We start from the raw sequence: 129,470 nt of genomic DNA on the forward strand, positions 1-129,470 counted from the left end.
GGGGCACGAAAAAAAAAATGAGTGTTCTTGGGGTGGGCCATGAAAATTCCAGGGAAGGTAAGGGGTGGGCCACCAAAATTTGTTACACCATGACAGGCAGAGAATATTTTTCAGCATTTTCGTTCCTTGTTGAAGCTGGAGTTCCTTGTTAATGAAATACCAAGTCTTATATGAAAAATTATAACCTTCAAACAACATGAACTATTCAAAACTTCCAATTTTTAAAAGATATTTCGATTTCGCGCGAGTCGCCCAGTCAGTCGCCCAGACGTACAATGAGGTCAACGAACTCCTATGTATGTTATAGGCCGATGAAAGACGCGCCGTATCTCCTGGCCTGGGAAAACGTATATATGTGTATATCGCGCAAAGTGAGGAGTTTAGTAAACCTCACAATGCAGTTGTTATGTGTAGTGTTGGGAAACCTGTTTTTTTAGGCATTTTCTCAGTCTGTGACCTTAAATAACCTATATGAACCAAGAAAGTGTTTTAGACGGTATTATAGTCATAATGTAGTTGTATTTCCTATCAGTTTGTAATGAAATTTGATCCAGAAAACACATTTTAGGTTATTTTTGAGACAGCAGACCATTTTCAGCCAATATTTCTGGTATGAGCCACACTAAAGCTGTTATTCTGTCATAGTAAACAAAAGACCTTTGTACTTGGTATCTGCTTTTATGCTGTGTACCTCTTCCAGACCATTCATGTTTATTTGCTTTAGTGACAATTGTTGCTCTTTTTGTTCAAAGTGTGTTCTATTTTGATCTCCTGCCTTGGAGTATGCATCATTTGGAAAGGTATTGAGGGTCAGTAGCTGTACACAATTTGGCCATTTTTTAGTATTTGTGTTCTGTGTGTTTCACTTGAAGTTCTTATTTTACTCAGAGTATGATGAAATGCACAATATCACAGAGTAACATAGACAGAGTGGCAACACTTGCATGCCTTTTGTTCCATGGTCGTCTCGGTAGACTATTGGCTTTTCATATTAAAATGAGCTTCAAAGGTGTTAAACTTTTTGGAGGGTTTGTTTGTGGCTGATAATTACACGAGATTATGCGAAACATACGACGAGATGGCATCGTACTGCCAGTCGCGTAGCAACCATAGTTACTTTGTGAGCTCTCAGGCCAGAAACACTGCTTCACGCCAATCAAAACATAACACGCCAGCAGTTTCATAAACATGTCCTTTCTTGACGCACGTGTAAAAGACGGTATGACTGACCGTAAAACCATTGAGTAAAACCAGACAGTATCGATAAAAGACTTTCAAATTTCGTTCAACACACCCATTATATATTCATAAAAATATGAGAGGAATTTTCAAACGGTAAAACCCACTTTCCTGAGCTCAAAACACTCCCGTTTTTGCCAGCACATCAATTCCGATCAGCACCACACAACAACCACAACATAAACTTTGTCGAACATACTTTCGCTTAACAATTGGTGAAAATCCGAAAATTACCGAAGGGTGCATGGTCGGCACTCTTCGGAAAAGAGAGCCAACAGCTTCGTGAGGCGAGGCAAACATGGATTGCTTACGTAACCGCTTCACGCCTTAAACAATAGTTGTTGCCACTCTGTCTATGTTACTCTGTGACAATATTGAGCTTGTTAGACTAACTCTGAGATGTGCAGTGAACACTGTCATTATTAAAAATAATTTTTCATGTCTAAATCAATGCTTCAACTATAACAACTATAACAGCACTGAATGAACTTGTATAAGGTGTTTGGTAATTTCATCATTCTTTGAGATCAAAATAGCACAACACAATACTGAAAAGTAGCTGTAGGTGTTACAAGTAGTAAAGCTTGAACATATGTTATTTTGTTTGTTTATTATTTATATATTTATTTGTTTATTATTTATTTCAAGAATGCAAGAATGTTGTTTTCACTAAAGCATATATTAAAAGTTATAAGGATTATATATATGTGTACAACTTTGTACCTATGTAATCTTTCATTTTTGGGGAGGGGGGCCACAAAAATTTTGTTGCGGTGATGGGGGGGGGGGCACTAAAATTTTTGCTGGTGTTAGAGGGGGGGGGGAGGCTGTAAAAAAATATATGCACCACATATTTTCTCTTCCAGCCCCCCCTGCCGTTAATTGTGCTCGTTCCCTAAATGTGTGTACTTATGTACGTTTGATTTTTGATATTAATGTACTTGATTAGACTAGGCTGGTTACAAGTTTGACAATTGATGTTTGTGCAAGAATTTGATTTTGGAATGTCACCGAAATGTTGATTCACTATCTTGTCTATGAGGAAACTATGAATAATTTTTTTCCAATACAAAACTAGGTAAATCTGTGTATTTATGTACTCTTGATTATTGATATTAGTGTACTTGATTAGACTAGGGCGATTACAAATTCACGTTTGTGCAAAAAAAAAAAAAAAATGATTTTGGAAATTCACCAAAAATGTTGATACTCTGTACATTATGTGAGGAAACTTTAAATATTCTTTTTACAATACAAAACTAGCTGTGCTTTAAAAAAGTTTGACAATGTACGTGATGAGAATATCATATTAGAAAGAGCAGATCTGAAAAAATAATACGATATTGGAATTTCACGCAGTGATTATTTGTAAAGTTCAAAAAGGAATTCTTTGAAAGTTCAAAGGTCAAATGGAAAATTATTGATAGGGACTGTGACATCTGGGGGGAGGATCGCTGTTTTTGTGCATAAAAATTGGGGTGGGTAACTCTTTTTCTTGAAAACACTTTTGAAGGCCTAATTTTTCGGCCCAGGGCCACAGGGTGCGAAGGGTTAATGAATCAAACCTGATGACATTTTTTTTGGGGGGGGGTCACATTTTACAATTGATGAATTTGGGGGGGGGGGTCGAATTTTAGAAATTTGATTTGGAGGGGGGTCACTTTTTACATTTTATTTGTCACTGAAGTTCCACCGACCCCCCCCCCCCCGTAAAAACCAAATGCTCCCTAACTGGCAGAACGCTCCCTAAAAACGTTGGCTCATTTTGGGCCAGATATCTAGCATCTTCACGATTCAGCAATGTTGTTATCAACTCTATGTGTGTATTTATAAACAAACAAACAAACGAACAACAACAAAGCACTGAAAGAGAGTGAGATTGCTGAGCTGAGAGTACGCCGGCCGGGGGTGTCGAGCAGATGCAGCGCACAGCAAACCGGAAATGACACTCAGGTACCCATAATGCAACGCTTGAGGAATATATTTTGGTACGACTAACATAGCGCTTGCGGAGCTCGTTGTTGACTAGATTGTGTCGAGTGGGGACTGAGTGTTTCGCTTGGATTCTATACTTAAGGTAAAAACTTTGTAATCTGAATTTGCTTGGTTATATTTGTGTATATTATGAATGGACAGAGCCCGAGATTACAGGGTAAAGCCATGGACTCCGACGTAAACACAAAATCCTGTCTTTGTTTAGATCAAACATGGCTGCCTTTTACGTCATGAAACTCGCTCGATATTTTCACTCTTCGCGTGATTTTTGTGTAATTTCAACATACAATTCAGATTGTGTAGAATCTTTGCCACGTTACGTAAACTGCGATACCGTAGGCCGTAAACTTTTTTATGTCGAGTTTATGGCATGATGCTGTACATCGTCTGTGTCTGTAAACGTAGACCAGTGTATTGTTACTGTTAGTAATATTACGACATATCCTCCATTTCAAAGAGGCAGAGCCGCTCTCCTCGGACATTCTTAGCGCGTTCCACTGATAACTTAGTTTTATTACATATAAAGAGTGGTAAAAAAACATTCTCTTGTTCTGTTCAGTGCAGATATAAAAAAAACAATGACTAATTTCTGGTCTTCAAGCAGTTCTATTAGTTCAAATGCATATAACGGCTGACGGGACTAACGATTTACCGGATGTAAACAGTAACTTTTAACCTTTGACGTGAGTTCATGCTTATAAACTGTACTTCGATATTACATTGTTCGAAAACTTGTTTTCAGTTCAATCGTTGTATGTTTAAATTTTTTTTGTCACAGTTTTAATAGACATGAACATTTAGCGTGATATTTTTCACTTTTTAAAAACTGGTACTCATACAGTTGGCAACCTAATGTTTCCAAAATCGGGACGACTGAAGATTAGTGGACACATCTTTAGTTTTGAACTAAAATAGATTTTCATAGAGGGCTCTGATGGGGATTGATGGTATGAGTGGACGGACTCTCTTGGTTACTGACAATTCAAACTTAACATCTTTGTCAATTGTGTCGGCTTCATATCTTCAGTCTTGCTAGCCCTGTGTACAGGTCTGTTAGTTCCCGGCGTTATACGGCCTCCACCACAGCCAGTGCAACGATCTATGGAGATAACTGGGGTCTCTGCAGTCTGGATCCGGATCACAACAACAACAACAACAAAAAACGGTCTTTTTGGCCGAAATTCTGCTCTATCAGGACAAAATCCTTTCCCTCCTAACCGACCCCAGAAAAGATGTGATTAACTTCTCCTAATATCCAAAACCGCTTGTTTTCTGAAACATAACGTACTGGACAAGTTGTTTACCCATGGAGATCGCCATTTTGAATCTTGCCGCAGAGAGCCCAGTTATTTCCATAGACCGTTGCAGGGCTTTGGTGGAGGCTGTATAACGACGGGAACACACAGACCTGTACACAGGGCCACAGTCTTGCCCCAAACTCTAAGCATAATTGTGTTCACATAATGTCAAAGAAGTTATGTAAGTAACAATGTGCTTGTATGTCATCATCAAAACAGTGGAACCTATTTTGAAAGATATTAAAGATAATGATTTAATGTATCAATTTCCAAATTTCTTTCCAGTGTTAAATTCATTACGTAACCAGTTCAAGGAAATTGGAACACATCATGTCTGAAGAGTTCTTGGGTTGTATGGTTTCCCTCAATTGTGGAGATTCACTGGGTACATACCAAGGTCATGTCTCTATGGTAGATAAATCCATGCAGACAATCTCACTTGTCCAAGCATACCGAAATGGTATCAAGTGTACTGTACCTGAACTTACAATAAGGTCAGTGAAAAAGTTACTTTATAATGTGTCCATCCTGGCACAGTATTTGTTTGATCGAAACCAGGTCAAACTAGAAGCTGCCATGTATGTTACAGAACTAATGTCAATATGCTAAATAACTTTTCTTAAAGACTAAGACGGTAAGGCATCATCACATGAATCTGTTTCCTTCAGTTGAAATCACTAAAAGTTTCTAGGGCCAACAAGATAATAAAGAATTACTGTAGCTTGTACTTACTATAAAAACATGGGGGAGGGACATGAAATTTTTTGTACTCTTTGTCGCAACGAGGTTAGGGGAACAGTTTACTATGACCACACTGAACATAGTCAAACATACAAGTATGCTCAATTTCAAGTAAACTTGCACATAAGTTTGTGACAAATTCCATTTGATTTGAGGAGCCATCTGTTAAATACATATCAGAAGTCTGAATATGGACATTCAAAGTTGAAATATCAATGTTTCTGTCCCAGTTGAGATTACCCTGAACTGCTCATAATTTTGAAGATGTCATGAGCTCAACAAAGACATCTAAATTTGGTCCCAAAAGGTTTACCACATGACTAACATCGGCCTATCAATCTTAGGCAAATCAAGGTATTTTATCTCATTGTATGCAACTAAGGCCAGGATCAACTACTATTATGAGTACTTGTTATTTTGGCCAAAATTGGATGACTAGAAAGAGTATTACTTCTCTATAAAAATTAGTCCAAAAGGATAACTTTTATAGATATCATGACATCCTTTGACAGTTGCTTGAAATTTACAGTGTTTTATTACAGAGAAGCAACAAATTTTCTTTTATTCACACCTTGATAGTGCGGTAGACATAAAAGACTTGAAAATCTTGAAGACAGCAGAGGATGTTGAAAAAGAGAGGCAGGAGAGGGAAAAGAACAAAAAGAACTACATTGTAAGATCAACTCCAAAGAAGGCAAAGAGTGCAGACTTGCCAGACTTGAAATACAGCAACTTAGAAAATGGTGGGAAAGTTCAGCCTGATAATAACAATACATCACTCCAGAATGGTAGTGATGTCTTCCCCAAGAAACTGGCAAACAACGCATTTCAGATGTCAAGCTCTGGACAAAGAGGAGAAAAATCTCAGGGTTACGGAAATCAAAAGTCCACACCAAGTAAAGGCAAGAGGTCAGAGGTCATAAGGAGAGCGGATACCGCTCCTAGCAATCTCTCTTCCTCCCTGCCAGAGGGTACTCTAGGAAGTACTGGGAATGGTGTGTTGCAGCACAAAAAAGCAAATGGTGATCTACCTCAGTCGACACCGAAAAAACCTGACAGTCCATCTCCCCCAAACAGTAATGGAATCACATTCAATCTAAGAAAGCAGGATTCTGGAGAAGTCAAGGGACACCAGAAAAAGCCTGCCAATGCAACGACAGATGATTATCTTGGAACTGGCAAAAGTACTGCATTTGGCAGGAGAAGGAATAATTCAGGTCAGTCAAATTCTAATGTTATTGCTTTACTTCTTCATGTTTTTCTCAATTTACTTATTTTATCTCTTGCTTAATAGTCAAACATTCCCTGGTCTACCGAAACAATTGAATTGTTAGATGGAAGTAGTAGCGTTTCAAACATGATCCTCAATAGTTTGCCGATTGACAGATATTGGATGGACTGCATATGAAACCACATTAATTTGGTAGTTGGTTTTCTGAAGTGCACATATAAGTTGATCAAGTATTCAAATGATCTTTTGACATAGAAATACACCCATGAGGTGTGAAGTATAAACTTTGGGAGATGGAAAAATTTGGGGATTATGGTATTAAAACATGCCACTCTATAACAGTTTTTGTAGAAAAGAATCATTCCTCCAAATTGAAGTTCTTTTTTCTGTTACCATTTACTTTGCTGTTGTTTTGGACAAAGGGACCAGTAAACACTAATAACCCTGTATGATTGAAAGTGAATAGAGGTCAAGCAAACTTGATTATGGCACTATGTGATATCCAGTACATCAATAATGGTTCAGACAATGCCCAAAAGTGAATGAATTTGTTCACAGCTTAGATGTCAATCTAATTTTACCGTGTTGAATTTTATTGTATTTGACAGCCTAACATCTCAAAAAGTATGATAAGCTGAATTCCAAAACAGCTGCCAATGAACAAGTTTAGAAGTTTTGATACTTAAGTTGATAAATAAACATTCATGTTTAGACTGTCATTCAGCATAGACTCTCTCTCACAGCCCCTTGTTGGCTTCACCACAGACCATAATACCGCCCTCAGCAGTTGAGCTGAGCAAAGCTCAGCTTGGCGAGCCGAAAAAGCCGGCGAGGTCCGCCATGCTACAGTACGGCTTGCTCGGTGAGCGTCACTTGTGAGAAAGACTGTTGAGGGTGCATAACTGCATAGCAAACAAAGAGGCTGTGAGAGAGTCTACAATCAGCATTGAAGTGATGCAAGCTGGACTTATATTTCTACAAGTTTTTGCTCTTGACAAAGGAAGTGATGAACCTTCAAGTCCACTAAGGGGCAACATCAAAAGTTCAACATAATAAATCTAACTTAATTGCTTAAGTTTGGCCTCAGACCCCCCCCCCCCCCCCCCCCCCCCCTTCTAACTTAACTGACCTAAAATTGAAAAACATTGCGGACTCATACCCTGTACTAATTCTTTCAAACGACGTACCAATGTACCATTGAATTAAATAAAAATTGAAAACCATTATAAAGTAACAAAAATACGGGTGACTGGATCGGTTGTAGCGTACAAAAAACAGCCTTGAAATCGTAAAATTTGCCAAAAAGACGTTAAATCGTTTTTGACTGCACAGAAATTAATTTGGCCAAAAACCCCCCACCCCCAAACTTAAGCAATTAAGTTTTTTTTCAAACATCGATCTTTTGACGTCGCCCCTAAGCCAACATTACTGTACATTACTACACATATTTCCTAATTACAGTTAGTTCTATGGATGTAAGAAAGAAACCTCCAAGCAGTGCTCCAAGAGTCATAGACGGCAGCAAAAACAGTCAGAAAATGAGGGCAAGGGATGCAGCGTGCTTCAGTGCTCCTATTGATGATACCTACATGACAGAATTTGATTTTGAAAAGAACTTGGCTTTGTTTGACAAAGCTGCAATATTTGAAGAGATAAACAAAACACAAAGCAAAGATGACTTGACTCTCGAGATGATCAACAAGAAAAAGAAGAATTACAGACACGATGAGAATGTCTTAAGTCAGTCTCTGATGATCGAAGATATTGTAGTACCTCACAGTATTGGCCAAAAGACTTACAACTCAAGTGAGTAATGATAAAAATTTTCTTTACTGCATCATTTACTATTAACACATGTAGTCTGTAGTATCTAATACTATCTCTGATGTCAACTTTCTATTGAAGTAAATTAGCATGCAACATACGGTGTTTTAAAATTTATTATCGGTTTCATCATGATGTTGAGAACATCTGCCTCACGTACAGTACTATTATTGATGAGCATTCCAAGGGAGGTAAAAAAATTGAAGGCAGTTCTCGTATGTATCTGTACTTGCTGTGTTCTCTGAAATAGTTGACTGTTGACAAGCATTGCTGAAAGGTATACAGTCACCTGTAATCTAAATATGCCCATATATGGTCAAAGGGGCGTTCCTTGGTATTCAAAATGCCCATTTGAGGGCGCTGTTTTTAAAAAGCGGCCACCCGCTTAAAATCTGTGATTGGTTAGATTTCTCTTTCCTTGGTAACTGTGGCAAAATTGGAACAGGTGACAGTATACCTTGAAGCTAGCTTTCCGACTAATATTTAAGCAAAGTGGACATGCTGCTAACAGATTAGTGTATGTACTTTTATGTATGTGTATCAGTACCATTGCTATACAATAATTCACTTGTTCATGAAGTATTCTTGGATGTGGAATTCCACTTTATTAGTTGTAAGTATAGTTTCAGAAGAAGTGATAATATCTGCATGCTTGTATAAACCTTGTCACACTGTAATGTTTGGATGGTGCAGTAGTCCAGTTTTCTGTGGCCCTTCTTGGTGCACAGTATGCATGTAGGACAGGAATTGGTTACTCTCTGTAGACCAAGCGGTGACCAAGTTACGTGATCAAATCCATGATGGCTATCACAGTCAAAACCCCATTAGCGCCAGTGAATTTAATTGGTGCTATGTGTCTTTTTTCTGGAAGACTGGCTAAAATTATTTGGTGCCTCTGAAAAGCAACGCCACGTACCAAATAATGCCCTTCTTCACTAACTTTACTGACCATTCAGCATATTGGACAGTATCTTTCAGTGATAGCCTTGACCAGAATGATTAGTTCCTGATTCTATTTCTATTGAACAGTGACTGCTAGGGAAAGGTTCACTTATTTTCAATCGTTGACTGGTATATACATTTGTACTGGAGAACAGAGATGAATGATCAGATTTTTATGTCATCATTTTCATGTGTTTACCTTCCAGCCAATGGGGTAAGGGTTCCCACCATATCAAATGAACTTAGAGAGAAGATATTTCAGTCTTCAGAAAAGTGTGGACTAAGTGCAGCAAAGAGAATAGAACTTGTTGGACTAGCAGGCTGTCATGTTGCTATAGCCAATCTAGGAGGAACAAGCAGGTATTTTTTTGTCTCTACAAAATAATTTACCCTCTCACTCTCAGGATAGGACTTGAAACTCTGAATGTTACTACAGCTTTCATGATTAGATTACTCTGGATATCACCACCAGATAAACCAGCTATATTGCTTGAGCTTTCATGGAATACAATTTACAGTTGGTGTAGTTAACACTTAGATATCAGACACAAGAACAGCGAGACACAACAGGAATGTGATAATATGGAATAACATGAACAATTTAAGGCACAATAATCCCTCATTCTTTACAAAAAAACTTAAAGTTCAGCAGTGACAAGCTGTATGTATTTACAACACCACCATGCATTCACAAAGTTCAAGCTCACAGTACTGGTACATGTAGTTCATTGCTGGACATCTACAATGTATTGAAATATGGTATACAGCCTCAATAAGTCATACATACAGAGTTACCTATTGATCGTATGCATGATCATTACTTTTATCCATATTTTCCCTTCTAGACTCAACCCACATAATGTTCAACAAAGGCCTACCATTGTTGTTCTATGTGGACCTCATTTCTATGGTGCCCAGGGAGTTAGCTGTGCAAGGCACTTAGCCAATCAAGATGTAGATGTTACCGTATTCCTGCCAAGTTTTGTCAAAATGGCAGAGTGTTTGACAACAGAAGTTGAAATTTACAAACAAACAGATGGCGTATTAACACAGTGTGTCAAAGGTCAGTGAATAAACATTAAAAACAGTAAACCCATGACAAAGTTTGTGTCAAATTCTGTGTACTGGTGGGTCCATTTCAGGATTAGGTAGTGGCAAAGGGGGGGTGGGCGTGTGGGGTGGTGATCCTGAAACAGACAGCCACTTCTCATGCGATCTAAGGGATGTCGATGACATCCTGCATTTGTCAGGTTTGAAAGTAAACTTGCTGACATTTGTAATGTGTAAAGCATGTAGAGTATTGTACTGTGCTACAGGTTATTCACATTTTATTTCTGCCTCATCCAGTTCCTTTTTATGTCAATATACATATTATGAAGCAAAGACCAATATACATATTATGAAGCAAAGACAAGCAAAATCATCTCTTTCCAGAAAATTGTGAAAGATAAAATTTCAGATTTTGTCTGAATTAATGCATTTCCCTTTTCCAGTATATTTATTCATGCATCAGTAATATGTCTTGTTGGGATAGTTCTGTTCCCTTAACCCTTTTTCTACTAAGCCAGTCACTACTCGATCAGCCATATCGGTAAAGCTCAATATTGTACCAAAACGCACCCATATTTTTACCTACTTGGCATTTATGTCGCAGCAGGTTAAATCAGTTTACATTGTTTGTGTATTCAGGGACCTTTGAATGTTTTCGTCTTTGTTAAAATGTAACATATTGAACATATTATGCCTCACTTGTTTTTGTCCAACTTGACCTGATAATGACTGATCAACTTGGCAGGATAAGTTTGAGTTAACCTCATCTTCATATAAAGACTTTAAAAATGACCCTTAATTTTGAAAGTGTACATAAAAGCTGCAATGGTATCCTTAGCAAAAGTATCTTCAGTAACAGTGTTCTCTCTTCATTGACTTCCACAGATCTACTGAATTCTCCTGTAGATCTGATTATAAATGCCCTGGATTGCAGAGAGAACTCCTTCCTCCATGATCAGCAATGGTACCATGATGTGATTCGATGGGCCAACAAAAACAAAGCACCAGTGCTCAGTCTGGATCCACCCTGTGAGCAAGAAATTGAAACCAGGTATACATTAGCTGTTGGCCTGCCATTACATATCACAAAGAACATGGGTACTTTGTATTTATGTGATGTCGGCATCCCAAAAAAAGTATTTACAGAGGCAGGTATCCAGTATCTCTCCCCGTTTGGGAGTAAACTTTACATACAGCTCAGCTAGGCTGTTTACTGTTGAAGTCGTGGGTTGGGAAGCCAGCATAATGCGTAATTGATGCCAATTGTCAGGATTTGTGGAATTCAGCACCTTGAATGAGAGCATGTATTTGATGAAAAGTCAGCACCTCTGATGTGCCAAATTTACATCGGCAGCTCAGATGTGGAAGTTCAAGAGTTTTAGATTTTAAAGTAGTTGTTTTGAAATTCTGCGGATGTGGGGATTGTCTGTGTGTGGTATTGGAAAGAACAAAGCTCTTAGAAGAGAATTGAATGTATGGCTCTGTGACTTTGAAAGTCTACAGTATGTAGAGGAACTCAACAGTGATTGGTTATTTAATGTCAAATTGCATCAAGACATTGAGCACATAGTTCATCCATGTTTGCTCATTGTTCATGAATTTACACCGACTTGTCAAGTCAACAGTCCTATAATGTTTATCTTAGTGAAAACATAATGTTCTCGTGAATATATCTAGTTGGATAAAGCTAAATTTCCAAAATTTTCAAAATGGTCACATGCCAACTAACAGTGTTGCAAAACTATTCTGCAAACCAAGAGTAATAGCAACTACCTGAGTGATGGTGCCCAAGTGTTTCAGGCAATGTTTAATTCTACTGACAAGAAAATATTAACAAAAATTGAAAAAAAACATTATTTATGTAAAGTCTATTATATTTTGTCTTTTGAAAGCAAGTATTTTTTTTATTAAATGATACAAAACAAAATGTAGCTTGTTAATTATATATTAGAGAGCTTTGGTTTTTAAATATGGCAGGAAGTCTTTCCGGTAGTGCATTGATTTAAAAAAAAAAAGATTTAAATTGACTTGCAAGCCTTTACCAATGTCGAAGAGAGTACTTTTTTCCTTTGTTTGCCAAATGATGATTCTACCTGCTTTCAAGTAGGTTTTTTCTGAGTTTGTTCAGCCTGTCTTTATGACTGTATTGATAGAAGAGCAGCTCTCTGATTGTACAATGCAGTTAACATTCATAGAACTGTGAGTTCAGAGTGACGACAGGTTTTTGTTGGCTCTCCTGAAGTTTTTTAGCTGTCGTGAATTTGTTCAAGTAGGCCAATTTTGCCTTCAGTGTGCCTTGTGTAATACATCTAGCATCAGCATACTTTGAAACAACTGCCCTGTTTCTACTTTTTAAGTCCCTATTAGCTGTCTCTACTTACAGTAACTACAATCTTATTTCTGAAATATTCTTGTCTTTCATTTTGTAACAGACTGTGGGCCAGTGATTCATATATGACAGTTCCTGGTCATATCTTCTGAATAATTAGACTTCAAATTCAAACACTGTCAGTAACAATGGAATTAGAAATGTATGAAGGTGCAGAGAAAAAAGAAATTGACTGCCTAATCACAGCTGATGGGCTGGTGCATCATTAGATTGTTTGAACTTTATTGCTTCTAGAAGCAACTTACAGTAAAAACTTCTTCTGCATATTTGTGTAGAAGGCTGAACAAGTTAATTGATAGAAAAAACACCATCTACCGAACTATAGTAATTAAGCCAGTTCCTTAAAATGTCAAAGAGTAGATCTGTGGTCCAGTCAGATGGTGGGCCTTCCTTTTGTAAATCTCTTTCTATGTGTATACCTACAAAAGTTTTTATACAGCCACGATGGGTTTCATTTAGTTTTGAACTACAGATGATCAACAATAGTTAACCTGAGAAAGCAAGATTTCACTCTGGTACCATTGAAGTATTTAGCATTTTATGATACTTTGAATGCATTTATTAGAACACAGTCCCTCCTGTGATTAAAACAACTTGTCACAGAAGATAGTGTTCACCATTCCGACACATTCTCTTCCCAGCTAATAAATCCTCACTTTAATAGAAAGTTAGCTTCAAAAATCAAATTAACAAATGCAAAGACATTTTGAAACTATCTGAGCTGTAGGAAAGTATGTTTTGTATCAATGAACAAAACTCAAGTAATTGTTTCAGTAAAATTGAAATTAGCTTGGAAGTACACTGTAGCTGCATTGGTGTGATACCTTGACAATCATCAGTCTTTTTCTTATAGGTGGTTAGGTTGAGTTGATGTAATCTAAACAGTGTATTGATCTTCTAGATTCATAGTTTCTGTATATCATACATTTCTACAAACTTAAAAGATCTACTTTCATCCAACCCATGCTGAGGTAAACGTTTTTCTCAGAAATCACACCATTCATTAGTTTCTTTTCACACATTGTAGAAATTATATAGAAACCAGCAAAGGATCTCCTAGCAAAGTCAAAAACTCTCACATGTATGATATGAGAAATTTCATGTACAAGTGGAGACAACTCAGTAGTCTTAAGGCTGTGTAAATCATTAAAACAACCTCATTAGCAGTTGCTTGTATTATAAATGGTAAGGATGATGTTTTGATAAAAGATATGCTATGTGAGATGTTGAAGAGAAGAAGAATTGATCTCTAATGACAGATACCAAGACACTGATTTCCTTGATCTTTTAAGGATGGAATGAACCAAATTATCCTGTAGACTCAGTGAATTGAAAATATCTTACTTCAAAACTACAGGGGCAGTTGGCCATCATCATTAATGTTCAGATACAATATTACAATTATAGTATTTATGGGGTTAAGGTGGTGTGAGGGGATGGGTGCAAGGGACAGCTTGCCAATTTTAATTTACTATTTGTCCCTTTCTAAGCTACAATATAGGTACTTGACATAATCAAGAAGCCTCATATGATTTTGCGAGTATATCACTAACTAGCTGGTTGTGATTTTGATGGGCCACATAGATAGAATAGATAGATAGAATCACAGTTAAAATTTGAATACAGCAGTCAAGAAATAAGCCCATGGGTTGGATGTGACATATAAACAAGATTTTACTTCATGGCTTAATTTGGTCATACACAATATTTTGTTTTACTGGTTTTAAGAAATGTTCAAGTTTTTTGATGAATTGGATATTCTTTTTATTTGATTCAAATCGATACAATTTGTTCTTTTTCCTCTCAGAAAAGGAATTTTTAAACAGTATTATTTTTTGTGCAGGGGTAATCAAGGGTCTTTTAGGTGTAGAAATACCACGATACTGTTGTAGGGTGTGCAAGGGATTTTGTCAGGATTTGTCGTTGACCCTTCGTGGTCTTGAGGGAATTTTCTGTGACTTGAGTTTTTGGGAAAGGTCTATGGTCAGTTTGAATTGTATGGCATCTAGAGTACGCAACCTAACACTATTAAAATAATATTCATATAATGAAGCTTGTTTGGCATAGACTTTGAATATTCAGGCTTCAAATAGAATTTTCTTTACGTATAAGGGTGGAGTGTATACATGGCTTCATTTTTATATGCAACAATCAAGTGTCGTTATGGTTTGGTACATGTATGTTTGTTCTTCTATAATGAGTAAGTCTACAAGACATAACACCAATGATTTGTATTGTGTATTGCATGGCCAGTTTTTCTATAGTTTTCAATCCTTCTCGTGTCTATTTATAGACAGAGAAGGTATTAGAGTTGAAAACCAGTATGCTGCTGTCAAGTACTTCCGTCTGTCAAGACTTCCGTCTGTCAAGATCCGTTGACGTCATGCCATTGTGATGGGTCATATCATAAACTGGTGGGGTGTTCATGGCTCAGGTTGAGGTGTGGGAGAACGATTTTGAGCTATGACAAAAATGAAAAGGGACTTAGCGGCATAGCCACAGTGTTAAGCCTTTCTCCAAGGTTTCTTAGTTGACTACAATCTATTACAGACTACTGAGCTGACGTAAGGGGTACTCACTTTGTGTTTGCTCACTCTGTGAGCGCTAGTGTTTGGTACTGAGTTGCGTGGATATCCCCTCATGGCCTCACGTGATCTTGGCCTGTTGCATAATCTGCAGAGATGATCATATGCCTCCGAGTCTGAAAACTGTCATTGTGTAAACCTGTCGGCATTTTCCTTGCATTTTTCTCATTTATTTTGCAAAATATCGGCGAGTACCTCAATATTTCAAGATAACCCTTTCTTCCCAATCGTTTCCTGGAGTTTCAGAGTCATATGAACGAAAATGAGTGAAAGTTTTAGACAGGAAAATCGGACGTCGGCCATGTTCAATGTTTACAGTACAATCAGAAGTTTAGGTGGAAGAATTAACCAACAAACACTATTCATGATGCCCGCCCTCTAGAGGCAGACCCTCCTATATGAAGTACCACATTTAATGCTTGTGGAAAGCTTGACCACACAATGGAGCATTTAAACTTTTAGAAAATGACAAACTGAATAAGAAGGTATTCAGAAAATGTCAAATACTGCGGGAAAATTGCGCAAATATTCAATATAAACAGGTTAACTGACTGGTCAGCTATAAAAAACAATGAAAATGTTTATGATCAAAAGTTTTTGAGATGCGCACATTTTAGCAAATACAGAAATTATTAACATTATAAATATAAGACCAAACTATTTTTCAGGGAGGGGACAGGTTGGAAATGAGGGGTGAGAGACAAAGGCACTCCTATTGCTGCATGTGGATGCAGCCACACCATTTCATTTACAGCATACTTATTCACTGTGTTGTGTTCAAGTTCCATATTGTACTGACTGTCATACAAGGATAACATAAGCAAATCAAATGAAATTAGAAAAGGATCAATGCTGTTGTGTGGATTTTGCTGAACATGGCTGATTTTAATATTTCGCCCTATATATTTGGTATCTAGAAAAGGCACATTTTGATGTAAAGTCAAAATTAACACTACATTGCTGACAATATATGTTACCGTTTCTGCATAAACTTTTCTTTTTTAAATTATAGTATATTAGTACTTCAAACAGATTAACAGTTATCGTGATGTCAACCCATAATTTACATCACAAAGACTGTAATTCTGCCAATTTGTTTATTTTTCAGTCATTTTATAAATTTTGCACTGCACAAGATGATTGAACAAATTGCAATGTTTGAATTTGTAAACTCAAAGAATAAAAATCCTTTGGTCACAGATTAAATTATTTTTTGAAAAGAAATTTACTTTTAAACACTTTTAGCATATATTCTTTACACGGTCATGTATTTCAAGGAAAACATGCCTATTAAAAACAGTAATTTCTTCACTTTCAATTTTTTTTCAATACTATGACAATTATCAGCCATGAGGTTATACAAACACAAGACCAGATAAGCGTTTTTCATCATTTTCACAGGACTCTTGGAAAATCCATTAAAACAGTTAAAAGTGACTTAAAATGATCACTTGGTATACATTTAATTTACAGATGTCAGGTTGTGTATTTCACATGCACTCAGGTCAGTAAGGAAGTGCGTCATTACTATTTTGGACTGTGAATTCTTATTTCTGAATTATTTAACTTTTTCCCACATTGAACTATCTTTAGGCAGTTTATACTGTAGCTTAGAATTTTTTTGATTGATGTATTTAATCATCTATTGGGTTCTTTGGGTCCATATCCCACCTCATGCCCCTACATCATCAACTATTTACCAACAACTCCATGCCAACAACCAATTACCTGACCTGGCCACACATTAGAGAAGGTACAGCGTCATTGACGGTATTTTCTATAGTTTTCAATCATTTTTGTACGGAATACAGTTATAAAGGAAAGTTTGCCTACATTGATATCAATTTATTGAAAGAATGTATCATTGTCAGGATTAGTGAAAGCAGGTCTAACAGGGTAACCTTGTCATGTTGTTGTATTGAATAATGTCCCTATGATTCATTTGTATGTTAGGAAGTAACATTTTTAGTATCTGAAGAAGAAGAAAAGTGATAGTATTGGTGTTTATTTTAATATTATGAGAGATGTGGTGAACTATAGAGCCAAAACTTGAAACTAGTCCACTTCGAAATGCAGATTTTTCAGATGAAACCAAAGTTTGTGTGTTCTTTACATGTCTTGTGCTGATACACTATAAGCCTAAATGATATTTTACTTAAAAAGAATCCAGAGAATCACCACTTTGTTTTGCAAGGCCTTTGATTTCAATTTCTTGAAGATTTGAAGGACCCTAATTTTTAAATGTGTTTTTTTTACGGGACAGGGAACATAAGAGTGTGCTCAATAAGTTTGTAGTGACAACTCTATGGATGCAGAGATGTGATTTGTATCAGGTAACCCTTTCACCCCAGATTCTCATTGTAGAGGTCTAACTTTGCAGTAGAAAACAATAGGATTGGAATAAACCATGTTGAGAATAGGGTAAAATTCACCATTGTTGGTGCGCTGCTATCAGACTTTTTTACCTGATGCTATCAGGAATATGGTACATTCCAAGTGAACACTAAATGTCAAATGAATTAAGCAGTGTACAAAGAGTTCAGACCAGTTAGATATGTCATATACTTAACCCTTTCACCACCATGGGTTTATCCCAAATCCATTGTTTTCTATGGTAAAGTTGGACCTGTATACAGGGAACTGAGGGTGAAAGGGTTAAGCGATGTATTTTGACATGCTACATACTCTCTTCCATGTGTATTGTATTCTATTGAATTTGTAAGGCCCTTGAGACAATTAAACCTCTGCTTCATCTCATCAGGAATATGCCTCTTTGGCCTGAGTAAGTATTGTGTATTTTAGCAGAGATTAAATACTGGTAAGGGAACCCAGCATTACGTGAGCAGAGTCTGTTCATTTTCAGTTCCCTGTTGACAGGTCCACACTCACTATTAATAATGATAAGTTTGGGTAAAACCATGGTGGTGAAAGTTGAGGGTTCATTCGGTTTTATAAAAAAGACGTTGATGATCTAAGAAAAGTGAATGATATTTGGAAAGGGTAAAATGTGACACAGAAAAGACTTGAGTCATGTTTTGTAAATAGCTTTACTTTACCTATAATGACACAACAGAAAAAAAGGTCATCATGATCAGCCTGAGTTTGTCTATAGCAAATATTGAAGTGATTCTGAGTACAGTACACAAAATTCATAGATGTTCCTCACACCAAACAATGTGGTTCAAATCAGATGTGGAGATGGCAACATTTTTACCTTTGCCTGTTGTTTTGTATTCTTGTGTGCTGTGGTTGTCTTCCTACTCTCTCAAGCAAGCAGAGTGACATTAGCGAAGTACAAGCAGAGTTAACACCATCTTTATTTTTGATTTCGATTAGATTGTAATCCAAGTTGGAAATACTGCTTGCATATGATACTTGTGTATTCGATAGGACTTTGGGTTAGGGTAGCGTAGGGTAGGGTAGGGTAGGGCAGAATAGGAACGGGGGTTAACAGGAATGGATTGGTTCACTAGAAATTATGTTGAAGGTTTACATTTACAATGATCTACATGCAGTGGATGTATTTGAATTTGTAACAAACTTTCTCTTTGTGAACAGTACTACTAAGCTTTTATGGTGTTTTTTGTTTCTGTTCAGCAGTGAACTCTTTTATTTTGTTTCAATTTAACTTTGTCCCGGTGAAAACCATAATTTTTGAGAATTTCATATACCTTCCATGATTCATCGAGTGAAAAAATACAATTTTAGAAGTTAACAGAAGTGTTGATAGCTTTAAATGTAGTTCAAATGTTATATAGTCAGTTGTGATTCCCTTAACATGGTCTTTACCGAAGGTGTTCAGTTGAGATAGGTTTTCATTCCTCAAAGCAGAGTGTCTGATGAAGTCAGTAAAACCATTGATATCCATGGTTAACTGATTAAATTATCCTGACATTCAGTGTTGTTTTCACAACCACAAAAAAGTAAAAAACGCAGCAGATTTTTACACATATTATAGAGAAGCCACAGTCACATTGTGTATTATCAAGTGGTGCATATGGAATTTGACTTTGGAGGAAATATAACTTTGTGTCAGATGGCCCCAGTTCTGTCTTGTTACATGACTTGTGGCAAGAAGTGGTTGGAAGATAGAGATAATGAAATGAAGACAGTTTATCACCTTCCTGAAAATGTTATTTCAGAAGCTGTGACAGGCAAATATCACACAGAATTATTTTTTTGATGATTGTGACCAGAAACAAAATCACAGTACTGGTATTTGTATGTTCTTGTGTTGAAAATTGCTATCAAAAACCAATTAATGGAGATATTAAATTGGTCTTTGTAGAGTCACTACTTGGCTTCAACTTTGACATTCCTATGATGTGTAGTCATTCCTAGGAAATGGCAATTGCCAGAAGAATTTGTCATTGCTGTTTTTGGGCAAGTGAACAAAGTTTTACCTGTGATTTCTCATCATAGTATCTTTTATAAAGTGCAATCATACCATTTGTGTTTAAATCAACAAAGGAGTACCATAACCCTATCCCTACTGCCGTTCATAATTGCATGTAAATATCACTTTTGTAATGCACATAATAGAAGCCTCTCGCTGAAGCAACATTATCGTCAGTTAAATCTGCTGTATTGCAGCTCCTTTTTTTCGCAAAGAAGTTCACAACTATACTGATTTCAAAGATTGAGTCAAAATACTGCATTACTTGATAAACATACAGACAGGAACACCATTGAAGGCTTTAAAATGGTATATACCGTACTCGTCCGAGTATAAGCCCCTGCTCGTGTATAAGCCCCCCTACTGATTTTAGAGGATTTTAGAAAATGCATTACATCCGTGTATAAGCCCCTACCCTAGTGTAACTCAAATACAGAAAGGTTAGGAGAGTATATTTGGTCATTTAACGTGGTAAAATTAATTTTAGATAATAAAGAAACTATTAAAAGATGTTAAAACAATGGGAAACTGGAGTTCCCTTGACAATATCGTAAGGAAAATGACACGTTTTTCCAGTACTATCTTGATTCTTTGACCCTACTCACCCCTTCGCCTAAATAGAATAGTCTCACTCACGTCCGCCATTGTTTATTTTCATTCACGGCCACGATGTTTTCAAGCTTGAAACATGCAGTTTCTTTTGTTTGAAGCAATTATCCTTTCATTTGTGAAGACTTTTCCTGGTGACTATTACAATTTTCACTGCTATGTTGTTGTTTTCACAAGATGTAGACAGTTTGATATGGAATATTGAGTTGCCTTCGATGTGGGCAATGCATGCCTGTTCACATTACTTACTGTTGATCAGCAGCATACATGACGTCTTTGTTTCAAGTTTGGGGGTTTTTTCGACGCTGAAATTTCACCAAAATGTCACTTCTGTATTCAGAGATTGTACAATCAATTTCTTTGGATGTGTAAGTCGATTTTGAAAGCGATAGAAAGATCGAGTGGTGTTGAAAAAAATCGTGCATAAAATTAGCAAAATTAAGCGTCCATGCCAGATAACATGGGGTTGCTCGGTATAAGCCCCTCCCCTAGTTTTAACCGCTGTTTAGTGTTGCCGAACCGGGGGCTTATACTCGGACGAGTACGGTCATGTTAACCAAGTCACAGCTCCATGGCCATAATATGATTTGTTAACACCAGGCACAGAATATTGTGCAAACTCCTAACATTTTGTATTGATATTATGTTTAATAGGAAAGATAAAAAATAAATAGAAGAAAGTATAGCAGTTCCATTTTTGCATATGTTTTATCTAATTTCCTTTGTATAGACTACTTTGTACTATAGGCCATGCACATTTGATTTCACAACAAGTTTTTGGTAGGAATTTTTAAAATTTATTTGAAACTGTTTTCCTATGGCCAGTATTAATGTACCTGTGATATTTTTTGTGTATATTGCAATGGTACTGGTAGACATTGGCTTTTTTTCAAATTCACCGGCGGTGTGAAACACTATCAGTTTTCTGTTGTAAAGATTAAAATATTGCTGCCATGAGTATTGAGGGATGGCAGCCTAAAATGTTTTCAAGGTAGCTGATTCATGGTTTTTGTCGATAATTTTTAAAAATTTTTTTAAGGATGGAAAAAGGTGCCAACAGTAAAGTGGGCATGTTTTGTATTTTTTTGTACTTAAATATGACTGTCTGTTCTAAAATTGATTTGAGAAAAATATGTTACGAGATATCAAATTTAAGTCAGTGTGGAAGTCATTATTCTTAGTTGTGGAAAGTCAAATGAATAGGTGATAGTACTTTGATTCCAAAAATAGAAATTACAAAAATGATCCTGTATATGATGTTTAGATATTTCAAGGCTGAAATTCCTTTGCTCGTCTTGTCCTGCATACAACTCAACTGTAGAATGCTAGACACCAACATAGATAATGAAGGTGACAAACTTTCTTTGAATTCATTCCCTATACACACCATACATTGTATGATTCGCAGAGATAGTCACTACAGTGCAGTTATTGAATTTTGACATAGCTGGAAAGGGATGTTCATTTCAAATATGACTTTGATATCTTTATATATCATTTCACTTCCCAGGAGGTTGTTTTCACAATCCTGCCGTAATTATACAATTACCTGCACCCATAGTGTTTGAGATATTCGTTATTTTTGACAAGGTATATCATTTCCTCTCGAGTAAAAAAGACTGCCAAAACTGTGACTTTCTTCTCATAAATTACCAAATATTCTGCAGTGATATGTATAGGTTTACTAATTGTCTTGTATAACTTTTTGTATCTCCAGTCTTTAATATCCTCCAAATTCAAGTGTGAAACAAAGTCATATCTTTATCCATCCTGGAAATGTACATATTCTAAATTGTAAAGAAGTCTGCTAAATGTAGTACATGAAGTATGTTAAGAAGTAATTTTGTCTAAAGTGCAATAATGAATAAAATTTGACGGATAATGCCTTAGTGTACCCAGTCTTTCAAGGAGCAGAACATGAAAATCAGAGTGTCAAAATCATGTTTTCTGAACTTCATTGAAGTGTAACGTATGCTTGTATTGAAGTACAGTCCTGCCACTAACTTGTGAAAATACCAACTTTTGTATCATGCTTGTCAACTTTTGCAAAGGTCATTGTTTTTGTCATAAAATGTAAAAGAAGACATATTCACCTACAATTTGTACATGTTATGACAGTGTTAGTGTCAGGTTATCATTCTGTGTTTGAGTTTTGTTCGTGTAACTGTTTGCTAACAGTCAGTTTTGTATGAACACTTTCAGTAATCCCGTAGGCCCTGTGAGTGTATTTTTTGTGTGATAGTTATCCAGTGAAAACATAATGAAAAGTTAATATCACGCTGTAAAATACTTCCCAAGCGTAATTTTTCAACACTTGAACAAAGTAGGGTGCATTATTTTTTTTGTGCCCTTTTATTTGTATGTTCAAAATTACATTCCTATAGGAGAAATTAATTTTTTTTTTTCATGGTTTTCTTTTGATGAATGAAGAATCTGTTTTTCAAAGGATGAATTTTCGGGACAGAATTGTTCTAGAGAAATTTTAAATCTTTACTGGGTAACATGTACCATCCCTTGTCACTGCCATCGTTTATTGTTGCCTGTTTAGGTTTGGTTAAAGTGTCTAATGAATTAGGTTATGCCATAATCATGGGGTAGTATTGCAATGCAGGGAGTAAATTTTTTGTGTGAAAAGAATGCAGTTAAATTTTTCATAGATAAGGGCACCTCTCATTATTTTCTGGAATTTGTTTAGGATGTAGGGATTTTAGGATGAATGGATATGAGTACTTAGTTTGTGCTTATAGCAACTAGTTAATAAGAATAATTATCAAGTTCAAACCAAAAGTGATACTTTATGGAAATTCATGTGTCTTTGTGTTCAAAATATGAAATAGTTTTTTATTCAGAGTTGTGGTTTTTTCTAAGTTTATAACTCATCCTTTTCCAGTTGCGTTTGTTATGGTGCTATGGTTTCAGAACATTTGTCCATGCCATCATATTTGTCATTTTAACATAAAATACACCATATGTCATATTAAATGTAAACTATCATGAACTACAAGTTTTCAGCCTTGAAACAGGACTGAACCATACAACAGTAATAGAGGGGGGTTGGGGTTGGGGGTTTGTCAGAAAGCAGTACCCATATGAAAATAAACTGTCAAAGATATCTACTGTTATGTCAATTTTTTGATGGTATGTTTACAAAATATCAATGTTTGTTTCTCATGTTCTGATTTAAGAAGAAAACTTAGTGCTGTCTCCTAGGTTTTCTTCTTTGCACAAAGGCTGATATTATTGGTGCAAATAGATGATAATATCAAGGTGGCATTGTCTTTTTATATCATTTTTTATACATCCTATGTTTATGCCAAGAGTCAATATGTGACTCTGAAATTATTGACAGCTCTAATGGAATTAAAAAAAAAGTAATACTTTCAGGGGGACTTTTTCAGAATCCAACATTTCTTTACCATTTCCAACTTTCAATTGATGTGCTCAATATATATTTTATAGCTGTGATTGATACTTCTCTTGGGAGTTCACAAGACGCCAGGTGGCTACAGGCTGTATGCTAATTTGGTCCAGAACATGTCCATACTCCTTAGCAGATTACAAGAGTGCCAATGATAAACATATAATGTTTGGAACTTATAATTAGTGTGAACAATTGGAAGCTAATTTCTCTTAAAAAGGGATATAAGTTTTTAATCAATTTCACAACACCCTCAAATCGTTGCCAATTGAAATATTCAAATATTGACTGTTGGTCATTGTTTGAACCAATCCCACTGTTTTCTATGGAGGGATATGCGGTGAAAGTGTTAAAGATGTTACAAAAAGACAATGTCAGTGTAAAAAATTGAAATCTAGTATAGCATGACAAGAAATGTACAACAGTGTCTTTTCAGTAGCCTGTGTTATGGAAACTGTGTGCTGGTCAGTAATGATATTTGGGTAACTGGTACTGTAAATCCTTATTTCTATCAAGTGATGGGAGCTACCAATCTGAGAAATAATGTAAACCTGTACATAAACATGATCATTGTTAAAATCTTTGTTGAGTGACATATTCTTGTTTGCCTGTTTATGTCTTGAATTTATCAGCCTTTTTAAAAAGTAAGATTATATTTTGTCTCATTGATTTTATTACTTCCAATGTTTTTCACATAGAAGCTGTATATACCATACATGTGTTACTGTAAGTCTGTCTTGTAATTACTATGATTGATAAAAACTAATTTGTTTGTCTTTTATTAAAACTTTTTAAGTTTTAGGTGTATTATGGAACCATGGTATCTGTTAAGGTAGAATGCACCCCATGCCATATTTTCTGATACTTTTCTGAACTATGGCTTGTAGGGCTCCTTGCCAAGCTCTTAAATTAATTAAAGATTTTCATTGTTTCATTTTTGTGAAAACTTTTATGTTTTCCTCATGGAGCTAACACAGAGATAGCATTCATTTCGAATTTCAAATCTCAGCAGATCTGAAGGACTTTGTGTCTCTAGTAGCAAAATTTGCACAGGGATTTTGAAAGAGAGTGGTTGAAATGTCCTAGAGGCTGGTTTCAGCAAATATAAGTCTTTCACTTTCGAGGCGCAATCTACCTTAATGATGTGTGATTTCAAGCTGTTTTTGTGTGTTGGAAAGTTTACTACTCTTGTACTACAAATGCTACCAAAGATTTCCTGAACTTCCAGACTTTGTAAGGGGAGTTTATAATGAGAAATATCTTTAGAATTGAAATATTGTTAACTTGATAATCATCAACAAGATATAATGCTTACCATGGCAGAAATAGATAGACACATTTCTGCCAGCAAAAACATTTCCAACTCTTCTACATTTATATAAGCCCTACTTCCATTTGTATAGCTACAAACCTTGTATGTAAACAGTGAAGTTTGATAAGATTTTGTTGATGAAAATGTTCAATGTACAAGAATTCAGTTCCAAATCATGTGATATTAAATATGAAATTTTCAATCTGTATTCTGAAAAAGTGTTTCAACAAATATTGAAGTCCAATTCAAACAAATTGGTGTTAGTAGTTCATACCAAATACATTAGTGTTTAATTGTGAATCAGTATTGGTTCAGGATAAGAGACTTTCAAATGTGGCTTGGAATGGTTGAAGATATTATAAAGAATACAGATTTTGAAGTAAATGCAAAGTGTAATATGATGAATACCAATATTACGAGACCATGTTGGAAGTTTGCACACCATGTACGTGTTTATTTAAACACATATGTATTTACATATCCACACAGCATGTAAATCCCCGAGTTCTCTCTGATTTGTACATACATTAAATCAGTCAATGTCCATTTCTTATGCAATATAGACGCATCAAGATTCTGAATTTTATTGCAAAATTTCGGATGAATTCTACAGATGTCTGAATCATGGTGTATTTCTCTCACTTTGTTCTTTTTGCGCTGTAATACAGCAACCAATCAGGTCTTGTTGAACTTGTTGTTATGTAAATTTGAAAGTTGCATGCATATCAACTGTTGTTAACAGCAGATATGAAGGTGACCGTAAATGTTCTTCAAATGACCAAGTTTATAGACACTGAAAATTTTTCATGGACAAAAAATTACTTACCACACACTAAACTAAACTAAAGTGACACAAATGTGTGACCTTGATTTACAAACTTGACCTCAAAAAAGAAACTCTGTTCAATTTTTATGGAATCTTACTGAGATAGTGCAAGTGTTTGTTTATCTGATGGCTTTTTAATTGATATGAAGTGAAAAATTTCATTCTACTTAAGTGAGGTATCATATATCTCTTGACGCTATGTTACTTCAAATCCAATAGATTTCTATTTACCACAAGAGCCAAACAGTTTAGAGTCAGTGTTGCAATCGGTAAAATAAAATCATCAATGGTGACATGCTTTCCACTCTGTCACACAAAACATTGCATTTGTTCATGATTTGCAGCATTCTACAATGAAAGATGTGTCTCTTAAAGACACTGATTATTTCGAGATATTTAAAATGTAATCATCCGTAATATTTTGAGAAAAAGGCTTTTGGACATGACCTATTTCAGCAAAGAATTTGTGAATCTGTGTAGTAGGCGTTGATAAACAATGTATCATCTTCAATCATTTCAAGCCCTTGGAATTTATTTAAAATTTACGTAGACTGTACTTGTGGACTTGTGTAACAAGGGTTCCAAAGATCAGTTTTAAAGGCCAGTACTAAGTTTATTCAATCACCTTATTTTCTTTTTGAGGAATATCAAGATAAAGATAAGGTGATACAATTGTGTTGATTTACTCTGTTACTAAATCTTGATGTCAAAAAAACTAAGACTCATTAAAATAGAGCTTGTTCAGAAGTTCCGATAAAGTCACAATTTAGGGTAATCCGTATAGGAATATCTTTGGTAATTCCCTCATTACAATTTCCACAACAAGATAAAATGAATTCAAAAAAATTTTTTTGGAGATATGTAATGCATTTTTGTTTTCTTGTACTGTAAAAGTGTGCTATTCCTAAGTCTTCACTTTGGAACTTATCATTGTTAACGTTTACTGAAACAAAAGTTTGTAATTAGATAGTATGGTCATTTGACCATATGACAGTCTGATTGTGACAGCACTTAAAGCTTTGAAATGCCATCGGATAGTGGAGAAAAAATAGGACAAGTTGATTTCTCATTTTATCTACACAAGCATTCAGTGCATTATAGTCTAAATTCTGATCTTGCTGATTACATTAGCTCATTTGAAATGTACAGAGTCCAAAAATAGTCAAGGAAATAACAAAAAAGAAATAACATAATAAGATTCATCATCTTGTGGTGATATTTGATAAGAATGGAGGAAAGGAAGGAACAAGAATTGTTGCCAATCAGCAAATGACAAGAAATGCACACTGTTAAAGACAGGAGATATTTGATTGTGAGAGGAAATTAGGGACTCTTTCAGTGCAGTTGAACTGAATATTCAATTTCCTGCTGCCAATCATGTTGTTTGTACATGTGATGTATCCACAGTAAGATAGGTTTTATTATGAACAAGTTGACTTTATCTACTTCACTTTCTCAGCGATTGAATGATTCATTTGGTTCAGTTTTACGGCGACTTAAGAATTGTTGCACAATCATCATAACAGGATTCAGAGAATAATATTTGACAATGTAAAAGATTACGTTGACTTAAGTTTCAGAAAAGACGACATGATTTCAGTTGATGTCAAGTTTGGTTCTTGGCTGTTCAACAGGTTTCTTCTGTCAATATATACATATGTACAAGGAAATAAAATGCATTGCAGAAATATTCTGGTGTGTCATGCTGCAGTGATTTCCATTATAAAAGTTGTCTCAATTGAATGAATAAGTTAGCTGCTATTCGGTTGTTGTCACCCCCTAGTTAACCCAATGTGATGTAATGTGTTTTGGTGGACCTTGTAACTGTTTCAAAAGCAGTGATGCTATAGGGTAATGAAAATGCTGACCTTAGAGTTAATGTTTTCAAAACAACAGTTTTCCCCAGAGACGTCACCATGTGTATTCAATAGTCTCCATGATGCACGCACATGACTTAGTAACATTTCCAGATGCCAAAAGTTTCAATTATCGTCACTCCATTGTGCTGTGTACCTATTGTAGTTAAATTCATGGAAGTTTTAAACAATGATGAACACTGACCCTGTTGAGGAAGTAGGCCTACTCAGAATGGGGCTGTTATGGCCTGATCCAGTTCACCCTGAGGGCCTTCTGTTACCGTGTTTGTTCAGGTGTATCATGAATTGCGTATATCTGACTTACACATTCTATGCTGTAGATTGGCAGAGAACATTCTCTTGAAAAAAATTTTGTATGTAAGTACATGTAATACACTAATGTGCAGAAAACATTGTTCAGAATTGACCATGTAACGCCAAATAACAGCTTTAAGGATGTACTTGTATCAGTTACAGACTAAGATACCTTACCTTGGGGAAAATTGAAAACTAGAATGCTCGGGCTAAAAATAATGATACGTTTGTTTCTCAATGTGGATATCAGAAACAATTTGGCGACTAGGTTTTCTGTATATTTTCAATTTTTAATTCACAAGATCGAACTACTGACATCGAAATAAGAAAAACATAAATGTTGACGCGCAGCATTCATTCTGATGTACAGCAAGGCAAAGGTCTTTACATTTTTTGGGTAGGGGGAGTGGAAGCTATGTTTCTGCATAGCGGCGATTGACGATGATTGACGATGGAGAAAATGAAATACTGAAGTCACAATATGGTGTACGTTATACAATTATCTCTTCTCTAAATTTTAAATAACAAAAGTTCAATACTATACATGAAAATTAATTTTTAACTATATGGTTTGAAAGTGGACTGATTAATTAAAAAAATAAAAGTGAGAAAAGTGCACATCATTGCCAAATATTTGGAAAGAAGGCAGGACCAGAAACAATTCTTTTTTGTTCTCATATCATCATCATTATAACTATTGCTATTGTTGTTGTTATTACGTTTGGTAGTGGTGGTGATATTAGATGATCAACACCTACCAACTTCCTTTTTATCTTGTAATTTCTGGGAAAAAGGAATTTCAACAATTTATTACCTTTAGACTATTCAGACCGTCGGGTGGCGCTGTTTCGATTGCGTTGAAACATCGAGGTCAAACGTTCCCGATGTATTTATCACCGGGGAATTCTGAAGATGCGATGGGGACAATATGCGGACAAAAGGTGTACAGACGATCAAGGTAATGCCTGGACCGTTGCCGGCCACCCGCTTGGATACCGCTTGGACAAATCGAACTCTGAACATGGGTGGGAACCTGTACATGTAAATGCTGCAATAGATAGTTGGCAGTCACGTCGAATGAGAGAGTCTAGTGTCTGCTTTCCGTTGCCATATGCGACGCCGGCAAACACCGAGTCGAAAAGCTTAGCGGCGTGCTCAGCGTATTACAATACAAGCGTATAAGAACAAGGGCCGATCGCCATGTATTTGTTTGCTCCAGTCTAAACGTGGGTGGCCCGAGGAGCCAGAAGGTTACGCTGGCATTACTGTGAAGTCGATACTGCTGTACCCATCGATAGTAACTTGGACGAAACATCGAATTTTGATGCTCAAAGAACCGACGATCAGACTGTTCCGAGCGTGATGATTTCAGCATTTTGCCTTCTGTTATTTTGATTGACAATTACGATGCACTTGACACTGTCAGCATAAGTGACGTTGGAATTCGAAGCGGCCTTTTCGGCAACACCTGGTTCGATTTGGACAGACAGATCCTGAAAATGGCCCATGAAAGACGAGTGCTGAGACGGTACATGCAGGATCCGAGCAAGGTAAATTATCGTCACCAGTTTTGTTTTGGCTTGTTTTTTTAGTAGCCAGGCGTGTTCATAAAGGAATGTCTTTTATGAGAGTAGAGTAGATTTTACCGCAGTTTTTAGTTAGACCGAATACAACTGTGCCGCATAACGAAACGGTCGCACATATTTACGATGTAATCGATGTGTAAGCCTCCGACTGAGTATCAAGCGTTAAGCGGTGTTGATTTGTTTACCTTCAGCTCATTTCAAAAGAACATCGATTTTTTTTGACAGTGACAAATAAATCTGTGTTTGGCCAAATCTCCTGCCATAACATGTTTTACTACATGGAAGGATCGAGGTTTTATTCAAACGTTCTACAGTTTTGCACCCTTTGTGTTTAATCTCATTGAAACAATGGTTTGATTTGGCTTAATTAGCTTGTTTATTTGCGATTATCAGAATACTTCTATTAGCGAGATCGTACATCTTTGAAAAAAATCACCTTTGCAAGTAACGAAGAGTACATGTTACTTTAGATTTGTACCAATTTTTCTGCCCTTCGTCAACTGATCTGGTTTTCACATTCAAAAATATTTTATTAACATTTTTATGAATATTAATTGGGAAATATTGACGTCTTGATATGAGCGAGAGTTAAGCTTACTGAATGTAATTTTTTGACATACGTGGTTAAAATAATGGGAAAAATGCAGTTCCTGAAACGTTCTTGACACTGGGTGGTAATTAACCAGCCTATAGGTGGCCTGTTTTCAAATTCGATTTTATGTGCTAGGAATAGATTGTTGTGTCATGATCCGAGGAAATAGGTGAAGTGGGCACAATTTCCTGTTTCTAGGGAAATTGCTAAATGCCGGCAAAATACTGGGGCATTATTTGAACCATTGTAAACTTATCTCATGAAACTGATGCAAAGTATATAACTTTCAGTGCGTGGGGAAAATTACTCTTAGAATAACTGTGCTACAATATGGTTAGTCTCATTCTCAGTACACTGTACACTGGTGATTTTAATTTTTCAAATGATTTTTAAAAATGTTTTGGCATATTTGGAATTCTTCAGAACTAAATGTCATTACCATCTTTTTCATTTATTTAACATGTTCTTAAAGTGCATTAGGAATTTCCATAGGCGGATATATTTTGATACTTTGCTGTTCATAAAATACTGTAAAAACGGTCACAGTCTGTGTGTATATAAAAATACATCTTGGTTACCAAGCACTCATATCGAATATAAAATAGTAAATTATTAGTTATTTGATTACTGAAACTTAATCAATAACAGAATAAGTTCATAGGTTGTAATGTATATGCATCCCCAAATATAAGGTTATTTGGGGTCAACATTGAATATGTGGATCAGAATTGTAAAGTTTTGTTGTCAAATACATACAGTTGTATGTTGAAATTTAGTAGTCTTGAAGAGGAAGGGTAGCAGCTCATTCACAGACAGAGACAGTCCATTCACGATATGTTATGTGATTTGGCTTAACCCCTTCACCACCATGGTTTGTCCAAAATCCATTGTTTTCTATGGTAAAGTTGGACCTGTATACAGGGAACTTAGGGTGAAAGGGTTGCAAACTCAAAGACATCTTCACAATCAGACCAATGCAACTGTAGACTGAATGTGTAACATCTGGAGATTCAGTTAAAATCATTTCAATAAAGATAAAATTTGGCTTTTATTTTATTGCACATGGTCAAATGATCTTCTAGTGAAAGAGACATATTGTTAAACATTGTTGGTACTTGAAGCACACATTGGATTCATATTTACGCTCTAAAGCTCAACATTTACCAGCAAAGAATAAATTTGTGAATGTGCTTCTTAAAATAGCAATAATCATTATGTTTATACCAATCAGCAAATTGAATGGTTTCTCTATTAGGATAATTAATAATTTCTTTATTAAGCAAATGGATACAAAAAAAATTTTAATATATCAATTCTTTGTTATTTTTAATAGATTATGAAAATAATTCCAGCAAAGAATGCCATTAAAATGATGGAATTCAAATTGATATGATAGTAACTGTGCTTCCATCACTGGGGCCAAAATGATGTAATGGAGCAGATAATTTTGTTTCTATTTAATTTCAAATGATCAAAAATTCAAATTTTTGGGGAACTGGTTTTTGAATACGATGGCTATCCACACATGAAGTATTACATATGTTTGTTAAATTCAGTAGACGAATGCCTTGTTCAAGTGTCTCAGGCATAAACATTCCACCTCAATAGCTTAGTACATACCAATTATTTTCTGTGGTAAAGTAAATTGGGCAAAGGGTTGCAACATTATAAGGAATCCATTCAATGTGACTTTATATTCAAATGACCCGTCAATTTTATTTTTCATTTACAGATAACCAAAGATGATATCATTTCTATCTTAGATGCCTTTGAAATGTGGTTGCAGCAGGACAGGGTCACTACTGACGACTGGGAAGCTGTGGAGATAGTCTGGGCTATACTAAAAAATGTCACCATGAAAATATTGTAAGTTTGCTTTTGACAAAATATAAATATGTATGTTTCTTATTGGAATAGCTTTCAAAAATACAGTAGAGTAAACAGCTAGATCATGTTCATATTTTTCTGGCCTCAACCAAAAGAAACCATTTTTCAATAATGCCAAAAACACTTATAAATTGAGACAGGTGGAGATTACTTGAACTACAGACATTTCTTGGTCTTACTCTACTATGCATTGTCGATTTGTATGTGTCGGCTGTTAGATTTTTTATTGACTCTAAAAAACTTTTCCAGCTAGATTGTCATGCAAACAGGCAGTATTGTCTTGTTTAATGAGATGTGAAATATATATTGTTCAATGAAAGGGAATACTTTCAATGATATACTGTCTCTAAGCCATTTGCTTTGGTAACTTTATGGAAGTTAAGTGATTACAATTTTTCTCAAGGATTGTAGGTTGTACTTTGTATCACAGTCCTTTTATCCACACACACTTTGTGTGTAGAATTGACAAATGGTATGCACATGATAAACAAATTAAAGGAGAAAGTCATGCACTCTGTGCTACTCATTTTAAAAGCCAGGTCATTTGCATAACAAAAGAAACCATTGACACAGCCACATTGTTACAATGTATCTAATCTGATGTGTTCCCTTTCTATCATAGTGATCAGTTTAAGCTGCAGATCTTGCCACAAAAGAAACAGCATCAGCATTTGCATTGAGAAATGTTGTATATTCAAATATAGAAAGACTGCAAGTCTAGAAATACTAGACAAATTGAGCTATATATAATTATCTAAATGTCTGTTCTTCAGGTTGGAGAGATTAAATGGACAAAACAGTTTTCTGAGTGGTGACTAATATTTGATTCATCTTGCCTTTTATGATTATTGAAAAAATAGTATAAATTTGCTACTTTCATAAAGGGCAGTAGCTTTAAATTTTGATGATTCTTGCATAAGTTTTGTCTTCTATGTCTATTGCAAGTTCTTGTTCTACTCCCCAAAGCATCATGCTGCAATTACACAAACTATTTAATATATCAACACAGTATCTATGCATCATGTGAAATGGACTGTTATTGTTACATTTGAATTCTAGTCCAGACCAGAATTCACTTATCAACAATAACAATGCAGTCTACACATGTACAGGCTGAGTTGACAAACTGAATACTGTGTATCTCAATATGATTTGGGGAGTAGGACAGGAAACTGCAGTCAACATTAACCCTTTCACCACCATGGTTTGTCCCAAATCCATTGTTTTCTATGGTAAAGTTGGACCTGTATACAGGGAACTCAGGGGGTGAAAGGGTTAAAAACAACGATGGTGAAACAAATCATCAATAGTCGCAACTACAGGGTCTTGAACTAATTCACAAGCATTTAATACATACAAAATATTAAAAATCATGCCTTGTTGTACAAAATCACACTTTTCCATTTTGACCCTGAAATGAAAATTGACAGTGGTGAAAAGTATAAATTGAATAATGTTAGCCATGATTCAATCAAGAAAACTGATGTGACAGAAATGGATTGAACTCCTTATGAGTCTTAGGTTTAATTGAAGTCAATAGCAAGCAGTTAAAAATGTGAGGCATCACTTAGGTTTGTTTGAAAACATGTCATTTTCATCAGCTATAAGCCGTGATTAATGATGAACTCAGGTCATAATTTCCAAGTGTTGAACCTTTCATAAAATGTTACTCTGTGAAGTGCTTTACCAATGTATTCACATTCAACATAAATTACAGTCAGCTATGTGTCCATTCTAACAGGGAAAGTTTAGCTCCACTCAATTTCCTACCAATTGTTTTCCGGCAAGAGCTAATAGCGCCACTTAAGTTGTCAACATTTCTGTCAAGTGGAATTGAATTCTGCTTTTCAGTGCCTTAATTTCGTTAGTAAGATCAGCTTTCTGAATAGAAATCTCATTTTTTGCATTCCAACCTGCCATTATCAGATCTTTCAGTCATAGAGGGACCGTTGTCAACATTCATGTGATCTCTTTGTTGGAATATAGTGCATTCTTTAGCGGATTTCTATCATGATATTTGTCAACAAACTGAAATGTTGGGAAAGCTAGTGCATATCTGCCATTTTTAATGAAAAGGCGGCCATTTTATCAACATATGTTGCTGAAGTTAGAATGCATCATATGAAGTAAAAAGAAGTCAACTTGAAAAATGTTCGTCATGGATAATCATAGTTGTAAAAAGTCATTTTCAATTGAACGTCATGTTTAAGTCACATAGATAATGTTTAATTTAGGAAATTTTCTTTAGTGAGAATTGATGAAATATATGATAACTAGCAGGCAGAATTCTGTAAAGATAAAGATGATTTTACCATACTCTGCTGTAGATCAAAGAAGAAAGTTTCATCTGTTTGTAGGATCTGTAGGGCAGTGGTGGCTAGTGTTTGTGAGTCAAGGAAGTTGGATCAAGTGTTGTATTTCATATATTAGATGTTAAGGTTATTATGATTTGTTATTGAAATTGACTATGAAGATGAAATTACAAAGTAATTTTATTGGCAGGGCTTGGTATACTGATTCAGCTGACCTGCTGGGCTATAAGGAACCTGTCATAACAAGTCAACAGCAGACATCATTTTGCAAGCTTTGTAAGCTTTTCGAAACTTAGAATATCCAAATGTTTTGTACAATTTAATTACAGAACATACATTGTATAGCAGTTGTAAGCTTCAAGGAGCAGCTCAAAGGGATATGGATAGTGTTTGGTTTTCAAAACAATAACATTGTTGAAAAATTATGTCTTAATCTCTCACTGCCTTCAACTTTTTTGCGATTCACTGTACATGTGTCCTAGGAGCCAGCTGATCATCAACAATGTGAATTGAAGTCAAAACGTGGTAGTGAAATAACCAGCGTAATCCAACGAAATGTACTGTGACTGTGTCTACAGTAGGGGATTAATAGTTGATCCTGTGTTGCAGTACATACAGCGCTTACAGGCAAGCCTTGCCACTTCGATGCCTGGTATGCATGTTTTTTTACACACACACTAAACGTTTTCATATCATTAACAGGAAGGAAAATGTGACTGGATTGTTTGTACAGGATAAACAACAGAAAACCGACACCGAAATACATCTGACATGTAAGCCTTGAGACAGATTACTAACACCAGTCTAGGGTGCAAATTAATGTTTTTACGACCAGATTACAAACAATCCAGTCATAAAGTTCCTTCCTGTTAATGATATGGTAACGTTTAGTGTGTGTAATAAAAAACATGCATACCAGGCATCGTAGTGGCAAGGCTTGCCTTCGAATGAAAGCTGTATATGTACACACTTTGATGTTTTGGTCTTTACCTGCATCTAGCCAATACCATGAAGTTTACAGGTTGACTCCATTAAAATAAATTTTTTTAAAAATAAACAGTGAAAGTGAGATCCCAGAAAACCTTGAACTTAATATTTGATGTGTGATGTGCTTTGCTGTGCTTCTCCCCGATTTGCTGTGATTAAGTCCTTTATACAGATCTTGTGCTGCTATCCATGATGGAGAAGATGTGTTGCAAAACACAAGCTGGTGAAAATATTGTTACAAATCAAAGGAAAAAAGATATTTGATTTCAAATCCCATTCTCCATATTGCTACAGTTGCCGCTATCTGATAATTCACAACAAATATTCTGATGAAACTTAGCCTTGACAGATGAAGGATTTCTGCTCCAAACTTGGCTGCAGTATTAAAGTTTTCTCATTTAAAATGAAAATATATGCCTATTTCAAGTTCAATGAGAAATAAATTGCATTGTAATCAGATGTACTAGGTATGCAGATCACATTTTTGTTTGCACACCATCCTGATACCGGACTGAGCTCACCAGTGAATGATTTTTTTCTAAAACCGCAAAAAATTAAATGTGGTTAAATCAATAGTAGGAGTGAGAGATCAAATGACAACAATGTCAATTTAATTAATTTCATGGTTGTATGGTAATTAATCCAAGTACCCTTAGAATCAGGATTAAGATGCCAAATAGTTCAAATACTTATTAGCTTTAATTGGCCTTTGAATGATAGTACCTTTAAAGAGTCAATAGATAAGGTATAGCATATCACCCTGTTCTGGTTATTATATACATATGATTTCCTGAAGAAGTATCCTGTGAAATTATTAAAAATTCCTTGTCAGCACAAACATAAAATATTGTTTGCAGAACCTGCAGATAGTACATGCAAAATACGTAACCCATTTGAGACTGATATGTATGCCAGACTACCACCCAGAATCAACAGGTGGCTGGAAAATCTGTCAGCGGGAAGGCATCTGCATCCTCACCACACCACATCACCCCTCTCTCTCTCTCTCTCTCTCTCTCTCTCTCTCTCTCTCTCTCTCTCTCTCTCCTTAAGTTTACAACTCTGTCAGGAAACCCGCCAAACTACCTCCCATCATGAAATCTACAGCACTTGCTGATTTTGACTTGTCATTGTATCTCATGAAATGCAACACCAATTCCATCCTATTCTCGTTTTTAATGTCAGTGTCGCCATAGAATTACACTTTGTAAATTGTCAGTTTCACACATGTGCATTATCTGAAAATGGGCAGAAAATGTCATAAAATGTGTTCAAATTTTACCAAAGACCCATGATCAACAGATGATATAGCTACACGAATCCTAACAGTTCGTTATCAATACTATTGACCATCAGTGGTAAAATGACAGGCAAACATACCAAATGACTAAACTCTACTTTGGTATTATCCATTTACAGGCATTACAAGGTGTCAGCTGATTACGCAGACCAACTCCTGAGAATCTTTGAGTTTTCACTGAAGTGTGATCTAGTTGGTAAGGCCAGTCTGTGCAATCAACTCACTCTCCATGGACACGTTGTCAAAGAAATCCTTTCAGGATTTGTCAATCCGGTAAGTAAGCTGTTTCATTTACTTTTGGATTTTAATATAATTGCTGATTTAAGTTTCAAAGTTAATGTTTGTGGTAACCACAGTATTACACAGGCACCTTTCAAAATTTTGGCTTTTCCTTTAAAAGTTATTTTAAATATGAGAAAATTTTAGTGTGTTATTCAGTTGTTTATTGACTGCCCTGAGTGTAGATTACTGTTATATTCAAAGACATGTTGTCATGTGGTCAGTCTTCAAACGTCTCAATAAAGAGACCATTACACTGAGCAGTTAAACTTTCATTGTAATTGTGTAGATTATGGAGAATATGTCAAGTTTCCTTAGGCATGAAGCAGTGAGGCTTACTACCAGTAACCTATCAAATATTGTTACTCAGTACGTTTAACTGCATCACAATTCTCAGCATATCTAGATTCAAATACTTTAGGTTTTTGTTTAAAATTTGTACTCATGATTGAAAGTTTTGATACTAACACATACAATTTTATAATGCAAGTATGTAAATTTGCATTTACTAGATTATCACCGGTTAGTTCTGGTTTCCAGACTAAGTGAGTTACTCCCGGTACTTTTGAAGTTTAATGGCATAACGATTGCAACCCAAAATGTGAAGGTTTTTCATGAAATATTTTATGTTGGTAGAAAACTTCATGCAAGAATAACTACTGTTACATCACTGCAGTGTTTCGTTAAGGAAATTGTAGCATGAATGTGAAACCAGTTTTTTTTATGTCTGTGTGCCAGGGGAACGAAATCCATATAAAGTTTGCCCAGAAAATACAGTGTAAAATCCTCAAGATAGACATAAATTTCTGCTAAAAACAAACTAGATTTTACTGCTTAAATCAAGGCAGACTTCTTAAATGTTGTCAGGTTGGAACTGTTGAGATGCCACAGCTAAGTGTACATAATAACCCTTTTGTATGCTTTATCTATAAAGTGCATAACATCGGCAGAGTCTACAATTGGTTTTGATTCTCTAAAGCATGATTTATGTTAGAATGTCTTTCAATGTATTTAAATAAAGGAATTCAATTCATGCGGACTTTCTTCAGAAGACACTGACATTTTTCGTCTCAATTAGGTTGGGAGCTTTTCCAACATTATACCATTGTGAAGGCAATGTTGACTTCAGGTTACTAAGGTCTGGATCATCTTAGAGGGACTGGTAAAAAACACGCACAGTTTTGTCTAAGTGAAATTCCTCCCATCGACAGTTTTATTACAAACTGCACCTGAAAGAACACAGTCATTTGCATGTTACTGACTGAGTCAAGAACAGTCAATACAGGCACTGTGATCATCATGGCTATTGTAATTTTGTTATTTAAATCAACTATTCCAGTGTCCAGGATACCACTGTACAAAAACCACAATAGCTTTGACTTTTTAGTAGTGTGTGGCACCTTTGAAATTAATATACAATAAATACTGTTTTTTGTACAAATCTTTGTTCAGTTTCTACAACCATAGTTAATGCTGCCAGTGTTCATGCCATCACTGATATAGTATAGCAGTAAATCTTTGCACAAAGTGAATAATGATATTTTCCGTAAACAACCTTTCATTGTGTTTTTTTAAATCACGTGACAGAGCAGTGATTTAAAGTCCAAACATTCAATTTCACCAAACATATAATTTTAGCAAGAGTTGGGATAGACAGCTTTAATTGGCCTTTTACTTCCACTGGAAAATCCAACAGGGATATGTCCAGATTATTTGTACCTTGAAACAGATTGACAGTGAACACTGTTTTGGTAATTATTCAAGAGAAATTTGAGATCGTAGTAAGATATTAGTTTTCTGCCAATTGAGAGTCTGCCAGGACTTTCTTTGATGTTCATTTAATTCTGACTTAACAATTGAAATGTTACTTTCATCAATTAATGAAAATACCCATTTGATATTTCTAGGGAATATGGAGGTACAAAACTATACACCCATGAGTGTGAAGTACAGTGCATATTTGTGACATGTACAGGTCAGACCGTGCCATTGCAAACATGTCACTCTGACTACTTGACCTGAATGGTGGAGTCAGATCTTTGTTGACGCTGACAAATTTTTCATTTATAGACATGTTAAAGAATAAGCGTGGAGGGCTAATTTAAAATTGACTATTTTTAGACTGAATATATTATATGGTCTGTTTGCAATTGTTTTTCATTGTAATGGACTCTTCAAATACTATAATTAGTTATGTAATTGCCACAATTAAATGTAAAAACTCACACATCATGACTATTAATGATTAATCAAAGCTAGCCAAAGAATAGTAACTGACATGCATACATGGTAGATTGAAAGACTCACTTGTCTATTATATAGCCAGTGCAACAACTCCCTAAACAAGAAGTGTGCTAAGGGTTGGAGCTGGGAGCTAGTACCCATATCACAGTACTGTAGATTTCCCATAATTCATTGTGATTTGTATCCTCGGAGATTCCTCAGTGAAGTCTAACACGTCTCCCATGTGTAGACAAATTCATAGACTAGTTGTAAAATTTCTGAAAACTACTTTTAAGCACACCATTCTTCCAAATTCTCATTTTAGATGATTTGGAAAATTGTGCATGATTGAGAGAGGATATAGCATTTGTGTAAAATTTTCCACTGATTGTGTCAGTCTTCAGCCATACAGAATGTTGTGATGGAAAGTGGGGAGACTAGTTGCACCCACTTTATGAAATAAAAGGATATTGATTTTTTCCAATTGAAATGACAAAAGAACTTTGCATGCTAAGTTTTCTGAGAGAATGACCCCTTCAGTTCATCATAACTTTCTGCCCAAAAGCATGGCATTTTGCAGTATTTACAGAATGTGACTTTTATGGTTGTTTAATGGTTATTTGGAAACTTTCACTGAAATATCTAAATGCACTTTTACTAGATATTATTTGACAATTATTTTGATGCTGCATATTATTGCTTGTAATGCAGAATTGAAAAAGTTATGAGAAAAGTAACCTTCAATGATGCAAAAGAGAATTTATTGAATTGTGCCGTCTTTCAGTCTGGAATACATGGCAGAATGAATCACTAGAAATATTATACTTCTCCTTAAGTCACAAAAATGTATAGTACAGTTACCATAGTAATTAATTTATACCTTTGACTCAATACCAAGAATGAATATCCAGAACTATACCTTCCTCAGGTTGACTTGTTTTATGTTTGGTGTGAAGTGGTGTTGTAATTTCATATGGTACGTGGCTTTGAACTTAGTTTTAGCCTACCCAGAGTTTTCTCATTTCAGTAACCCAACGCGTACACAATAAAATGATTACAGTTTCTCATGTAATGCTCAGATTAAGGATTCGAATGTTGTTAGTTTATTTCAAAAGTGCAAGAAATATTTCAAGAAAATGGAGCTAGAAGGGGAAGGAATGAATGGAACTGTCTAATAATGTACAAAAAATATTTGGTATGAGATTGAAAAGTTGCTGGAAGCAAAGCTTTAAGAAAGTGTGTGTAAATCGACTTCACTGTTAAGTATGGACTTACCACTGTCTTCATGAAAGGCAATAAAGCAAAATATTAAAAGTTAACTCTGCTCAGGCAATTGATTGTTCAATAATTCTCTGAAACCGTGCAGGATATTGTCCGAATAAAATACAGAGACAAAGTACCATACTGTTGTTAGTTAGATAAAAAGAATTCAAAAAATTTACAGTACTGACATATCTCGTTTTTTTTTCTTCTCTTCAGAACCATGGTTCACCCGATGTGATCCTGGGATTTCTTCCACATGCCTTTACACTGATTAGAATGAAGCTACCTCACATCAGTGTCTTAGCAGCATCATTTGTGTACACTCTCAATGCATACCCAGAATTACTGATTCCATACTCTGATGACATCCTGCAATGCTATCTGAAATATCACCAATTCAATCTAGCAGGTACGTTCAGTTGATTATTTTTTTGCATTTTTTTATCAGTAAAGGTAAATCGAAAATTGAACCGTTATGTCAGATCTCATTGATCACTGCATATTGAATGAAATTGCAGGTGTGGAGTCCAAATAAAGATCCATGCAATTGGGCAATGGCGGAAGACACCACTGTCATACCATTACTTACACATTATAAAAAATATCTTCTTCAGGACTACCGTACAGATGAATTATAATTAAGCAATAAAGCACACCCAGCGATGGTATATCATGAGATTTTGACCAGTTCACGACATACCCCGGTATGCACGAGCGATAGCGAGTGCTATGAAGTGAACTGGTCAAAATCAAGTGGTATACCGTCGCTGGGTTACAGTGATTTATTGCTATTATATCATAACAGTATATTGGAATTCTGGCATGGAACGTCAAAAACGGATTACTCAAGCTGAGAGCTCACGCATATGCCGTGGTATCGCCAATATACCGTACCATGGTGCTTTTCATGTCTCGACCATGACAGTTATTTGAACAAAAGAAAATTATATGTGTAAAGGAAATTTTGAAGTGTGTACCGTATATCTAATTGTGATATAGTGGTGCAAGTTGTGCCTTATATCCCAGTCTATCAATGACTCATCAAATGCAAATAGATTGTTTGTGCTATGTGCAAAATTTGCAAGGTAATACACCTATGCATACATGAATCCCAAATGACACATTAATAGTTAATAATTCCCAAAGGGTTGCATATCAATTTTCAGCTCTTCCTTTTGACATAGTGGTTCTGCTAAGGGCAACAGTTCAACGCAGTGTGTAAGTGTTATGGGGTTCTCTGCATGGCTTTATTTCTACATGTGGTTAAGTTCTTCTTTCATTAATTGAAACAATTCTATTGAGTGCAGCTGAAATGTCACAGCATGTCCAATGCAATGTATCTAGTGTGTAAAGTAACCAATATTACAGCTGATTATACAATTGGTGATAGCTAGACAGCACACCTACTATAAGAATACTTTTGGTAAATAATATGAGAGCATGGTGGTCATCATTGATCGCCTTTTCAATATTTTCTTAGTAAATAAATATCAGTATTTGTCATGTCTTATCAAGGTTTAATTATACATGCTTATCCTTTATACTTCAACAAGATAAATATGCATTCTTAACCTTTTCATCCCATAGTTTTTGTGTAGAGGTCAAACTTTGCTATAGAAAAATGGCATTGGACTAAACCATGATGTTGATATTGTAGAAAATTTTCATCTACACAGAAATAACAGTAATGTCAAGGGTGTGGTGCAGTGTATGTTAATTTGTACAATTTGGCTAAGTGTACATCAAAAGGAATTTCATTTGTTTTTGGTGAGGTCCTTTATTAACTTACCAGCGTTGTTGAATTGTAACTTCCCCAGCAATTTGCTAAGTGTTCAATTTCTCAAAATTGTTTATAAATTGAATACGTGCCAATTATAAAATATACAAATTACTACTCACAGCAAGTGAAAAGTGCAGTCTTCACCGTATATCCTAGATCATGACTTATTTTCTATTAAAAAATCATTCATAGTTTATTACCTTAAAACAGCTAGGGCATAGTTCAGTGTCTGGCACAGATGAAAATGAAATAATTTTAGTGGATAAGACAATAATTCTATCTGTTGAAAGGGTATGGTATTTGCATAGGCTGTCAAGATCACATTTATATCAACAGAAATGTTACAGTTCATAGCATTTACGATTGCTCACTTCAGAATCATACCCTGATCTGTTACCAAAGCAACATGCAATATTTTTCATGTACATGTTAGAACCAATTGTACCAAGAGTGAATTCGGTAAAATGAAAGATTTTTGACACATTCTGCTGTAATACAACGTATGAAATTAAACCACAGAGCATTGGGAGCTTCTGTGGAGATGTGTGAGCAACCTGACAGACAGAGCAAAGTTTGTATTATTTATGATCTAAAAAACCAATTTGCCATTAATGCTGGATAGTACTAGGCCCCATCTAACTGCAAAGTATATCTGTTTAGTCTTTGAAAAAGATGACATGTGAGATACAATATACAAATAATAATGCAAGATATTATCATAAAATCTCTTTTCAAAGTTGTGCAAATTTTTGCAATTATGAAGTGCATAATTACAATGAGTCTGCTAATCCAAAGAATTGATGGTGCATTGAAAGCAATTGCAGTAGACAGACAATTGATGGATTGTTTTGAAGGCTAAGCATTTCATGTCGTAATACCACATTCATTTGACTATTGATTTTTGTCGGCATCTGTTACCATGGTAACCTGCAAAATTTCATCACAGCTGCATGTAATCATCAATGAATTACATAGTATGTAGAAGTGTCATCCATTTGGACAGGTGGATGGATGTGCAAAGAATTGTATTTTTTAGTACTGTCAGAACTTGACGATAAAAGCTTCCAACTAGAGCAAGTAATTTTATATCAGCAACCATCTGATGAATAAAGATACTTAAACTCAACAGTATTTTGTCAATTATTTGCTGGCTTTTTTCTAAAATATTAATCCCATTATACAGAATATTTTCCTTTATGTGAATGTTATTGTAATAAAGAAATTGGAGGCACTACATATGACTGCTTGTACCACCATATTAATTATATGATTGAATTTGTTGTAAATTAACAACTTGCATGAACATTTAACTGATGAAACTGAACAAAGTAATATTTTTCTATTGCGTAGAACCATTCCTTTGAGATGAACATATCACCAAATTTAGATCCAAAAGAAGTGGGAATTTTACAACACATAAAAGCTTAACCGAAAAAAAAAATCAATTTTTTTTCAATAATTATTGATGAAAAGTTAGAATTATTTATTAACAAAGCAATAATGGCTAGGTTATCCTGAAAGAATTACTATTTGATTTGTAACAGTCAATTGCATCTGAAAAAATTGAAAATTTTTAAAAATTGTAGTTTGCTACTCAATGAAAACAAAACTACTCAATGAAAACAAACTTAAAACATCACCCAACAATTAAGAAGACTTTAGATTTGGTTGAAAAATATACATAACAACTAACTGCAAACTTGAATACTGCTAAGTGTACAGTTTTAATGTAATTCTTGAAAACATTTTTAAAAATAAGAAATCAAAGTTTGAGATGCATGAAGTCTTAATTTTTCCAAGTCCTAAAGCATTCTGACTCTAAAATCCTCCCGCAATTTCTTTTACAGCAAATTTTGTACCTGTGTTTGAGTTAGTATGGCTACCATATCTAAAACAGATCCATTTGCAGCAGAGATTGTGTTTTTACCAGGTTTCGATTCTGATTGATAAGCGATATAGCTTCTGAATGGAAGATTATACAGAGAATGAGTGTATTTGTACTGTGTTTGTGATGTTTGCACTCTGGCTGAATTTGTATCTTGAAGAAGAGAAACTGCAATTGTACATAATTACCGTCATTTCATTTATATTCGTAATTATATCATTTGGTGATGTTGCTTTTTTAATAATTTTGAAACTTATAAAGAGTTTTTTTCACATCCCTTTAACCTTTTTAGTGGTTCAATTTTTAGGGGGCTCAGTGATTTTATTTTGGTATGACTCATTTGTAAAAAAGGCATCCCTTTAAAAAGCAATGGTGTGAAAGCAAAGGTAGTAAATGCAAGCCACATTATTTGACTTATATAGGTTGAAATATATTGGAAAGATCATAAGTAATCATCCAAACGTCAAAACTGGTGAACTGGAGACCTCAATCCTGAGACCTCTACACAATATTGACAGCAGAATAAAACTGAATGTCGTAACCATAACTGTCCAAACCCTGACAGTATGAAATTTTAGGTATCTGAAATCGAGGTGAAAAATTGAACAACGCTAATTTTAGAAGAAAGTAACAACCACACTATATTTGGAAAACCATTAGTTACAGCAGTAGATCAGTAGGGTTTCATGACCTGCAGTCCATTAGATATTGCTTTGCTGAAAGATTTCCATAACTGTTGTTGCAAGACTCTATATTTAGAGTGTACCTGATTTCAGTAATGGTAGTCTACCATAACTATCTGTAAATACATTGAATTGTCCTAAGTGAAATCCAATTAATTAAGTCTCTGTTTTCATTCGTTACCGGTATATATGTACAGCCTGTTTGAGTGTTCTCTTCACACACTGTGAGGACAAGATCATCGCACACCTGAATGACATCAGCTCACATGTAGAAGACTTACCTGCCATGGAGAAATACAGTGTCTTCAGACTTTTTCAAGCTGTTGCAGAGAAATATCCCCAGGTATGCTCACTTTAAAAGCCTGATTTATTATTGCTAAGACACCCTAAGTTAAATGCAGAGCTAAGGCTTTGTTAATACACTGAGCGCACATATTTACCTAGTTGCTTAATTTAACTTGCGACAAAATTCATCTTACATGTATTTACATGGAAAAATATGTAGCTCATTATCTAGGGAAACTATTACTGACATTATATATACTGCCCTCTATAATGGAAGAGGAAGAGCTGTGTGTGTAAAGCATGCAATCTATAAGCGCCCTCTGTTGGCAATTTTGGAAATCCTGTCAGGACTGATTTTTCTGTCATTGAGTTCCAACAAAACATATATTTTTAAGATCAGTGGTAACCATTCTTACTGTGAGTCTGGCGCCACCTAGTGGCATCGTCACTTCAGCTTTATTGACTTTTTAAACGTCAAAGGTGGTCATTTGCCAATCTCTAGGAGCCATCATTGTTTACGGCCTGGGGGTCGGAGGAATTGCTTTCGAAACTCCAAGTGCTCTGATGACATGCAGTGTTCTCCATAGGATTTTTTTTTACAAGAGGGCAAAGATGTGGTGTGAAAGCACCACAAGCGACCACGCAAGCGGTTGCGGAGGGAGGTCAGGAGGGGATGTCCCCCTCCTACCATTGGAGCTTTTGAAAAATAGAGATTAAAATGGTGTTATTTGGTGGCACTTGGGGAGTATTTTTTTCAGATTTTTTTCGTATAAAAAACTCAAAGGAACAGAAATCTGAGACAGTATTCCAAACTTATATTCCAGTTCACTGATTTCAATGAAGATTACATTTTTTGAAAATGAAAAAATAGCAACAGACATACATTATTCACATTTATTATTTTATATCATTTTCCTGCAATAAGAGATGGGTTTGTTGTCAAGGCATTCCACTGGTTTTATACTTTATAGAATCAGAATTAGCTTGCTTTACACATTTTCCCGTATCAGTAACCTATACTATGTAGAATATAGCAAGCAGACATTTCTCATGAATGATCAGGCAAGTATATCAATCTATCAGGAAATACTGAAAAATGTACTATAAGCCTCTAACATAAGGCTTGCCAAGTCGAAAAGCTGATCATTCTCGTCTGAAGATCACAATAACGTGAAACACATAGTGTGATGAGATTTTAGTTTCTACTTGAAACCACCTGTATATATATATATATATATATATATATATATATATAATATATATATATATATATATATATATATATATATATAATATATATATATATATATATATATATATTAATTATATATGTATGTGTGTGTGTGTACATATACCGGGTATGAACTTACATATCTCAAGCATACATATTGCTGTTCTTATTATTTGTTATATTAATTCATAACTTCACTAAATGCTTCAGTACATATCAAAAAATTGAGTAGCCTCCCCCTCCTTTCTTGTTCTCCACTTTTGAGCAACCCCCTTGTAGCTTTCGATTTTTTGAGTGACCCCCCTCAGATTCCTCCGACCCCCCCTTCCAGGCCATAGATAATGATGGCTCCCCTATGTTGTGTATGACTGTGTACCAGACTATATTGACTCTCATTCTCTCATTGTCTGATCAGTCATTCATATACCTGACAACATTTTAATTTTTGTATAATGTGAATTCTTGCAGCAGATTTGATTAGTAGAAAATATTTTGTCACAAACTGGTGTCTATAATCCTGTCTCCCTCAGAAGCATGCATGGTCAGAGGCAGAGGTAGTCTTTAATTTGACAGGTCCCACAAATACTTGGCAGTTAATTGTTCATTGCAAACTCTATGTGCCAATACATCATGCTAACTGTCACTCAGCAGTCAACGTCATGGAGTTTACTAGGAGTATATGGAAACAAATGCTGTCCTTCCAGCTTTAGCTGAACATGGTAGTTAGCAAAGGGCTACAGATAAGTGATCAGGATGTTAGGCTGTAGGCAAGGCTGAAGAATGAGCCTTCATTCGTGGAAAGCTTGGCCTAAAAGCCAATGTGACCTTATCAGCGAATTAAAGTCAGCCTAGGCCAGCTGCTTATCCCAGCAATACTTTGTTTATGCCTGTAGAAGGACCATGCATAGGTGATCGCCCACATGGTATTATTTCAGAACTTGCATTTTGTTGATTTCTGAATTGTGTGTAACATCTTTATTTTCAGCAGTTTGCCACTGTTATGTACAAATGCAATATTTTTATATGTACCAACAGTGATGATTATACATAAAATGTTTGGCCAGTGCATCATACGTCTACGTTTATGCTCAAGAATAACGTTTCTTCATATATTCAAATTTTCTTCAAATTTTCTGACATTATAACCATTGCAACTTGAGAAATGGCCAATGAAAAGGTTAATGATAATCACATTGTGTTTTGTGTTTTGTCATGTAAAGGTGGAAATATGTCGGCCATTTACAATTTTGGCATTTAAAGAGCAAGTGTTAGCCAAGCTTCAGTTATTCTAAAGGCATGCATGCTTGTTGAATGTATATTTTGACTCGATCGATTGTTAAATTAAAGAAATTTTTGTCATGAATGCCCAAAACTCAAAACACATAAGCTGCAGGTGGTTGTCACTAATATACAGCAGTATCATGCAAACTTTGGATAGCAGATGTAAAAGTTAATGTCTTCAAAAACCAAATACAAGAGCAAGTACCCAGTTACATTGCAACATTTTGTATTTAATTTGTAGACCAAGATGGCCATCAGTCAAATGTACTCAAACGAAAGAGTCAAAACAAATTGGCATATCCCATGTTCTTGACAATACAATGAGCACTCTACTGGTAAATGTTCCAAGAAAAATAATTTAGTGTAAATAGTGATGGAAGGACTCATCCTCAATAGTGTGAACGAATAATTAAGGCAATGCCTGTAATACAATTTACATAAAAAATAGGGTGCCTTGGGTATATGCAAAATTTAAAAGCTCTAGCTGTTACTTATCATCTAACTGTCTGTATTATACCATTCTGGTTCCTATTTTGATTTGTTTGGAATGTGGTACATCACACTCAGAAAACTACTTTCTATATCTTAGAAAGCCTACACTGCGATGTATATTGAAATACATATGGAGACCTTAAAGTAAACATTAACAAGTACGTACTTCAGGCTGCTCTGCCTTCAAAGAAATATTGTCACCCTGCTTAGATTTCCATTCCTGACTCGGAAGTAAATGACCTCAGTTTTGGATTAATTGCACATACCGTAAATTTGAGTGATGTAAATTGCTTATGCCTGTATTTATGGGCCACAATTTGCTGATTATTGATAAAACGTCACATTTATTGTTTCTTTGAAAATTGTAGCACTGAGTGAGTGCAAACAGCCAAAAATGTTCTGTACAACACATCTGATTTCCAGCATCATAAAATAAAGTACAATTATACAAAACATACCAGCTGCTGCAATTTATACCAACTTACAATTTGCTGTAAAATTCTCACGCAAAAATGCAAAGCAACTCCAGGCAACTGTGTTAATGTAAGTAACTTATTTTTGTGTGGAAAGAAGGATTTGCAAATTCACTTGTAGGTGAGATTTCATATGTCAAACTCTTAAAGTTTGAAATATGCATAGGAATTAAGTGACTGCATATGGTAGTTTATCTTCAAGGGATGTATCATTTTACATAAATATCTCGCACAATTCGCAACTGATCAGTGAAATTTAGGACTTTTTAGTTTCCTTCAAACCAAATTATTCAAAGCTGCTGAATTTATTACAGATGACACCATTATGATTTAAACCAGTATTACTGGTAGTGAACAAAAAAATAAAACAGTGCACATGTGAATCAGGCATTTTAGGGTAAATATTGCTCATTAACGCAGCCAGTAGGAGTTTTTTCATTTGCTAATTATGATATGATTTAATGAAGGATTCATACCTAGTGTTCAAATGTCAAAAAATATCTATAATTAGTATTGACAACGTGTTGCTCCTTTGGGTTGCCCATAACCACTCTAATGATGTTTTGCCATCTAAGTAACCCAGCTTTCACTAATTAGTTCAATTGAAGGTCACATCAGAGGTGTCAGTATTTCTGGAGCATGAAAACTATTCTGCCAATGTTCCAAGTGTCTTAAGAGCTTATTGACAATGCCAAAGTTGAATGCATAATTCTTTGATTTAAAACTTTCTTTTTTGACCAAAAATCAGTGTAAAATAATTTTTGTGAAAAGTCATCACATCATCTTTTAATTGCATTCATATAATGAATTTTAGGTGCTATGCAATTAATTGATTTTCCCCAAGTCATATTATAATTACTAACATTTGTTATGTCAAATGATCAGTCTTGACCATAAGTTCTTAATTCATTGAACACAGAATGTTAGTTTGCAGGTTGACAACAAACTGGCTTGTATAGCTCAATTCCTTTTGCTTTGTGTGTGATTTCACATGGGAGCTATGTGGATTAGTTAATTGGCATAAGTCTGTCTGTCTGTCTGTCTAATGTATTGTGTATGCATGAAAGTTTGTGTGTATGTGTGTATGTGTGTATAATGCATGCAGTCTTCACAAACACAAAAATCCAAACCTAAGTGAAAAGTGAAAATTTCTTTAAATGCTCCTGACTAATTTAAATTTTAAATTAGTATTTTCACATTTTCTGCTGGATTGCCTTTAATCTTATTGCCTTTTCATCCATTGCAGGAAGTTCTGCCCTATCTCAGAGTCCTGACAGCTGACTTCAGTGATGCAGTGGTGTCATCAGCTGCACTACCGTGTCTGTGTGTCTTGTCAGATCATTATCCAGAGAGATTTGTTGGCATGGTTGACAAACTTAGTATGCTTGTAGAACGGCAACCTTACCATGTTGGATATGTGGATAAGATATTCACTGATGTCGCGATGCAAAATGAGGTGGGTTTTTTACTTTTTAGCTAAAACTGCTTCGTTGCAATTGAATTTTGAATATAATGTGAAAGTATTTTTTCACTCTGATTTTTTGCAAACCTTTTGCCACATTTCGCAGGATTTTCTTTCAATTGAAGAAAAAAGTTTAGAGTTGGGGGTTTGAACGATGTTAGGTTGGATGACCTGTTTTTGCCCAGCTGTAGTATTAAGTATAGAGATTGACTCAAGTCTACAGCATACGTTCAATTTTCATATTTAAATAATTTTAATTTTTTCCCTCAGTTTTCATGAAAAAAATTCAAACCTCTAAAAGTACTCATCAGATAGCCTAACGGATGACCAAACTCAGACCTGTTCCATTGAGCATAATATTTACTTTTATGAAGTTTCGAACATTCTCCTCAGTTCCCTTGAAAAGTTCAAATTTTAAAGTTCTGTTATCTATAGGTGCATGCATATATCTGTTGTAAATTTGTGTTTGTAGACTCTTAGCATTGATCTCATTCAGGTTTCTTCAAACAATAATGCACAATAGCAGACTTTTCATGCTAGGTAATCGGTATGTGTGCCATGCCTCCATAAGAACAAAACAAGTCAATGTAACATGATACTGTTACACATACAGGTCTTTTAGGCAGACTCACACTTGCATGTTCATCACACAGACATTTTCTTCTAAAGTACACACAGAATGTGTTGATAAGCCAGACATTAAAGTTGCAGACTCATTCAACCACTGGTTAGAAAAACATGAAAGTCTCTGGGGTCTTACCAAAGAGGTATCTCTAAATTGCAAGAAAAACATACCAGGGGTTAAATGGTCTTGGCAGACACTACAACACTAATTGCCAGAATACAGGGTGCCAGTTTATGACCTCTTTCTCGTAAACTGAAAGGCGATTGACCACTCATACACAATGATTAAATGAGTGACGGCACCGTTAATGTCTGGCTCATCAACAAATTCTGTATACCGGTATATACTTTAGAAGAAAATGTGTGATGTACATGCAGTCAACCTGAAAGACATGTATTACCATCCATAGCAGCAGAATTTAGCTAAAACACTCTACACACTTCCATTTGATATAATGACACTGCAAATGCAGTTTAATAGGAGATACTACATGTATCACCAATCATATCATATGAACAGAGGATAGCATCTTTTCAAGGAACTTGATGTGATTGCTATTAAATACAATTTTAGCACCACAATGGCTTTCCGTGTTGCCTGTGGCAAGGTTAAAGAAAAATATCAGATATTTCCCCAGTGTAGTTAGTGGTATATGCCTGTAAACTGCTTTAAGGAATCCAGCTGTTCCCCAGTTTTTCATTTCCTGTAAAACATAGACTGTCTTGCCATTTTGCATATGATAGTTCGTTTAATCTGGCTAATAGAGGTTATAGATGAAAATCTGCTTTTAATATGGTCTTTATTTTGACAAAAATAGTCAATATAGTGCGTCAAAAGCCATAAAAGTTACCTGTAAAAGGTTCATTCAACATGTCTATCAGGTTGAGAAAAACAGTTGAATGTTTGCATGAACTTTACTGAAAAAAAGTTGAAGCAATTCAAAAACGTACATAGTAAACAAACTTAAAAGAGAAGAAATATGCCAACTGCTGTATAGTTCATGAAGAACTTGCACATATATGCTCCCTATCATACATCACATATAAACTTAATCAGAGCTATGAATACGTGTGCTTAAGATAGCCTTGGGGACAATTCTGTCCGCAAGCATTTATTTTTTAGATAGTTAGATCATTGCTGTTAGGATAAACAATATCTTATCATTAATTGTGCTCTTTTACCATGGATTTAAGCAATTAAGCAATTACCCCTACTACAAATTTTACCTTCACTGAATAAAAGAATGCAAATTACAAGCTTAATTGATTACTGTTGCAGATACTGTGCTATCTGGTAAATAACTGTTCAGGTGCAAATGTAGCTATCAATGATAAAGCAAGACATTTGAATGACTTTGCTCGGCAGGATATATGTGATCAAAAAAATCAGAAATAAATGTACAACAAAAATGAAGTCATGGATATAAACATTTTCAAATTTGAAATACACAGTAAATGTAGTCATTCAGTGCACTTCTAAATGTTATTATTGTGATGTTGGTATTATTTTTCAGATAGAAGCACGAAAGATTTTAACAAACTGCTTAGTGCAGTTTAAAGAAGTTGATGAAGCTTATTACCCAGTGATATTTACATGCATCAGAGAAATCAGTGTCAAATACAAAAAACTTACAGAAAACTATAAAAGTGCAATAACGGCGCTGGGATCAAGTGGAGGTCAAGAGTATGTTCAGAGTCTCATGGATTATCTTGATGGCAACAGGTAATGATATTATTATTGCATTTAATAATATGCATTTTATGTCTAGCTGGCAAATGGTATGAAGAAAAGTGAACTGCTTTGCTCAAGATAGAATGTGCTAAGGGGATAGATATCCCGATTCTAAAATTTTGACAATTCGTTTCTGATCTACCACTTGTTTTGTCTCATTTTAAAGCCATTGGAGTACAAAAAATTTCACCATCGTTAGTTCCTCAGAAATCAAAAATAATTATTATATATTTCCCAATAGAGTTTACACAGGGATGGTGGCCATTATGAGTTTCAAATATCAGTAATGTCAGGTAATTTGTTTCTCTTGTAACAAACTTTGCATTGTCACCCCTGATTTTTAATATTGTTGATTTTGAAAGAAAACTGTTGAAAGTGCAGTCATTGAGCAAAGTTTGAGTTAAAGTTTGTCTTGCACTTTTGAGGTACATTATACTACCTTAAGGTAGCGACTCAGTTTCATTGTCACTTATTTTCAATCCTCATTTTCACAAAGAAGACGTGGTCACACACCCGACATGTGGTACTTTTTTTATCTGCTCGGTCACCGAAGAGTTCAGAAAATTTGTTAGTTTTTCAAAACAGTGCGCATACGGCTGTTTTACTCAAAAACACGTGTTTTTTAGTTTTTTACTCAAAAAAGTGTAAGTACAAATCTCCAATCGGCCTTGGTGATCTGTTTACGGCAATCGACGGCTGGGTATACTAGGCAAAAAACCGTGTCCCGGATTTTTGAAATTCGCTTTTGTTTTCGCACAATGCACCTTCAAAGTGTCAACTTGACGTTTTTTGCATAAATTATCGGCCTTTGTTCACGTTTGTCAGGATATCTTCACTTCCAGGCCCTTTATCGGAAATCTGAGACACGTTCTTTCAGATATATTCATTCACTGTCCACAGATGAAAAATCAGGCTAGTCTGTCCAGACGCCGCCGACTTATACTTATTTGAATAATGTACGCACTGCCAAAAACGGAACTGAGAAAATCGACGATTTGTGTAAACGACCTATGCGTCACACATTGTGACCAAGAAGTCCGACTCGCGCACTATTTTCTGCGAATTTTCTTATACCAGGAATAAGTTGAAATATTTAGAGTCAGTTTTGGGAATTTTGAATATGTTTAGGATCGCAGATCGTGTGAAAATAGAAAGAAATTATACACTGAACTGGCAAATGCTTAGTGCCAGCAGTGGGTGGTATTTACACAACAAACACAGAGGGGTACTTAGCGATTTAATCCATTTTGGAACGTTTAACTAGCATATTAACTGTATACTGTTAACTCAACGGTTACAATCTGGTTACCAGTGTTCACAGTCAAGACGAAGACGTCGAAACTTGTGTAAAAAAGTCTATCAGATCGAGACCTGTGTGCTGTCGTCGCGCGATCGCGTCGGGCATTCACTCGTTCTTGACTCAAGTTGTCTACTTCCTGTCTCGCGATCGGCAATTTATGCATGTTCTTTGTGAAAAGTGATTGTCAAGTTCATGTTAGCGCCGACACTGTGCGAACGGGACGTCACTTGCTAGTTTTCCTACCTCAAGATGAGACGAACACATGTAACTCTTGACAACATAAAATATTTGTCGTATTTTCTTAGCTTTTGCACCGCACTGCAAACTTGTCGCCCTTCGTTACGACGGGAGAGATTGACTCGTGTTATTTTTTCAAACTTTATTTATATGTGTTCTTGTACCGATTTTATCTAATAATAATCACGCCGTAGCGTAAAACAGTGCAGGCTGTCATCGACAGCGTGTTCCGAGAGACAGAGTATCGACTAGTCTACAGTAGAGTCACTCGACTTGCGCAAATACCAGACCACACATAATCATTTCGGAGATTTTTACTTTTAGTCAAACTTTCGATGACTGACCTCATATAGCAAGAATTGCTAGTTTCAGCACTTCTAGAAGTTGAGCCGGGTTTGTTTTACGTTCAGTGTTGAGGTCCAGCTAGCAGCTGTGGAGTCTGCGGATAATTGACAACACGCACACAATAATCATTTGTGAACCCTCGCAATTCACGTTTGACGTAATTTAATTTTTGGGTTATATTTAAAGAAAGAAAAGGCATGAAATAAAAAAAATATTTGCATTTCGTTTCGAAAAATTAGCAGATCGGTGAACTTGCTCTTGTGAATCTACATTATGTGTGTATGAACTCCTGCACTGGCTTGGGAAACTCCTTGACATAAATGTCACTTGTTGTCGGGTACGGTGTTGTTCAAGGTTTCTCAGCAGACACGAAAAGACTGCACGATAGAAAACTCGAGTTTAAAAATATAAAAGAACACGATACTAACACCAAGCATGTACAGCAAGAGCGATAAAATTATCGCAACTAACAGAAGTTTCATCTCGCTCAGGCTAATTTTTGGACTCGGGTATGCAATCAGCAGCCTAGCCTAATATGTTCGAAAAGCAGCGTGTCAATACTTTCATAGTTGTCTCCGTTATCGTCTGCGACCTCGGCCAAATCTGACTCTTCACTGCATTCTTGATCGTTATTGCAGGGAGTATGAGCCAAAGTCGGACTGTTTTACATTTAAATCGACCTTTGCGCACGTTGCCGTCTTTTTCAGGTCCGCTTTTGTGGACCTCGCTTGCTTTTTCGACGGTACGGAGCGCGAGCGCCGGCTTTGGTCTGCTCGACGTGTTTGCCGTACCGATACATGCGGAGTTCAAAACGCTGAGCATAACGTTGAAGCTAGCGCATGCGCACTATACCGCAAGCCTATACATAATCTCTGCGTGTTTATCAAAGATATCGTGGTCGGTAATCCGCGACCGTTAAGACAAAAGGGAAATAATGGCACGCGGTGTAGCTGATAGTTTGCCATTTTAGTAATATTTCAGGAATTTCCCGGTACGATGTGACCCAGCACCTTTCCCCAAAAGAAAGACCACGTGTCAGTGGTTCGAAATTTGAAATAACAAAAAATTGCTAAAATTGACCTTTGAACCTGAGTCGCATCGTTAATATGACATACAACCGCGGCAAAGCAGTGCATAGGTAACTGACTGTAATACAAACACTTAAATAGTAATTAATATGTAGTCTAACTTCGCCTTGTTTATCTATACTTTGTCGCTGTCGTAAGAAATCTCAGCAGGGTGGCGTTAAATGGTACTGTCTTCAGGAAGTCCATGCCAAGTTGATTTCTTATATTTACGTTTGGCAAGGAGACTTCTCATATCTAAACCAAGCACCAGTCCGGGTCAGCTCCAAAATTGGAGACTCATTATGATAATGTATTCCGGCATTCAGCCAATCATCGACCAGATTACATCATTAATAAAGTACGGGTCACGCTGTGTCACAAATTACCCACCAAGTGTGATCGGCAGTTTTGGGCCGCTTATTAAGCCCCTGTCTTGTGAATTTCGACGAATTTCGACAGTCAACATAATCCACGTGTTCTGCAGAAGGTCATGTCCAACAAGGAGTCCGATTAGTGAACAAATATTCGAAATATTGACGATTCATTTCTACCCCAAGTTTATCGATTTCGCTCGAGTACCGAGAATCATTTTGTGGATGTTCGTCATCTCTATTAGAAATACTGTTATAAAGGTTATTTGTGTAGGTACGCGTATAACATTTTGCAAGAAAGAAGAGCTATGTCAGAGCTTTAGAACGATACCTGTTTTGTAGTTGTCAAACGCAGACTAAAAATGGTACGCGATTTTGAAAATGTGTTGACAGAGTGGCCACACAACTGTTCCCATACGGTAGAATTTGTATCGCTGCCATCTCCGACACAAATGGGGTATTCTGAACGATCTGTGTAGGTACACGATTTATATTTCGCAGGACTTCAAGCCAGAGTCTAGGAATCACAGCGATATATGGGGTTTGGTTGTCTTAGCCAGAATAAAACTGGTACGCGATTTTGAAATTGTGTTTTGACAGAGTGGCCACACAACTGTTCGACATTATGACAGAATACGGCGCGGGAGTTCGACACAGTATGGCGTACGTAACGAAGGACGCATGTGGAGGTTGCCAGGAATACAATTTTTACTGATGGCGCGCTGGCCGCTGATTGGCTAATGAGAGGGGGAAAATATTATGGTATAGCGCTCCAATTTTGGAGCTGACCCGGACTGAGCACCCCGTGGTTTATTAGCTCTTTATCAGTAAAATAAAGATGCCGCTTCTATACTTTAAGGTTTTCCAGTACTTGTTGCTATTGTAGTTTCTGTTTGTATTACAATCAGTTATCTATGCACTTGCTTGCCGCGGTTGTAATACTACAACATAACTTGAAACTAATGATCATCAGCGTCTTCATTTGATTATAATTTGTATGTAACTGGGACATGCACGTGACAGCATATGATTTACATATTAAACGTTTTCACTTTTTGTTGTAATTTACAAACATTGCAAGTGACAGCAAGTGCACAGTATACAATCACATACTCAAAGTAATATTCTTAGAAATTACATGAATCTTAATATTGAAAAGAATGGACAATTATAGTTGACGTTATGAATTTGTGTATGCAAAATTACTTAAAAACCTCATGGTGTTTCAAATGGGATGTTGGAAGACTGTAATTTTTGTATACAAAACTGAAATGTTCATTACTTGCTCGATTGTAAATACAGAGCTATAGGGATGTGGCATATAGAGCCACAGCATGCTCATATAAAATACCCCAAAAATATTATTGAGACAGCATGATACAACATTTTCAGAATCCGCGGCCTTGGCTCCAGTCATCACAATATCAGATCCTGAGGGTTAGTACACATTATTAGAAACCCTACAGTTCCCCCTCTTTAAATTTGTTGATTCCATGCACAATTGCAAGGTCATGTATGAACAAATAGCATTGATATTTAATATGAAGACAGCCTCTCTAATGCTTGATTTTCATAGCTACAGCTTTCTTCTCCCACTCAATTGTATATGTCAAGATGATATTTAAAATAAAGAAATCCAAATTCTGATTGCGCCAATCATATACAATCTACGATCATCATATGCAAGCATGCACGTTAGTCTGTACTCTTGATTTGAGTAGGCGCAATGAGATCCTCAGTGTGTAAACATAAAATCTGCCGCTTATTACGACTCCATGGAACACAGCTGATGCCTGGATTTGCCAGTGTACTTTACATAGAGAGAAGGGGCAGGTATGTCACGTCGGTTATTCTGCCCTCTGGACCGTTAATCCAATAAAATATGGAGTTTAAAGTCAAATATTACGCCAATTGGAGAATACCTCTTGCCTTTAACGCTTATATTTCAAGTGGGCAAACCAGCATTTACTGGCCCGAAACTCTATGGTCACCAAAGGGTGACATCTGGCTCTTATGTACAGCAGCAGTGCAGCCCCTCATTAGCATTCCATATGAACCAGTGACTTCACAACCACTAAATTAAACAGGCTACAGATACTGGTGTACAATGTCCAGCTTTATGTTTTGAACAAACCCAAATCATGGGAAAGTTTACCCTTGTTAGTTGGTAAGTATTTTTGAAAATATTTTATCAAAGGTCACAAGTTAAAATAAAACTCCAATCAATCAGCACTGAACAATGGGTAATTTATCCCATTCACGTATGTAAGACCTTGATGATGTACCTGACCAGGAGTTTTGGTCCAATTTGGACCTAACGATCAACACATCTCAGAGTTGGACATGAAAAGGTATGTATCTATCAAAGGATGGTAGTTTTTTGACTGCATGCTGTGATATGGTACATTGATTTTTATTGACAACAGGATTCTGGAGGGCAAAGTCATGTAAAACCTTCCCCTTCTCTCTGTGTATATTACACTGGTAACTCCAGGCGCCTGTGCTATGGATACTATTTCTTGAAATTCAACATAACATAATTGAAATGGTGACTGCTTTCTTTGTTCTTTCATAGCAAAGAACCTGACTTCTTTAAAGCCAAAAGACAAAGCCAGTTGTCAAGGAAATCTGAAGAGAGTGGTGTATTAGAATCAAGGACAAAACATCAAAGTGGGGGAAAAAGCAGTAGTGAAACCCAAAAAATGCCAACAGCAAAGAGCACAGCCAAGATTGACGATGAAAATAAAGTAGAAAACGGAAATTCACAAAGCCAACAGACACAAGTTAGTAAAATGTAGATCAGCTAGCTATTCAATTATCATATTCTTACTAATTGATTGCATTTCCACATCCACATACACAGATAATTTAATGTACTGTATAAATGTGAAATTTGAAATTTCATAGGATTCTTCCTTTTACCAGGCAAATTTAACTGTTACAAACCAAATTGATCAGAGATAAGTAATATGCAAATCGGCAAAATTAATCTTTAAAAAAATATAAAAACTCTTCCATCTAAATTTTTACTTTCTCTGACTTCAATAGTTGGTAGAGATTTTCTTTACAGCACTGAGATGTTCATTTAATCAAAGTTTGATAAATGGCTGATACTTAAATTAGCAAGTATATGACAATAGTTTAAAATTTACTGATGCTACACTGAGCAAATAAATGAATTTGAGAAATCGTCAAAACTGCAAACTTTAAAGTACTTGTACTAGGAATTTGAAACAATGGCAAAAATATTCCTGTTTTGATGCAAATTTAAAAATTTATATTTTAAATGAAATTGACCAGATGAGTAATGTGCAAGTGTGCAAATAAGTCATGAAAAGTGTAAAAATAGACAAAATTCTACACTCAGATGTACCACTCATAATTTGCTGAAGCAGCTTATTTGAACAAAGTCTATAGAATGACTGATATGCAAATGAGCAATACTGAGGGTCGAACAGTGTAACCTCACAATCTAATTAACGGCATTACCACTATCACTATCAGGATGTTGTAATTGCAAAGCTTTCTTAGTGTTCTAAAAAGTGAATATTTATGGAATTTTTACTTAATATATGTGATCTTTTCACATATTATTCAACCTGAAGCAGACTGCAATTAATGGCAGTGTTTACTATGACACAAATCAGAACCCTCAAAAATGGATACATGTTAAATTTACAATAAATTGGCCATTAGATATTTGAAAACAATTTTTATGCAAATAGTAGATGGACCCACACTTATAGGGGGAACCTGAGGATCTGCTTGCCTTAAAATTCAATTATTTTCATATATTTCTGATACATAAAATATAATTGCACAATTTCCCTCTCAAAACAAATCTTTGTATAGAAAAAGGAATTCTAAAAAAAGAATTTTACTGAATACAAGTACAAACAGTAGTGCTTTTGCTCATATCCATAGTATTGCAGCCTCATTTCTCATTGAAGTATGCTCAATATAGTGGAAGTTTAACTCAATAGTGTTTGTTAATTCTGTTCAAATCTAAGCACATCATTAATGCAAATTTTAGGGATGTCAATAAGAACAATTTTTTAACTTTTTTATTGATGATTAAAATTTATGTTCATATTTGTTAAAGTTAATTTGATAATGACTAATGTCAATAGTATATATTCACAAATCACACGTTTCATACTCTATGCATAACATGTAAACTTTTAGTGTATTGGACATGTTGTTTACAGATGAAATTGTGAACATTATAGATCTTCTTCATGTATGTCTGATGATCGTTTGCTTTCAGACTACAAGTTCTGCACCGCAGTGGTGTAGGAATTTAGCAAGTGTTCTAAATAAGCCAAGCCTGGATGACTGGAGGTTCCTTGCTGTTTATCTTGGCTTTTCCTGTGAAGATATCCAGTCATTCTCTGTGAAAACCAACCCAACACTTTACATGCTTGGGCATTGGTGCCAGAGGCACAGTGAAAGAGACGCGTACCATGCTGTGTACATTGCATTGCAACAAATAGGACGGAATGACTGCCTTCAAATATTAGAAAATGCAGTCCAAGTGGATGGTAAGAAGAAATGTCTCTATTCTTAATCACAACCCTTTTTTCTCTTTCCTCAGGTACGCATAAGAAAAGTCTCTTTGAATGTATTTTTGAAAAGTAACAGTTATCTATTGTGAAATGCGACATGCATCAACATCTTTATCTAACAACCCTAAAGGCAAATTTTAGATTTTATAGTCATTTAAACATGAATGTTAGTCTCCAGTATTTAGGGTATTTGTAGTTTCCCGAATTATTAGTACTATAAATTCATCTGTTTCATCATGTGCATAAACCATTTATACACCCTGAATCATTTTATGATGTTACATTCCAACTGTGCAATCTTAATTCAGGGACGACGTTTCTTTCTAGAATTATATATATTTTTCTCTTCTTCCTAAAACGCAATTTCTACCACAAGGTTGTAATTGGCACAAAAAGTTTTGAATTACCTAAAATGCATGCAGGCTTATGGCTCTTACAGTTTCAAGTTTGTTTGAGTAAATTCAATGCAGTCCTATTTATAAAAGGCTCACAGTCAGGGTGTGTACGCTCCTTGAAAGTCCTGGAATAAAGCCTCTTGGAAAGTCCTGGAAAAGTCCTTGAAAATGAAATTAAATTCTTGAAAATCCTGGCAAATTTATAACGTCTCCCAATTTTCAAAAATGACTAGATGATGAGTAGAGATATCATAAAAGTGATACATAAAATCACGTATAGAATGACATATATATGATATATGTTGTGAAAATGATATGTGGAAAATGTTATTTTGGACTTCAACAAATCCTTGAAAATTGCTCCTTTAATTTTAAATGACTTTGAGTGTCTGTAAAATATTTCACCTATTCTGAGCACTTGTTATTTACTTGTATTTTGTTTTGCACATGACTTTGTGTTCTCAAGTTTGCTACAGCATTAGTTTTTACGTCCTGTACTTAAAGCTGTTTCTCATATTTTATTTACATGGATATTTCTGTGACATTACTTTAAGTCAACACGGGATTACCATGTGATATTTCAAAGGACTATGCAAATCATTTCCTAAGGACACATATGGAACTGTACACAGTGAGGTCAATATTGTCTGGGATATATCTTCTGAACTCAAAACGCAATGCAAATGTACAATATAACAAAAAGTTGTTCATACTGTTGAATGTGTGGATTTAGTCTCAGCCACAGAATATTTGAATTAACCCAGTCTTATTTTTTGTGACATCTAGATCAGGTCATTCCTCAGAAGTTTAGTGGCTCGACAGAGAAAATATCCCCTCTGTGTATAAGTTATCATTACAGTAACATACTTGAGGTCAAGTTATTGCACCATCATTTAGAACTGGCAGGCCTGGACTGCTGGATGGACAAAGGGCAGTATGTTAGTGGTGAGCAGTTATGCAAAAAAATGAAAGAAGCTATGAAAGGAAGTAAATTGGTGCTTATCATGTGCACAAACATGTACATGACCTCTCCAACATGTTTCAAGCAGGTATGAAATGTGATCTTCTCTTTTGTACCTCTTAGACTTTTAACAGCAATTTATTACATTTATAGGAGATCTGACCTTTCACTGTTAGTACATGATGCAGCTTGTATGCAGAAGTGAAAGATTTTTCTGAATGAAGTAGGATGTTCACATATATATATATCTATATATATATATAATATATATATATATATCTATATTATATATATATATATATATATATATATATATATATTATATAAGGACAAGAGCCCAAGCTAAGGATGCCGAAGGTCAATGCACATCTTGCTCTTGTCAGATTCTAGTCATATATTTCTCACATCTGATGTATAACACAGCAAAAGAGACATGAAAACCGACCTATAGTGATCTTTTAGATGACAGAAGCAGTTTTATCATATTCCTATTGCCTCACAACAATGTATATTACAGTTTTTGGAAACTTGAAACGAGATAACAACTCATTGTAGCCATCTCAATACATGTATTTTAGCTCATATGGTACATTATATTAAACAGACTTTTCAGTTCATGACAGCTATAGACATTGAGTTTCTCACAGCAGAGTTTCAAATTATTGCAGGTCTCAGCCAGTCACAGTCACAGCATCCTTAGTCAGAGTATTTTAAAGATAATTATTGTTTGACATTCATCTGAGCATGTTGATTGTATGTAGATGTCTTGATGGTAAACTAATTGTGCTATGAAAAAAAATTAGATCATCATTGATTAATAATAACAAACAAAGTGACATATTATGTCACAAATTTTAACAGAACAATATAGCCAAATTCCAACCAAGTAGACTTCCAGTCTTTTCTCCCATATTACAGTTGTTTTCTGGAATACCTTAGTCTATTATCAAACAGCTCTTCAAACTTCAGACCTTGAATTCGATACACCATCATGTTTTCTCAAAACTTAGCATTACGATATATAATGTCCAGCACAACTTTACTGAAGTAATATAAGCTCTGAATTTACCACAGGTCCAGCTTGCCCAAGAACTAAATAAACCAATAGTACCTGTCATCATTGGTCCGTTGTCCTGGCCACCAAGTGGACCGATGAGTGTGGTTTTCTCACAATTGCCATGCGTTCAGCTGTATGAATTCAGTGCTCAGAACAAACGAGGTAGAATCTATTGGCCACTCTTTCATTTCCTTGAACTCCTCGCCAGGATTTCTTACTATGTTCCACCTGGGGCAAAGAAAATTACTAAGGAAGGTATGTGAAAATTATGTTTATGCCGCTCCATACAGTGATATATTGATTTTCTACATTCTGTCTGTAGTACCCATTCAAATTTTCAAACCTTTTTTACTATATATATACAGATTTATGAAGTTACAATGTACACACATGCACAGAATTTTAGTGTATAAAAGTCTATTCAAAACGGACAATAGCTTATGTATAAAAAATGTAACAGGTATCAAATCCCTCTCTACTTCAATAGCATTAATATATTACATATGGCCTACACATCAAAAACTGAGCAGATGTCAATCCCTTCTCAACGTATGACATCTTTTAAGACATATTTTTTTGTGGATATGTGTAACAATTCTGAAGAAAATGTTACTGATAGGAGTAATGGCCGACTTCAACTCCAAACATAGCAGCAATTACACTGTCGATGAAGAGACTGCTTGCTTAAGCTTCAGTTAATACGATAGACAGCAGACATCACTTAAAACCGAGAGTAAAGGAATTGGATCAATAGTGTATGATTTTTATTCATTTCCACATAGTTCTCCAAGTCTACTATGAAACTTATATATGCATTTAATATTATTTCTTAAATTTTTTTTATTCTTTAATTTTCTTTCCATATCTTGTGATTTTTTGAAGAGTACAAAAATTGGATTCCCACACTCGAGAAAATACCTGAACGTTTGCACGACACTTTGTTGAAATATTCCATAAACCCAAAGACAGAGGTATGTAATACTTGTTGCCTTAATTGCAGTTGAAATTCAACTGACTTAGCAAAGCAAGCGAAATTACTTATGAGCCACTTTTGAAATACATTTTGTGCCCAGTAAATTTAATATGAGTAGATAAATTTTCCACCCAGTGTGGATAGTTTTTATTAGCGGACAGACTTGTCAGTGAAGCTATCTGAAGCCCAATATAGCGATTTTTCAGTGCTTTCATTAAAGTTGTTTGTGATGTACAAACAGTGAGTATGTATGCTTAAGTGTTGAAGAGTACTGTAGTTTAATGAACTAGCTGGTAGTGTGTACAGGGGTTAACATTGTAGTCAGAAAATTGTAAAAACTGTAAGCTCACTTATTGAACCACATTGTTTTCCAAGGTGGGGGTTTAGCCAAGCAGTTTTGACTGATGATATCTTCATTAAGTGAATTAGGTCCCACATGTTGTAGGTTTGAATCCAATTGAGAATTCACTGAATATGAAGTGCAAATTGCTTTCTCAACCGCTTTGTTTTTCAAACTGTAATTTAATCCCCTTGCATAACTTGATGCTCACTACCACAATGGAAATCTATTTAGCTTACTTTGCATTTTTCAGTACTCTAGTGTGTACCCTTAAATTTTGAACTGTTACTAGAACATGAATTCTGTTACTAGAATATGAATTCTGAAGGACTCTACATATATTCTTGTTTACACAATCTCATGAACTGTGATATGGGTAAAGTAAGAGAACCAAACATCTCTAGCACATTGACATTTTAGTTTTGAGTGGAAGGTAAACAGAGTGGCATTTACCAGTGTTCATGCAAAAGTTGTTTGCTCACATTTGGTTTATGTATATATACAAAAAAGAGCTTATATTGTAGGTCAGTTGCATCTGTATGTATGTATTATGTTAGTGTGTGCAGATGTATGTCTGTCCACATAAAAAAATCAAATCCGCAACAACTACCATTTTACCATTTGGTGTTACAGGTGCACACAGAGTTTGAGATGTGAATCTGTTCAAATGCACATGTCAGTGTCAAAAATATGCAAATGAGGTAAAAAAAGAGAAAATTGTGCAAATTACTATAACTCTACAACCACAAGCCACTGAGTTCAAAGTTCAAATTGTCGTGAAATTTTTATATTTCTATATTTTTGGCAGTTTTTACCTTAGTCAAATTTCATTTTCTCTGACATTGCTCGTCCAATTGCTTTGAAACTTTGTATGCATGTTCCCAGGTGTAACCTGCCACATCAAACTAAGTGTGAGCCAAGTGTCATTGAAGCTATGTTTTCAATTAACCACAGTCACCTCTATCTGCCAATTCATGCCAAAAAGATGAACACTGAATAAAGCTTTTAGTTGGCTCTCCAGTTTCAATTTGCAGATTATATTACCATTAAAGGTGTTCTATAATACTACTGATGCAATCAGCCCACAGCTGGCCACAAAGGTATCGGTCTTTTTAAGAAAAGTACGGTCAGACACAAATTCATGAAAACAGATGTCCTGTAAATGTGCCTATTTTAGATATTTTGAAAATTTAGAAGAACCTGGTAATATATGGAATTTTGATAATGTTGAGAAATTATGGGTAAGTGCCAACTTCTGCATCATCAAACTGATGGAACCTATAATAAAATACCTATGATATGCAAAAAAATAGAGAAATTGGTGTTAAACTAGTATTTTAAAAAGCCAAAACAAACAGCCAAAACAAAAAATGAAAACATTGTTCCCCAACCTCATGGTTTGTCCATATAGCAGTGGCACAACATTTCATTTAATGTACCATAAACCAGATGATAATCATCTTTTTATCACTGCCAAATTAAGTTTATTTCAAATTGGGAATGAAAGTGATCTTATACAGTATATCAATTGAAGGTCAAACAGAAATTACTTGTAAGCTAGTCAATTTTACGTCTGACCCTTACCTACGCGGTTTCCAATGAACCTGTAACCCAGTGCAGCTGAGGGGGATTTGTCTGCCAGATTTGCATACAGGCCCATCACCATTGCACTCATAGCTTCAATACACTGTTTCAATTCATTGCAACTTTGTGTTTCATTACTTTTTGACTCTGGACATTTTAATATGAAGATGATAATGTCCAAGTTTGTATTCATGAACATCAATTTTTACTTCCATGTGATAAGATACTGATACTGATTGATGGCCTTGCTTGGCAATTTGTCACCAGAACATTTTGCCACATGGCCATTTGTTAATAATTTGCAATAATAGTACTGCATGTTGGGATGGACATACTTTACCATATTGTCCTTGGAGTGTATATAGTCATTATTGGGTAATTTGTTAACAAAACATTATTATATGTTTTTTTTGTATGTTTACAGAGTATCCAAAGGGCGTCAGTGTTCATATCTTATCAATGGGAGAAAGTTTCCGAAGCTCTAGTCTTACATGCCCTTCTCACACAGTTAGGATACTCATGTTGGTTGGATGTCTTACATCTAGGATCTCTTCCACTGGAAGGAGAAGCAGATAAAAATATTAGGAGTGCAAAGGCAAGAATTACACAATACTTTCAATTTGACCAATATAATGTCTTAGTAATTTTTGCACCAATGTGCTTCAAGCCCCTTAGATACCCCTGTAAATGCATTTGTCAGGGTACTGGTTTTAGACAAATTGTCCATAGGGAAGTTTCCTTTTATAATTGAAAAATACATGTATTTGTTCAAAATTGACTCATAGCATAGATGAAGATGGATGTTGCTTTTTGCAAAGTTCCTAATGAAGAAGTGAGGATGACCTGGTAATATCAATGGGGTTCTTAATGAATTAAATTATGATATTCCATTACATGATTTTAATTGAAGGCAATCAGAAACGTACATGCAGTCAGTGTTCTAGAGCACACTTTTTGTGATTTTCTATGGCGTATTTCGGTTGTGTTCATTAAATAAGTATATTTACTTATATCAGAAATGATGCAATTTTTTGCACATTAAGTAAAGTTACAAGAATTGATGTGAAAAATGAGCTATGGTTCACACAACTTTTTATTATTTGCATAGTTCTGACTTTTCAATTTCTAATTTTCATGGTCAATTTGCTGAAACAAATTAAGCCATATTTTCTACCGAGATGTTTCTTATATAGCAGAAGCATGAGATGCTTGTGAACATTTTATCATTCAGTATAATATCCTCACCAAACAAAGCAACGAAAATTTTAGTTTCAAATTATATTCAAGCAATGTGCTGTAAATTATATTCAAACAATGAGCTGTGGTCATTTCAAAAACTACATGATGTCAAATGCTGGTCTTGTCATATTGTAAGTTATACTTGACTTCACTTGTCAGGACGAGGATGACAAGATATGGAGATCTAGAATAATACCAACTGCCCTTGAAAATCAGTTTCTTTGTGAAAAAAGTAACACCAAGTAAAACTAAGTTACTCAGTCTTAGTGTCTCAGCAGTTTTGAAATTGATTATAATTTAATGCATATTTGCATGGCCTCAAATACAAGCATTAATTCACAAACCATTGTAAAGAGACAAGTATCATTTACATGCCATGCAAAACTGTATAATCATTGGGTTACATAAACCAGATGGACCTCAAGTCTAATGTATCCTATCATTCAACAATACGGCCACATCCCGTCTTACATTTGGTATCTATTGTGCTTTACATTTGTGATTGTGGATATCTGCTGATTGAATATGCTGTACCATCTATTGTTGACCTGTTGATAAAATCTGATTTTGTTATCTTGCAGGCAATAATTTGCTGTGTCACACCAAAATTTACCACAATGCCCAGCTGCTCAAGGGAAGTAACCTTAGCCTCTCTCCTAAATGTACCCATTATTCCCCTTGTGATGGAGAAAATGTTCTGGCCACCCAGGGGATCTGTTGCCTTGCCATTCAGCAAATGTTCCTACATTGACTTCACGTGTGAAGAGAATGAAACACCATTTACACCTGAAAGACTTCAGGAACTTTGTGACTGCCTGAGTAACTTTTCTGTGCCTAGGAAAGATGTAAACATATCAGAATTGCTATTTACAGAAACATCTTATTTTGAATTGCCAGTAGATATATCTAGTGACTTTGAGAGTACAGATGAATTAGAGGAAAATAGTTCTGACAATACAGATCAGATTTACTTGTGTGCACACAAATCAGAAATAGGAGCAGCAGGGACTGATGAGTATCATCAGAGGAAGCAAGACAGGTTGCTAGGAGACCAAGTGAAAATTGATAAGAGTATTTCAACAAATACTGTCAATGGAGAAACTGCCACAGTCAGTGATGATGGAAATCAGGAAAAAACATCATGTAGCCAGCAGGTATCCAATGCAGAAAATGACAACGTAAAAGTTCAAAGAGAACTTACAAATGGTGACAAAATAAAAAATGCAAACCTAGTGCCGCAAGTAGTTCATTGGAATGGAAAATCAATGACTGAGGATAGCCTTCATGAAGGAATTGGCATGAGCGATGAAAGTAACAAAAGTGCTCAACACAATATAGCAAATGGCTTGCATGAGGAACAGGTGATAAATTCAACAATTCTTGTCAATGGAGATGATAATCTGCCTTCCAAAATGGATGATGACATCAAAAGATCAAATGTCTGTGCAATTCTGTGATCTGTTATCTTAATATAAAATGACCTGGCTTATCAGGATGTACAAATTCAAGAAAACAATAGAACTGTGTGAAGTACCGTACAATTGATGACACAAGAAACTACCAGTACATCAAGCAATATTTATAAACACTTGTGTGTTCATTCACGTAAAGGAATATGTATATATAGATCAAGAAAACCATCAAATTAATTGCGATGAACTTCCTTACTTTCACAACATGTAACATCACTTGCTTGAGAAATATATATTTTATGACCTGAAATATTTCCACAAAATGTTACCCACGAAATATTGCTTTCTAAAAGTCAGAGAAATCATTTTCCTGCCAACAAATTCAAAATCTATTCTTCAAACCATACAGCTGATATTTATGGAGTTTTATGATTTATTTCTGGCACAGTTTATCACCATCTATTTCATTGTAACGAAATATTATAATGTAAAGGAAGAGTTAATAGTGCCACTTACTTGCCATTTTCTTGCTGCCCAACGGATTTCAATAGATGACTCAGCCTTTGATTACTAGAAAGTCATTTTGTCATACCTTCACGATTATATCATCCTAAACTAGTCTCGGACACATGAACATTTGTCCATGTACAGGGGATTCATGTATTGTAATTTCGATGCAGAGATTAAAGTTCATAACATAGATATTATATGTTATATCACATATGTTACACCTTTACTCAATTTGTGGCATTGATGCAGAGCAGTTGTAAGATCCTTGAAGTTTGATTCTGACCGTTAGAATCATGTAGAGTCGGCATTTCAAAATACTGCCTGCCTACACATTGTGAACCATGTAACTTTGGCATCCAGCAGAAAAAAATCCAATCTTACCAGCCCTTTGGCTGAAACTAATATTTGAAAATGGAATAAATGTCTAACCATCGATCTTTCTGGATGTCTGACATTTTGATTGATAAACTATGAAGCCAATAAAATACTGAATAATTGTAAACCCTTTGATGTATTGCCTACCTCCTATTTGCTTTCCTTTTTTATTATATCCTTTCTTTACAAAGCATTATACTCACTCTCATTCAAATTGAAAGACATTGTACAACTTCCAATTTCTAATTGACCTTTGTTGATGTAAAGGTGAAGCACAGAAGTTTTTGCAGGTTTCTTTGTTTCAGTTTCCTAGAGTTCATTGATTTCTTCCACGCTGTGTAGATACAGCCACCGAAGAAGAAAACCTAAGTTATGACAAAAAGAATATAATACGGTAACTGTAAAAAGAGAGAAAAAGCTGTCTCTTTGAGGAAAATACTGTTCATCTCGCTTATAACCAATTAAACCATGTCGTATTTTAATTTTGCAATGTGATATAGACACCTTTTTTGAAAGAAAAACCTCCGATTAAATCATTACTATGGCAACAGGCCATTTGCTAAAAGCTAGTCAAAATCTGCAGTGTAATGTCTCGGGCATCAAATGACAATGTACAAGCTCAAGCCATTTATGACGCTATTACACCATTCTGTTGAAAATGTTACAGCAGATATAGAATGCCGCAAGAGCTAAATGAAAAAAATATCAAAACATCTGGTAGACTCTTTTGAAAATTCACTGACTCTTTTATGAATCATCGACGTCCAGCTACTTATTACAGGTGGGTGTAAATAACAAAGAGGGAAAATTGCTGTAGGCCACATGTATGGGAATAACAACAGCCCTAAAACGATTTGCATGTGCGATAAGTAAGATTTAAGAAATTGCATGGAGCAAGAATAGAGGGTGGCAAAGTTCATCTCGATCATATGAATGATGAAACTGACATTTCATTGGTAGAAAACAAGTTTGTTTATGTACATTTGGTAACATTGCTATTTTCTCAGAATTATTGCTTTTGGAAGAAGGAATGCCTTGTGAAAGCTTTGTGAAAGCATTATATTAATAGTTTAAAGAGTAACTACATGTGCAGCTTATCATGTGTTTTAGTTTCTGCAAAAATCAGGGCTTGCAACTACTAGTACTTAGAAGGTCAGGCAACTTTTTTAAAAACTCGTACTCAGTATGCAAGTCTGTATGGCAAGATATTGCAAATTTTGAAAAAGTCAGCTTTTATACCAATAAGTATCATAGCTACCAAAGATATATGTCATTGCTGAACGTAACGCAGGACACGGTATATTCACAGCATGTCATCAGGTCATTCTTGTGTTCACAGATTTTTGCATTCTAGCCAATGTGGCAGTTTACCAATCTGAAGTTCAGGATCAGAGACTTGCACAGGGCTTACTTTCATCAGTTGAATGATAATCATTCGAAAGCAACGATAGTTAAGAGAACAAAGGCTGAGATTGAACTCTACATATGTAGTCAGGTGATATCAGATAATGTGTCAAAACTAGTTGAAGTGCATGCACGTGTCCATTATGATAACGCCTTTTTATGTTTCCAAGTTTTTTTACCAAATTGGTTTAAGCATGTCTCGCTTAGAATGTATGGTAAAAGATTCCCATGATCTTGAACATGAATAAAGACAGAACAAAATCTCCGATGATATCTGCATGTTGACGGCCTGCTGAAGTTCTTAATTTTATTTTTTTATTGTATTTTATTTGCTCATCAACAGCGCCATCAGGCAGCCACTTACAGACAAGAAAATAAAAAAAAATATAAAATACACTAAAATTTAACCAAACAAAAAAGTACTCTAAAAATCAAACAATGACAAAAACAAATTAACATGTCTTTTAAAAGTTGAATGAGAGTCTTCAAAAACATCGACATCACAAACCTTATCAATCAGATCATTAAAAAGTCGTGACGTACGTCCAATCAGGCCATTTTTTGTAACATCAACTCTACAATAAGGGATATGTAATAGAGGTCTATGTCTAGCAGAGTATCTAGGTACGCATAGACCATAAAAACCTGTACAATCTGTAGAGTCATAAGAAGATAAAAGACATTTACGCACACACATACTATCAAATATTTAAAATTAAATATTCATCACAGACATAGTAATCTTAACCATGTAGCACAGATACTTTCCAAAACCCAGCTAGCGCTCCTCCTGTATTGTGTTTTGTTGCACACCTTGCTTCTTTTGAACTTTTGAACTCGGAATATTCAGCAGAATCAGAAGGCTTAAATTCAGGAACGGCTGTCAAATGTTGGATTCTTACGGTCATGTCCACAAAGCAACCATTTACCCCCTCTTGTACAATCCGCCCTTGATTTCAGAGTCAAATATTGACTGTCGGTATCAATCAGCGAATACTTGTCTTGAATAATCTACATTTTAGAGGAAGATGGGACGACATTTGAGTAATCTGCATGGTCATGTAAATGGTTGTGCCTACAACTGCCCATATTACCAAACTACAGAGATCAACCAGAATATTTATAACATCATTTTGCAGGTAACGATCTACCGTGATCAGTGCGAAAGGTTCGTGTTGCAGTAGAACTACTGAACTTTGAAAGATTAATAAATAAATACAGAGAACCATTGACAACAAAAGCTCAAAAGATGCTACTTTTGCTATTTGTCGGCATGTTTGTATCATTATTTTCAGGTGGCTGCCTTACCCTAAGGTTCATGTTGCGGTAGAACTGCTGTTAGAAGAACCATTGACAACAAAAGGTCACAAGATGCGCCTATTGCTTTTCTCCAGCATGTTTGTAACATTATTTTTCCGGTAGCTGCCGTGCCTTAATGGGTGTCAAAAGATCATGTAGAAGTCGCACTGGTGAAATATTACGGGATACTGGTGAACAGTCATTTCATAGAACATAAAAGGTTACACCGAAAAAATTCAAAATGCGTACATTCTTTCCTACGTACATACAAAAAGGAATCGTCACTAATTGATTTACTTGGCTAGACGACCATTCACCCTGTAGACGACAAAAAGTTCGTAAATACAGCAGCGATATACTGCACCCTTTTAAATTTAAATGGAATTTTAGGCCAAAAAATTAAATTCTGCTGTTCCTATAACACGGTTTTTAAAAATAGGCCAGTTAAGTCGGCAGGAATTTTTTTTCCAAAACATTAAATATGCATTTTTCAGGGGTGCAGGGCGGTCAAACACTATCCACAAAATTTCCAGAAAAATGTATCATACATATAAAAGTATATATATATATATATATATATATATATATATATATATATATATATATATATATATATATATATATATATATATATATATATATATAGCGTAAGTGGATAGGGCCTACAGCGATCTGAAAAGTCGAGACGTGAAAATAACCGTGCTATATTCGCGAAATAGCACGGTTGGCACACGTACGAGGTGTGGGCAAGTGCAAAATTCTTTCAATATACTGCAATGCTGTAATGGCAATTACATGTAATCACACCGAGCGACGGTATACCACGAGATTTTGACCAGTTCACGACATGTATTCACGAGCAATAGCGACTGCATGAAGTGAACTGGTCAAAATATAGCCAATATAGGCCTAGAGAGAAGCATACATACCGCAGATGAATCACAGAAAGTGAATATAGATGCAACACAGTGAGCAAATTGTGTTTATCCGATGCGGATTGACAGTTGTCAGTATAAGAGCGAAAATGCACGAAAAAAAATCCATTTCAGCGTTTAACACGATTGGAACTAATTGGGGATAATTGGATGGTGAATTAATGGCTTTAGAATCTACAAAAAGAAGCTCATCTGCTTTTCTTTTTTAGTTACACACTTGTTTTTATGAGTAATTTGTAATATTGAGACATTAAGCTATAGGGCACCTAACAATTTTGGGAAATTTGAAAAATATGAAGATCCAATTATCCCAAATTAGTTCCAATCGTGTTGTTTACGGTTTGGTGCTACAAAATAGTGTCACACGCAGAGACACCATTTGAGACAGTCATGTCACAGAAACAAGTGCACTGTCACATGTCTATTCATGATATCCATGCATTGACTTTGCCTCCTTTTACGATGTGGAAAAATGAAGATGACTAACTTCGTCCCTATTTCACTTATTTTAGAATAGAATATTAAAATAGTGTATTTTGAAATCTCTACAAAAGTCTCATTAAAGGATTCAAAATGTACGAAACTCATAACTTCATATCAAGATAGTAGGCCGTAATAATACGTGGCATTTTTAGGCCAACCATATTTCCAAGTGGAAATCACAGAAAGACATGAAAAAGTGTGTCAAAATTGCATTTTCTTGCGGACTTAGTGCATAAGGAAATAACGTTTAAAAGCAACTTTTACATATTAAATCGATGCGAATACATGTGAATGATTTTGAAATTGTAATTGCGCGAGGATCGCAAAAAACATTTTGCGGCCATACATTGTTCTAGTTAAGAAAGAGAAAACGTTCGTGTGTAATTAGCTTTAGATTGATGTTTACAAGCAATATTGCTCAATATTGTTAGCAAAATTGCGCATGAAGTAGTTCCTCTTGTGCGACGTGTTCTGTCTTGTGCGCGAAACAAAATCGAATATTGTAACTTGATATGCAGCACTTTAAAAACACGTATTACCTGGTCATTAATTAGGGCTATATCACCCGTTCATTAGCTCCAGGGGCCGTGCGTTATCAGAAAAACATCGCTATTCCCCAAGGCCGTAGGGCGACGCGTAATGCACGGCGTTTCATGTAATATTCCAGGTTGGATGTGCCAACCTTAAAACGGCAATCACGGGAACAAATTTTACGATATTTCAGTATTGTTTCTTGGACTTCAACATAAAAATGCGGTTGGCCTGAAAATGCTATGAATTCCCAATCCTTGTAAGGATTACGCAAATGTAGATAATTTACTCAACAAAGAAGCTTTGGTCACCCTTCACTTCTTGACAATAGGTTCACTGGACTTAGATTGTATGTCAAGATAAAAGCTTAAGTATGTTGATGTTCTGTTTATTGCTCGGAAAAGTAATTTTCCACCGACAGGAATGTGATTGCTTTGTACCTCCTTTTGCCAGTGAAATTCTACCGTCACAATGGCTGATAATATATCCAAGACAAAGGCGCTATATGTAATAGGCTCACTTTGACAGTTGTATGGGTTCAAAAATACACTACCTGATGCTGTTGATTACGAAAGAAGGTTCACGTTTACTCCACAGCGTAACATACTCTCCAGTTTAAACTCACTGGCAATTTGTAGTATACGTAGGATTTGATTGGATTCTTATGATGAGAAAGTCGGAAGGTACATAAGCTGTAGTTACAAAAATATCGTTCGTCATTATAGCAATAAGTATCTTTTCTTTGCCAATGGACTGCTGAAAGACGACTGTAACAGAATCCATAACCCCTAAAAATAGCACTTTGCATACACAAGAATATACACCATAACACAGTCGTAAAAAGTGCGGTTACAAAATTAGCCCAGCAAATATTCGAAATCGACGAAATATTCTAGCACCCATCAGTTCCGAGAGGGAAAGAATCAGTAATTAATGCTTGTCTGCAAATCAAAATAGCAAAAAGAAACCCCTGAAAAGCACTGCAAACCACATGAACACAATATTGTAAGCAACGTGAAATGTAAACAGAATACATGTTATAAACATGAATGGAACACAAGTAGGATAATTACAATCGAGTAATTACAAGGAGAGTGTGATGAAATCGAAAATTTTACAGAGTAATAGAATAATGCGGAAAATTGGGGTATACAACTGACCGGCATCTTAAAATCATGGAAATTGGCATATCATACAAACTACTAAATGATAAGATATACTTTCTAAATTTTCTTAGGCGAAAAAACGATAAAAGTCAGTGTTGGGTCATTCATTACAATTAAGGGTATACAGCTGGCCGGCATCTTGAAATTATGCAAACTAGCATATTTTTATTTTGGTGGGGTTGACAAAAAATATCCAGTGAGAAAAAAAACTTAAGAAGACAAAACCAGGTTGACCCCACCGAATGCAGACTAACTATAACGACTGTGATATTGTCCCTGGTAATCTTGTTCGTTAAAGTAAGTCGGCCGTATTCATGTGTAATTTAGCAAGTTTGATTTATCCGGGTAACTCCAGTCATGCCGCCAATTTCCGAAAATGTCGACCGTAGTCATCTATAATTTCGTTTGATTTCTTAAAGGAACGGTTGTTACAGCCAATTTTAAGAATGACCTCCTGTGGATTCTCGCTTGAAACGGAATGCAACGAACAAATAGTAGCACTCGACAAGCTCTATCTCAAGTCCATGTGATTTTCGTAAACGCAATGTAACAAAAAGTCTCATGAACAACATTTTCCTTCTATTATCCCACTGCTTATTACATTTTTTATTGGAGTCTGGAATAGGTACAGGTGGCATTAGGGAACACCTTGGTTAACATACATGAAAGTACAGCTCACGTTGCGCGAAGGTTGATGAGAGATTATTAAAAGTGCGTATTACAATTTCTGTTGGCCTCAGCTTGTGTCTCACGCAAGACCTCAAGCTGTTGTGTAATAGATGTCAATTCATTTTTCACCTTCACAAGTCTGTGTCTGCAAAGTTTACATGGAATTAATGGGCCTGGGAATTTCGGGTGATGGTAACCGTCAGTTAAGTAACATGTATTGCTCATATGATCACATGGATAAATTCTTTTATATTTACTTCAGATCTAATATATGATAGCTATAGTTTCCACTTTTCCTGCAGTGAGTCCACGTTGGATACGACATGTGCATGCTTTGTCCGTTTTTGACATGCATTACTGTCACATTTGTAGCATGTGTGTTCATACGTGGCAGACATTGTCTGCATCTTTCTGTCTCTGCGAGTCTTCCTGTCGGCGCGAATAATAGCTGCATATACAGAATCTTGTTAGATCACTTATACGATATTCTTGGAGTGGCATCTTGACTTCTGATCAATCTTGATGCAGAAATCGATATTCGATGCAAAATTAATTGCATAAATTACTTCAATCATAAAGCAAAACCTTTATCATTACAGGAGTCCTCCTCGGAATAAAATATCATTTTATTTCTGTTATACTTTATGACCAAGCTCGATAGCATTTTCAAACTGGTCTTTACTTGACCTTATTAGTATAGACGGAGCAGCAAACGGAAAGACGAGAAAGAGAATCATGACAGCTGCGCAAGGGGCAGGAATAAGGTATCTACTTTGGAAAGGTAAAAAAGGCTTAAAAGATTTCAGCAAATGCGGTGATTGCTTTAGCTGATTGTAATAACAACATTGTCAGGATATCCATATTCGATGAAATTGCCTCTTTTAAAGTCGAGACTATCTAAAACGCTCTCCAGAAAATTTGCGCATTGCAAAGCTTGTGATGAATCGACTAGTCAGCATATGAACCAGAAGTTTGAAGTTTATTTTGATCACATTCATTCATATTCACAAATGCAAATACAACTACATTACAAACTGTGGTAGCTGTTGCGAATTACAAAAGGTACAATTCTTGTGAGGTATAAAGACCTCACAAGACTTGTAGGCAAAGACAAAAGTCTGAAAGAATAAACAGATAAATGAATGAATAAATGAATGAATGAATAAATAAATAAATAAATAAATAAATAAATAAATAAATAAATAAATAAATCGTTGTCAGAACGCAATTCTTCAAAATACATAATCTCTAATGAAGAATGTAGGCTCTTTATAGAGTGGAATGAATATGAATAGGAGATAGAGAAATAGTGATGCAAAGCTGATGAGTGTCTAGCTCCTAATGGGTGTAACTGAAAAAAATAGAGGAGATATAAACTAGAAGAGGACAAAAGTTGAGATGAAGGGTAAATGTTCCTAATGCGTGATAGGTGATGGTCATCTATATGCACTCTCAGGTAAGGTACATAATCTGCCTATTTGATTTCACATTAGTTAAAGCCCCACTAGCTATATCTTTTAGCATTATTTTTATGATTTTACTTTCAAGCTAAAATACGTTTGTGATAATTAGGTGTGTGTGTTAACACTTAATATTGACTACCCTCTGGGACTGTATATGCAATTTTGAATGAGATAAAGATTTCACTGCAATTAAATGTTTGCCCAAACATTAAATCGAAGCCCCATGCGGAAAAGCAAAAGCTGTGCATATCTGCACTGAAATCTTCACATAAACTGCAGAGAGTAGTCCAATGTAATGGATAGGGGTGAATATTTCCAACTGTGACATTGTATGTTCTGTTTCCTTTGTAATACTACCAATTTTTGAAAATGGCGGGAAATCAAGATGACCATTAAAATTTTAAATTACTTGTCAAACGTTTTACAAAGGATGGTTTCCTAATGCAGTAGCCCATATCCCTTCAGAGGGTAGAATTAAGAGAAAACCAGGAGAGAGTAGGAAGATATTTTGAGGTCGAAAAATTTCAAGAGTTGTAACTAGTGGGGCTTTAATGTAGATTTGACCAATCTTACTGAAGCGACGTAGGTAAGGGGAAATAAGAACATAATTTGATTTATCCTGATTGACGCTATGTTTGTCGGCTGCTTAATTAACAATATCTAGAAAGTCAACATTTGTTTTAGTTGTATCAACTTTGTTATCCGGGAAAAATTCAAGAGTGTCCAGCAAAATGTTTTGATGAAAAATGATGAAATGAATGGGACCAAGGACTGGACCTTGAGGAACTCCATTAACACGATTGAACTAATTTGGGGAGAATTGGATCTTAATATTTTTCAAATTTCTCAAAAGTGTTGGGTGCCCCATAGCTGAATGTTGCAATATTACAAATTAATCATAAAAACAAGTGCACTGCTTAAAGAGAAAAACAGATGAACTTATATTTGGAGATTAAACCGATATTAGTTCACCATCCAATCATCCAAAATTAGTTCCAATCGTGTTCACTGTGGATTTGAGTGTAGAGGTATGATTTCCTGAGCACAGATACTGTTTCCTTTAAAGGCACGAGCTCTCAAACCATTTAAGAGTGGTGCCTCTAATTTTATAATGTGGCAATTCGTCCAATAAGATGCTGTGGTCTATTGCATCAAAGACTGTAGTTAGATCAAGACAGATTCCCTGGATAACATTTTTTCATCAACTTTGTGTAAAATATCACCCGCTAGATTAACAATATCCAATTTGGTGATGTATGTTCTCCTAATCTCCAGCTATTGAGGGTTTATCAGAGAATGTTTCTCGAGAAAGGCAACTACGTGTTAACCCACTATTCGTCAAAAGATGTCGCTGAGCTCTGGCAGGATGGAAATCTGCTTGTAGACGGAACATATTTTGAAAATGGGAGTAATCTAAGCTATTTTGAGAGGGTATGGGTGAAAATATTTTTTTCATACTTTACTTTTTCCTTGAAAATACAAACATATTCAATGATCTCACAACATTTTTGCAACAGATATTGCACATTAGAATGGATGTCCATGGCCCAGGGGTATTTTTTGTTTATCTTCCCATGTTATTCGTTGTAGCACGTGTACGTTTTCCAGAGTGCTCCCGCATATAAGTGGTACGTCCTTGGACACGTGTTCACGACGCACACATATGCAGCAACAGTGTATGGCTCAACATTTATTCTGTACAACCACGTGAGGTGAGTGATTATACAGTTTTCGATGTGTCAACATATGTGAGTTGTATTTCAGTAGGCGGCTTTTGCGGTTTTTGTTAAAGTCAAGCAAAAATGGAACACTAATGAAAACTTGCAGATCGAAACCCGACAAAGTATTTTAATCAGAACAACAGGCGAAGAAAAAGTGTGGAACGAGCAAGCATATCACAGTGGACAAGGCTTCAGAGAGGAAACATCAGATGAATATAGGTACCGAAACATCAATGCAACATCTTTTTTTCCCACTGAGTATTTATCATTAGCAAAACCACTTGGATGAAGAAACTGTGATCGCTCGTATTTCACGTCGTGAGAGATTGTGCAGACGACGGGTGAATAAACATGACTTTGGAAAATCTGACGAGAAACCATCTTGCTTTCAACGAATGTATCGAAGCCGTGGATATCAGGAAGGTAGTGTTGGTACCACAAACTGTCATTATGTCAGCAGTGTCTACATTTGGTTGCCTTGGAAACTTAACCATCATAATCACAGGATGCTGCTTGCTGCGAGCTGATTTTAAGAGAAAGACCATTTTGATTATGATTTTAAATCTCGCCCTCGTCGATTTCCTGACAACATCAGTATATCAGCCTATACTTATCAGTTCTATTAGTAACCCAGGCTGGATGAGACAGCGTTTGACATTGTGTAGATTTATATCCTCCCTGAAGTACTGCTTAGGCTCTGTCTCTATACTTACAATTATGCTATTGGCTCTGAACAACTTCTTTCTCGTTTGTAAGAGCACACTCCATGGCAGATTTTTCACAGCGCGAAACGTAGTTGTCATGATTACGACGGTCTGGTGCCTGTCCTTTCTGGGCCTTGTTCCATTAATTCCCGAAGGGTCTCGCACTGTCTACGATCCCCGCTACTTCCTGTGTCATACGGGAAGAGGAGAAAGTGAAACATGGTACATAGTAACAACTGGTGTACTTTTTTTCACCGTCCCTCTTATCACGATAATAATTTGTTATACAAGCATAGGTTGGGCTTTCTATCGGCGACGTTTCAGACTAGAGCCACAATATCCCGCAAGTTTGACTCCCCAAGATAAGCTTAATCGAACAAAACGCATACAAGACGGCCGAAAACTTGCCATTGCTGTAGTGATCATCATCATCAACTTTACCATGTGTTATATCCCCACTGCTGTTGTTCTGCTATTCGATAATTACTGCAATGCCTTTCCGTACGCCTTTCACCGTATAGCTGCTATTGCAGCGAACTGTCCATCACTGTTGAACCCTATAGTGTACGCTGCCAGAAACCGAAATGTTATCAAGCGAATGGAACAGTTCTGGCGACATCTGAAGAGAGGCAGAAATGACACTGTCTCACCAGTCATTTGAAGCTGCACTGCAAAGCTGGTCATTTATGACACGGTATACTGCATTTATCTGCGACGGCGTTATGTTGCAACTTTGGGCTATCTTTGTTAATGGGACGAAATTGACCTTTAATGTCATTTGACTCTGAAGGACATTTTATAAGACTCAAACAACATTGCAGAGGAAAACTTTTGGCTATAAACATTAACTTGCGTAACGCAATCTTCACATTGCTCTTCATGTTTTTCTCAGACTAATTGTTCAATAAGTATTTTTATTTCAGAATACTATAAAACACAATACTTCAAGGCTTCTCACATAGATAGATAGATAGATAGATAAAGATAGATAGTATACTACTGTGTAAATGCCCACAAAACGCATATCATTTTTTCATTTATAAACGTTGTTGCAACGCCACTGACACTACATGTCATTGCATTAAGAGTGAAAACTAACATTTTTAGAGATTGTACTACAGTTATGATAGTTTTGTTGAATGGATGGCAGTAACATTGAGACAATAATCGGCTTGTCTCAAATTGCAATGTTTCCATGTAGCTGCCCAGAATCGCTACGGTGAAAGGAGCCTCATATCTGTCTCTTTGCATTCCATGTTATGGTAATATAGTCTACACATATTTTAAATCTCAGATAGTTCCATACTTATCGTTTACTTATTAAAACTATTTGTCAGAACACTCTTACATTGCACGACTATTATTACCACCTTGAACTTGTCGGTGTGCCTAGTTTTCGATCACTCTTTGAATCATTTTCGGCTGTGGAAACCATAGCTTTTCGTCATCTGTTTCTGCTTTAGGACCTGGTTGTCGATCAGACTGATTAAGCTCATTATTGTGGATAAGGTTGAGAAGATTATTTACTCGTCGTCTCCGTTTGATTGCTATATTTAGCTGATTCACCAAAAGTCTGATGGATAAGAATTTAATCAGTGTTCTCGTGCTTTCCATTTCTGAAATCTTGAACAGCTCATCGCATCTTGGTTTTATGCCTTCCTATATCAAACGAGCTGCCGTTAAGTCTCTAGGATTATGTTTGTGGGAATAGTGTCTTTAATGTTCTATCCTTTTCCACATTCGCCAAATGTTAGAAAACAACTTTTCTAGGAGACTGTAGACTGTTTCCTTTTTATGTTGGCTGTAACACGGTTGGAACAAATTTGGCATTATTGGATTTTCCTATTTTTCAAATTTCTTAAAAGTATTCGATGCCGTATCGCTGAATGTTGCAATATTACAAATTACTCAACAAAACAATTATGTAATGTAAAAAGGAAAGCAGATGAGATTACATTTGCAGATTCAATCGACGTTACTTCACCATCCAATTATCCCAAATTAGATCCAATCGTGTTCTGTATACTTTTGTGATGATGAGTTCTTTTTGTCTCGCCTTTTCTTTTACTGTTTGACTCTCATTGTGTGTTACCATCATTCGCACGATGGTCTATTCCTAGATCCTTCAGTTACTTTTGTTAGTCTTTCCTGTTGTCTTTACCGGTTAAGAATGGTACTTTCTGGTTAAAGTAGACTTTTTGTTGCATATGTAAGTCTACCTCTGTCAGCATTTCTCCTTACTTTTTCGAAGTACAGATATTTTGCTGAAAAGTACTGTCTTTAACATTCATGTATGTAATATGTTATGCTGACGCTTGCTATACCTCTTCCCTTGTCTAATTGTTTTATTGTAATATTGCTCTCTTATACGATGTCATTCTTGGTGATCTTTAATCTAAGTACGATTTTTGTACAGTTTGTTAGATCCTTTTTATAACTATATATACTGTTAATCAGGCAGCTTTGTGAGAATGTTAAGGAAATGCCAAAGATGGGGTCAGTGTGTTTTTATTGTAAGATGCCAGCCCATACTGGCATAATATGCATTGTACCCTCCCCAAGAATTGAATAATTCTATTGCACTTTTCATCGCGCCCTTCAGGCGCCTAACGTTAACACATCAGGGATATATTTAAGAGATGTCTGAATGTTTGCAAATTTAAACTCTGTTTTGTAAAGCGTACTCATCATGGTGAAATCCACAATTTATGTACAAAAATGACAAAACCCCGATCTTTGACTGTTTTCTGTACGGGAATTCTGTATCACAATTGATATTTCATAAGTACAAGGCATTGTTCATTCTCGTTGATGCTCTTAACTTCATATGAAAGCCGTTTCTCTCCGTATTAGGTTTTCAAGAAAATAGTGTGTTTTGATGAGTAAAATGATAACTAACCGAAGTTGTTTTTTCATGGTTGTCTTTTGCGGTCTCAAAGAGAAAAGCAAAATCCTTTAAGCAGCTATGCACTTCAGAATTGGCTAAAACTAGCTCCTCAGGGCTTGTCAAGAGATTAAATCAGAATTAAGCACAAATCCCCATTTTCTTCCTGTTTTTTTTGCAAGGTAATGATTCCACTTTGTTAATTTTTGTACTGGTTTAGAAAACCAAGATAGAAAAGTTCGTATTTCATTGAGCACTTGGATGGTAGTATCGGGGCCACTTCTAAAGTATGGTTTCAATTAAGAAAATTGAAATGAAGCATAGTCATCGAAAATGAGCCTTTGCACTTATATTATCATGGAAAGACAGAGAATTATACTGGTAATGTCATAGCCCTTCTCTAAAGGGAGAGAAGTGTTTATTTATAACAGTGCAACTTCTTAAGTTTCTTGTATTCTCTTAACCCTTTGAGAGCTGTAATTTTTCCCATGAAAATTTAAATGCAACATTGTACCACTTTTTATGAATTTTTTGTATTTCTTAATAATTTTGGACTACAAAGACATCACATTTCGTTGGGAACAATTTTTTTATCAAATTTTTGACAAAAATCGGAAAAAAATTGACTGAGGTATATTTTTTAAGAAGACAAAATTGACTTTGGCGCTCAAGGGGTTAAACATTTAGCTTTGTTTTTCTTTTAAAGGTTCACCAAGGCATGTACTGATTTCTAATGTTAAACTTGTTAAAATGTTAAACTTGTTAAAACAGCCTTTATATGTATGCGCAACAACCAAATTTTTCATATATCGGCAAAATATAAAACTTTATCTGCTATATATGTTGACAAACCGAATTCTTGGCATTTGTGTCGGTGATATACAGAATAAAAATCATGAAAAGATGTTAAAAAATGCAGCTACTGTCCCCTTAATAAAAAACGTTACCCACAAATGAGAAAACAGACTGTCAGTGAACAAAGCATGGATTATATCAACATTTAACTTGATCCCTGATATCAGTCTAATCACCAACTTAAGTTTAGATTTACTGCTGTTATTAGTGATTGACATAAATTCATGTACAACATTCCTAGATTGTTTTTTTTTGTTGAAAGTGTGACATATATTCAAGACCAATCGAAATACTGCATTTACACTTGTGCGATGGTGTAATTCATAATTACCAACAACTGACATACAATGTTTAAAATATGATTTGAAATATATATATATATATATATATTGTTACGTGCAGAGAAAACGAACAAAAGGGTGAACTCAGCAGTTAACGTTTAACCAAATTTATTACAAAAATAAAACTAATTGCTAAGTCAGGGATAGAGTACAAGCTTTAAAAGTGTACAGACTACTTATCTCAGCTGGGACGGCAAAGCTCCAGTCTCAGAGTTGTAACAGTCAGTCGGATGAATGAACAGTCCTTCGGCTTGCAGGCTTGTAGTTGCACAAAGTCCACAGTATAAATCCAGCGTTGCAGTGAAGGTCTTGAAAAGTCTTGAGAATGACTACTGCTGGAGTTTAGTAACACACAAGAGACACGATCCCAAAAGTCTGACTGGAAGCTGAGCACGTCCCTTTTATAAAGGCATATAAGAACAATCTAGAACTTTTATTGACATGCTAATTACTGTTCTAAAATTATCTCCCTTACACAACTAATCAACTTTCCAGAACATTCCAAACATGACTAATTGAATTCAAGGTTGTGAGGTCATCAAGGGCAGTGACCTTGAGAATGTTCTAGACTAATTGAACTCAGGTCATGATGAGTGTGGGGGAAATGACCTACATAACACACCCCCTCTTCAAAAAAAGAAATTTTTCAAAGAAAAATCTTTCTTTTACAAATGTAATCTTGAAAGGATTTAAGTACTCAATTTTGTTTTACTCTAAAGTAAAATTTCTTGAAAGTGAACAACAATAAACTCTAAATACGAGAGAGACAGTCTGCAATTAAATTGTCTCTGCCTTTGATATGTCTAATGTCAAGATTAAACTCCTGTAACATTAAACTCCATCTTAGCAATCTCTGATTTTTGCCTTTAAATTTCTGCAGAAAAACAAGAGGGTTGTGATCAATATAAACCACTATTGGCTGATTTGAAGAAGTAACATAAACTTCAAAATGCTGTAAAGCTAATATCAAAGATAAACACTCTTTTTCAATTGTAGAGTAGTTTCTCTGGGATTTGTTAAATTTGCGTGAAAAATAGCAAACAGGATGATCTATACCATGACTATCCTCTTGCAATAAAACAGCACCAGCAGCCGTATCACTAGCATCTACAGCTAATTTGAATGGCAAAGTGAAATCTGGTGCAGACAACACTGGGGCACTTTGCAGTATGGCTTTAAGTGTATCAAATGCCTGTTGGCATTGCTCTGACCAAACAAACTTTACTTTCTTTTTAAGTAAGTTAGTCAAAGGCTCAGTAATTGTGGAGAAATTTGGACAGAATTTTCTGTAGTAACCAGCCATACCGAGAAAGCGCATCAGTTGTCGTTTGCAGTTTGGTATTGGAAAACTTGAAATGGCACTGATTTTGGCATCAACAGGTTTTACCTCACCCTGTCCTACAGTATGTCCGAGGTAAGTTACCCTTGCCCAACCAAACTCAGATTTGGCAAGGTTGACAGTCAACATTGCTTTGCTCAGTCTCTCAAAGAACTTCCGCATGAGCTTGATGTGTTCCTCCCAGGTGTCACTATACAGGACGACGTCGTCAACGTAGGCTGCACACCCGTCTAGCCCGGATATGACGTCGTTGATCATCCGTTGGAACGTTGCCGGAGAGTTCTTCATTCCGAATGGCATCACCTTGTACTGGAACAATCCGTCTGGTGTAACAAAGGCGGATATTTCACGAGCACGATCCGTCAGAGGGACTTGCCAAATCCCTTCAGTAGGTCAAATTTCGTCACATACTTGGCTTTTCCCACTCGGTCGATGCAGTCATCAATCCTCGGGATTGGGAAAGTGTCTGTCTTTGTTAAAGTGTTGACCTTCCTAAAGTCCGTGCACATACGATAACTGTGGTCTGATTTGGGAACAAGTATGCACGGCGAACTCCAGTTACTTTTACTGGGTTCAATAAAGTCATTGTCCAGCAGGTATTTGACTTCTTCCTGGAGATATTTCGCTTTTGTTGGATTCAGTCTGTATGGATGTTGTTTTACAGGCTTACTGTCCCCAACATCAACGTCGTGATAGATGACGTTTGTCCTCGTTGGAACATCTTGAAACAGGTGTTTATATTCGTGGAGCAGTTCTTTCACCTGTTGTTGTTGTTCTGGCTGGAGGTGTGCCAACTTTGTAGACTCCAGCTTCTCCAGGATTTCTGAGTTCTGAAGCTTGACCGAGCCCAGCTTTGAATTTAGAGTATTTTCACTCAAGTCAGTTTCAGTATCACTATCTTCATAATGGATTGAACTGACTGCACTGACAGGCTGTGTTATAGTAGGATTATCCCTATCCAAATATGGCTTAGCATATTTATGTGACATAGCTGTTTTTGTTTTCACCTGTCAGGTGTTATTATGATGTAATTTAAATCACTCAATTTCTTATCAATTAGGTATGGCCCAAAGTAACGAGCATGGAGTGGTTTGCCAGGAATTGGAAGTAGAACAAGACTTTTTGACCTGGTTTAAACTTCCGTTTTGAGGTGTTTTTATCATATTTGGTTTTCATTGACTGCTGAGATGACTCAAGATTTTCTCTGGCTAATTCACATGCTTTAGAGAGTTTTGTACGAAAATCTGACACATATTGCAAAATATTCAGACAATCATCATCGTCTGATAGGAATTTCTCTTTAACGAGCTTAAGTGGGCCACGGACTGTATGTCCAAATACAAGCTCAAATGGGCTAAAACCAAGAGACTCTTGAATTGACTCTCTAACAGCAAAGAGCAGAAAATGAATTCCTTCATCCCACTGCTTCTCTGTGTCAAAACAGTAGGTCCTAATCATGTTTTTCAAAGTTTGATGAAATCGCTCAAGAGCACCCTGACTTTCTGGATGATAGGCGGATGACCTATACTGTTTAATGCCTAGCTGATCCATTACTTGTTGAAAAATACCAGACATAAAGTTGGAGCTTTGATCGGACTGGACACATTTAGGGAGGCCGAATAAAGTGAAAAATTTGACTAAAGCTTTCACTATAGTCTTTGTCTTTATATTTCTCAGTGGTATGGCTTCTGGAACCGAGTAGATGTACACATTATTGTCAACATGTACTCATTTCCTGATCTTGTTTTTGGTAGGGGCCCAACACAGTCTATTAGTATCCTACTAAATGGTTCTTGAAATGCAGGAATTGGCTGTAAAGGGGCCTTTGGAATGGTCTGATTTGGCTTTCCTACCATTTGACATGTGTGACAAGTTTTACAGAAATGTGCTACATCCTGCCTGAGATTAGGCCAATAAAAGTGACTGAGAATTTTATGATAAGTTTTCCTTACTCCCAAATGACCAGCCCAGGGCGTTTCATGGGCCAGGCGCAATATTTCAGCACGATAGGGCTTTGGAACCACAATTTGATGTTTTATAGCCCAATCGTCATCAACCAAAACATCTGGAGGTCTCCATTTACGCATGAGAATACCAGATTTTGTATAATAGGAAACAGAGCTATCTGAAGTTTTACCTTCATCATCTACCCTGTCAAACAAAGACAAAATATCTGGGTCTTTGTGTTGTTCTGCAATGAGATTTGATCTAGAAAATGTCTGACTTTGGTCAGCAGAAGTTTTACTGGAAGTTTCAAATCCACGAGGGATAACGGAATGCTCCGTGTCAAACACCTGACTGAGAAAGGTGTCATTTAAGTCAACATCTGTGACATTATTTTTGAGAGTATTTTGATTCTCAGAAGTTTTCTTTGACATGGCTCGAGTAATGGCACATGATGGAAATAAATCAGGTATCTCTTGTTCAATTGGCTCTAGATCCTGATCTAAACTAGGATTATCAGTCACAAGTGGATTAGTGATGACCTTGTCCCCAGCAAGGTCGTTTCCAAGAAGAAGGTGAATCCCTTCAAAAGGCAAAAAAGGCCTAATACCTAAAGCCACAGGTCCAGAAACAAAGTCCGAAGACAAATAGACATTATGGAGAGGAACAGGAATGTAGTCATTACAATCTACCCCCTTAATAAGAACTTTAGAACCTGAAAATGACTTTTCAGAAAACGGCAGGGTATCTGCCAACAAAAGAGACTGGGAAGCCCGGTATCTCTTAAAATTTTGACAGGGGTAGCGGAAGAAAAATCACTAGAAAGTGATATAAAACCATCATGAATAAATGGTTCGAAAATACCCATAATGCTATCTTGAGAAGAATTGACCTTGACCTCATTAATTGGGGATAAGAGGGTTTAACCTCAGAAAATGTGTTGCACACATTATTAGACTCTAATTGAGTTGATGAAGAAATAAAGCCGGTGGGCTTAGATCCACTTTGACCACTTTGACCTTCACGTTTTCTTTTCAATTTGAAACACTCTGACATTAAATGGCCGCCTTTCTTGCAATAATTACAAGAAAGTGTACCTAACTGTTTGTCAGAAGGAGATTGAGACTTGGGATCTGATGATGTGGAAGTGTTACTTGAATTTTGTGAACTGTTGTCATTTGATTTTCTACTGTCCTTTGAAAAATTCTTGGATGAAAAGGAGGAGTTAAATTTACCTGCATTGTTTCTGTAGAAAAGGACTGGGATGGTTTGCTGAGAAATGAAGATTTGTGGGTCAATGAATAATCATCGGCCAAACGTGCAGCAACCTCTAATGTATCTGCCTTTTGTTCATTGATAAACGTCTTGATGTCACTCCGGATGCACCTTTTAAATTCCTCAATCAAAACAGCTGTCGTAATTTGTCATAATTCTGACTGACCTTTTCAGAAGAACACCAACGATCAAACAGTTGTTCTTTTGTTCGAGCAAATTCAACATAAGTTTGATCCTTCACCTTCTCACAATCCCTAAATTTCTGACGGTAAGCTTCAGGCACCAACTCATAGCCCTTGAGAATTAATTCCTTCACAGAATCATAATTTGAAGCCTGCTCTACTGACAACTGAATATAAATTTCTCTGGCTTTACCCACCAAAGCACTCTGCAAAAGCATAGACCAGGACTCCTTAGGCCATTCAGACTCTGAGCAATTTTCTCAAATGAAGGAAATATTTATCAACATCCTTTTCTTGGAAAGGGGGAACTAGCCTGAAATGCTTAGTGATGTCAAAACCGTCTGAAGGGAAGAATTTTCCTGACTTTCCAAGCTCTAAACGTCTCATTTCTAATTGCAGTCGGTGTTCTGCTAATTCTCTTTCCTTTTCTTTTTCCTCTCTTTCTTTCTCTCTTTGTCTTTCTTCCATTTCTAATTCTTTCTCTCTCATTTGTAATTCTAGTTTCTTGATCTCCAAATTTGTCTGCATTTCTAATTCTAATTTTCTTAGTTCAAAGGTAGACTCGGGCTCATAATCTTTCAAGGTGGATTCCTCAAATTGGCCTAAATTAACTAAATGTTTTGCAATGTGGTACTGTATTTCCCGCTTGCGCATAGATCGTTTAACTTCTACCTTGAGGAAATTGGCCAGTGTTATGAGGTCGTCTTTTCTGAGGGAATCAAATGTGTCCTGATCAAGGTCATCCATTTCCTCTGGTTTAAATTCCGCCATGATTAAATTTCGCTGAGTTCACAGTATACAATAGTTTGAAAAGGCTAGCAAAATGTTGTCAAATGGCTCAAAATGTTCGTATCCCGGACAAGCCCCCAATTTTGTTACGTGCAGAGAAAACGAACAAAGGGTGAACTCAGCAGTTAACGTTTAAACAAATTTATTACAAAAATAAAACTAATTGCTAAGTCAGGGATAGAGTACAAGCTTTAAAAGTGTACAGACTACTTATCTCAGCTGGGACGGCAAAGCTCCAGTCTCAGAGTTGTAACAGTCAGTCGGATGAATGAACAGTCCTTCGGCTTGCAGGCTTGTAGTTGCACAAAGTCCACAGTATAAATCCAGCGTTGGCAGTGAAGGTCTTGAAAAGTCTTGAGAATGACTACTGCTGGAGTTTAGTAACACACAAGAGACACGATCCCAAAAGTCTGACTGGAAGCTGAGCACGTCCCTTTTATAAAGGCATATAAGAACAATCTAGAACTTTTATTGACATGCTAATTACTGTTCTAAAATTATCTCCCTTACACAACTAATCAACTTTCCAGAACATTCCAAACATGACTAATTGAATTCAAGGTTGTGAGGTCATCAAGGGCAGTGACCTTGAGAATGTTCTAGACTAATTGAACTCAGGTCATGATGAGTGTGGGGGAAATGACCTACATAACAATATATATATATATATATATATATTATATATATATATATATATATATATATACAATTACGTGTGTGCCGTTGACACTCCTTTCATAGAATCAGAGAGCTGTCACCATTCTGCCCCTTTGATCTCGGCCTAATGAATTATTATAACTTTAATCTTGTTAAAGCCACTCGGCCAAAGCCTCACAATGATTGTTTTTTGTATAAGTCTTCAAGAAACAGAGTTGTCCACACAAGCACCTGGGTGCACACTGACGTCACTACAGTAACATGTCAAGTAACAATGGATGCCGGTAAATCTTTTATCTAGAGCTCCGTCAAAGATATCCTGTTCGAAGGCAATACTCCTTTACAAAGTCCTTATATTACACTTGAGGATGAGACACTAATGAACCACAGGGATATTGCCCAAGAATTCAATGCTTTACCCCATTGACAAATGTTTACCATACCAGATATAATGCCAATAGTTGATTAGAGTCTTTCGAAGACTGGTTCAAAATCGGTCATTTTCATGATACCTCCTGTCCAAGTCAGTCTAGCGGAAGGTCACCTCTCCTTGTTAGACGAAAAGTAATCAGATTGCAGTAAAAAACTTCTCCCAAACTCCTGAAAATCGTTATTTACAATATTACAATACTGTGTTGAATCACAGAGGAACATCGACAGAGTCGCAACGGGTATTGTTTAAGGCGTGAAGCGGTTACGTAACCCATCCATGTTCGCCTCGCCTCAGGTTGCTCTCGCCTCTCTTTTCCGAAGAGTGCAGACCATGCATCCTTCGGTAATTTTCGGATTTTCGCCAATTGTTAAGCGAAAGTATGTTCGGCAAAGTTTGTGTTGTTGTTGTCGTGTGGTGCTGAGCGGAATTGATGTGCTGGCGAAAACGGGAGTGTTTTGAGCTTCAGGAAAGTGAGTTTTACCGTTTTAAAAATTCCTCTCATATTTTTATGAATATATAATGAGTGTGTTTGAACCAAATTTGAAAGTCTTTTATCGATACTGTCTGGTTTTACTCAATGGTTTACGGTCAGTCATACCGTCTTTTACACGTGCGTCAAGGAAGGACATGTTTATGAAACTGCTGGCGTGTTATGTTTTGATTGGCGTGAAGCAGTGTTTCTGGCCTGAGAGCTCACAAAGTAACTATGGTTGCTACGCGACACGCAGTACGATGCCATCTCGTCGTATTTTTCGCATAATCTCGTGTAATTATCAGCCACACACAAAGCCTCCAAAAAGTTTAACACCTTTGAAGCTCATTTTAATATGAAAAGCCAATAGTCTACCGAGATCACCATGGAACAAAAGGCATGCAAGCGTTACGACTCTGTCTATGTTTCTCTGTGGTTGAATTTGACAATTAATCAATTACATAAATGTATTTCAAGAATTCTGATAAACTAGTGCGAAAGTGAAAGACTTATACTTTTGCTCCAAATTTCCTCAACCAAATGTTTAATTATTCTCTTTCTAAATGACAGATGAACGTTGTTGGTCACCAGATAACCATTATTACCAGATTAATAAATCGTCTTAAATTTACTAAATTGAATCCAAATGGCTGCCCTCCTTAAGTTAACTCTAAGGGGAGAAATAAATTATGAATCTTTATATTGTGAATACCAAATCTGGTTTCAGACAGTTTCACTTTTGTCATACTAATGTGCTAAAGCTTAATGATAATATTTTACCCAATACGAATAAGTGCCGTCAATTTTAAACCTAAAACGCCGCCTGTGTGTTATGCTATCTTGGTCGAAAGCTGCAGAAAGATCAAGGAGACTTAGAATGACGTCACAAGGATGATCAAGGGCTCGCAACACATAACTTTGCACTCGATACTGTACAGTTTCGGTACTGTAGACTGACATATAACATAGATTTATTACATTAAGATGTAATAATTTGAAGAAATGCAGCCTTTTCCATCAGCTTTACGATAGATGTTAAATTAGAAATAGGCCTGTCATTTGTCAAGGCATTCTTCTCGAGGTCTTGTTTCTTTAGCAATGGTCGTGTGTTGTACATTTGCATGACCAAGGAAAATGAAGAGCTAATTATACATGTAATAATGGGAACAACTTTGATGAAAACGCTGCTTTATCAACACAGTGGGTATAGGATCCTGCTCTGTGGATTTCGCAGGTAAGTCTTTCAACTTGATTAACAGACATTAAGTCAAAGGCGCTAAAAATGAAGTTTGACTTTAAGACTAGATCAGACGGTTCAACAACAGACAGCTTATCACGAATCTTAACAATTGTGGAGTACTCTGCAAAGACATTCGATAAGGTAGCTGAGTCCAAGTCGGCATGATAGAAGCAAGTGCGCCTTTAGTTCGTACGATATCATCAACGATGCGTAACGAGGGCCCTAAGATCAGATTCGGCAATACGATCACATGGATGGGTATCACGCAGAATGGTTGTATACTCATTACGTACTGATTCAAAGATCTATTAAAAACAACTAGACCCGATTTTCTTAATTGCCTCTTCAGACTTTGAAGGTTTTGACGTGCTTTAACATCTTCTGTAAATCATGGAGCGCGACCTTCATCCAAAAAGTCTTGGTTAATCACTGGTGTCATTTCATCAAAGACTGCAGTAAAAGCACTGTTGTACACATTTACGAGATCAGATGAGGAGCAATCATTCTCAGAGAGTACCGGCTGCAATGATGATGTAATTTTGTTTGGTTGCAGGTCCCTTACAGTGATGTCTTTCTAACTTCTGAAAGGCCGGGTTACTTTCACTTGGCGTGGTCTCGTAAATGCATTTGAAAAAATGAAGAGTTTCATGATCGAATGGTAATAGCGAATCAGATGTAACGTTATAAACACATGGGTCAATTTCCTTGGTGATGATCAAATTGAGAGTATGGCCCTAACGATGCGTTGAACCAATCACGTGTCGAGTCAATCCCACAGATTTAAGAAGATGAACGAACTTTTCACTGTCAGAGGCTGCACGATTGTCAACATGAATATTAAAGTCACCAACAATTATCAGTCTCTCTTGTGAGTGAATGACATTCTCAAGTAGAGTGACAAGTTGTCAAGGAAATATTTGATAGAACCCTGTCCAGGTCGATATGTATCGATAAGATGAATAACAGATGATAAAGTGCCATCAATGAGTTCAAACGATATTGGAGTGAACTTGAGGTTGTATATTATAATGACTCCCGTACCTACACCCTTGTGTTGTAACTGTGGCATCTGGTATAGCATATAGCCAGTCAGAGATGATGAAAATCTTTTTGCTATGCCATCTGCTTTTAACACCGTGTTTCAGTCAATACAAATATATAAGTTTTGTTATGTATTATAGAGTTAGAGATAGACTGAAGCGTCTTATCAACAGAGCATGCATTCCACCGGGTAAATGACGTAGCATATTCCCTTCAATATATATATATATATATATATATATATATATATATATATATATATATATATATATATATATATATATATATATATATATATATAGAGAGAGAGAGAGAGAGAGAGAGAGAGAGGAGAGAATGTTTATTTCTATGTCGGCACCTGCATTTTATGAGTTAAAGGTGACTGAAAACTTGTTTAGGAATCACTGAAAACCCCTAAAGTGCCGGGGGAACAAAGATTATTTGACAGGAGAACACAAAGCCGGTTGTACAACCTGTGCAGACACTAAATGGCAAGTGAAGCCTCATAGAAATCACACGTTGTATTGGAAAACCTGACAAGGTAAGGAAAACAGCTTCCTTTATTGGTCAATCATTGAGAAAGAATAATATCTTGCCATTTTTCCCCTTGGAAAATATGTCACTATAGCAATGTATTATAAAATATTAATGCATTTTGCTTTCTCATGTAGAGTTTTCTGAGAAAAAAAACAGTCAAGGATCAGGCTTCTTTATTCTTTGTATGCGAATTGCAAGTTTCACAATGATAAGGATGCTTTGTGAAACACCCCTTCAACTTGCAAACTTCTAGATATCTGTGATTTATATCTTTGACAGGTTAAAGTCTTCTGGAAACTGCAACTTAACGACGCACTTTGTGGCTTGTATGATGCATTTTATGCAAATGACCCGTGTCTAAAATCAGATTGACCCTAAATCGAGGGTTTCAAAAAACATGGTGACCCCATGCGTATGAGAAAGACACTGTAAAATATTAAGCGTTTTGCATTCTGAAGGTTTTTGTGACTGACAAGTGAAAATTTGAACATTAGAGACTATTTTCATGAGGAATTTCGTGTATATCTACCCATCTTTTTTGCGCTTATGAGGCGTGGCGTCCAAAATGCCCTGCCATATAAGTGGTACCTTCCTAGGCACGTGTTCATGACGCACATCCATCTTTTATGCAAGAACTTTTCGGGGTCAAACGTTTTATATTGCAGGACCAGGTGAAGATATCACATTAATACAATTTTTTAAGGTGTCGGCAATTAGGAACCGTATTTCAGAAGGCAACTTAGCGGCGTTGGCCAAATTTAAAGCATAAAGTGAATGCGAACGAAAACGTAAGGAGCGGCAGACAGAAACCGAACCATTTATTCTACTGAGTACATAAGCGCGGACATTTTCTTTGATTTGATTGGCGCAAGAAGTGTAGACAACGTTGCTGAATTATTTAACCATACCATATAATAGACAACACGGCTGTACAGCAAAAACAAGAATTCAGGTATAGTATATGTACTGGGACGTGTTTGTTAAATGTTTTGCTTGCCATTAGTATTTGTTATAGCACATTTGCTCAGATAAAGAAACTTGAACTGATCATGTTTCATCACAGTTTGACTTTCTTACTTCTTCATTGAAGTTGAACTGCAGAAGACGGGGAATCGAATATGACTTGGGAAAACTTGACAAGGAACCATCTTGCTTCCAACGAATGTATCGAAGACGTGGATATCAGGAAGGTAGTGTTGGTACCACAAACTGTCATTATGTCAGCAGTGTCTACATTTGGTTGCCTTGGAAACTTGACCATCATAATCACAGGATGCTGCTTGCTGCGAGCTGATTTTAAGAGAAAGACCATCTTGATTATGATTTTAAATCTCGCCCTCGTCGATTTCCTGACAACATCGGTATATCAGCCTATACTTATCAGTTCTATTAGTAACCCAGGCTGGATGAGACAGCGTTTGACATTGTGTAGATTTATATCCTCCCTGAAGTACTGCTTAGGCTCTGTCTCTATACTTACAATTATGCTATTGGCTCTGAACAACTGCTTTCTCGTTTGTAAGAACACACTCCATGACAGATTTTTCACAGCGCGTAACGTAGTTGTCATGATTACAATAGTGTGGTGTCAGTGCTTAATTAGCCTTGTTCCATTAATGCCCGAAGGGTCTCGCACCGTCTATGATTCCCGCTACTTCCTTTGTCATACGGACAGAGGGAAAAGTGGTACCTGGTACCCGATAACATCTGGTGTACTGTTTTTCATCCTTCCTCTTATCACGATAATAATTTGTTATACAAGCATAGGTTGGGCTTTCTATCGACAACGTTTGAGACTAGAGCCGCAATACCCTGCAATTTTCACTCCCCAAGAAAAGATTAATCGAACAAAACGCATACAAGGCGGCCGAAGACTTGCCATTGCTGTAGCGATCATCATCATCAACTTTACCATGTGTTATATCCCCACTGCTGTTGTTCTGCTATTCGATAATTACTGCAACGCCTTACCGTACGCCTTCCACCGTACAGCCGCTATTGCAGCCAACTGTCCACCACTGCTGAACCCCATAGTGTACGCCGCAAGAAATCGAAATGTTATCAAGCAAATTGAACTCTTTTGGCGACATTTAAAGCGACGCAGAAATAATACCGTTTTACCAGTCGTTTGAAGCTGCCAAGTGGCCTTTTATGAGAACGTATTACATTTATATTTGCCAGGCGAAACACGACTTTCTTCATGCATGAGATATGAAACATCGTTTGCCTGCAGTGAAGGCCATGTTGAAAGATATCAACAAAAGTATTGCAATCGTGTGCACAATGCAGAGGAACACGTTTTTCTTGACCGTTTCACATACGTAACTCAAGCTCACATCTTCCCTACAGTGAAGTCAGTGTCTTTTTAATATGCTTTGTTCGGATACCTTTATACATACAGACGCGTGCCAACTAACTACACAACGTATAAGTGATGCATACATATACCATTAGCACCTGCATCGATAGTATGTTAGGGAGCGTTCAGTCATTATAGCCGGGGGTGGGCCGGCAAAGTGTTCCTGCGCATAAGTCAAAATAAGTGACCCCCCCACCTACTGCACCAAATATTGATGACCCCTTTTAAGATGACACAAATTTCATGACATCCCCCACACACACACATTGCTTGAGTAAATCTGCGCACACGTACACCTCTGGAGGGGTGGGGCAATAGAATCCCAAAAACAGATTCTCAGATTTTTTCAAATGACCCCCCTTACAAACTCACAAGGTGTTAATGTTCAAATTTCCCCTTCTGACTTGCTAGTATTATTTTGAATTACGTCTCAAAGGAATTGGACAGAAATTACAGGTGGATCGCAACATTTTTGTGTAAACGTTTGCGTACCAAATTTTAATATTTGGATTTAATTAATAATGAGCTGTTGATAATGTTGATTCACTATACATGGTAGTCTATGAGAAAACTTTGTAATACTTTTTCAATACAAAACTACATGTATGCATTTATAGAAATTTGATAATTGACATAAGTGTACTTCATTAGAATAGGGTTGTTACAAAATTTGACTTTAGAATTTCACCAAAAATGTTCATCCACTGTACATGCAAGTCTATGATAAAATTGTTGATAATTTTTTCCCATGAAAAACTTGCTATACTTGTGCATATACAGGAGTTGAATAATTAATACAATTGTACTTGATTAGAATATGATGGTTAAAGGTGCATTATGTGTACCGATTTTGGAATTTCACTGAAAATGTTCATCCACTATACATAGGAGTCTATGAGGAAATTATGAATATTTTTTTCAATACGAAAATAGGCAAATCTGTGTATCTATGTACTTTCGATTATTAATATTAATGTACTTGATTAGACTAGGGTAGTTAAAAATGGATATGTGTGCAAGAAATTGGATTTTAGAATTTCACCGAAATGTTGATTCACTCATACATGGTAGTCTATGAGGAAACTATATTATTTTTTCCAATACAAAACTTTCTAAATCTGTGTATTAATAGATGTTTGATAATTCATTTTAAAGTACTTATTAAGACTTGGATGCCATGGTCAAAGGTTGATATGTGTGCAAGAAATTGGATTTTTGAATTTCACTAGAGTCTATGAGAAAACTATGAATAATTTTTTTTTACACTTTTTACAACGCTAAACTAAATTAATTTGTGCTTTTATAGGTGTTTGACAAGTGATACAAAAGTATTTGATTCATATAGAGTATTTGAAAGTTTTGATGTAGACAACAATTATGATATTGGAATTTCACATAAAAGTATAATTTCACTTTATGGTACTAGTAGTCTACAGGTAACTGTTAAATAATTTCACTGATAAAACTTTCTCTGCTCGATTTACAATAAGACAAGCCTCAGAGTTGCCAAGTCAAGACGTTCATCTGATAGATAATTATACTTTTGTTCAGATGTACAGTTAAATGACTTCAGAGAATGAAATCATGCAGCGAATCATTTTTATCTCCCAGGATATTTCTGAACACTGAAACTGCTTTTTGACGGGAGTGATACTTATGAAAATTAAGTGAACTCCCCCGCCTGAGCTGTTTGAAAAATACATGCTCTCTCCCCCTTTGCAGTTTTCAAATTTAAGGTGACCCCCCTGGATTTTGCCGGCCCACCCCTGGCCATAATAACTGAACGCTCCCTTATTGCATCAATTAACAGTGGACATCGTAATGTATTTGAACTTCTGCTACAGTTTGACACGCGATAGTATTGTTATGTTGACAGCAGTAACTTTCAGAGTTCAATGTTTCCGTGTAGTGTAACGGAAATTGCCTACAACGAAAGGAATCAACAGCATTCTCTAAATGGGTATATTCCAGGATTTTAATTCTATTTGATCTTTCCCCCTACTTTTGATACAATTAATCGAAAGCGTTTGTAGATTCGCCTGCGTGATCCAGGATGTCATTTGTAGTGGGTGAAGATGGTTTATATATCATCTTTTTATCGTGAACAATACCTAATCGTAAACTCTAATCAGTCATCCTGTCAAAGCATCGATGCTTGCTACCTCGAAATTCAGTCGCCAACCCATTATAAGTCAATGGTGTTCTATGCATCGCCTTCGAGTGATACATTGTGGTTATAAGCCATAGTTCTAAATACCATTGCCACGTCAATAAATCTGTACATGGATTAAGATATCAGAAACAATAATTATAATAATCATTGTTATAAAAGCACTCACAATATCTTTGCGATGATGTGTGCTGAGTACAGAACTGATCCTGTTATGGTATATATTTTAAAGACGTTTGTTTAGTCAGTAAACACAGTGAGTCCATAGCCTACTATTACCCAACGTAATTCTTTTTCGATTTTCCTCGTATGCCAAACATGAATAAATTTGCGAACATTTAATACTTTCGATGTGCAACTTCTCTCTTGCTAACTTAATTAGAGTTGCGCACATTTGTCTATATGATAAATTCATTCAAAATGATTGCAGCCAGCGAAAGCAGCATAATTATTTCTCTTAGACCTTGCGTTCTCTTTCGACTCGCATGATAATACGTTCATTTGCTTTCCTAATCTCTATATTTATCGGTGACCACCTCTAGCCACAGTCCCTCCACCAAAGGGAGGGACCGTACTCTAGCGTAAGCTAGGTTCAGTAACACCTCCAGAGTAATCAGAGTGTTTGGAGTGATGGTCAAATGGACAAATCATATCAGAGGTTACCTAAAATATACAATGATGGGAAATTGCGTATTTGGAAACATACAGAACATCAAAAGGTACTCTATATGAATGTAACTTCTCGACCAATTGACTTTAAGCATAATTTGAAGACAATCATATGATTTAAAGTTTTCACTTATGTTTACATCAGCAGAATGCATGTACGTAGGCACTCAGATGTCAATGTGTGAAAATAGTAAATATTGTCTTTGTAAGCACAAGGTTCAATAACTAGAGGAATATGCAGTAGCACATATTACTTTTCCCATTTTTGACTGACATGGTGGAAAGTTATAAGATTGTAGCCATCACTTAGGTTATCAAAGGAGTAAAGTTACATAAAATAAATGGTCACTGCGATTCATACATTGATGAAATGAATTTGTACCAGAAGAAGGCGATGGCAATAAGACTAAGATGTCATATCACAACAAATACTGTGATCCGCGGTCGAGGAAAAGTATATTAGTGCAAATGCCAAGGGACAAGTACGACGTATTTACGTAAACGAATAATGACAGGTTTTAAGAATACCAAGATCATAATCCTAAGGGACATAGTGCGTCAGAAAGCTATTCAACATTTTGTATCTTGGGTGTATCGTTAAATCATAAAATTAAGAAGATGTCATCCTGCATCATCCCTTTTAGACTATTTGAGTTGTTCATGAAGGCTGCCTAATGAAGCGGCTCTTGAAGTGTGTGTGTGAAACAAAGGCTACAGCCAACTTGACAACTGCTTAGAGTTTAATGCTGACCAGGTTACAGGCAGGAAACTTGTAGACATTGCTACAGTATCTATGTTTTAATCAAAGTTTTACCATACGTAAATGTGAAATATTAACAAAAAAGTGAAAGGTAAAATAATATTTTTTGAAACAAAATTTTGAAGGCTACTTCACACATCGGTATTACCTTTGTTAGCGATACTGTATAGTAGTAAGTAAGCTCAGATCAATTTGATTTCATAATAAAGAAAAACATAGCGAGACACAGGTGAATCGATTGTGCTTTTACCTTATTCATGTAATCTGGGTCATCGGAAAAGCGGTTTTATATTTCTGATTCGTCCTAACGATGTTTCGGGACCAAAGTGGGGTCCCTTTATCAGTCGCTCGATTGGTTTTGTATTCCCATATGTTTAGTTTGATGGTAACCATTGTTCATGAAAGACAAATACTAGATTTGTTATGTTGTAGTCTGATTGCTGCGTGGTAATTGCTCGTTTAAACTATCCTCGTATTTGATTTTTGCTTAAAGGAGGATGATTTTTATGATTGTATTCCTTGTATATGCGATAATAGGTCTTTCTTGAAAAACACTGTGGCCAGTGTCACCCTCTCTAATTTTCCAGTTTCTTATTTGACATTGTTTGATTAGGCTGGTTTGATAAATTGAATAAAGGTCATTGTGTAGATATGTTTTGTTGTTACGTCATTAATCTTATGTTTATCGATGACGTAAAGCTGACGTTTTGCAAGGTCAACTTCTCTTTTGATACTAGATATTTCTTGGGGGTTTTGTAATCTCGTTGTTAAGTTTTCGCGTGAAATTGACCATTTTTATGAAGTCAACATTGTTGTTTCATGTGCGAGCATATCTAAGGAATTTCACATTTTATTCCTGTGTCATAAATCATGCAAATGTCGTCTGTGAAACGTTTTCTTAGGAATATTTGATCAGAATGGTGGTTGAATATAATAATCTCCGTTTCATGGAATGTGATATCAGCTATATTTCTAGTGAGAAGTTCTACAATGGGTCAACGAATGGGTAGAAAAACAGAAACTTCCTGTCTGACGGTAAAGGGCCGTGGATAATTAAAGCCCGCTCATGACAAACGAAAACGATAGCACTTATAGTGGAGTAGCTCTATTTTGATTATTGTGCGATAATTCCGATTATGTGCCACTGTTAGGCCGTAGAAACTGTGTATAATCACTATACCCAATTACCGTTCGGATTGTTGTTGTTCAAGAACCGTGACGTCGGCAGTTATCGTGTTTTTTAAAACTTTATATCATAATTTCATCGTCGGTTGTGCGTTGAATACTAAAACAAAGTAACTTCTAGAGTTTTATTGTATTGACTGGGTATAAGACAGACAATTAAAATATATATGACTACTTAAAGGACATGACAGTGTAAAATAAATAAATAAATAAATAAATAAATAAATAAATAAATGAATAAATGTCTTTCAGTACTTGTGGCCACCGGCCAAATAGTAGAAAAACATCGATATCCAAGTATATGTTCTTACAACCAGCGATCAGTTGTTCTATATTTTAAGATGGCTGTGTAGATCGACAATATGGAGCCCAAAACAAAAGAGATATATGGAGATGTATGTTTACGAAGTAATGTCTGTTGTGATCAGTGCCACCACACACCTTTTGCTATGCACTTGGTGTTTGATAGTCATCGTATCGAAAGAAGTGGTAGATTTAGACATAGGCGCTCGACTAATTTCAAAATCACTTGTCTGTAATTTTAATGTCGAAACATGCATTTTATTAATAAATGTGCAAACAGAAACCACGCGGACGGCTTTTGAGACATAAAGTGAGCAGCGCCCATACCGGGCCATAGTAAGGCTGTGGCGGCTCGGCTGTCATGTACACCTTACATCCCTTACACTGTGTAAGGGGTGTAAGTGTGTACATGAGTAACAGTAGAGCTGGGCGGCCGGCCACAGCCGTGCACTGGGCGCCGTTTTCTGTATGTCTCAAAAGCTGTCCGCATGATTTCCGTTTGCACATTTATTTAATGAAATGCATGTTTCAACATTAAAATTACAGACAAGTGATTTTAAAACTAGTCGAGCGCCTGTGGATTTAGAGTGCCCTTTGCACACAGATTTTTAAGCAAGTTTGTTTTTTATCACGTTTTTATGTTTGTTTGTTACCAGTTTATTGTTTGTTGCTGAATTGTTTTGAAGCCGACATTGTAATTTTTCCACGGAGAAAAAAGTATTAAATGATCTTAATAAAGTATTGTATTGTATTTTATTGTATTGTATTGTATCAATTTCGGGGTAAAAAGGAACTAAAATTAGCTAGAAAAAGTATTACTCATTAATTATCGTACATCGTTAGATATAAAAGGCACGCATAATTTGGAGTTCATACGCAAACAACACGTCATGGGTGATGACGCAACAGTAAGATAACTGTCCAATTGTATTCACTAATATTAGAGGTCAAACACGGCTTTAACGATGAGCATAAGTTGAGCATCATTTCATAAAGCAATGACCACACCAAACGATATGGATGCCGAAACCACGAGCAATTAGCGGAAAATCACCGAAAGCAATTACGAACTGTGATACCAGTCCTGTTTCAAGACTAAGATGGCCGCCTCGGGAGTTCATTATTCTTGGCTTGACAGACAAGAAAGAATATTAAAATTTATTTCTTTTAATTCTTTTAAACTTTCGCTATCCTTAAGGAAGCAAATGTAGATGTCTAATAGATTAATAAGAGTCGCTCGACTAAATCAATAGCTTTTTGAAAATTTATAGAAACGAGTTCAAGTAAACCACCGATCAGATAAAAGATGATACTAAAACTACCGTGATGCCTTTCTATAAGAAAGAATTACTAGAACTTCATCAATTCGGACGCAGTAATAATATTATGAGGTTATTACGAAAATACCGCAAAGGATGCACGAGGACATTGGCGCAGCGTATCGCCCGACGCGAAGCGGAGGGGGATGCGAGTCGCCAATGTCCAAGTGCATCCTTTGCGGTATTTTCGTAATAACCTTATTATTATACATCTTACATTCCTGATCGGGGCATCAAAATGTCGGAGTAGTGACCGTTTTCGTGCAATGTCAACAATTTTTCTTCCGATTTTATCGCGCCAGTGTGGAACGCTACCTCGGACGCGCTTCTGCAACAAGTTTTGGAGTATGTGCACTACACACATACGTACGTACAGAGCGCGCGCGAGATTTGTTCTGGCACTCGTCCAAGGGGTCCCTTGAAACCGTTTTACAGTGAACGCGCAGATACAGCCGCAGGGAATGGGCGCCTTGAAACCGTGCCGTACGGAACCGGCGCGAGTTCCGTAAGACATCGCTATACGAGTTCCAACTGCTATGGATATTGGTTTAACGAAAAATGACATTTACGTCAACCATCTGTCGTGCACGTAACCACGGTGACAAGAGAATGGTTAATGACACTACAAAAAACCAGACATGAACTGAAAATGCTCACGTGTTTTCATAGATATTGCATTTGTCTGTAAATTTAAACTTTTGCCAATAGTTTTAAAGTTTTTTAAGCTGTGATGATCAAGATCATGGACATTATCATGTCAGACCAATGACAACGGCCTTTTTATTTACAAATATGAATTCGGTGGAAAAAATGCTGAATGTCTTTGGCTTCTGGCATTGTATCAGCATTTACATAACAAGTGCAATTGATTGGTACAGTGCTTCACACTGTATAGGCCAAAGTGATATCACCATAAAGTAATGAAAAGCCATATACGCATTCTTTCAGAAAACCATTTTTATTTTTTAAGAACTCAAGTAAAAGATAAACAACATGCTATTTTTGATAAATCTTTCAAGAAAATAGAATAAATGAGCCATTGAGAAGGACATAGTTTAAATAGCAATAGAGAGTTAGTATGAGTAGTACGGAGAAATAATGGAGTGTTTTTGTGTAAGAGTAGTAAGGAGAAATTCCTCTGTATGAAAGTGGCTAACCAGTACTGGTCTTGCAAAGTGCCCTTGCTGAGTAATCGTTAAGTGTAATTGACATCACTGCAGAAATCTTTCATTTTTTTTCTTTACAGTTGATTGTGAGATCATACCATTCAGTGCAAGGGTGGTAAGCTGTCAAACTGTGAGCGTTTGGCGAGATTATTGTACCATCTCTCGGACTGAATGGTATGAACTCAATGTCAAGCTGGCGACGTCCTCGAAGCCCGGTGTCTTCAGTGTTTCAAAACGGCTGGAGAAAACATCAGGTTAACGTCAAATCAATGATATTTTGGGTTGGCTGGGCATGAAATAAACTGAACCTGTTTGTCCCACTTTTTCCTCGGGCAGTTCTCAGGCAGCTACGGGTAGTCACGGGCAGTAATTAGTATGACCGCAGTTTTTGATTTAATTCTATTTTACAATGCAATCCAAATTGGTTTGTGGTCACTATAGTATGACTCAAGTACACCACTTTGCATGCAATGGATGTTAGTGTAAATGTGATCAAGGCATGATCCATAGTCTGTTGTTGACTCCTCAATAACTTGTGTGTAGTTGAAGTGCTTTGTCATAAGTTCAGATAGTTGTCTTGTAGATTGTGTTTGCTTTTGTAAGTCAACATTGAAATCACCAATGATTACGGTTGGTAGATTGTAGTCAAGTGTATGGATGAGCTGAAGAAGAGCATGTTGTAAGTTTGATGTAGGTGATGATGGTGGATTGTAAACACCAACAATTTGAACTAAACCAAATGTTGTTTTGTGTATTGCAATTAAGAAATCTGTATTAAAACAATGCAGTGTCTGTGGGGTAGCTTCAAGAGTGTTTTCTTTGCTGTACATAACCATACCATGATATGGTCTGGTGTTGTTTTGACGGTTTTTATCATCCTGTCTGAAAAGGTTGAAGTCTGCTATTTTGAAGTCATCATTGTGATCGCCGGTTTGTAGTCTTGATTCACTGCAAATTAGTACATCAGCTGAAGTTAAGCTGAAATCACTAGCAACATCTTGAAAATGGCAATGAAGAGATCTCACATTTTGATAAGTAATAATGAATCTGTTCGATATAATATATGGTAATGTGAAACAGAGTTGTAGCATGGAATGGGTTCTCATGCGTTGCATCTCTTGTGTAACATCAGTGCTAACTGATATTTGATTTTCTTGTAATGTGGTTATGTTGAGACCTGTAAGTTTAGTCACTCTGCTTAAAGCAACATAGTGTACATGACACTGATTTCTCTTGTTTGCTGTACTGAAGTCCACAACCACATTGTTAAGTGTATCACCTTGACAACGATGTATTGTTTTGGCACTAGCTGGTCTGAGTGGAAATTGTTTTCTCACAACTTCTGCATTTTTGTGTCTTCCCACTCTAAATTGCCGTGATATCTGTAAAACTGGCGTCCATCTGTGAGATACTTTGTCATGTATTAAATGCCGTTTTCACGTCGCAGGTTTTTGCCAACACAATCGTCATCAAATAAAATCCATAGAATAGTAACATGATGCAAATCAGGTCCATCGATGTATTTGATTACTCCTGGAGTACCATTTATCAATCCATCATTTACAGACAGATTAATGCAAAGCTCAATACGCTGATTTGTTCCAATTGATAATTTAGAAACTAACCCCATTGTTTTTTGAGCAGGAAGCATGACAACAATACCTAATGTTTTGTGTTTTATGATCTCAGAGACATCGCCATGACTGTATCAGTAGCAGGTATACATGTTTTTATTCCTGTAAGTCTGTCATATGCTATTGCATTGTGGTCATCAACAAGTCTGTTCTCGCAATAAAGATGTACTGTCGACTCATCAATAGATGAAGTTTTTTATCAACACTGACTATTCGAGTTTGCAGAACTTTTATGTCATGAGATGTATGCTTTCCCTCACGTATACGGTTGAGTAATTTAGCAAAATTCTGGTCATCCTTTTGCCTCATAATATCTGTTAATTCAAACATTTTGAACAGGTCTTTCCAGATGTTGACAGCCAATGGCCCATAATCATGTTGAAGGTCGTTAAATATCCAACCATCAAAGACAGGTTTTAATTGATATAAGTCGCCAAAGCTAACAACGCTGACACCACCAAAGATTTTATTGTTGGCCATTATCTGTTGTAGTCTGAGATTGATATAATTTAACATACCATTACCAACCATGGAGATTTCATCTATGAATATGACTTTTAAGTTCCTGTATTTTGCTTGTAGAGTATTAAGTCTTTCTGATGTCAGTGGTCTATAATGAAAACCTTGGGATGCAGGAATTTGAAAAGCTGAATGAATTGTAGTACCCTTAATGTTGTAAGCAGCTTTCCAGTAGGTGCAACTAGTAATAAGTGTATGTTGTCAGGATTTTCACCAGGAAGATTTGAAAGATATTTTAAAAGTACTTGATACAATGATTTGAGAACAAGAGATTTCCCTACACCAGCGCCACCTGTTACAAAAATATTTAACGGCTCTGTCCTTGTTTTCATCCAATGTACTATGTGATAGAATATTTCTTTTTGTTTCTTGTTGAGTTTCTGTAAAAGTGGATATAATTCATTATCAGCCATTCGTGGTTGTTGAAGATCTTCAATAATGGGATTATTTGTACTGATGCCAATGTCCTGTCCAATGTCATATTTAGAATGACTCTCATCACATGGTGCAAACATACTCAATGTGTCACTTGCCTTGATCCTTCTAAATGTCTTGATGTTCCTGATGTTGTGTATTTGGAGCAACATTATCAAACATATCAATGGCTGTGTTTTGTACTGCTTCAATAGCTTGATCTAATTCCTGAGCATTTTTATTGTACTCCTTTTCTTTAGAATCTACTTCAAATTTCACTTGCATGTAACGATCATAGTATGTTTTGCACCCTGCAAGGAGTTCATTTTCATTTCGCCAAGGATAAAACAACATTATTAACTCTCTGTAATGATTTTCTTTGTCTTTTTCCCTATGGAAACGAACATATCTGATAACTTTACTTTTGGTGCGTTTTTTATACACAAGGCCACGTATCTGATATATTGTGTTGTTTTCATCATCATCATCCTCTTCATCAGTTTTGTAGAAGTCATCATTATCTTGATAATGATCTTGCGGGTTATCTTTAACTTTTGAAAACTGTACCATGCTGCCAAGTCTGCCAAGCACAATTTCTCAAGGGCTTTTGGGCGCCTCTCATATTTTTTCAAGATGCTATCACTTTCTATGTCAGTAGCATTTGGACGCATGTTTTGTATGTCATCAAGAGGTTTCAATAGGATAACTCTATCATCAGGGGGTGATGTGTTAATAAATGTGAAGCCGCGTGAAGCTCTTCTTAGTCTCATTTGCATAACAAGGTAAACAGCTTCTTGAGCACTAACTTCAACATGATTAAGGAATTTGTTTCCTATATGCCTGACACTTTCTCTGATATCATGACATCCTTCCCTTGCTTCTTCCACAGCCCTACTGAGCAAATTACTCATTCCACGTTGAGCTTTACTAATGTAAGATGCGATGTACATGGCACATGCATATGGATCAAGAATGAATTGAATGTCCATGTTTGCTCTCCAAGCTTTGAGTAGGGTTTCATTGTAGCTGTTAATTCTTATTTCATTTGGTGACCTCTTGAGGAATATTTTGTCTGATGTTAGAGATGACTGTATTGCATTAATATAGGTTTGTTCATCAAGTTGTAGTTTATTTAAGAATTCAGAAAAAGAAAGAGTTTCTCCAAATTGTAAATCAGTAACAACAGTCTTGATATTTTCATAGTGCTTTTGAAGGATCTGTTCTGTGCTTTCATCAGTATCCATTGGCAATGGCTGCAATATCATTGTTCTTGGCATAGGTGGCACAGGAAATCCAAATCTGCAAACACATTGGCCTTTTTTCTTACAGGTTTTTGCATGTCTGTGCATTTGATAATTTATCAATTCAGCGAAGGATTCATTACTGGTATCATTTGAACATGTAATATACTGATCTATGAATTGTGTGATGTCATCATCACTATTTTCACCATATTGTGGTGCATCTTTAATCCATACAAGCATGTGTATATGTGGTGATCCTCTTTGTTGGAATTCCACTCTGTAAAAGTAATCGTGTATTTCACCAATTGGATGATGTGAGCTCATTAGGAAATCATGCATAAATCGTTGAAATGAATAGTCAAAGTGTCGAGCACACGTAACAGGGTCAGATTTTATCAAATCAGATTTTGTATTCCAAGACATGTTCAATACATCGTCATCTGTGTATTCCTTGTTGTGAACTGTCCTTCCAAGAATTTTCAATAGATGTATCCATTTAGATTCTGCTGATGAAAATGACATGAAAAATGTTGGAATACCAAGTTGACGTATCATGGCAAATATATCTTTCTTTGCACTCTCCCAGTATGGTGGTGAACCTCTAAGTGTCTTCAACACTCTGAATCCCTCATCAAGTCGAACAATTTTATCAACATTTTGTGGTGATTGAAGCTCACCAGCTGTTAATTTGCGGCCCTTCAGATTACATTTTCGCAAACATAATGTTGCCTTGTCTTTAATCTGCTTGATTTGTAATTTTTTTAGTTTAAAGAAAATGTTAGGCATCGACTTTGCAACTCTCCTATCTTTGTGTCGAAGTTCCCATTTACACAATGTACTATATAATACAGGGACTATGCGTTTCTTTTGTCTGGTTGACCACAATATATGTTGGAAATGAGAGCTCCTCAGAATATTTGTCTTGAAATATTCCTAGTGGTTTATTGTTCTCGCCTGGTGCATAACAAACTGCGCCATCAGAGTCTGTGTGTTGATCATATAAAGGTGATAGCATTGTATCCAGTGTGCCAGCAGGATGATCTTCCAATTTTATTTCTTCAGTCCAATTATCATCATCATCATGATCATCATGATCATTACTGTCATCTTGTTTACATGTTTGTTTGTCAGACATGTGAGAATAATCATGATCGTCATTTTCCTCACAAAATTCCTGCCAATTGTGGTTTTCATCCTTTCTGCAAACAACCCAATCTGTAGATATTGTAATCAGTTCTGCTTTATATAAGGGGCTATTTTTAACTAACCAATTAGCTGCTTGTAAGACTTTCACTGGTCTGACATTCTCTACCTGATAGGCATGACTATAGCTAATCTTTCTTTTAAATTTGACAGGTATTGTCTGCGATTCATTTAAAGTTCTAGGTAATGTAGAGACAGTAGTTGATACATCAGCTATAACATTGACTATGTTACCTCTGAGACTAACTTGTCTACCTCTTGGCAATTCTCTTATTTGCATGAATGGAATGCGTAAGGCAACAAGTCTTTCTTCTAGTGGATGTAACTGTAACTCGGGGGGAATTAATGGAAATGACATGTTATTGGCCACAGAACAAGGAGGCAACTTTGACTCTTTTAAATATGAATAACAAGTTTTACATAATGGTGCCATATCATTATCTGTAGCCTGAGATGATGCAAAGGTGTTTAACTTTTCTTTAACATTATTGTAGTTCAAACACTTTCTCTGTACCACAGCTGTTGGCAGCACACACATACAAAATTTGGGCCATTCTGAACTGCACCGTGAAAAATTTGTATCAGCTCTTCAATAGATTTGGCAGCACTACATCTTCTGTTGTTTAGTTTGTTTAATCTATCTCTCATTTGCTCTCTCTCTCTATATGATTTATCAGTTCTTTTAATACTTTTAATATTGGCATCTCTGATCTTTTCGCTTTCCCTGAAGACCTGGTCAGTTCTCTTTGTCTTTTTAGCATTAGCATTTCTTTCCCTTTCATTTTGTCTGTACTCATCATCACAACCGTCTTAATTTCTTCGACTCCCTATTTCTGTTGTTTTCAGTTTGTTTATATACATCATCACTTCTCTTTGTTTTCTTAGCAATTACATTCCTTTGTCTTTCAGTTTGTCTGTACTCATCATCACACCGTCTCAATTTCATTGATGTCCTGTTTCTCTTGTTTTCAGTTTGTTTATATACATCATCACTTCTCTTTGTTTTCTTAGCAATTACATTCCTTTGTCTTTCAGTTTGTCTGTACTCATCATCACACCGTCTCAATTTCATTGATGTCCTGTTTCTCTTGTTTTCAGTTGTTTATATACATCATCACTTCTCTTTGTTTTCTTAGCAATTACATTCCTTTGTCTTTCAGTTTGTCTGTACTCATCATCACACCGTCTCAATTTCATTGATGTCCTGTTTCTCTTGTTTTCAGTTTGTTTATACACATCATCAGCTCTCTTAGTTTTCTTAGCATTGACATCTCTTTGCCTTTCAGTTTGTCTGTACAGCTCATCAGTTCTCATAATTTTCTTAGCATTCATATCTCTTTGCCTTTTAGTTTGCCTGTATGCTGGATCAGCTCGTTTATTTTGCTTGGCTGTTAAATCTCTTTGCTTTTCGCTTTGCCTAAACTCTATTTGTTCTCTCTTTTCTCTCTTGGCAATCATGTCTCTCTGTTTCTCTATTTCTCTATAATTTACACAATGTTCATTTTGCGGCATAGAAGATTTCTCTGTTTGTACTGGTCCAAAACTGTTTACATTTATTGCTTGTGACAAATTTTGCTCTGTGCTTTGCAGAAAGTCATAGTGACCACTATCAATTTCTCCTTCAACACGGATTGCATGATACAAAAGATGTATACTTACAGAAGAATTACCAACAGTCTCTAATGGTTCACTTAAAGTGTCAAGATGAACTGCAATATTAATGTTATATGCAAGCGCTGCAGCATTTATTTCAATGTCCCCTCCATAAGTTGCATTACCTGGTTCAGATCTGGACATATACTGCCTATAGTCATCTTGAGAGACAATATGCCATCTTTCATATTCACCTTTAATTGGATCCTCATATCTGTCCCAATGTTCAATTACATAGTCAACAGTATGTACTCTTATTGCATGATGATGATCTTGTGTTCCATAGAGTCCTAGACTTATAGCACGGAACAAGCAATTACCATCACCTTCGACATTAACCTTTGTGTAACATCTGTGAGGAGTCTGCAACTGTCTTTTTCGTTGCATGTACAATTTACTTCTTTCATTTTTTGCTTTTATGCTCAGTTTTTTTACTCTCATTGTACTTTTATAGTAACGTTGTGTTATGGGTGTGCTTAATATTATAATAAGTTCTTACAGTCAATTCAAGCACTTGTATACGTACTTAGTAGAAAACTTAATAATTTGACTGATGTTGCTTATTGCTTCCTTAATTACTTCTGATGCTTTGAAAGTGAAACCTTAAAAGTTGAAGTATTGATGAAAGAATGATTGTGTTTGTTGAGATTGTAGACTATGAATGTGTTATTGCTTGTCAATATTGTGCAGTTTAGACGTTGAACCCTTTCACTACAAAATTTAGGTCCAACTTTATTGGGGAAGCTGGACCTAGACAGAAAAAAGCAGTTAAAGGGTTGTCAGTAATAAGTAGACAATGATAGAATGTGGTATGACTGTTCTTGTTTATAATGAAGTAAATGAATGCCAATTTTCAGAAATTGTAGAGAAATGTCAGTCTTCCTTATATATTCAGTACGCTGAAGTAATTCTATTTGATTGCAAATAATCTGCCTGTAAACAATACTCTTGTTTCCTATCAGGAAGTAAATGATAGAGCACTAACTTGTGTGCTGTTAAATATTCACGGTATAATTTCACAATGTACACTGAGGAAGACAAAGACAAAACTTTACTGCCTTATTTTTTTTCTTCTGCAAGTTAATACTGAATATTATCAATGTCAAATCAGTTGTGATCTAAATGCGAAATTAACCACAACAGTGTTTGCTCAAAGTACTATCAGCAATGTTGTAACCAATGCTTGTTGACTATCAATTTGTGATCTTGAACGCGCCTCTACAGGCAGTCTGTACCGTCTATGGGCAACTGTGCCTCAACTGGGCAGTCTGTGCCTCTTATAGGCAAGTGATTGTGTTGTACCCCTTTGGGCAAGTTATTGTTTGCGCCTCCTATGGGCAAATGATTATTGCGCCTCCTATGGGCAAGTTATTATTGCGCCCTTGCTATGGGCAAGTTATTATTGCGCCTCCTGTGGGCAAGTTATTGCTGTGCCTCCTATGGGCGAGTGAATGTCACCACGTATATGGCCTCCTGGTATAATCTGTTAAAGAAACAAAAAATCAAAGTAAGACATCCATTGCATCCTGTTAAATATACATATTTGTACCAGTGAAAAAAATTGGCAAAAAGATGAATTTGATGTTTTACAACATGTAAAGAACTTATTCCATTTTTTTCATGGAAATTATTGACCAACAAGTTCATCATTGATGACACGACACCATTCCTACAAAGGCAAGTTTGCATGACATTGGTCCAGGTATGTCAGACATATCTTTGTGAATGGCCACAAAATATAACATAATGGCTGCCTGATGGCATTGATAGTATCAAAGAACAAATTGAAATCGGTTTGGGCATGTCTGAAATATCTACCTAGATGCCTGAATGCACACACAATGAAAAGCTGCATGGACTAACAAAGAATGGCAAAAGTGAATGAACTCACACAAAAAAATATGTGGATTTAATTGGAATGTCCTAATGAATGCCCTGTGGTGATGTAATCATCAATAGACCACTTCTGCAAATGAAAAAAAACATAACACCAAGGATTAAAATGACCACTGTCATAAATTTTGTTGACTCCATGAAGTGCCATATCATTTACTAGAACAGTGATACAACATTATCGAAAGCTGTTAACATTTCTCACACAACTTCAATGTCCAACAATCTCTTCAAATAGCTATCTTAATGTTTTTGATGTGTGTATGACATGTCATTTTGTTTTAATGAAATATAAGGGCAACACACGGATGTAAATCTCATCAAATTAAGTTTATCTTTTAGGACCCATTTAAACCTCATTAGTTCACTCATAGAGTATACTTTTCATGAATAATAAATGAATTCATGGTTTATCATCACTTTGTCCTGTGACATTTCATCACATTACCATTTTGTCCTCATAATGATTCATTGAACACTCAAAGCTGGATAAGAAAGGCACTAAAATTAATCTGCATATTACTAAACTTGTGTAATTTTTTACAAGCTGTACTTTAGAAAATTGTCAAAATTTACAGGATGGAAAGTCAGGAAATCTCCACACTACACACACACACTAATTGATCAGTTCCTACCAGCCGACAGGCTTTATTGATCTATCAACAATTACAGTGGTGGCCTACTCACAGGATCTTGCAAGCAATATTGTCTGGAAGTTATGAATATGATGAATAAATGTCATTTTTTCATTATACAAGCCTTCCCACCTATGGGGTGGACCATTTGATATCCTGGGGGGGGGGTCTGGAAGATTTTTGGGGGCATTTTACATTCTTATTCGCTTTTGATGGTAACGCATTTTCCAAGCACAGTCTTTGCCACTGAGTACCAACCATCGAAATTCAGTAGCTTGTCCCACATTATAGGAAACTAAAAAAGTATGTAAATGATCAGACATATTATTATGACGATATCATGAAAATTTACCTGAAACCCTTTCGGAGCACCACAACAGACCCTATACACAAACAATAATAGTAACTATTCATCATTGCTACCAGTGTACCTAGAATATCCATGTCCCCGCGACATCTACGAGAACGAAAACTATTGCCCAATCTAAAATCCCTAACCCTAATCTATGGCTTTGCCACGACAAAATTAGGTGCCACGACAAAATTAGCCTAACCAGCCTATGACTCTCGTCGATTGTCACAAAACAATCTTTACGTGGACTATTTTTATGAAATAGTAATAACATTGACACCAGTCAAGTTGTTATTCTTCGTGCAGGACCTCTCGTGTACGCTAAGGGATACGCTGTCGGGCCGGACCCACGTGGGTTTTGGAGACAGTGCAGCGTACACAGAAATCTACCCGACCTAGCTAGCTCTGCGTACCGTGCTGTGTGTTTCAGGTGTTACACGGCCCCACCACATCTAATGGATGAATTCTACAGAGGAGCCAGCGTAGCTGACATTGGCGCACGCCAAGAAAACATTTAATCACAGAACAGTGAAGCGTAAAGTAATGGATTCTTTCAATCATGCTACAGACTTTTTAAGGTTTGTGACAGAGGGCCTTGTCTGCCTTCTTACAATGAAGCAACTACAGCTGTCATCTCTGAACAGTCGACCCCAAGACTCACTTTATAATGAGCCAACAAACGTGCGCCAGAAAATCTCAAAAGCCGTTGCTCAAAAAATATGGGTCTAAATGAATACAAAGGATTTGGAAGACCTCATTAGACTAGATGAAAGATGTGATGATGTAGATGATAGTGGCGGGGGCCGTGTAACGCCCGAAACACACAGCAGGGTACGCAGGGCAAGAGCCGACCGTACAAATCTATGCCATGAAAAAGTCAAGTTCGGAACTACAGCTCCCAGTCGCGATCGAGTCACAGTCGCGCTCCTTCTCGATTCTTTTGATGCATGTACCGTACTATTCACTTTCTCAACCGTAAACTCAAAGCGTCCAAGTCAAATCGTGGTATCGAACAAAGGTGCATACATCAAATCACGACATAGAATCAACACATCACACACAAATTACTTACCGACACCACACCGACAGTCCATCAAAATCACGCTTCAGAATTTGTACAGCAAAAAGCCGGATAAGCGTACTCACAGCACAGAAAGGCTGTGGAGACAAGCGAAGAACTATGTGCTCGTTATGATACGACGGTATAACTTGATTTACGCGACGATGGCGGGGAGACGAAATGTACAAGTACAGTAAGTGCAGTAAGACTGGCTTTATGCCGCTAGGGTTTGTGGGTAAAATGTATCCAGCTGTAGCCAACCTGGACAAGCACATTTCACAGCGCCCTCAAACAGTCGATTGTTTTCACTTGTCATACGCGGCGTAACAGAAAAATTAAAACTTTCATAACTTCATTAATATCCAAGCCACGCCCACCAAAACCTTTTCAGTTCTAGCCATTTGAATTCTGAAGATGTCTACCAAATTTGACTGAAATACGTTCAGCCGTTTTTGAGAAAATGGACCAACAGACAGACAGACAGACAGACAGACACACAGACACACAGACAGACAGACAGACAGACATCGCTGCGACATATGCTCACGTGTTCACACGTGAGCAAACAACTGAAGTGGAAATACATCTGGGCGAAAAACGACAAGATTTATACGCAAAACTTTGAATTGAGTAGTCCACATAATACGGCCTTTTGAAGAGAGAAATGAGTATGAGAGTCTAAATTTGAAGTGATAAATGTGTAGGAGTGTCAAAATTTAGAAACAAAATTTTCAGTCGAGTTGACATTTTGAAGAAGGAAGCACTCAGAAAGCCTAAGTATGGGTCAATAACAAAGCAAATGTCTCAGTAATTCAGGAAAATGTTCACATGCAGTAAAATAACCTGAACTGTGCATTATTCTCAGTTTTTCATACAAATATACTATCACACAGCAGACATTTTAACGATTTTACACATTAAATCACGGTTAAGGGCGTAACATAACTGTGACAAAGTGTACTTCAATTTTCCAATAATAGTTCTTTCAGAGTTCTAGTTGCAGTAGAGTTGTACACTTGTACTCTTGTACACTTGCAATCCGAAGATTGTCATAGGTTGGCGTCACATTGTATTCCCAAATTGTCGTCTAGAATATTGCAAACTTTGAATCGCTCTCTGCCACGACAAACATTTCATAGAAAAAGATCATTGTCAGGGTTCTTCACTGAAAACCAACTACGTCCGTTTTAGATTTCCTTTGTATTTTTGAAAAAGTTCTCTCTGGCTTCTTGTTGAAAGATAAAAACTGCATCATTGTTGATGATTTCAACACAAGCTAACCGTCAATCGTTGTGCGTATGCCCATATTGTAAAAGCTTATGTCGTAATGATCTCGTAATTTTCTCGGTTTTTACCGATCTGTAACAACGCACAACTTCACACTTTACACAACTTGGCGGTGAAAATCTTCAGTAAATGGTCCCTGCATGGTGGAAGAAATGGTTTCTGATATGGAACAACTTTTACCAGACATCTCTACCCTCAACATAGGATCAACTTGACACTACACTGGTAATGCATTGAACAATATTGAACAATGTAATAAGTATATCGTATATTCGGTAGAACATACCTAGTTAAGTCCTTTGTAGACATCGGACGTACAGTATACACGGGACCGTAATACCTGTGTATTTGAAGGCGAATGCCCCCGCAGAAGTAAAGTTGTCGATGGATTTATTTATACAAAACAGAAACTCGACCGAGTCACAACTCTATCCCTCTGAATGAATTTCATTTCCTATTTATTGCCATTTACAAAAAGTTGACTTTCTTACGTAATCTACATGATTTTACTGTAAAGGTAATACTCATTTTATTCTAATAGCATATCATCGAGTAGTACAAGGAATTGCTGACTCTCTCATAATATATTGATTCTGCAAACTGGCGGTATCGGTACTTTTATTACCACCTGAAACGCTGTCATGTTGATACATTATGCGGCACCACTTGAGAAGCAACGTGTCGAATCAGGTCGTGACCACTACAACCTAAGCAAACACAAATTATATTTTTAAACCGTGGCCCTGGCATCGTCATTTCTGCTTCATTTCTCGAATGATAATTCCTCCGGTAATTAGATACTTTTGTAACAAGGAAACTAAGCAATCTTTTGGGTCAAACTACCCAAGCAGCAAACCAGAGATATTACGGTTTTTATCAGATTATGATTTAGCCTCAGCTTCATATTTCGGCGTATATACAGACCATTCCAATCTAGTCTTTTTTGAAATTATGGCGCAAGAGTTTACACGCCATGGTTTGGTATCCAAACACGGTTTGTATATCATTCGAATACCTAAATGAGGTAAATAACATGTGCGTCCTTTACATTTTAATAAATGTAATTTAATAAGTTTCTATAATTTTATGTATATAATTATATACCTTGTAAACAGCTTCGGTAAAAGGAACATGCTGGGTCTCATACCTCACGGAGCGGGAAAGATGAGTTTTATTTTTGCAAATTAGGAATGTGCATCACGAAACGATAGTCTTTCAAACATGTATTGAAGCGTATTGAAGCAATTTGGTCATGTAATTGTCAAGCAAAACCATGTGTTACCCCTAAAGAAGAACCCTGAGAATTTCATCATATTTGTCATTTTAATTCCCAAGAACTACGTTGTTATATTCCAAAAGATTGTAAGCAAATCTGTGCTGTCTCAGTCAGTCATTAGCACTGAACTTACTCCTTGGAGTTGGGTGCCACCTCGTTACGGCACGACTCTGTGTTTGTACTACATTTTCGAGGCTCTTGTATATGTTAATCTCTCTCTCTCTCTCTCTCTCTCTCTCTCTCTCTCTCTCTCTCTCTCTCTCTGCCATTTGCTGTGCCCAAGAATACGTTGACTGTCATTAGCTTATTAGCCATTCGAATTAATTTACATAGAAACATATAAACTTGTCCTAAGATTGAGCCCAACATTTGCCGTTTATCTATATTTGAGTACATTATTTAAGCGATGTATCCGTTAAAGTTTGTGAGCGATTCGTGATAGGGTGTGTGTGTGTGTGTGTGCGCGCGCGCGCGGCAGTACTGGTATCAGTCATTTCATTACCATGGTAACTATGGCAAGTCAAACTGTGTCGAAGATGAGCGTCTAATCTTGGCGTTTAATGAGATCGCTCGCCACTTCCTTTAGGCGTTGTTTTACTCATAGCTGTAACGACACACCGGCGACGATCAAAGGGTAGTAGCCTACAGTACCTTTACAGGCATTGTTTGTTTTTTCAGATCCCGGGATTTTTCAGCGTGATCAGAGGATTACGTAGGGGTTTATATCATTTTGTTTTCTAGTAAAACTGAAGTAAATGTCGACAGTTACATCGAATTAGGACAAGTATTGTCACCCTCGGGGTTCTCCAAGTCTAAATAGTTGAGAGGTACGTACTACTGGGAATCGTAATACTTTCAGTAAACTGGAACGTACACCAAGTAGTCAGTTGTACTCACCACTTAAGAAGTATTTGCTAATGAAAAGCTGCTCTTGGTCTTTACATGCTACCATAACGGGTTGTACAGGATAAGGGAGAAAATTTTTAGGTCCAGTTCTCTATCATTAATTGCTTAATTTTCTATCTAAATCTATGTCTTTTATACATTTCCGAGTTAAAATTATACCACCGTAAAAATTTATATTTACTTTACACATAATCTTGCTATCTGAGATGTGTTCGTTTCACTTGAGGTATGTTCATTCTATGTCAGCTTCCTCGTTTACTTTCAACATGAAAGATGTTATGAAATGTCAATAAACGATCAAAATATCTTATATCAAAGGCGGCACAATATCACTGAATACAAAGTCCTTATTCCTGATACAATACAAAGATGGCATAGCCTTTGGCCTTGATCTTAACTGTGACCTTGTTACAATTTTAGCTTAGAAATGTATGTCTGAATATCATGTTTACAGCTAACAAGGGTTTCCACTGGTAAAATTACGGTTTCCGCTGAACACGCTCATTCCTTGGTCGGGAGAACCATAGTGAATCCCTTCCATCGTCGCGTCTGCCTAATAGTCAGTGCAGATACCGAGTGGAAATACACCTTTTTTATATAAAACAGTGTGATGACAGTTATATTTATGCCTAATTTAGTTGCTAGAATGAATCATAGACAATATTTTCATATTTCATTTGGCAACATGGTGGTACTGGCAGCGTTCAATAACCTGCCCGAAGTTGGCAGACTATGCCAAGGCGGCCTGACGGCGGCCATAGAAGTGACGACGAGTATATTGGCCGTCGGCCGGGGTGACGTTATGGATGTTACATCCACGGTGACATATACGTTAGCGAGGTTAACTTTTGCCTGCATACGATACAAGAGAGCAAATTTGATATAAAGGACAACACTGAGTAAAGTTGATTCATTCATGTACTATGAAACTGAGAATACTGGAGAAGAGGATGACAAACAGAACTTCAATAATTTGTTTTTCCCACGCTGTGATCACAGAGAACGAATTTTTTCGTTGTCACGAATCGACGCAAACATAAAAATAGCTTACGTGAGGGGGGGTGTCAACGAATGTACTGATTGCTCATGTTCTCAAATATACGAAAATATACATATCTACCACTCACTTTTGGTAAACGAAATGCAGCACTTACACAAAAATCAAAATAAACATATTCTCAAACGATTTTCTCGATCAGTACTGAAGATTAAATCGATGATACGATGATCCGTCGACGTCGGGATGGATATATTAATTACGCGTACTTCCGCTGAAATGGAACACGTCATTTGCATCATTTGTCGTGGTTAGAATGGAAAAAACCCAAAAAACCTGACACTTTTCTCCTGATAGCTCCGTACGATCGATATATTAGCTTCGACCAGCTGGATTAAACATCGCTTGGACAGTTGATAATCATGATTAGCACCTTCGTGACATTTACAAATAGGGGTCTAATGGTCGCTCAGGGAACACGCTTTTGAAACATATGCGTTCTCTGACAGAAAAAAAAAAACAAACCCCAAAAAAAACCAAACTAGAATATGTTGTCAGTGTTTTTTCGATTCAATTCAGTCTCTGCAAATTCACAGACATCATGCAATATTCAATGACAATGATCACCTGAAATTTATAGGATTCTGGCACCAATCAGACACGTCCGATCTCTAGCGTGACTCCTTACATTTGCATAGACTATACGGTTATCCGGCTTTAAAGAGGCACTCCCACTTTGTAACATTTTTAAAACTCATTTTTTTAATGCCAACGGTCGATATTTGACTTGGCAACTGCGCGCGGATCGCGAGATACCGATAACAAGTCATCGTTGATGACACAGTCCCCACTTGTTAATGGGTGCTTTGATTACAGGTCCTCAGAGAGGATAGAGTCCTCTTCATTAGGTCTGTGATAAAAATACTTTTGAATAAATTCGCTTGATACATATCTGAGTTGTAGTTTGACAGGACATGAAAAAATCGTAATAAAATGGCCACATGGTGGCCATATTGGATCGAATCACAAAACAAATCAATGTGCATATGTATGACATAGGTCAATGTCCTTGTACCAACTTTGATTAAAATCGGTTGAAATATGCCTGAGTTATGGCTTTGTACACGAAAAAATCATAACAAAATGGCCGCACAGCAGCCATATTGGATCGTATCACAAAACAAATTAATATGCATATGTATGACATTGGTCAATCTCCTTGTACCAACTTTGAATAAATTTGCTTGATACATGTCTGAGTTATGGTTCTGGACATGATAAAACGTAATAAAATGGCCATACGGCGGCCATATTGGATCGTATCACATAACAAGTCAATGTGCATGTGTATGACATAGGTCAATGTCCTTGTACCAAGTTTGAATAAAATTGGTTGAGATATGCCTGAGTTATGGCTCTGTACATGAAAAAATCGTAACAAAATGGCTGCACGGCGGCCATATTGGATCGTATCACAAAACAAATTGATGTGCATAGCTATGACATTGGTCAATGTCCTTGTACCAACTTTGAATAAAATCGGTTGAGATATGCCTGAGTTATGGCTCTGTACATGAAAAAATCGTAACAAAATGGCCGCACGGCGGCCATATTGGATCGTATCACAAAAAGAATTGACGTGCATATCTATGACATTGGTCAATGTCCTTGTACCAACTTTGAATAAAATCAGTTGAAACATGCCTGAATTATGGCTCTGTATTAGAAAAAATCGTAATAAAATGGCCGCCTGGCAGCCATATTGGATTGTATCACAAAACAAATCAACGTGCATCTGTATGACATATGAAGTAATCCTTGTACCAAGTTTGAATGAAATCGCTTCAGGCATCTCTGAGATATCTGCGTGAACGGTCGGACGGACGGACGCACAGACGCACGCACGCACGCACGCACGGACACGCACACACGCACGGACATGACCAAACCTATAAGTCCCCCCCGGACGGTGTCCGTGGGGACTAAAAACATGTCATTTCCCGAGCGTATTTTTCACATCCCGAAGTTTTACGATCGTTCTAATTTTGACTCGAAATCCCCCGAAGGTTTGTTGCTGTGCTGATTGACGGTATTCTAGGGAATCTACAATAAGTTCGAACTACGCAATTAATTTACTTCCCACTGCAAAGACTTTATATACAGCATTATGCCTTGACCTCAGGTAAGTTTTTAAAAACTACTCCTTAGTTTTCGTCGTTTTCATTGTTCTAAATCGGTTGTATTATATTTTTTAACCAATACCACATAAACATCAGTTTTTACATGTCAAATATTAGCCGCCTCCGATGACTACATTTTGTCGTCTGCCACACAGTACGCCGCGCGCGTGGTATGCGCGCGTGGCATGCGTCTATGCATATCACGCGGCGGCCGCTATGTATCAACCGCACGTGACTGTGCTAGTCACCTTTGCCAATTCTGGTGGAATCAGCAAAAATTGTTTTTCGTTTACACGCCAAGTCAGTAAGACTCAGCTTTCTCCCACAGGCCATGACCGATCACCGACGCCAGTGGTACTGTGGCGTACAGCAGCGTCAGCGTAGACTCGTACTCCATAGCTTAGTTGACAATGGCCCCAGTGCCGAACGTTCGATGTTCGGAAGCTGAATTTAGGTGGGCCACCGGAATACAAACTTTTACTTTTTTGAAGACATGTTTTTATCGATATCTCGCGATCCGCGCGCAGTCGCCTCGTCAAATATCGACCGTTGGCATTACAACAATGTGCTTTAAAAATGTTACCAAGTGTGAGTGCCACTTTAATAGGTGAGGTTCCTCAGTTTCATTGATTGATTGATTGATTGATTGATCAACCGAATTCATCGACAATGATTAATATATGACAATTTCAAAAGCAATGAGGCTTAGTAATGGGGATCAAAACATCTCTCTGAAGATTGGACGGTATTGTTTTAGTGAGCAAAGTCGGGAAATATGCTGTTAACGGGGCTTTAATGGAAGCGCAGTACAAACTTTAAAGGATAGGAAACCGTCACCTTCTTTTGCAACCCGAGAATATAGCTCAATTGGTGATTAATTTTGATAAAGGAAGTGGACGGGAGCATAACAATATCTTTAGTATTTTCTCAGTTCTGTATATGTTTAAAATGTTCGGGGAAGGAAAAACAAACTGACAAACAAACAGCAAAAGAAAATGGCACTTTTCTATTGGAACATGGGGCGTTATCATGTCCGTATTTAAAGTTGTAAGATTGTAAACCTATAAAGTTGTATCATTTAAGTTATAAACTGCTCAAGATTTATGGTTTAAGAGATTCGCTTGTGACTTTCGGGTGTCACAGCCATTAGCAAAGCAACGCATAAGGCCCTCTTGCCATTGTTATTGTGGAAAACAAATGAACTCAAATTGAACAATATCTGAATATAAGATTGTCCAAATTTCTGCTGCAGAGTAAAACTTTAAAAGCTTCAACATTTGGAAAACAAAAGGAAGATTTCGGGGTATGTTTGTTTTATGTAATTCTGTCCTCCAGTAAGCTGTAATTCCTACACTGATTTTCAACTGAGACACAGCTCATTGGCATCAAAATTACTGAGACAAGGATACACAACAAAAAGACTCGTTAGGACTTTCAAAAAGTTCTACGGTCGATATGACGACATTGTGGCAAAATATGACACCTCGGTCACTCAAATGATTAACGACAGCATTCCCGGCTTTGACTTATTACAGTGATTCATATCCTGTATCTTTTCATACAATATTTAGACAATTTTGGGACCAATCCTGACGGGTGTAGCATGCTATCAGGGTACGCTTACCCATTCCGGACACCTGGTACCACCACTAACTATCAGTGGTTCAGGATGGTCCTACTTAAATTTGTAAATCACAATTGTCCCATGGACCTGGTAATATATTACCTTGAATGGAAATGATTATTGGACCAGTTTGATGTCATATTGTAAGCCACATGGTTTTACTATACACTGCGACCTAGGGACCGCTTTAAGGCTATATTGAAATGCAGGGGATAATAATACACAATCTTGGAAAATTTCAAGTTCATACATTGTGCCAAGCATTTGCGATTCAAATTTTATTGTTGCTTCATCATCGATAAAATAAATCAACGTTAGACAAGATGATCCTGTAAATTACTTATGAGGGGAATAAGAAACAATTGTTTTCCTCTCAGGGTTAACATTTTAGAGAGAAATTTTGGAAATCATGAATTCAGATATTGCTCAATTTGAGGTCAACATTTTTTCCTACGCCAAGAACATGACATGGAAACTAAATGAACATTTACTAATAAACACGATTTGAACTAATTTGGGATAATTGGATCTTTACATTTTTCAAATTCCTCAAAAGTGTTAGGTGCCCTATAGCTATAGCTGAATGGTGCAATATTACAAATTACTAAAAAAAACTAACAAAAAACCCCCCAAAATCCCCAAAAAACCCAACGTATCACTTAAAAAGAAAGGCAGTTTAGCTTACATTGGCAGATTAAACAGACATTACTTCACTATCCAATTATCCCAAATTGATTCCAATCGTGTTTAAAAGTCGCCACTTATAAGCCCTCCCCATTACAAGTCGACAGGCATATCTCAAACGTACACAGAACTTAGAAGATAACAGAGATATTGTTATGCTACCATTCACTTTCTTTGGCAAAAGTAATCACCAAGTGAGCTACATTCTCCGGTTGTAAAAGAGATGACTGCTTCCAGTCCTATTGCGTCCCCATGGGGCGTTAGCTGTATCTTTTAGCGTTTTGCTTACCACGTACAACTCTACCGTCCGATCTTCAAAAAAAATATTGTTGATTCCATTAAGGCCAAAGTAATTAAATTCTTTGTTTTGCGTCCCCATCCGCTTAGGTTTTTGAGGGTTTTCATGAAAAACACACACAGTGTATTTGAATAGGAAATTTTAGGACATAACCACTTAGCTTTACTGAACTAAAATTTTGGGACAATTTTTTATTTGCTGCAATCAACTTACATTGTGTTAATTTTCTTGTGTGTGTTTTTCGCAGAGGGTGATATAAAAGCTTGTAGCGCTCGACTCAAAAGAATTAGTATCAAGGGCAGTGGGAGACTGGACAGATTTGTTGACAACAACATTGCTTTCATTTTGACAAGAGCGATGTAATATTATACCATCCCTTGTGAATGTTTAATCTCGAAGCGTCCCACACGTCGCCATAGCTTGTGAAGGTTGCACTCCAACAAAAAAATGTGAGACTGGAGCGAGAAAGTGAAGCTTTCTCGCCATTGGTGAGAATCTCTAGTCATTCTCACTGCTACCGGTGAGAATTTTTGAATTATCACTGGTGAGCAGTGAGCAATGCACTGCTTGGTGAGATAATAGAATCTCACTGGTGAGCAGTGAGAATAACAAGAGATTCCTACCAATTGCGAGAAAGGTTTCTCGCTCTAGTTTCGTAATTTTTTGCTAAAGTGTTGGTTCAAGATCGTACGAGAAGGATATAAGAGATAGCGTCAAAATTTTAATGAGAACAATCGAGAACGGGATATTCCATGGTTTGATCTTGTTTAATCTTTAAGAAATAATCAAAGACTGGCGGAAATTTCCGTCCAGTGGCCATTGTATAAGGATGATGATTTTTGCAGTCATGTAAGTCATGAAATCATGATCAAATTGCTTCACTACACATTTCAAAGGCTAGAAAGATATTTCTTTTGTTTCACTTGTAATGCACATTCATGATTTGCCAAAATGATGAGTGAGACCAAATATGGTCTTTTTATAAACGCTGTTTACAAGGTAGATAAATGGCCATAAAACTTATTAATTTACATATATTAAAGTGTAATGATCAAAATCTCCTTAATTAGTTAATTTAAGTATAAGTTCGAGTGATATCAAAACCGATAACATGACATGTGAACGCTATAATTTTGAAAAAGAGGCCATGGACTCGACTGCATTCGCAGGAATATTAACTCTTTTCCTGCCAGACAGTATCACTTCCCCGTCAGCCAAGTCAGGAAAAAGCGGTATTGAGCCAAAAACATGACGTATTTTGACCCACTTGGCTTGGTCTGTTATAGCATCTTTAGTCCAAAAAAATCAAGTTTACAGTATTTATGTTTTCAACAGCTTTCAAATGTACAGTATTATGTTAAAATACACCATATGGAATATGTTGTGTTTCATTAATTTTAACCATCTTAACCTGGTGGTTAAATATGGACTTGGCAGGAAAAGGGTTAAGCTGAGGGGCCGCGTTGCACTATCGACAGTCGTTAGCGCCACTTTCGTCGCTGCAGTAACACTTGACAAGACTGAGTCAAGGAGCTACGTCTGGCGCAAGCGGCACTTGTGGTCATGCTTTTCTGCATTCTGTGCATTCCCCGGCGACTGACGCCTTCGGCGCTACGCTTGCGACCCCCAGCCAAACCCCCGTATAGTGTGCGAGAGACTATATATCACAACAGAAAAGAGTAGGCACGAGGCCGAGCTGCGTCATAATCCAGTGTCGGATCAAAAACGCAACATCTTTGGTTTGTTGATTGAGTGGCTTGACCACCAAAGCTTTAAATAATTCTATAGTGGGTACATGACAAATGAGAAGGAAAAAAGAACATATTTAAAAATTAAGTTCAGCACCAAGAAAGACAGAGGCTTGACAAACATTGTTGACAAATATTGCTGTCTCTTGAACAGATTAGACCTAGTGTAGGACTTTACTGCTTGGAAGTGACAGACACGTACCTGGTGTTTATAATAACAATTGTAATACTGACGATCGATGGCCATGTTTTTTCTTCATCGGGAAGGCACTGGGTTCTCCTTGAAAATGATATAACTAAATCGTTTGAGGGCTGAAAGCTATACCGTTTTAATTGCCTTTGACGTACGCTTGTAAATTACGTGCTAAAGTACACTTCTCATATTTCCTGCTGCGCGAGGTATAAGACCGGACATGGTCCCTGTCCTGTTGCTGTTTTCAAGATAGATAGATAGATAGATAGATAGATAGATAGATAGGTAGGTAGGTAGGTAGGTAGGTAGGTAGGTAGGTATAGGGCGAAGAAGTATAATTAAATTGTTCCTGGAATTGAAGCCTATACTTTAGCCAATTATTTGATTTTTTTGAAATTGAGGTATTATTTTAGTGCTGTTGATTTTCGGGCATTATTTTTGTGCGTATTTTATACAGTTTGTACTTTATTCTCTTTTAGACGCAATGTGGAAATGCTCAGAATTCGTACTGTCAACACTGCCTGTATATGCAATGCCTCTTTTATTGTGGACAGTTTGTAAAATCTAGACTTCAAGTCCTTCGGAACAATGCAAAGAGTGGGGAATTTGGCGGTTCGTAAACAAGTTTAAAAAATTCACTAGCCGCCCCTCTGTAGCTTTGCCCCATAAAAATCTGAGGAACAATGTTTTTTTCTTCTGGCGCAAGAACAGTGACCATGGACAGAAAATGTGTAAGTTGGAGGCACAGGCGCTCCTTAGCTGGGTAGTTCTTCGAACGTTTCTTTTGTCTGCAGTTTGTAGCTCCAGGTTTTCCCTGGTTTGTGGGTTGGACGGCAAACTTGACCCATCTTATACAATCTGGTTCGTCTTGGGGTCTGCGTATCATCGTTAGAGATCAGCCAGCTGACCGTACTGAGCAATATTATACAGAAGTGTTTTACACGTATCGAAATAATAAGCTTATCGTCCCATTAGGTTATCTGACAAAGATATGAAGAATTTCCCAACCGACCTCAAGGACTCCCCCCCCCACTCTCCATCGTAAAACTTCCGTTGTTCCCCATTGGCCCGATTGCAAAAGGTCCCTATTACCTTCTAACATGATTTTGCTAACCAAACAAACAAACAAACAAACAAACAAACAAACAAACAAAAACAACAAAAACAAACAACTTAACAAACAAAATAACCACACAGACAAAAAACAAACACGTAATAGCGTAATAGGCCTGAATAAATAATAAGTACTAAATAAACAAATGAACAACAAACCAAAAAAAACAAATTCATAAATAAAGAGATAAAGAAATTATTATAAGAGAAAACAATAGATTTAATTCGAATTGAAATACTTGACCGGAATAAATACTTAACGGGCGATATAATTTGGGCCTAAATCACGATGTATTGAAAAGCGTCGGAAATAAAAGGCTTATTATCAAATTTACATAAAATCAAATTATCACCATTTCTGAGTGAGAAAATGCCGACAATTCTTTCTCTTCTAAGTGATGACGACTTTTTAAAGCTGTGACTGAAGTACATGATGAGACAGTTGTGCGGGAGGGGTAAATTTGTGGCTTCCCTCAGGGTCTCGCGAGCAATATTTGTCTAGAAGTTATGAATATGATCAATAAATGTCAGATTGTATTATACTTTTTTTTGATTATACAAGCCTTTACCTTTCTAGCGTGTGCCTATTACTTTACCCTAGCTATCTGCGTGTAGTATTTCAAAGAAAACAGTCCATATCTGTTAATTGCCCTGCCGATCACCGATGCGGGGGCTTATCGTTCTGACCAAAGACCTCGTTAGCAGCTCATAAGGTAATAGATGGACACATTTTCTGAAACCGTACACTGGTGCGATCTATTTATACGTTATAAACTCACAGGTCGATTAGGCATTATATTTGTGATGATTTTTCCTATTATTCTCATAAAAAAATATCATGAATATTAATAAATTATTAATATGAATGTTACAGAATATTAAATTTTTTTTTACAAACCATGTCGTCTACTTTGTGTAAGTGCTGTCTGGAAACTCCATTGTTGTGATAATTATGATTATTAATAAATTATGATTATGGTTAATAAATCTTATTTTACACATTGTAATGTGCTTATGTGAACAACCCTCTGGAAACCCTTATATAGTTTCACAATGTATGCCAAAGTGACACAATTGCCCAGGTTCAGTCTACGGCGAGAGTTACCCCAGGTTCAGTTTACGGCGAGAGTTACCATTGTTCAGGTTCAGTCTACGGCGAGAGTTACTACACAGTGTATATACACTGTGTAGTAACTCTCGCCGTAGACTGAACCTGGGCAATGGTAACTCTCGCCGTAGACTGAACCTGGGCAATGGTGTCACTTGTATATTTGGCATAGATTGCGAAACTGTATGAGGGTTTCCAGAGGGTTGTTCACATAAGCACATTACAATGTGTAAAATATGACTTTATTAATCATAATCATAATTTATTAATAATCATAATTATCAAAACAATAGTTTCAGATGGCATTTACAAAAAGTAGACGACATTGTGTGTAACATTGTGACATTGTGTGTTAACATTCATATTAATAATTTATTAATATTCATAATTATTTTTTATGATAATAATAGGAAAAATCATCACAAATTATGCCTACTGGACCTGTGCTTATAATACTGTATACGACCATTAAACTATCGTATACTTCGTTATAAAACTTTCGTTTTATCATTTCCTAGGACCGTTCCTTGACTTAGTTATGTTAATTGTCATATTAAACCGTTCGCACTCCAATACGAGCGATCTCTAGAGCGAGGCATGCTGCAGGACATGTGTGGCTAGCCTAGCCCTGCGTTACGATGCTGTGTGCTCCTGGCCTGTGGTGGGCATGCTGTATAACGCCGGGAACACACAGCACGGTACGCACACATGCACCACCGTAGTTGGTAGCGCTGTTTAGTGTAGCTACACTTAGCATGCTAAAAGCAATATCAACTACGTTGGTGCCTGTGAGTACTCAGGGCTAATGGCATGCAAGCGCCTGTGGCCTGATATGTGATGCAGATGATAAGGTCAAACGGCGACCTTGCTTATCCCACATGCATGCTGGGAACAACAGCTGATCTCCGAGCTGGCCCCCGTCCGACTGAACACGTCACACCATAGAACTGATCCATTTGTCGACAGAAACGCTTTCCAAGGTTCTATTCACCTACGCATGTTACAATGTCGAAGTCTATACAAACACCGACAATCAAGTACACGCAGGTAAAGTTAATTTGTGCACTTTGTTACATGCATCATGAATACATTCATCATGCAAATGATGCATGCAGGCACAAGCCCTTGACTGAGGCGAGCCGCCAGCCGTCACTGATGCAATAGAATAACAGAGAGTATTATTCTATTGCATCAGTGACGCTGGCGGTTCGCCTGCATTGAGTCAAGAGCCTGTGGCGTCCCTCTCAAGCGCTTACCCCTACCGACGTAGCGTCATTGTTTAATAGATATCGGAAAAGCGAATAACAACGTGTAACCTAGCTCCGCCTCCAATTACATGTAAACATCTTATCAGAAGCTTGACGGGCATGCATTAGAATCAATGAAAATGCAATCGAGTTAGAAATGCAATAATATGACTTGCTTATGAACTTATTGTCTACTATCTCGAAGGGCAAAAGATGGAGTCGAGATACTAGACAAATAAACTCATGGTTACTAGAATTTATGGCAGTGGCTATTGACAGGCGCCTGTCAATAGACAAAAGTTGCTATACCCGTACGAAAGTTGCAAGGTTGCCCCAACAAACTGCAAGGTAGTGTTGACTTTGTAACATCCTTGCCAAACCTGCCTGAGGCTCATGCTGACTTAAAAGTTGCCAATCTTTGTAACAATTACCCTCACGTGAAATCTGCAAGAATCTGCATGGTACCTAAGTCCTTGAAGAGTCCTTGTGTAAGGATGTGAGCCTTGTACTTAAAATCCAATATCACTAGTGAGCTGGCAAAATATTGATACTGACAGATTTCAATTGGAAAACATGTTTTTCCGTAAGTTAGTGTTTCTAATTCTTGAAATATTCTGTCTTTTATAACAGATGGAATGACAGAAAAAACAATTAAATTTTAAGCAAAAACTCAGTAATTATTCACACTTCATCCAGTAATATTCATGAACCTATAGTTGCAGGAAATTATTCACTCAAAAAAACGTAATATTCTTTTTTCAGAAACAGAAGAAGCTGACTATCATGCAACAGA

The 129,470-nt window shown here is 36.4% G+C and overlaps 2 protein-coding genes and 1 long non-coding RNA gene across 4 annotated transcripts in view; 2 read left to right on the forward strand and 1 right to left on the reverse strand.

The window, feature by feature from the left end:
• Positions 1-3,208: 3,208 nt before the first annotated feature.
• Positions 3,209-69,241, forward strand: LOC139122032 (uncharacterized). The gene is made up of 19 exons (XM_070687397.1): positions 3,209-3,316; positions 4,818-5,026; positions 5,853-6,490; positions 7,966-8,310; positions 9,477-9,630; positions 10,116-10,333; positions 11,206-11,371; positions 36,810-36,963; positions 40,672-40,864; positions 45,001-45,146; positions 49,812-50,021; positions 52,166-52,374; positions 58,279-58,486; positions 59,971-60,244; positions 61,450-61,712; positions 62,699-62,936; positions 63,564-63,652; positions 66,003-66,173; positions 67,399-69,241. The coding sequence occupies exons 2-19, from the start codon at positions 4,863-4,865 to the stop codon at positions 68,272-68,274; spliced, it is 4,716 nt and encodes a 1,571-aa protein (XP_070543498.1). The 5' UTR covers positions 3,209-3,316; positions 4,818-4,862; the 3' UTR covers positions 68,275-69,241.
• A 41,640-nt stretch (positions 69,242-110,881) lies between these two features.
• LOC139122033 (uncharacterized) lies at positions 110,882-114,226 on the reverse strand. The gene is made up of 3 exons (XR_011549381.1): positions 114,029-114,226; positions 111,968-112,042; positions 110,882-111,559 (listed from the first exon to the last, which is right to left on the reverse strand). It is a non-coding gene; the product is annotated as an uncharacterized lncRNA (long non-coding RNA).
• A 14,080-nt stretch (positions 114,227-128,306) lies between these two features.
• The window catches only part of LOC139122034 (aldehyde dehydrogenase 1A1-like), a 32,443-nt gene continuing 31,279 nt past the window's right edge, over positions 128,307-129,470 (forward strand). The window contains exon 1 of one of the 2 annotated variants that reach the window (XM_070687398.1): positions 128,307-128,477. In XM_070687398.1, coding sequence (XP_070543499.1) covers positions 128,436-128,477 — 42 coding nt within the window. In that variant the 5' untranslated portion in view covers positions 128,307-128,435. The remainder of the gene's footprint in view (positions 128,478-129,470) is intronic. The other variant, XM_070687399.1, reaches the window with a different exon arrangement.

The sequence above is a fragment of the Ptychodera flava genome, chromosome 21 (genome assembly GCF_041260155.1).
Source record: "Ptychodera flava strain L36383 chromosome 21, AS_Pfla_20210202, whole genome shotgun sequence".
In the NCBI taxonomy this organism is placed as follows: Eukaryota; Metazoa; Hemichordata; class Enteropneusta; family Ptychoderidae; genus Ptychodera; species Ptychodera flava.

Bases quoted from the DNA above. Each gene is read 5' to 3' on its own strand.
- LOC139122032 (XM_070687397.1), top strand. From the start codon at position 4,863: ATGTCTGAAGAGTTCTTGGGTTGTATGGTTTCCCTCAATTGTGGAGAT. The intron at 8,311-9,476 runs GTGAGTAATGAT...TTTACCTTCCAG, and splicing joins CCAAAAGACTTACAACTCAA to CCAATGGGGTAAGGGTTCCC. The intron at 36,964-40,671 runs GTAAGTAAGCTG...TCTTCTCTTCAG, and splicing joins TTTCAGGATTTGTCAATCCG to AACCATGGTTCACCCGATGT.